At 39.9% G+C, this 110,602-nt stretch overlaps 2 protein-coding genes and 1 non-coding gene across 12 annotated transcripts; all 3 read right to left on the reverse strand.

Moving 5' to 3' along the window:
* Window positions 1–22,307: 22,307 nt before the first annotated feature.
* FAM149A (family with sequence similarity 149 member A) lies at window positions 22,308–77,087 on the reverse strand. 3 transcript variants are annotated; one of them, XM_023630574.2, is made up of 14 exons: window positions 75,879–77,087; window positions 43,112–43,222; window positions 42,683–42,821; window positions 39,903–40,045; window positions 38,130–38,255; window positions 37,293–37,463; window positions 36,526–36,716; window positions 34,870–35,024; window positions 31,056–31,159; window positions 29,927–30,136; window positions 26,242–26,362; window positions 25,213–25,341; window positions 25,051–25,126; window positions 22,308–22,774 (listed from the first exon to the last, which is right to left on the reverse strand). In XM_023630574.2, exons 1-14 carry the CDS (start codon window positions 76,547–76,549, stop codon window positions 22,701–22,703), a joined length of 2,421 nt encoding a protein of 806 aa, XP_023486342.1. In that variant the 5' UTR covers window positions 76,550–77,087; the 3' UTR covers window positions 22,308–22,700. The 3 variants fall into 3 exon arrangements, with proteins under 3 accessions (XP_023486342.1, XP_014592099.1, XP_070109367.1); XM_014736613.3 differs by lacking the exon at window positions 75,879–77,087 and adding an exon at window positions 47,400–47,838; XM_070253266.1 differs by lacking the exon at window positions 75,879–77,087 and adding an exon at window positions 47,400–47,484 and having other exon boundaries at window positions 43,028–43,222.
* On the reverse strand, window positions 63,050–63,181 carry LOC111770980 (small nucleolar RNA SNORA31). Its single transcript, XR_002804481.1, has one exon. It is a non-coding gene; the product is annotated as a small nucleolar RNA SNORA31 (small nucleolar RNA).
* A 9,225-nt stretch (window positions 77,088–86,312) lies between the features above and the next one.
* On the reverse strand, window positions 86,313–103,436 carry TLR3 (toll like receptor 3). Of its 8 annotated transcripts, XM_070252712.1 has the most exons (7): window positions 102,892–103,180; window positions 102,579–102,664; window positions 101,074–101,211; window positions 94,676–95,125; window positions 92,556–92,747; window positions 88,480–90,332; window positions 86,313–88,241 (listed from the first exon to the last, which is right to left on the reverse strand). In XM_070252712.1, exons 4-7 carry the CDS (start codon window positions 95,114–95,116, stop codon window positions 88,013–88,015), a joined length of 2,715 nt encoding a protein of 904 aa, XP_070108813.1. In that variant the 5' UTR covers window positions 95,117–95,125; window positions 101,074–101,211; window positions 102,579–102,664; window positions 102,892–103,180; the 3' UTR covers window positions 86,313–88,012.
* Window positions 103,437–110,602: the final 7,166 nt, after the last annotated feature.

Raw genomic sequence — 110,602 nt, forward strand, 5'->3', positions numbered from 1 at the left:
CTTACAAAGGGTCTTGGCTAGGAGTGTCCTTCTAGCAACAGTTTTCTAAGCTATAGGAAAAGTGCCCAGGAAGATGACATTGAGAAATGCCCTTGATTCCTACTTTGCTTAATGAGATTAGTTTTACTTGCAAGCATCGTAGAGGTTTCCCACAGCCACTTGCTGGACCTCTTTGGGACATGCAATGCCATTTTTGAAAGAAAAAGTTTCTCTCCAGCTAGGCTAGTGTCTGGGAAAAAAATAGTGATCAACTCTATGGAGTGTGAATGGAGAGGAAGAACTTACACTTTTTATTTTATTTACTTCTTGTTGATGCAAAATAACTAATAACCATTCCACAGAGAACAGAAATAAGGTGGGTTTTACTTGAGTCAGAGTGAGGATTATAACCTGGGAAGGTCTTTTCCAGAAAGGAAGAAAGTGCTCCGGAGAAGTGCGTGGTTTTCGGTACAGTCTTGGATCTTTTTAGAACAAAGAACATACATTAAACACACCCAGGATACATACTCATCAAGGTTTCAAATAGGCATTCAGTTGCAAATTAGCAGGTCAACATGATCTTGATATCGGGAAAGGGATTAATCCAGGCTTTACCAGTAGGGCATAGGAGAGGAAGGGTGCATTCTTAGTTTAAGAGAGTGCATTCTTTACTTTAATGGTTAATTAAAGCAGATGTACACTGTCTGTTTGATAGGCCAAAGTCAGGCTTTTTTTAGTTCAAGCCGAGTCAGTTTTGAATCAGAATAGTTACCCGATATATTCCAAACTGTGAAAATCTCTTGTCATGCTACAGTGTTTCATCAATTTAAGACTTTCAAAAAATGTATTTATTTCCTATCTTTACATATGTCTCATGGGCTTTAATTTGCTTCTCTCTAAAGGCTAGAGGGTGAACCATGAGGTCAATTGCTGCTGTAAAAGCACAGGACTTGTCTATAGTATCTGACTCTGCTAATCTCTGTGGACAAAACAAGGAATATAACAGACAACTGCTGCCCTCAAGAAGCCGAGAGGGCGCGGAGGGGGGAGCGGGGGTCGGGTAGGGAAAGAGGGGTGGGGGGGAGGTGCTCCAGGCAGTAAACTCGAGCATAGACATACTCCAAAGCAGAGAAGGATATGATGAGTTCAAGACGCAGTGTAGGGGGCCGTGCCTGGAACACAGGTGGCTCCTGGTGACCAGAGCAAGATAATGTTGATAGGTAGCTTGGAGCAAGCTTAAATAGACCTTGACTGCCAGGCTTAGAAATTTTATCTTCATTTCAAAGGCAATTTGTGGATGCGGAAGAGGGCACTGAAGACTTTTTGAAAAGGGACAACAAAATAAAAGCCCTGTCTCTTTGCTTCGTCGTCTCTCCCATGTTTTCCTGTTGGCAGATGGGACCCTTTCTCATATGCCTTGGAAGCCTGAAATTGCAGTCTAAACCAGTCAGATGGCCAGGCATCCAAGCCATACATGGCAACATCTTTCTCTCCTGACAGCAGAGCACACAGTGTTTCACCCTAGAATGTCCACTGTGAGGTGTAATGATGCTCTGTGTGGGAAACATTGCATTGCCCATGTGAGGATAGTCTATTTACATTTGAAACCACGTTGATTGTCAGCTTCATGGAACTAATCCAACTCGGTAGGCAGGTGTCTCCATACTCTCTCTCCTGAAGAGTCATTCTACATGAAAGGATGAGTCTCTTCCCACATGGAAGATCTTTGCTTGCTCCTCTCCCCTCCTTGAAATAAGTGCTTTTGAAAATTAAAGTCATGGGACAGAATATGTTGTAAACTACAGAATGGCTTTGTCAGTGTTAACACTTTGATTTCCTTAAATTTCCTGTCACTTGGAATGATTCCCAATAAGAAAAAGGTATTTAACTTAGATTATAAAAATAAATTATGGGGGCTGGGTTGGTGGCATAGTGGTTGATTCTGTGCTCTCAGCTTTGGCAGCCCAGGGTTCGTGGGTTCAGATCTTGGGCTCAGACCTACACCACTCATTAGCCATGCTGTGGCAGAGTCCCACATACAAAATGGAGGAAGATTGGCACAGATATTACCTCAGGGCCAATCTTCCTCACCTAAATAAATAAACAAACAAATAAATAAATAAAAAAATGCTGGCTGGATATAGAACTATATCATCTACATATTTACACACATCAAATCATCAGGGTAACAGGAAACTTTGTCATGAGTTTTGAATCACAGACACCAAGATCAGATCAAGTGCACATTAGTGAAATGTAGTTTTATGAGTAAATATCATCGCTTCTATGTAACCACCATCCAGATCATACAAAAGAACATGGAATCATAGTTTGTGTTCTCTTTTGCATCTGTCTTCTTAAACTCAACATTTATCTGTGAGATGAATCTATATTTCTGTGCATTTTTCACAGCTATATGTTATTCCATTGTTTACCACAATTTATATATTTTTATGAATATATATATATGTCCATTCTGCCTCTATGGAGAACTCTGACTAATATACCCATTTAATTAAATTGATTCCTATGCATTTGATGTTTTTTGTCGCATTTTTATATTTTATTATCTAATTGTTGTTAGTAATAGAAAGGCAAATGCGTTTTACGTTGACCCTGTATTCAAATCTTAGTTTCCTCTCCTCCTCCAACTGACTCCTTTCTAGGGGACCTGGGAACCCGCAGACTCAAGGAAGTGTGCAGCCCCCGCTGCTGGTGGAGCTGGTACTGGGGAGGCCACCACTGGGGGCTGGGTCACCAGTTCTGCTGTGGTTCCTGAAGCCTCGGGTCTCAGGTTTCACCTGCCATGCTAGCGGGGAGCAGGGGCTAAGCAGGTCGAGGTTTTTCTTCTTGCTTGCTCTGCAGCCTCTGGTCTCTAGTCCTAGCCAGCGTGTGTTTTTAAAACTCAGGTCAGAGCGCCCCACCTCAGCCGGGAAAATCGGAGTTTTGTATACTATCCTCATGGAGGGAAGGACCTGGCTACTGAAGAGGCAGGTAGAGGAGGCGCGCACGCTGGATCTACTGTACAGGGGGAGGGAGCAATCTTATTCGCACTATTCCGTTCCCATGGGGACTGCTTGCAGGCACACAGGCTAAGTCTTCTGGGAGAGGGCCGGAGAGCTGTCACATCCGCCCTCTCCACCCCTGTGAGGCCGCTGGAGCAAGCCGCCCTGTCTTCTCGCAGGTGTGCAGGCCAGCGTGGGCATCCGCACGCTGCATCGCTGCTGTCTAGGGGCCTGCACCCCCAGTTCCACTACCTCCCAGGTGTCCAGTCTACCCACCTCCAGCTGTATAGATGCCTAGATCTCTTAAGCGTCCTGTTGCGCTGTGTCGGGAGTTCTCTGCTGGTCAATGGATGTTCGACCCGTTGTAATTTACAGGGGAGACACAAAGAGAACTCACTCCACTGTGATGCTGATGTCACTCCTGTTGACCCTGTATTCAATGAACTTGCTGGAATCGTATATTAATTAAGCATGTCCGTAGACTATATTGGATTTTCTACCTACGTAATCATGTTTTTTGTGAAGAATGAAATTTTTTTCTTTCTTCCCAATTCTTAAGATCTTTTAATATTCTAATCTTGCCCTATAAGACTGGCTAGGGCATCCTGTAGGATGATGAATAACCTTGGTGGTAGCAGAAATTTCTTGTACTGTTGTCTGATCTCAGGGGGTAAAGTTCCATATTTTACCATTAAGTATGAAGTTTGCTGTGGGTTTTTTTCCCCTAAATGCCTATTATCAGATAATCGTTGTTTTCTTCTCTTCCTTGTTTACTAATAAAATTTGTTACGCACGGATTTTTTTCAAAGAATTTTTCCGCTGTCTGTTGGGAAAATAGTACGGTTGTTTTCCTTGACGTCACTTGTTGCATTGATTACTTTTCACATAGTAAACCAAACTTGCATTTCTGAAATAAATCTGATTTGGACAGTGTGTATTATCCATTTCGTGTGTAACTGATTTGATTTGCTAATGTTTTGCTTAAGAGTGTTTCATCATCATATAGGTTGGCCTATAATTTTCCTTTTGAAAATACCCTTATCGGGTTTTGTATCAAGGTTATGCTAGCCTCACAAAATGACTCTCTATTATTGTTTAAAACAATTTTTATATTGATGTGTAGGGACCTGAAATTGGCCACCCCAAGACATGTCTCTTGGGCATCAGGATTATTTGAGGCTCATTGCTTTTGATAAACTGGGACAGGGAAGAAGGCTCTGAGGAATGGAACTTGCCCTTTGTTAGGACACGTTTACATCTGTAAGGTAATAAATCTCTATCTGTAAAGGTGCCTCCCTCTCTGTACCAGGAAGAAGAAAGGAGATGACCTTCTCTCTAGAAACTCTTAATCAATACCAAAGGCAAGGATTTAAATCTGCATTGTATTGTGCTAGTCTGGTAACCTCCTGTAACTGACTTCCCTCCCCCTCCCAATGTTGGCATTTCTTTAAGGATTAAGCATCTTTCCTTAGGCTAGGAACTGATTGCTGTGCTCACCTGTGATGCCCAGCTCCAGACAATAGACTTGCCTCCTGCTACACCCACCGAGATAGCAGACCACTACCTGCTGTGTCCATCAAGCTCTGTGCTGACAGGGCAATCTTGTGACTACTGTGAGAGGGACATTTCAATCACATGTGAAACACCCTGTTTGGGGGTATATAACCACTCTGTGCACCCCACTTCTTCGGTGCCCTTCCTTCGGGAAGAAATGCCCCAGGCCATGGTTCCTCATAAAGCTTTGTTTAATTTTCTCTTGCTATTCTGTCTCATGTGAATTTAATTCGTTCTCCGGCCAGACGAACCCCCATTTGGGGAGAGGAAATGTCTTCCTCCCCTACAGTTTTGGCTCAGTCGGCAGGATGAAATTTCACTGGCTGGACACTGCTTGCTCCTGGACTGCTGCGGCCGAGAGATCCCAGACCCCTGACAAGAGCCGGCAAGAGGTTAAGAGTTCTTACCACGTCAGTCTCCCGGATCTCTGCCTGCAGGCTCCAATGGAAGCAAGAGTGGTGAGTTTTTTGCTCTTCTAAATTTAGATAAGGAGGAGAAAATGCTGGTGTGGCTAGCTTCTTGTATTCAGCGACTCTAGGATTTGAGCACTCACTGGCTGTAGATTCTTTTCCTCTCAGACATAGACTTTTCCTTGTCTCTGTCTTTTTGTTTGTCATAAGACACAGGCATCTCTATAAGCCTGTTGTCTGGGCTTTTTGTCTTGTTCTGTGTCTTGAGAGCTTGGCTTTGTGACCTTTCTGGTCTCCGCCATCGGAGGATGCATGTACCAGCACGCATCTTGACGGCCAGTCGAGTAGACTGGGGTTCCGGGACAGACTCTTTGGCCGGCTATTTCAGCTCTCCGGGGAGTTTGTCGTAAGAGGTCCCAATTGCTTTCATAAGGGGCCTTTGTCGTCTCAACCTTTGTTGCTTGCCTTTACTTTCTTAGGCTATTTTTGGGAGTGAATTTTCTGGATCTCTTTTGGGGACGCCTCTTTGTCCTTGGTCAAGCTTTGGTTGAGTTGCTGTTAAGATCCTACTCGTCAATTCCGGCCAGACGATGGATCATTTAAATTCGGAAAACTTCTAAATAGGGGAAACAAATTGTGAGAGCTCTCATCATAATTTTTATTGGTATCTACGAAAAAAGCCAAATTAAAAAGGAAACACAAGAAAATGATGACTAGGTTTAAACCCTGACTCAGGTTATAATTGAATTGGTGAAATATAAAGGTCTAAGTGTTCATAATGACAAATAAAAATGGCAAGCAATAGGATATATTGGAGTATATGAGGAAGCCATTTGGTATAAACCTAATTCGGCCTGACTGTTTTTTCCAAAAGGGCCTGACTGTGGCTATTGAGCACACGTTGTATATCTGCTTAGACATTTCCTATGGCCAGAACAAAGGCCCTTGAGATAAAGGTGCAACTTCCCCCCACATTAGCATTCCCTTAGGGATAAGCATTTTTCCTTAGGCTAGGAACTGATTGCTGCACTCACCTTTGACCACCCAGCTCACCTGTGACCACTCAGCTGGAGACAACAGACTGCCACCCTGCTGTGTTCACTGAGACAGCAGACCTACCTGCTGTTTCCATCAATTGCTGTGCCCACAGAGCAGTCTCGCAACTATTGTAAAAGGGACATTTCAATCCTATGTGAAACATCCTCTCTGGGGGTATATAACCACTCTGTGCACCCCACTTCTTTGGTGCCCTTTCTTCCTTGGGGAAGAGGGGCCCAGGTTATAATCTTCAGATTTAAGCTCAGAATAAACTCACCCAAATTTTCATTTATAGATTAGTGATGGATTATTTTTGTCGACAATAAGATTATAAAGGTTGGAATGCTTGAGCTGATTTTCTTTTTATAAAGAGGTTATATCAACTTTGCTTGAGTATGTTTTAAAATTGTCTGACTGGAAATGCTTCCTTATGCAATATTATAAGACTAAGACCTGTTGAGTCCTGGCCATGGGTCCTGTCCCCATGCTGCAGCTCTTCACTGCCCATAGGCCCTGTCCCCATGCTATTTGAATAGAGGAGCGCTACTTCCAGGCCTTGAGCCCAGGAAGTCTTTCTTTTGACTCCTTGGCTTGCTGAGCCCGCTTGCTTCACCAGCTTGTGAGCTAAAGTTCTAGTTTTCCTTGTGCCTTTCTCTTTTTCAAGGATGGATCTAAATTCACTGCTCCATTGGGAACCTTCTCGGACAGCTGTATGAATCCACGTTTGCTGCCCATGGCTACTCTATGGGGCAAATTGTGGCATTCAGCCTGAAGAGAATTAGTACCTTAAGTCTGAGGGTGATGGAGAATGAATTAATCCATTCCTTCCTGACTCTATCTCTAATAGACAAATTTTACATGGGCGCGGGTTGGCCACTTAAGTCATTAGGACGGCCGCCAATCTCCAAGACTCCCGTTAAAGGTTTCTTTTCCTAAGGCTGGATTGGGGTCCCTCCCATGGCTCCTGACCACTCGAACTGTGGGAAAGTCCCAATCGGGACTCCAGTTCAAGGCAAGTACCAAACTCTAACCTTTGGTTGAGTATGGGAACCCCTTCTTGGGAGAATGGCTCCAGGACGCAATTGGGTAGAATGTGCCCCAGACCGGCGGAAAAATTCTTCACTGTTTTTCTCTGTTCTTTTATCTTTGGGACAATTCACCTGGCACTTATGACTGCCAGCATAATGGGGAAGGTGTACAAGGGATGCAATGCAGAGGGACGCCCCCATCGCCCCCTGCTATAGGAACCCCACAGGCAGAACAAGTAGGACGCTGCCGAGGTTCGGGAGATTTTCAAGGTAATGGACCCTTTTCTTTCCTCTCTCTTAAAGTGACAGTGACAATTTTGGGCTCCTTTTGAGCTTTGCAGTTGAGAAACAAAGAAATCTTTAAAGTGTCAAAGGCTCCACCTCTGGGAGCCCCCACTCTTGTTTCCGGGCCTGATCACCCTGGCGACCAAGTGGGGTGCCCTCTCTTGGCGATTGACTTGTTAAGCATTTTAGGTGCCTACTGAGTTGATTATGACAATAGGAGACCTGTGATTTATTCTGTGAACTGTCCTGATGGTGTTGTGTGCCCTGGCACAGGAACTGCTGTGTGACCTCTATCTTGATACCCCTTGGGGAAAAGGCCATGAGGATGAGGCCTGATCTCTTTTCCTTTCTGTTTGTCACCTCCTCTCTTGTCACCAAGTCGAGGTTAAGTTCAGGGTGGACCTAACCAGAACCTGGACCTTCTGTACTTAACTCTCAGCCCCAGACACAGGGAGCCCCAGCCCCCAGCCAGCTCCAGGCCTTTGCCTCCTGCTTCCCTGCCTGGCTCACCTGTGCTGGCTCAGGGACTAAGTGCCCTGGGCTAAGTGGGATTTGACTAGATCTTATAACTGTGTTGATGCCTGCACTCAGGCGCCTTTGCACCCTTTCTCTGGCCTTGTCAGTCAGACACCAGCTTTATCACCATGAGGAATGCCTCAACCCAGAGACTCACCCCCTGGGCACATTTTAACTAGTCGGAAACGCTTTCAGTTGGATGGGTTATGCCCCAGAAACTCCAGCTCGGAGAAAACTTGAGGAGTTTCTCTGTGCCTTTGTGATGTAGTCGGACAGGTAGGTCAATCTAGAATATCATTAAGTTAAACCCAGTAACTTCCAACTGTCCTTGGAAAATCCTTACAAGACTGGAAATACAGATCTAGAGGCAGTTCAGATTCCACCCAGTTCCTTTATCTCAAAAAGGATTATCATCTTCCCTCTCTAGGAACTACTATCTAGCCCATCACTAATTCCTAAGACTGAAAAAAAAAAAAAGAGGGGAAAGGTCATAAGCGTGCCCTTGCCGAGAAAAAAATCTAGCATCTTGAGTGTCTTCTCCACAAATATTAGTAAAACAGCTCAAAACAATTTGGATTCATACCTAGGGAGCTTTCTATTGTACCTGATTCATGGCAGTGATTTTTAAAACAATAGGTGTGAAGGCTCTGTGTCTGTGTGTGTCTGTATATGTGTGACTTTACTTCCGGATGGTATGGCCAAAACTAAGAGCTCTGTTTAATTGGCTTAAAGTGAGCGCTTACATAAATTCTAAATGTAGTAGAAATTAATCCAATGTCTTTCAAGTTAACGTGATATGAATTAATCTTTGGTTAATGAAAGTTTAAGTTTGTTGGTTTGATTAAAATGTTTGGACATGTCCTCCAGAGTTAGCACTGCATATGCAAATATGCAGCCTGGGTTTACCAGTCAAATAAGTTCATGTTGTCTGTTAGAAATTTGTCAGCATAATAGCTTTAAATGATAGCTAAAGTTTGTCTAATGTCTCAAAGTTTTTGTGGGTAATCTAAACATCATTATTGGGAACAAATGGTTTAGATATAAATGAAATAAGAGTTTATAGATAAACTTTTACATAATTATCGTTTGTGGCATGTGTATTTAAAATAACTTCCAAAATCTTTTTGGTAACTTGAAACTTTGAAGTTTTGCTAGGTTAATTTAAGTGAATGATAAAATTCGTTGAGTACCTAGATAATTTCCAAATAAGATATTAGACATTAATTATTAAATGTAAGTTTATCTACTTTTGGCTTCTTATTGTAAAGAGGCTAAAGGCGTTTGGGTCTATTGGAAAGTATGCCTTGTGTTTTATTGTAAAGTGGCATGTTTCTAGAAATTATGAAAAGTGTTTACAATGTTCATATAAAAGGCAATTTGTAATAGCTTAGTTTTTAGCTTTTTACTAGGGTCTGTTAAGGGTTAAAAGTTCTAATTAACATGTAATTAAAGCTACTGGAAATTAATAAGGAAAATGGTCTGCATTCAAGGAAAGTTAAAATGTATGTTTTCAGTAAAGACAGTATAAAGAATGGAAATATTTTGTTTGATTGGTTAAGAAAGATAAATTTGTCCTAAAGTACTAGAAAGTAAGTATGAAGGCATGGAACAAATTCTGAATGCAAAAGAAAGTTATAGAGATTCTGAAAAGAGTTTTGTACCTGGTCAACCTGGTTAAGATTGAAATGAATCTAATTAAGTAAATGGGTTTTAATATGAAAAAGTAAACTGGTACAAAAATTAGAATTTGGTTTTCTCTCTCAAAAGGATGATTATCTTGAACTTTTCGGCCTGCTCTAAGTCTGCCTAAAAGACAAATCTGTTTTGTTAAAATAATGACTTAGGTCACTCTTAAGATTTTTGACTGTTTCTGTTGGATGGATACCTGAGCATTGTTTCACAGTGAACGTTGTTTCCTATTTGAACAAGTATTTTAAAATCTTTTGATATTTTTGACAAGCTTCTCCCTCAAAAATATTCAAGTCCTGAATAAAGGCTTTCTTTTGACCTGGATGAAGGAAGAGGATTTCTCTGGGGATTTTCAGAGGGCCACTGGGACTTCACAGAGAAATTTGCTCTCTTCCTGTAAGGTGGAAAATTCTAAACTAATTAGTTTTATTTGGTCTGTTAAATTACATTGGAAGCATTGTCAGATAAGTGATGATAATCTTAGTTGGTATTATGTGGGTAAATGTTACTGATATAAATTTTCTGAAATTATATAACATTGCTAAAATTCTGATCTGTCCTGGCTATCAGCCATAATTCTAATTATTATTTTAAGGTGTTGTATATCACAGAAATAACCAAGTTTCTCTGTCAATTGTCATTTTTAAGTCTTTTGTTGTTTACAGTCAGTTGTTTTACTCTGCCTTTTGCTTTTGCAAATATGTCTCAATCTTCAGAGGGATTCATGGAAAGGACTCTGACACTTACTCTGGAACAGTTTTCTGATAAACTTTCAGATCATAGAACTGAGCTCTGGGTAAGAAATTACAGAAATCTAATGGAGAAACTGATGACCCCATAAAACTGCTGACAAATAAAAATGGCAAGTGTGAGGACCTGGAATTGGCCACCCCAAGATATGTCTCTTTGACGTCAGGATTATTTGAGGCTGATTGCTTTTGATAAACTGGGACAGGGAAGGAGGCTCTGAGGAGTGGAACTTGCCCTTTGTTAGGACACGTTTACATTTGTAAGGGAAATCTCTATCTGTAAAAGGTGCCTCCCTCTCTGTACCAGGAAGAAGAAAGGAGGTGACCTTCTCTCTAGAAACTCTTAATCAATATCAAAGGCAAGGATTTAAATCTGCATTTTATTGTGCTTGTCTGGTAACCTCCTATAACTGACTTCCCTCCCCCTGCCAACGTTGGCATTTCTTTAAGGATTAAGCATCTGTTCTTAGGCTAGGAACTGATTGCTGCGCTCACCTGTGACGCCCAGCTCCAGACAATCGACTTTCCTCCTGCTATGCCCATCGAGACAGCAGACCATTACCTGCTGTATCCATCAAGCCCTGTGCTGACAGGGCAATCTTGTGACTATTGTGGGAGGGACATTTCAATCACATGTGAAACATCCTGTTTGGGGGTATATAACCACTGTGTGCACCCCACTTCTTCGGTGCCCTTTCTTCCTTTGAGAAGAAAGGCCCTGGGCCATGGTTCCTCATAAAGCTTTGTTTAATTTTCTTTTGCTATTCTGTCTCATGTGAATTTAATTCATTCTCTGGCCAGATGAACCCCCATTTGGGAAGAGGAAATGTCTTCCTCCCCTACACAAGCAATAGGATATATTGGAGTATATGAGGAAGCCATTTGGTGTAAACCTAATTCGGCCTGACCTTGTCTTTCCAAAAGGGCCTGACCGAGGCCATTGAGCATGCATTGTATATCTGCTTTAGAGATTCCCTATGGCAAGAGCAAAGGCCCTTGAGATAAAGGTGCAACTTCTCTCCCCCTCCCAACGTTGGCCTCTCCTTAAGGATTAATTATCTTTCCTTAGGATAGAAGCTGATTGCTGTGCTCACCTGTGACCGCCCAGCTTGAGACAATAGACTTGCCTCCTGCTAAACCCACCGAGATAGCAGACCCACTACCTGCTGTGTCCATCAAGTGCTGTGCCCAACAGGGCAATCTTGTGACTATTGTGGGAGGGACATTTCAATCATATGTGAAACACCCTCTTTGAGGGTACATAACCACCCTGTGTACCCCACTCTTTGGAGTGCTCTGTTCCTTTGTGGAAAGACTCTCCTGGGTTATAATACTAAGATTTAAGCTCAGAATAAACTCACCCAAATTTTCATTTATAGATTGGTTATGGATTATTTTCGTCGACAGTGCTAACAGAAGATTAAGATCAAGAACTGATTATATAGGACTGAATGAACTGAGGATGATAATTTTTATGACTTTTATTTGAAATATTGTTGATTTTTTTGATGTTTTGCTTTGTTTTTTCAGATTCAAGAAAATCTTTTTCTTTTCTCTTGTGCTATGACTTATAGCAATTTGGTGAAATTATACCTTTGTGAGCAAACTGAAACATTTATCTTTTTCTCCCTACCTGATCCCTCCAGAATTTGGAAACTCTCTGTGAGTGAGTATGGTTATTTCGTGGCAATATAGTTATTTGCATCAGTTCAATAAGAATCTGTTCTCCTTATAACAGGACACATTTGGAAACATTTGTTATCTTGCCAAAGCTTTGACTGGAATGTCATATTTGAGAGGAACATACAGACTCGGATATGACAATACTGCCTTTGAGGAATAAGGTTGACTTTCTGAAATAAGCCACTTGGAAATATGGGCCTGGTACCTTGTTTACAGAGATTCTGGCAATCTTACCTGGTAAGTAAGGAAGCTTGCTTATCTGGCAGGTGCCATGAACCTCGAAATATTCTAGGGGACTTCAAGAAGAGAGGAGTCCACCCAAATCTGTAGGTACTGCAGGCAAAATCTGATGGCAAGTCCTTGGCTTGGCTTTTCTGGCCTCGAGAGGCCTTTACAGTTCAATCCGAGATTCCTCATAAAAAAAATTCCAGCAAAGCAGATTTAAGAGCCTATATGATCAATTGCTATTCTTGCTGCACTTATGTAAATAATTGGGCCAAGTTTCTTGAAACTAAACTTATTTTACAAACCAATTAGTCTTAATTTGGCTATCTTTGGTGAAAATGAGGGTGATTTTAGAGAGAAGAACTACGTTTCAGTGAAAAACTAAAATACGCATTTGCGGATATTAGATCCTAGTTCTGTTAATTGTCTTTGAGGCTTTTTCTACCTGATCCTGAATTCTTCTGCTGAAATATCTGGTTATAAACCTCCAAACTAATGTTTTCAATTTTTACCACATTTTCATTTGGAATCATTGAGAATTGAACATGCTCTTTTTCCTGAAGCCTTGCAAACTAAAGCTGAATGACTTGATAGAAACTTGAGAGATTCCTGTCTGTTGCTGTGTAAGCTGTAAGCCACTCAGAAAGATACCTGAATGCCCAATGACATCATCAGAGATGTTTCAAGCTGCTAAAGATGCTTCACTCTAACATCTAGAAGTCTTCTTGACTGGCTGCTTCTTGGACTCAGAAACTAGCTTATAATTGGCTCCAGCCATTAACCTTGTTTTTCTTTTATTTCCATAGAAATACTTATTAAATACCTGATTGCTTGTTTCCAAAATATAGGCCTAACTTTGGGAGCCCACCTGCATCGCCGCCTTCTAAAATGACTTTAACTGGACTGATCTATTACCAGGACTAAGAAATGTGTTCAGTGAGATGAAACAGTCTACCACTCAGCTTCTGGACTGTGAAACTTCTTAAAGTTTCAAAGGCAGGACTGTGGGGACCTGAAATTGGCCACCCCAAGACATGTCTCTTGGGCATCAGGATTATTTGAGGCTGATTGCTTTTGATAAACTGGGACAGGGAAGAAGGCTCTGAGGAATGGAACTTGCCCTTTGTTAGGACACGTTTACATCTGTAAGGTAATAAATCTCTATCTGTAAAGGTGCCTCCCTCTCTGTACCAGGAAGAAGAAAGGAGATGACCTTCTCTCTAGAAACTCTTAATCAATACCAAAGGCAAGGATTTAAATCTGCATTTTATTGTGCTAGTCTGGTACCCTCCTGTAACTGACTTCCCTCCCCCTCCCAACGTTGGCATTTCTTAAGGATTAAGCATCTTTCCTTAGGCTAGGAACTGATTGCTGCGCTCACCTGTGACCGCCCAGCTCCAGACAATAGACTTGCCTCCTGCTACGCCCACCGAGATAGCAGACCACTACCTGCCATGTCCATCAAGCACTGTGTCTAACAGGGCAATCTTGTGACTATTGTGGGAGGGACATTTCAATCATATGTGAAACACGCTGTTTGGGGGTATATAACCACTATGTGCACCCCACTTCTTCGGTGCCCTTTCTTCCTTCCGGGAAGAAAGGCCCCGGGCCATGGTTCCTCATAAAGCTTTGTTTAATTTTCTCTGGCTATTCTGTCTCATGTGAATTTAATTCGTTCTCCGGCCAGACGAACCCCCATTTGGGAAGAGGAAATGTCTTCCTCCCCTACAGATGCAATTTTCTTCCTTGAGTATTTGGGAGGATTAAGTACTGAAGTCATCAGCACTTGGAGTTCTCTTTGTGGAAAAGATTTTAATAATAGACTTAAGTCTTGTAACAGATACAAATCTTTCCAGATTTTCTGTTTCTTCTTTGGTGATAAGTGATATTATTCAAAGAGTTTAAATATTTCATCTAAATTATCAAATCAAATTACTCATAGTATACCAATTGCATTTTAACATCTGTAGGATTGGTTGTGATATGCCCATTTTCATTCCTGATGTTATTTTGTGTTGTAGGGGAGGAAGACATTTATTTCCTCTACCATCTCTGGGTTCGTCTGGCCAGAGAACGAATTACATTCACATGAGACAGAATAGCAAGAGAAAATTAAACAAAGCTTTATGAGGAATCATGGCCCGGGGCCTTTTTTCCCCGAAGGAAGAATGGGCATCGAAGAAATGGGGTGCACAGAGTGGTTATATACCCCCAAACAGGGTGTTTCACATATGATTGAAATGTCCCTCCCACAATAGTCACAAGATTGCCCTGTTGGGCACAGCACTTGATGGACACAGCAGGTAGTAGGTCTGCTATCTTGGAGGGTGTAGCTGGAGGCAAGTCTATTGTCTAGAGCTGGGTGGCTACAGGTGAGTGCAGCAATCAGTTCCTAGCCTAAGGAAAGATGCTTAATCCTTAAAGAAATGCCAACGTTGGGAGGGGGAGGGAAGTCAGTGACAGGAGGTTACCAGACAAGCACAATAAACAAATGCAGATTTAAGTCCTTGCCTTTGGTATTGATTAAGAGTTTCTAGAGAGAAGGTCACCTCCTTTCTTCTTCCTGGTACAGAGAGGGAGGCACCTTTTACAGATAGAGATTTCCCTTACAAATGTAAACGTGTCCTAACAAGGGGCAAGCAAGTTCCATTCCTCAGATCCTCCTTCCCTGTCCCAGTTTATCAAAAGCAATCAGCCTCAAATAATCCTCATGCCAAAGAGACATATCTTGGCATGGCCAAGACCAGTCCCCCACAGTGCTTTCTCTCCTTTTTTCTTCACCGGTCTTGCTATTAGTTTTATAAATCTTTTCAAAAAACCAGCTTTTGGCTTTCTTGATTTTTTTTTCCCTCTGCTGTGCATTTATTCTCAATTTTATTGATTTTTGTTCTTTATAATTGCAGCTCTTCTGCTTTCTTGGAATCTGCCTTGAAATTATTTGTCTCCACTCTCCTCTCCCCCTTATATCCTCTATTCTACTTCGTCTCTGAAATTTGCCTATTCTATGTACTTCATATAATTGGAATCATAGAATATTTGTCCTTTTGTGTGTGGTTTATTTGACTTAGCATAATGTTTTCAAAGTTCACCCATGTTGTAGCATGTATCAGAATTTCTTTTTAAGGCTGAATAATATTCCTTTGTATGTGTATACCACATTTTCTCTATTTATTCATTTGTTGATGGACACTGGGGTTGTTTCCACCTTTCGGCTATTGTCAATAATGCTACTATGAATTTATTTTCATTATCATTATGCTTAAATATTTTATAATTTCTTTTGTGATTTCTTTAGCTCATAGGTCATTTAGAATTGTATTGCTTAGTTTTCAAACATTTGTGAATTTTCTGTTTATCTTTCTATTACTTCTTCCAGTTTAATTCCACCTAATCAGAGAACATACTGAATTATTTCAATCCTTTGAAATTTGTTGAGACTTTCCTTGATGTCTCAACATATGGTGTATTTTTTCCACACGGTCTCACAATCTTTCTCACAATATCCATTTTTTTCTCTATGCTTCCAACTGAATATTGTCTACTGACCTGCCTTCCAGTTTATTAATCAACTCCTGCCAGCTATGTGTAATCTATTGTCAAATTTAGCTACTGATTTCTTCAATTCAGTCAGTGAGTTACTCAGTCCCAGAATTTCAATTTGATTATTTTTTTCACTGATTCTAGTTCTCTGTTGAAGTGATCTGTCATTTAATCAATTTTCTTGAACACACTTGTCAAATTTTTCATAGTTTGTATCTGATAATGCTAATATTTTAATCACCTATGAGTCTGTTTTCCTTTTCTGTTGGTTCTCTGTCATTTGGCCATATTTTCTGGACTATTGATTTGAGGTTGAATGTTGGACATTGTATATGAAAAATAGTAGAAACTGGGGGTGATTTCTTCTGAAAGGATTAATTTTTTCTAGCAGTCACATAAAATATGGGCTGATCACCTCGATCTAAGAAGGGGTTGCACTAATTCTAGGTTCCGCTTCAAGTATCTTGAGGTCCTCTTTCGAGTTTGCTCTTACTCCTAGAGTGTAGTCCTTCAAGGCTGTCAATTCAAAGACTGGGCATTGCCCAAGGTCTTTCCTTTTGGCAGCCTAGTGTCAAACTTGCCACAAACTGTAGGATGCCACTTTTTTCTTGGCCTCTATGTCCCATGCTATCAATCTGAAATATTCTGACGGGGGGAAAATAGTGGCAAACAGTGGCAAATACGGGGTTCACCTCAATGTACTCTTCCCCTCTCTGAATTTGCTTTCTCAAGTTTGTGGCTGCTTTTTATTTTCTTTTCCTCCAGTTAGCTATTTCTTGTCCATTTACAGCTTTTTTAGCTGTTTTCATTGGAAGGGTCAGTTTGATACAAACTGTTCATTCAGACTCAGTAGCAGAATGCCTCCAAGATTATTTTTCGAGTCATTTAGGTTGTGTACATTTTTTAAATATTTTGTCTTTGAAACTAAAACTTCCATCCCTAAACACTCCACCACTTCCCCAAAATGCTCTTTTTGTGAACTCTAGAGACTTTCTTGAGAAAGTTTAGCCTCCTCTGAATGTTACTTCTGAATTATAATTTGCTATTCCCTCAGCTCTCCCACTCTTCCTTAAATTTCCAGTGGGGACACACTCCCATGTCCTTCAGAGGGCACTGTAGCTAATTTTCTTTTTTGGTTCAACATTCTTAAACCAAACAATGAAGACATTCATCAAGATGAACGTTACTAGGAAACATACACACACCCCTACACACCTCCCCCCCCCCCCCCACATACACAATGAAACTAATAAAAAGACAAGTATCAGGGGAAAATTTGTTTTCAGATCTCATATTACTTTGTTTACAGTGACCAAAACCTACTTACAGGTTGTCATAAGTAGAATACAGTATCTTACCAGGCAACCATTCCTAGTCCTATTCATCTTCTTCTATTTTCACTCCTCCTCTTTACCAGCATGTGCTCTCATGGATCCAGTGTATTTGTGTGCACAGAAGCCCCTGTGCCTGTGGTCGCTTGACCACATTCCTCCCACTATAGCCTTTCCATAAACTTGAAGCTTCTACCTAGGAAGCTTCAGAGGAGAGTCTGTTAGAAAGATATATGAAGTAGGGGTAAAAAGCTTTTCTTTTCAATTCTGTTAGAGGAAGGAATTAACACATTTTTAGGTACAAGGACTGGTAAATCATCCACGATTGGTGAAGTTTGAACTGAACATGCTCCTATCTCAAATTATCCCATCTACTTGGGCCCCTCCAAAGAACACTGCTCTGGCAGCTCTCCTCTCTCTCCTAAATCATCAGTTTTCTATCTCTACTGGATCATTCTTAGCAGTGTATAAGATGCAGTTTCTCCCATCTGAAATCACTCTTGAATCCACATCTCTAGTCCTCTGCTCCCTTTCCAGAAGAATCTTTAAAAGACTGTCCACACCTATGGTCTTCAGTTCCTCTCCTGATTCTCTCCTGAGCTCTCTGCCCTCAGGCTTTTGCCTTCTCCATTCCACTAACACAGATCTTGTCAAAGGCGCCAATATCTTCCAAGTGGCTAAATCTTAGTCATTTCTCTGACCTTACCTAAATTGACTTGTCAACAGTTTTCAACATATTTGAATCCTTATCACTTCTTTGAAAAACTTTTTTCTCTATTTGACTTTGAGGATTCCATACCTCTTGATTTTTTTTTAAGATTTTAATTTTTTCCTTTTTCTCCCCAAAGCCCCCCCGGTACATAGTTGTACATTCTTAGTTGTGGGTCCTTCTAGTTGTGGCATGTGGGATGCCGCCTCAGCATGGCTTGATGAGCGGTGCCATGTCCATGCCCAGGATCCGAACAGGCAAAACCCTGGGCCCTCGCAGTGGAGAGCGTGAACTTAACCCCTTGGCCACGGGGCCGGCCCCCATATCTCTTGATGTTTATTCTGATTTTTATGCTCCCTCACCAGTCATTCTTTCTCAGTCTGCTTTGCTAGCTTCTCTTCACATCTCATGCCTCTAGATGCTAAAATGCCCAAGACTCAGAATTCTTTTTTCCTTCACTCTCTTGGTTATCTCATCTATTTCAGTCCTTAAATACCATCTATATGTTGACAATTGCCAAATTTGTACCTAAAGTCTATACCTCTTCTCTAAACCCCAGGTGCAAATATTCAAACATGTCTACTTGGGCATCTAATAGGCATCTCAAATGTAGCATGTCCCAACATGCTTTCAATTTTCCCAATTTCAGTAAATGACACCATCTCTCTAAGTGTTAAGCCAAAACCTTGGAGCCTATCTTGATTCTTTTTTAGTCATATTCCACATTCAGTCCAAAAGCGAATCCTGTTGACTCAAATTTCAAAACATATCCAAAGTCCCTTGACTTCTTACCAGCTGCACCACAATTATTTGATCTTAATCATCATCTCATGTCAGGTTACATCAGTCTGTCCTCAGAACTCTCCAGTGGCTTCCTATTTCCGATAACTTACAATTTTCAAGGCAAAAAAGATCTTAATCCCTCAGCTCCTATCACTTTGCTGATCTCATCTCCTCTTACTCAACTCCTTGCTCATTCCATCCCATGTCCCACTGGCCTCTTTGCTGTCCTTCAAACCTCCAGGTATGCTCCTGTTTTAGGCCTGTGTGGTTTTTTCTCTGTCTAGAATGCTTCTTTTCATATCTCCATGGCTTCTTTTCTCATCTTCTGAGAGTGTTTGCTCAAATATTGCCTTTGCAAGGAAGGCTTCCTGACTATTCTGGCTAAAGTTACAGCTCTTCCACTCTCTGTCACCTTGGTTGTTTATGTTTCTGGTTTCTTTTTTTGTTTGTTTGCAGGGAAGAATTGGCCCTGAGCTAACATCTGTTGCCAAACTTCCTCTTTTTTTTTTTTTTGTCCCTGAAGCCCCAGTGCATGGTTGTATATCCTAGATGTAAGTCCTTCTAGTTCTTCTATGTGAGCCACTGCCACAGCTTGGCAACTGACAGACAAGTGGTGTGGTTCCATGACTGGGAAACAAGCCTAGCCCACCAAAGCAGTGAGAGGGCTGAACTTTATCCACTAGGCCATCAGGGCTGGCCCTGGTTTATGTGTCTTCATAGCACTTATTGCTATCTGACTTTATATTATGTTTCTATTGATCTGTCTATAGTCTGTCTTCTCCACTAGAATCTAAGTTCTATTAGGGCAAAGACTTTGTCTTGTTCAGCCCAATGCTTGGAACAGAATCTCACACAAAGAAGGTGCTTGATAAACATTTGATGAAATAAGAAATCCATGATGATTCCTACACAAGAATGTCATCTTCTAAAACAAAGATTAAAGTATTCATAAATTAGGTAAAATCCTCACAAACATATGTATATGGATATATATTTTGAATTCACTGGGAAAAGTCTGGTAGGAAATAAATGAATGAATAACCTTTGTATTAGAAACTGCAGAGTAGAGAGATACAGAAATTATATAAAAATTGGGAATTTAAAACTTTATGAATGTAATGAAGTTCTGAAAACTCTTTCAACACTTTTATATTTTATTAAAAATTAAAAATCCTGAACAATGATCTGTAGTCATAAGAAAACAATGACAATAAAAACATAATACCCAAATGATTGATGATATTATAAAAATGCACCTAATTGGTATAGAAATTCCATTCTAGTTCAGAATAATATCAATATGCATAATTCCCTTTATATTAAATTTATAAAATCTAACAGTTTTCTCTGGTATTTTACATATTTTTATATTATTTTTAAATTTCTTCATTCCTTCTTTGGTTTTGGATAAATTAACAGATATTTTAATTCATGTAACCACTAACCTTAATTTTAAAATTGATCTCTGGAGTAATTCAATTTGCCCTTTTTAATTTTTAACACAGAAATTCTAAGATAAGTCTCATTTATCAAAGTAGATCATTATGAAAACACTGACTTAATTTTTACCTAATCATTTTAAAAGCACAGTCCTTGATAAAAGCGTTATTTGCTAACTCTACATCTCATTTTACCTATAAATAAAATATTATCTTTAACATAGGCATAAAAATATATGCTCTGAGCAGGTCTTTTTAAAGTCAGTGGCACAGCCACACCTTTATGTTATCTCTAAAATGGTACTTTATCTTCTAATCAAAAATGTTTAGAAGATATGGATCAAGATCACCGCATTTCATTCTATGTTTTAAAGTATTTTTATCAATATGTATAAAAAATACATTCTTATTTGCAAAACTCCAAAACTAAATAAAGTAACGCTACCACAAAAGCCATTCAGTGGTTCTCTAAGAAAAAAATAATTTGTCTTGGACACTCTACCTTAATGTTAGTTTAGTATGTATATCAGTCATTTTCCTTTCTAAGAAGTCTGGGCTGATAAGGGAAGGAGTTAGATGGCTCCTGGAAATTGACGTGAAATAGCCTGAACGGTTCTGCAGGAGCAGGGTGGACAGCAAGGGCACAGTTAGCAGTAATTACAGACCAGGGAGCACTTAACTGGAGACCCTCAGGAACAGGCGCTCCAGACTGCTCACATGTCTAGGAATTCCTCATGTTTAACAACTGCAAGATTGACACTGATAGTTTCTCTTCAAAAGTTTCTCTAGCTAATGTTTATGGATAGTTTAGAAAATTCTCAAACTGCTTTGGTCTCCTTTGTGTGGGTAATGAAGCCATAGGAATATTTGCTAGAGTTACAAAGCTGTGACCACTCAAAAGACGTGTAGATTCAGTGATCATTCTTGTGTCTACTCCCTAACATATTCCATTACTGTAGAAAGTGGAATAGAGAATGTCAAGGAGAAATGATCAATCAGAGGCAAGCCTCTAGGGTCTTTTTTGTTTTGTCACTCTGTGATAAAGCTCAACACTAATTTCAGTCCCCACATAGTTTTTAATTTCCAGACATCTATACGTAGGCAACAATCCTCTCTTCTTACAACCAGAAATATGTCTGAAAATAACTTACTATATATGTGTATGATTTGTCATATATATATATATATATGCATATATATATATATATATATACAAAGTTTATTTTGGGTTAATGAAAATTAGATTGATAAAATATAATTATCTGAGAGCCAGCCTGATGGCCTAGTGGTTGAAGTTCAGCCCTCTTTCTGCTTCAATGGCCCCAGTTTGGTGGTTGTGGAACCACACCACTCATCTGTCAGTTGTTATGCTGTGGTGATGGCTCTCATAGAAGAACTAGAAGGACTTACAACTAGAATATACAACCATGCACTGGGGCTTTGGGGAGGAAAAAAGAAAGAGGAAGATTGGCAACAGATGCTAGCTCAGAGCAAATCTTTCCCAGCAGAAAAAAAAAATATATATATATATATATATGTATATAATTATCTGAGAGAAAAGAAGAAATTATGGTGATTTGAGATCTGAGAATTATCAAAATGAGTCTAAAGATTTAAATCACCATAAAGGAAAACAAATGGGGCGGAGGGAGCAAAAGAAAAATGACCCTAGAGACTTGCATCTGCTTGATCATTTCTTCTTTGCATTGTCTCTTCCATTCCCTATATTAATGTCAGATAGGGACACATGCTCGGAAGAAAAATAAAGCAGGGCAAGACGACCAAGAGTGGAGAGGGCTGCTGCTCTAGACCGAGGGATCAGGGGAGGCTTTGTGCAGAGGTGACACCTGCGCAAAGATCAGATTGTGATCAAACAAGGCAGATGCTGCTGCAAAGCTTCCCCTCCGCTGGACGGGCACTTCAACTGTAAACTATCAAGATGAAACCATATGCAACAGATTTTAGATATGTTTATATTCAGCTTGAAAAATCAATAAATTGGGGATCCTTTTAAATAGACTGCCTGAATTTGACATGAAAACTAGTAAAACAACATTGGTTTGGGAAACTTAGCCACTGCCATTCCCCAAAGAAGTTCGTGACGAAAGTACTTTTTAAAAAAGGCCTAAGAAAGTCAGCACCATGACTAGAACAAACTGAATCTGAGTCAAACTGGCATATTGTACCAAAGATGACTTCGCTATTTTTTAAAGAAGGGAGTAATATCTATTAGTGACTAGGATTTTTCCTATTTTCTAAAGGGAGTAATATCTATTAGTGACTAGCATTTCGACGGAATTAATAACAGGATGAGACACAAAAAATATGTCAAGACACAAAGTTACAGAATGGCATATTCCCAGATTAATATACTCTTATATATTAAGTAGTATGTGAATACATACACAAATTCTGTGTGTGTCTATGTATAATTGATAAAATGACGGATTATAAACACATATCAGATTCTTCTCAGGAAAGCCTAAAGAACTTTTCTTGGAATAAAGGTCCCCATAAAGAGGAAGCTTGGTCAGTTTAACTTGTATTCTCTCTACAGTGCAAAGTGTTCAAAATTAAGTTGTCCATTTGTTTGCATTTCTCTCAGATCGTCTAACATCTCAGACTGTCAGACAAACATACATAATATAATACTTGTTCTTCCGTTTTTCAAGTGATAAATGGTGTGCTGAGGCTTTGCGTGCTCCAACCGCGTTGTAGGTCTGCCGAAGGAACATCAAGACACCACTTGGAATCTCTTTCTGGAAGTCAAGGTCGTCCTCTGAAAAGATTTAGACTGATACTGTGAACCTGAAACACCAACCAAAAGTAAAGTAATTCTCCTTAAAATGTTAAAAATTCCAGCTCTCAAAGGAATGGTTTTGTACATTCCATGCAGATGATATTTTTTAAAAAGAAAAAAATTATTTTAATTTCCCTTTTACACAAACCAGGAAATAGTCATATGCAAAAACCACCATTTTGGGTCCTGAGAAGAAGGAAGTATGCTCCCCCTTCACCAAGCCTGGGTGCTGGCCACCTGTTCTCCCAGAGCTGGTGGGTTTGCAAGAACCTTCTATCCCAAGGTGGATCCCTAAGGCCCCGGAAGTTGAGCAGGGAGCTCTGCCAGACCTGCTACTTCACAGGGACAGAAGCAATGTCAGCTGCCTTAAGATCCTTCCCACTGTTGGTGATATCCCCTCAATTTCTCCTTTTTTTCTGCCACAGAACAAATGTTCCTAAGTTAATAGTTCCTGGTGCTTTTTGACCTAAAGGCAAAAATAAGAAAGAGATATGTCTGCATGTCAGAGAAAAAGAAATAAATCCTTAGAAATACAGAAACATCTCTCTTATGTACCCTTGATGGCTTTTATAGAAATTAAAAAGGCTCCCAACTATCAATAATAATATTTGTCACAAAGTTATTGACAAGAGAATACACTGACTTAGTATTTGGTGAAAAAATTAAGAGTGCAGATTTCAAAACAAATTCAGAGCCCAGTTCCCTCTCCTAATCTCTACTGCTGTGTGTGCCCAACAAACTATTAGCCATCTCCCCTCAGCATGCTGCAGGCAACGTCTCCAAAACTGAATTCATCAAGAGTCCTTGGATTCCCTCCTCAGGACCACTGTCTGCTGGCCGTCCGCAGAATCATATTTGTCAACCTTCACTCCTTCTGTCTCACACCACGTGACGTTCATCCTGATGCCTGCGGCTCCCACCTCCTCCAGAGGCCCCTTTACCCTCCTGCATCTCCAGCTAGGTGGCCCTGCTCATCACTCTCATAGCCCTCTCCATCTCCCCCACTAGACTGAATGTTCCTTGAGGCACAGACCAAAACATCCTTGGTGTTTGAATCTCAGCCTTGAGCACGGGACTGGGTACAGAGTGAGCACTTGTTACCTTGTTATTGATTAATAAACAAACTTGGATGCTTACTTTCCCCCTGCTCAGCCACAATTCTGTTAAGAGCATTACCTGACAATGTAGCATGGCTGCCTTTTAGAGAAGTAGCTGTTGTCATTGACAATGACCACTAACACTGATAGGGAACGTACAAGAAAAAAAGCAACAAAAAGGCACAGTAGCCTAGAGCTATTAGCATTGGAGAAAAATCTCGAAAGGCTGAAGAATCTTTGACATCACTATGATATTGAACTATAGAAGAGCTCATGCAAACAGTGATAAACCTATGTTGTCCCAATGCTTAAATTTTACATTTATTTTAAAATTATAATATATTAAATATTTCCCTTAAAACAGCAAATTATCCTTTACATTTCAGATTATCTATAATACAAATGGTTTATGATTTTTGAGCAACAGTATATGCCTGGCATCTAGCTAGGTCCTCTGTATACATTCTCCCAATAGTTATTTTATCCACTCAGCTTGTTATAAAAGAAGAAACTGAGGCCCAGAGAGGTTGAGGCATTCCCAAGGTTGCACAGCTAGTAGATAGTAGAGCCAGGAGGAAACCAGGCAATTGATTGCAGAGTGGAACACCACATGACTCATGACAATGCTATGTTGCCTCCTTGAACAAAAGAGTTGGTAGCAGTTTTGAAAATTACCACATCATTGGCCTGCATTCAGACTAAAAACTTTATGCTTCAAACAGCCTCTGAGGCTGAGAATGGGTATTTATCTGTAAAACTCTAAATTATAAAATAATTAGGATATCTGTATTAATTTTATCAAACATTTTTATAATTAGGTCTTCAAAGAGAACTAAGATCAGGGTTTCATTTAGGAGAAAAGCATGAAAATTCCAAAGCAGACAGCAACACTGATTTCTCCTAAGGGACATAAGACAGCATTTTCCTTTTTTATGAGAACGAGCCGCCAAGTTAATAAAGAGCGTTTGGGCATTTTCCCCTTTACAACCAACAGCTGGCAAATGCTTGTCTTTGCAATTTTGCTCTTTATAGAGATTTTTGAGGTCTGGCCATAGACCACAAAAAGTTGGTATTTCCTCTTACATGGTCAAAATAGTCCTATGAATAGAGATCATCTTCAATTTCTCCTTCTGAAACTTCAAAGGTCACATATTACATCATTTTATTTATATATGGAGAACACTGACCTGTCAAACCTTGACCTGTCCATGTGTGACTAGCAAATTCCATCACGGTCAGTGAACTTTTTCGAGGCATCTCTGACTGTTAGAAGAAAAATAAAATGAGGGATCACTTTTATGGTTTCAAATATTTTTAAAAATTAAAGTTATTGGTAACGGACAACTTACCCGAAATGTATGGGTTGTGCTGGGCCTTGAAAACTGTTCCACAGTCAGAGATCTTTCTCGAAGAGGCGACCGTTCTATACTGTCCGGTATCGCACTTAACACACGGCTTTGTGGATGCCTTCCTCTGTACTAAAGGAGGGATAAGAGGTTCTTGTTTAAAATAAATGCAATCCTTAAAAAGACAAAGGGAAATCTATATACGCTTTAACCATTCACTCACTTATCCATTCACTTGCTTATTTGAAAACTTTTATTTAGATATTGCTAAGAATAAAGTCTACTAAGCATAAATATCAAAATATATTTTAATGATGTAATTGTATTATTTAACCAGATAAAATGGTCATGTCCTAATAGGTAAATATGAATTAAAAGACTTAACCACACAAAATTCTTAATTTAAATCATAAGAGAAATGTAATTCTGTATTTGAGAAGCTTCAGACTTTTTTAATGTGATATTTGCCTTCTTTTATGATTTCACTCTAAGCCACAACATTCTTAGGATAAATATTAAAGTTTTACAACTCTTGCCTTCTGGGAATGGGAGAGTTCTTAATTTATGCCAGGCATTATTCAACATCTATAAATTCATTGAGTCCTTACAACATTTCTTTGAGGTAGGAATCATTATTGCTCTTCTGTAGATGAGAAAAGTATGGATCAGGGAGATTAATTTGCTCCAAATTGTACAGAGAGCTTGTGTGGCAGGATTCAAACACAGATCTGCCTGTCTCCCCACCTAGCCTTCATGCTATTTTCTTCTCTATACCTTCTGACCATCAGATATTTCCTTGATACCCAGACTTTCTGATTTATTTCAAGGCACGTGTTTATTTCACAAAATAGTGAATAAACCCCCCTACCACGTGTAAATTCTCACAAGCCATTTACTTTCAGGAAGCAGATTATGGAGATAATTTATGGTACTGAGTTCATTTGGAAGCATCAAAATTATATTTTGTTTGTTTGTTTGTTTCCCAACAGACTATCTAAATGGCGCTCTTAAATATAATGAAATCTGTCTTACAGAAACTGGGCGAGATCCGGGAACTGCCGCGCTCTGCTCACCAGCCTCCGAGCCTATTGGGGGTAACCTGCTCCGCGAGGTTTGAACTGGTGGGGAGGACAGGCGGTCTATGCCGGCTTGCCTGTAAACACAACAACACGTCACTTAGCATCCGGGTGCAAAGAGAGTGAGGGATAGACCCTAGATGAAGTTCCTGATCTGAGCCATTAAGCACATTCTCCCTTCCCAAAGAAACGCCAAGTAGAATGACCTGAGCTTCAGGAAGACAAATGTGAGCCAGAGTGGACCACTAGCTCCAGTCGCCTTCTTGTTTAGCACTGACTGTCAGCCTGTATTTCCTGAGTGCTGCACTATGCCAGCCACTGTGCAGAACACAGAAACAATCGAAGAGCTATTTCCTTCCCTTAAGGAGCTTATAAGTAATTGAAAACACATGCAGTAGAGTACAACGCAATGCAGTTTGTATAATGAAGTGCTATGGTCTATGATTCTGAATATAAGGACTGTAGAAATTTAGGGAGTGGAACAATCATGAAGGATAATATTAATTATAAAAGTGCAGGGCTTCTATGAGAAAAACTACAAAACTTTATGTAAGGTCACAAAAAAGAGATATGTCACAAAAAGGGGGGGCAAAATATGTTCTCTGATGGGACAACTAAAAATTGTGAAAATGTTAGTTATTCTTACATTTTTAATAGATTTAATGCTATGAAGTCCAATGGGATACTTTTTCTTCTTGTGGAATTTGATGACCAGATGGTAAAACTTATTTGTCAGGATGGGTGAGTAAATTTTAATAAAATAAGGGTAAGGATGATAGGAGAGCTTCCCTACCACACATTAACACTGAAAAATTAAATTGTCTGGTTTGTGCGCAAGAATACGGATAGATATGCTAGAAACAGATTCTAATTCACTTATTCACTAATAATAAAGTTATGAAAGTTAAAATATGACAATTTTGCACCTATCAAGTTTTAAAATACACATACAACCCAAAGTTTAGAGGCTGCCAGGAAAGAGAGCGTCTTGTGTATTGTACTATAGTGGGACTATAAACTGGTAGAACTATTCCAGGAAAAACTTTGGAAAAATATTTCAAGAGGGGCTAGCCCCATGGCCGAGTGGTTAAGTTCGCGCGCTCCGCTGCAGGCGGCCCAGTGTTTCATTGGTTCGAATCCTGGGCGCAGACACGGCACTGCTCATCAAACCACGCTGAGGCAGCATCCCACATGCCGCAAGTAGAAGGACCCACAACGAAGAATATACAACTATGTATCGGGGGCTTTGGGGAGAAAAAGGAAAAAAATAAAATCTTTAAAAAAAAAAATTTCAAGAGCCTTAAAAACAACCATAACTTTTGACCTGGTAGCCTGCACCATCAAGAAACAATTTAAAGACATCCTTATTAAGATTTATATAAAAAGATGTTCGCTGCAGATTACAACAGTGAAAATATAGACGAAATGAAAAGTTTCAGTAATAGGGAAATACTTGATAAATTATCACATACATAACCACATGATTATTTTTCACTCATTAAAATCATGCTTTCAAAAATATTTAAAAATATGGGAAATGTGAATAATGTTAAGTGAAAAAAGTAGGTGAAAAAGTGCCACATTATACAATAGCGAGATAACAGTATTAGAAAAAAGATAATGGAAAGAAAGGAATAAATATAGTTACAGACAAAATTGGTAGTAAGTTTACTAACAGTTGTCATTTTTATATTTCTGTGTTGGGCATACAGGCGATCTTTGATTTCTACTCAGATTTTTGGTATTGTCCTAATGTTCCACAATGAACCTGCAGTATTTCGATAATTAGAAAAAATATGTTATTTCAATAAAAGTGAAAGATCATGAACAAAATCATGGAAGTTAGAATACGCATGGCTGGTATGTTTGTGGGTCAAAGAAAAAACTGATGAGAAGTACTGGGAAAGAGGTTTGTACATCAAAGAGGGTGATGTTGTCCCCAAAGGGTAAATATTGGTTCTCGATGGGACAAAAATATCTTACTCTTTGTATGTGTAAAACACAGATATAAAAAACAGTACATGAACCATATATAGTGTATTTGTAGTATTAAATTCCCGGGTGGGGGGCCGGCCAGCGGTGCAACGATTAAGTTCGAAAGTTCCTCTTCAGCGGCCCAGGGTTTGCTGGTTTGGATCCCAGGTGCGGACATGGCACCGCTTGGCATGCCATGCTGTGGTAGGCATCCCATATATAAAGTAGAGGAAGATGGGCACAGATGTTAGCTCAGGGCCAGTCTTCCTCAGCAAAAAGAGGACAGTGGCAGCAGATGTTAGCTCAGGGCTAATCTTCCTCAAAAAAAACAAAAAAAATTCCACAGGTGGAGGAGGAATTAGAAAAGATACTCTAAATGGGCTCCTTAGCATGGAAATCAAACCAAAAATGTTGGAAAACACAGGTCTACAGATAGGGAGGGGCCAGCACAAGAAGGGAATGTACAGTGGAGGCGTCTGAATTTATTTCAATAGGAAAGAGAAAAGGTTTTCGACAAAAGCCTGAGAGCGGAGCCCAGGTGGACCGGGAGGAAGAGGGAGCCAGTGATGTGCTGTTGACATGGGCATGGGGTGAGGAAGGGGTCCCAGGTGGCCACAGCGAGAGGAAGGAGGGAGACCTTGAAAGAATTAGCAGAGCAGATCCAAACAAAGCTGGAAATATCAGTTCCAAATTGTGAAGGAAACATTACTATCAAAAAGCTGGAAGTGGTGCCATGTAACGCAGCCAGTTGTTGGTTAAGTACTGGCACCTGCTTTCACCTGCCACCCCTTCCGGGGGACCACTCTGTAACTCCCTCCCTTGCTGCAGAGAACCCGTGGCTCAGTGGTCCAGGGGATGACCTCCAAAACTAGACAGTGCTGTGGGGGTGTCCCAGCTTGGCCACCCCTGGTGGGATGATCTTTGGCAAGTTATTCAACTAAAGAAACAGCCTCTGTTTCCTCATTTTCGATTTGGGATAATATGAGTACCCACTCAAAAAGTTTGTGGTAGGGAATAAATAATAAATGTGATTCATTTACCTGTTGCTGGTAACACAGAAAGCAATCAAAAAACACTAGCTGCTATTAACCTAAGTATGGGCTGACACTTGAGTAGGTGAGAAAGCTGGAAAGCTCCCTTGTAATTCCATGATAAAGGAAGACACAGATTCCTTTCTAATAAGGCGATGATTTGATGTTGGTCCCTAAGGTCAAAAGCTTTTCTGAAACTCCCTATATAGAGGGAAACACATCCTTAGAGATAAAAACTAGTCAGCATACACTCCTTTTATTTTAAAGCATTTTACATATATTAATTAATTAAACCTCACAATAAAAGTATTAATCATGCAATTTAAAAGCATTAGTGAATTATTAGTTTTACAGACAAGGCCACTGAAGGCCATCCAAGATCATGTCACTATTAGTTTCATTTTGCCTCACTGCCTGTGCCATGGGACGCACTGCCTGACTTTACATTCTGGTATGCAGCTAAGTATACTCCTGGAACGAACTCCTGGTAAATACTCAAGTTGATGAACTATTTAGAAAAGTGTCCACATAAAATGTGACAGAGGATGCTTTGTCTGGAATAAACCATAAGCCCTATTTGACAAGTGTCTCTGTCCTCCGTGGCCTTTGGTTTACCGTGAAGGAAACAAGACTTACAGTTTTGTTCCCCTAAGAACTTCCTCACTGCACACATTGGGGGTTTTCATTCTCTGCGAGTCGGAAGTAAGAGAAGGCAGCCTCCTATGTGTCGGCGTTTTCTTTGCAGAACTCTGTAGCCCACGACTATCTGAGATTCGTCCCAGACGATACCGTGCGGAGGAAAGAGCGCTGGCTCCTACACCCAATGATTTGTCCTCTTGCTCATTCCTGGGGGAGGCAAATCAAATTAATTACTCAGATGTAAGCACTGCGAGAACAGCACACATATATATTTGCCCATTACTAGGCCTAGTCTCGGACAGTGCCTGGTACCATAGAAAACAGTCCTAAGTATTTGTTGAATGAATGGACAGATTCTCATTTCCAATCCAATTTCAATGTCAATGAAGAATCATCCACTGGAAAAATGATCTAAGTTTCTCACTATTTGTAATCAAATAGCATAGCACACAAGATTAAGAATTCCCAGCTACATTCCCCCTTTCTTATCTGCTCCAACCTAATAGTAACTGTTGTGTGGTTGATATCAGAACAGTGTGTTTTTATTCTTACACGGTGGCTGGATCCAGGCACACCTGGATCGTGGGATTAAATGGGATTCTCATTATCTCATGTCCTCTGTGGTCTTCAGTGCTCCAGTGTGTCCAGCATAGGAAAGAGGCTGGGGAGTTATTTCTTATACGTGATGATGATCAAGGCTGCCCCAGGGAGAGAAGCCGAAAGTGTCCTGCCCTACATACCGATCTATATCATCCTCTGGGAAATATAAGATGTCCTGACCTGATCCGAACTGATTCGTGTCCAAAGTTATAAGACCACCTGATAACCAGACCCCAACCTGCACTGATACCATTTTAACAACTTTTTTTACATGATCTTTCCTTTGTCTTGTAAAGAAATAACTCACATACCTATGCCTTATAAATTTAGCCCTGCCCTCAACCCAGTGTAGCTCTTCCCTGTCCATGGGTCCCGTCCCGGTGCTGCAGCTCTTCACTCCCCATGGGTCCTGTCCCCATGCTACTCCATGCTATTCTCTGAATAAAAGAGCACTACTGCCGGACCTTGAGAGTCTAAGAAATCTTTCTTTCGACTCCTTGGCTTGCCGAGCCCACATCATACGTACTGTGTTTTATCTGCAAAATAGGTAGGTCTCTGCTGAAGCGGTTTTGCTTGAATTGTCATCACACCATTCAAATCACTATAAAAGTTGCTGGAGAAGCGATGAATCTGAGAAAAGCAAAAACAATAAAAATGGAAAAGCATCCAGTGTCATTGTAATTACTGATGCCTGTGAGGAATCAGCAGGAAACAAATCTTGCCCCCAAACTGACTAATCTGAGGAAAATTTAATAAAGGGGCCATATTTTACACGATGTGGAAAGAGAGTTTAACAAGGAATAGCTTGATTCCCCCAAGGCTTATAACAGTGGGACACACAGCCACACCAAGGCCCAGAAGAACAAGAAGTGAGGGAGAGTTTCCTGGAATCTGGAAAGGGTGGCTGCATGGAGAAATGTCACCAATGCACTGTGACCTGGTAGAGAGGCCAGGAGAAAACAAAGCAAAACCCCACTCTCCTCCCGCGCTCTGAGCTCCCGGAAGCTGCAGGCGAGGGAGCCCTCAGCTGCAGTCAGTGCGTATCAGCGTCCAGGGCACACCAAGGGGAGGAAGACAGCAGATCTTGGAGAAGGAAAGAAAAGGTGTCGCAGCTCCTAACTGGTCTGCTTGCCTTGGACCTCTTCTCCTACCCTCATCCTCCTCAGCTTGCCCCAGGGAGCTGCCCAGGAGAGCAGGACAGCCTGGGAACATACCCAAGCACAGATCTCAAAGGCTTACCTTTGCCTCCCAGTTCTAACTGCTTCCTGGTTGGTGACCTTGGAAAGACTACATTGTTCTTAGAGTTTTAATTTCCTAATCTTTAAGCTGGGGATAATGATACCTACTTCATAGAGTTATAGTGAGAATTAAATCAGATAACATTTGCAAAAGCATGAAGTAAGGGCTAAGCAATTATTAATTCCCTCTTCAGTCCCACAATATGACCAACTAGGATTTAAAATAATATTTAGGCAACTAGACTTTTGGTGGTGAACACGATGTAGTCTATAGAGAGTAGAAATACAATGATGTACTCCTGAAATTTATATGTTATAAACCACTGTGACCTCAATAACAATAAATAAATAAAAATAAAACAACACACAAAATAGAGGAAGATTGGCACAGATGTTAGCACAGGGATCATCTTCCTTAAGCAAAACTAATTAATTAATTAATTAACTAAAATAAATGTTATCTTTCAATATAAATTAATAAATAAATAAAATAATATTTAGATTCAGGCAAGCAGGATGTTAACACTAGAATTCTATTCTAGTTCAAGAACAGATGTAGCAACCCCAATCACATCTTCCCCATATTGAATATACATAAAAAGAAGTGTTAGAGGAATAAATTAAGACATATTATAATTACCACTAGAACGCTTTGACTGTTTCAAAGTGGGCTCTATTAGAATTTTATTTTTACTTTTAACTTTGCTGTCCATTCATTTTCTTTTAACATTTATCCAAATGAAAACAACAAAACAGCTGTAAAAAATTTTTTTAAAACCATAAAAAGCTTTAAAAACAACAAAATATCTGAAAAAACTAGATTTTGAAATTTCCATATTTCTTGTTTATTTGTATTGGCTGATACTTAAAGGTTCTTTTCTATGTTGTCATCATCTGTTCATTTTTATGTGATTTATAGTGCCTATTCTAATATGCAAAGGGGGAAATACTGTTGAGCCTGTCAGAGCAATTTAAAGAGACCAAAAAATACAATAAGCTGGTCGCAATTCTAAAAGCTACTCTGAACAGCAAAAGCAAAGAAGACCTACTGTAAAGCCCATACACTAGCGAAGAGAACAATCCTATTAGATATTTTTGTTTTAAACCCTTGCCCGCTGAACCGCATGGCCTATTCAGGCCTGTGTCCTTTAATCTCGCAACAGTATGCTGTTTATTTGCATATTGTATATATGCCAGGTGCATATCTCAGCTGCCTCGAACATCCTCCCTTTTCTTCTTCAGCTTAACAAGTCTTGCCTATTATCTTAGTTCATGTCTTACTCTACTTTGTGAAGGGTGTGCTATTCTTCCTTCGAACTCCACAGCATTTATGAGCTATAGGACATCTAATTATAATTATAATACAATATAATACATAATTAGTATTTGATAATAAAAGCTAACACTTATTGAGTGCCTACTCTATGCCACACACTGTAGTAAATGTCTTATATCTTTTAATTCTCACAGCTTCCTACCTCATAGATCCCATAGATAATGATACGGAGATTTTGAGAGAAAAGAACTGATTCAAGATCACAGAGCTGGGCCAGCCCCATGGCCAAGTGGTTGTGTTCCCACACTCAGCTTTGGTGGCCCAGGGTTTCGCCGGTTTATCTCCTGGGCGCAGAACTCGCACCACTCATCAAGCCATGCTGAGGCGGCATCCCACATAGCACAACCAGAGGAACCTACAACTAGAATATACAACTATGTGCTGGTGGGCTTTGGGGAGAAAGAAAAAAAAGAGTGGCAACAGATGTAAGCTCAGGCACCAATCTTTAAAAAAAAAAAAAGGATGACAGAGCTAATAAATTGTGACGTCGGGTTCCAAACTTGTAGTCTATACCCAGAGATCAAACTCTCATCCACTCTACTATCTACTAGATTGCCTTATCGTGTGTGTGTGTGTTCGTGTGTGTAGTATTGCTTGGCATGGCTTGACTCCCTCCAAGGAAAGTGTATGGACCTCAAGACCAGGAATCCTGTCTTATCCTTTTTCTCTGCTCCCCCACACAAGGTAGGCTGTGCAGAACATGTCCAAACTCCTTAGCACCACTGAAGGTCTCCCATGAACACCTCATCCTTTCCAGCCTCATTTTCCACTAGATCTTTGAATAAGGACACATTTTGAGAAAAATTTATTGAGTGCCTAGTATATATCCAGTTCCATGTTATGAGCTCTCACAGACTTAGATGATGTTATCTCCACAACAACCCCTTGGACAATGTATTATTCTCCTCATTCTATAGATAAGGAAACTAAAGTTTAGAAAAGTTAAACGATATAGACAAAATAATTCTCATTATAGGTCTCCTGATTCTAAATGCCCTGGTCTTGCCACAACGCCGCTGCTGGTCCCAGTATCCTAACCTCTAACCCTCAGTCCAATCACTGTTCCCCAGACACGCCCCGGCCTTCACGCCTCCATGCATTTTCTTGGCCTGAAATGACCCACGCAGACTTCCTACCCATGGAAGCCCTGCTCATTTGTTCACGTTTCTGCTCAAATTCCACCTCCAATCTAAGAGCTCAAGCCTCAAGCTCCAGCCAGAATGAATGATTCTCTCCTTTATTCTCCCACATTACTGTCTTTGCACATCGCTTACAGAATGCATCGCATCTGACTTGTATTATACTTCTTGTTTTACTAGGTCAGGAACTACACTTTGTTCAACTATGTATCTCCTCAGAACACCTAATACAGTCCACTTAATACAGACTCAATAAATGTTGAATGAACCCAAGGCATACTCATTGGTCGATTCTTTCATCACTCTGTCGGGAGGAGAGGACAAGATCTGTAACCTTCAAATTGGCTAGAAATATTGGGAGGAAGCTTTTTCTCTCTTCAAAAACATGGAAACAGCTCTACAGCTCAAAGCAGGTGCAAAAATCTCAAATCTGAGTGTCCCTGCTCTATTAAAGAAGATGATGATTCTATTAAACTCCATGAAATAATTATTGTTAAGTCTTAGTCTTATTGACAAACAGACCCAAATAACTTGCTAACAGACTTTAATAGACTGGCACTCTTGACAAACTGAGGCCAGAGATATGAACATTGAAGGAAAGAGAAAGACTTGTGGGAAAGTATCTACCTGAGCTGGATTAAGATGAGAAGCCAGGGACACACTTCGAGTTTCAGAACTTCTGGATGGGGGGACACTGGATACATCAGTGTTAATACGGGATATGAGTAGGTGTGGAGATTTATTCTCAGCTACTTTCAAGTTTTCTTTCTGTTTTTTTCCTTCTGTGGCAACAGAAAAATCAATATTATTAAGAAACATATTATCTAATACATGTACTTAAAATTCATTATTCAAAGAGAATTATTTGGGGCCAGTCCCAGTTGCCTAGTGGTTAACTTTGGCATGCTCCACATCAGCAGCCCAGGTTTCGTTCCCGGGCATGGACCTACACCACTCGTCTGTTAGCAGCCATGCTGTGGCGGTGGCTCATGTAAAAAAGGAAAAAAAAAAAAAAAGAAGGGCCAGTTCAGTGGTGTAGTGGTCAAGTTTGTGCACTCTGCTTCGGTGACCTGGAGGTCGCAGGTTCCGATCCTGAGCACAGACCTATACATCACTCATCAAGCCATGATGTGGCAGTGTCCCACATACAAAATAGAGGAAGATTGGCACAGATGTTAGCTCAGGGACAATCTTCCTCAGGCAAAACGAGGAAGCTTGGCAACAGATGTTAGCTCAGGGCCAATCTTCCTCACAAAAAAAAAAAGACAAACAGAATACTTGTTCTTGAGTTACCACGAGTCTGTTATGACCACTGAACCTTGCTGTAGAGGGCAGGGATGACACAGAGCCATGTCACACTTCTCCACACACACATTATGAAATGCCTATCATTTCAGTGGTAGGTGGAAATATAGGGATTATAAACTGGAGCAAGAAAGATTCTCAGTAGTTTATAATATCCCAACTAATCCCTTTGGTTGGAAAAAGGAAAATATTGACATTAACATGATCATTACCCTATTGTACAAATTGATTACATAATGCTAGTCATTAACGTCCACCACTGACATTTCTATGATTTGTTTCTGCTCAATTTCAAGTGGTTTAGAAAATATTTTATATGGTTAAATGTAGGGACTGTTAAATTAACTGTTTAAATTTTACTTTACAAGTAATGTCATAAACAATTAAAAACCAGTATCCCATTATTAGAGAATAGTTAGGTGAGTTTTTTTACCACACACACAAGAATGACCTCTAGCCTCTTTCTTGTCTATTTCTGTGTTTTTTTCCCTGAGTGCATATATATTATTTTTATCATTCAAACAGCAATAATGTCCATTTTCTTTTTTGTTTTTTTGCTGGGAAAGATCCACCCTGAGCTAATATCTCTTGCCAGTCTTCCTCTCCTTTTTTTTTCCCCTCCCCAGAGTCCCAGTACAAAGTTGTATATCTTAGTTGAAAGTATTTCTAGTTGTCCTATGTAAGCCACTCCCACAGCATGGCTACTGACAGACAGGTGGTGTGGTTCCACACCCGGGAACTGCACCTGGGCCACCAAAGTGGAGCACACCAAACTTTAACCACTAGGCCATCAGGGCTGCCTCAATAATGCCCTTTTTGAAGTGACTAAAGATCACTTGTGAACAAAGGCAGAAAACCCACTTCCCTTCTCACCCCAATCATGTCCTAGGTGTGGCCAAGCTGGGGAGCGGGACACACAGCTAAGGAACAGGGGTCTTTTTTTCCTTTTTCATTAGGCCAAATTCTAGAAATAAGTACCTGTGAGTGTAATTTCCCAGTTTTTTCTAATCAGCTCTTCCAATATTTCTACCACATTTGTCCAGACGTCATCAAACACTTCTGCAGCCACCGCATCTTTGATGCAGTCATGAGGGGAAACGGGAGGAAGTCCATGTTTACGCCACGTCCTACGATGCCGAGCTGATTTTGGTTCAAGGCATTCGTCGTCACTAAGGATAAAACCCACTCTAATTACTACAAGTGTCAACGGTCACAGTTAAAATAATGCTATCTATCTAACATGCATGCATCTATGTACATTATACATATGTAAATAAACACAGCATTCTCTTGTTTAAACAGCACACTTTTTAACGTACCAACTTTCAATCAGGAGGCAAATTTTTATTATATTTGTAGCTTTTGTTTAAGAACCAAATATGCGTTTAGTGCAGAGACTGAACCTTCCCCTTTGCCCTTCTGGTCAGTCAGGTACAGGATACCAGAAGCCCCCATGGGCATGAAGGCCACCAGCAGCCTTGTCCACTTTCACCAGCATGCTGTACACAATTATTGTTTTCGGTGTGCACCATGTTGTCAAAAAGAAAGGGAAGCGTGGCTCTAGCACATACACTTCCTGCTAGGAATCTAAAAACTTTTGGAAGCACATTGCTCTCAAAAGCATGGAAAATCTTTGGATAAGTGAAAAATACACCAAACATTAAGTGAGCATATAATCAAAATACATGCCAACCAAGTTAATATTATTATACTATTACATCAATGTCAAAGAAAATTCTATTTACTCTTCTCTTCTGTCAAAAGCGAAATACTCTTCAATCTTTCCATCCACATCATAAACCTCTTCTTCGAGGGATGAACACGCTGGAAGGTGAGCAACCCCTGTGCAACCAGGGCCCGGCAGGGGAGGGGCCGAGGGTGCTACTGGGAGTATCTGAGAGCCAGAGATGCACAACCTATGGAGAGAAGCAGACTGTCTCTGAGAGCTGGTAGAACGTCAAAAATACGATGTTTGTGTGATCATGGAGGATCTTTCCAATAGCCATAAAGCACAGAGCCCCAAATTTTAAAAATCACTAAACATTACATTGGACAAAAGTCATATCCCTAAAAGCAACATTTTTACACAGGCATCATTAAAAGTTTCAAGGACTTCTTAAAAGCCTAAGTTATTCTAGGAGTTTGCATCCTCTTGGTTGAAATGAAGGCATGGCACGGCACAGTCCCAAAAATGTGTGAATGGCATAGAGATTTTACCAAAATCTGTTCGTGAGCAAAAGAAAACAGGAGAGAGCTTTATTTCTTCTGCTACTGCCTTGGGGCTTAGGATCCATCACAATAAGGCAGTTTTTGATTTTGCTTCTCACCCACCTTTCAGAGTCTTTGAAACAGAGTTCAAAAGTTAACTCCCTTGATATCTGTGTTACACACACACACAAACAGTCATCATCATCAATTTAGAATCAGAAGCATCCTGGGAAAAAAATGCTGTGTACCTGCCCTTCATTGAGCTCTAAACTCCCAAAGTGATGGAGCCAAGGCTCATGGCTGAGATAGACAGGAAAAAGAATAACTAAAATGCAATTAAAAATACTTTTCAAAAGTATCTTGTAGAAACATACTCTCTGATGTTGCTGTTGCGTTCACAGGCATCAAAGAAGGGTTTGTGGACTACAGAACCAGGCTCGCTGCCCTGGAAATGTTGGAAGCCTTCATCAGTTGGCAGGATGAGCTGTCTTCCTAATACTCTGCAAGGTAAAAAAAAAAAAAAAAAAAAAATTAGGAAACTCCTAATATTTTTATTGGAAAAGGGAAAAATGTTTTGCAATCTTAAAAATCGGATAAAATAATATTTTGAAGGAGCACCTATGAAGGAATAAGGTACATATTGTACATGAGAAGCATAATGGTGTCACAGAAAAAACAGAGGCCTTGAGGCAGAGGACAGACTGTTCTTGCCACTGATGCAGAGGCTTGAGGCAAAGTTCTCTGGCTCTCAAAGCCACTGATTCCATTTGTTTGATTTTGTACGCAAGATAGAATAATCATAGTTACCTTGGTGTACTGACGAATGGCTTAGAGATAACATGTTGATTCGAACATCTATAGTAACGCCAGGCACACAGAAGTTCTCTATAAATGTCAACTGATACATATATATAATAAATAAAACTACATAAATATATATTTGGCTTCTGTTCCTTGCAGTCTTTTTTTTTCTACCCTCCCCTCCTTCATTTTTGTCTTCCCTATGTAAGACAACAGTGGCAGGAGCAGTCTGGGCTCCTGTTTTCAGTAAGCGCAGCATGCCTAGAAAAGTAAGCATCCACGATTAATATCTAGTGGACATATTATGCTCTTTGTTTATTTATTTTTTTAAGGTGATGTTGATGGGTTTCTTTTTTCTTTTTGTTTCTTTGTTGTTGTTGTTGAGGAAGATTGTCCCTGAGCTAACATCTGTTGCCAATCTTCCTCTTTTTTTCTTTTTATCCCCAAAGCCCCAGTACAAAGTTATATATCCTAGTTGTAAGTCATTCTAGTTCTTCTATGTGGTATGCCGCCACAGCATGGCTTGTTTGGGTCCTCACCCAGGATCCGAACTGGCCAACCCCAGGCTGCCAAAGCGGAGCGTGAGAACCTAACCACTCAGCCTTGGGGCTGGCCCCCATATTATACTCTTTAAAGCAAGGGGCTTGTGAAGGACTGAAAATAAAAATTCAAACCCTACTTAGTTAAGATTTTTCTTAAAAAGTTACCTAGATGAGGTAACCAGAAGATGCATTGACATTTGTATGAGTTTTCTAGTTTATTCTCCCCAGATATAATATAGAGGGACTTCAGATAACTGAGATGGATTTTTTCCCCTAAGTAGGTCTGGCTGAGTGATTGAAGGAAGAAAAGCTTGCCTTTATAACCAATCTATATTCTTCATCTTTGACATAAAAAAAACCAATGGTCCTTCCTACATAAGGAGTCTGGGTGAAATGGTAAGATTCCTCTATCTGATCATTCGGCAAATAGTTACCCTGTTCCCCTCCCCTCCCCCCCCACCCCGCACGGTTCTCAGCACTGACGACAGATACATGTGCTCACATACTAGCGAATGGGAAGCTCATGGATTATTTCCACCCTTCTTGCATTTGTGACATATGTAATGCCTTTGCGAGAATGAGTGAGATTTGCTTCTCACAAATTAAAATGCACTCTAGTATTGGAATGTCTCGATATTTTCTCAGATACCATGTCAAAGGATACGATTTCTCAAAAAGGACACGTGTTCTGGATCCATATTTGGACTGGGCAATGCTCTCAGTCAAAATGGACTCGTTGTATTAAGTCAGGAGGGGGCAACGCCGCAAGCCACTCCAGAGAATTCCTATGAACAACTTCCCTACCTGAGATGGAGGGACCTTCGTGCCCACTCGCTGCATTCAGCCAGGAGATTCTGAGTCTGAGGGCTCACTTTCCCTTCAAATAACATTTCCTCGACCTCCCAGAATAACTGCTGTACTTTCTGTGCGTTGGCTTTGTCAAACTCCTAAAAAAGAAATGCACGTTTAGTTACAAGACAAAAAGCTGTAGGAATATGGGCTTCATAATCAATGATACTTACAAACTTAAAGTACCGAATACATAGGAGGGAGTATGACGATAACAAGAATGAAGACTTTGCAGTCAGACATATTGGTGCTCTGATTTTTAGTCTTCTAATAAGTTACATCCCATGCTGAGCCTCAGTTTCTTTAACTGTTAAATAGAGATAATTTCTACTACATGAGTTATGAGACTTGAGATTTTGCATAGATATAGACGCAGATATGAGTATACATATTGACACAAACCTTCATATAGAAACTAGAACACACACACCTATAAATCTATGCACACACACACATACACATAAATGTACACCAACATAAGTTCCTCATATAATTTGGTGTGACACATCTAAGCACATCTGCAAAATACAAGCTATTTTTTTTGGATGATGATGATACCACTGAAAAAGAAAACTACTCTTATAGAAAAGGTCATTCACCTTCTTTTAATCAATGAAGCAAAAAAAAAAATCTTGTTATCCTAAGAGGCACGGTTATTAGGGTGAAACCAGAGTATTAATTTTTCCTGTCTGGTCTTAGGAGTTCTTGGACTGGCACCGCGGTGAGTTGTGGGTGAGAAAACCTTTCAGCACGTATGTTCTCCACGGTTGGAAGAACCGCCCTACGGCCCTCAGAGCCAATGAGGAGCACGCAAACATTACTCTGGGAGGACCAACACCGCACAGGCAGCCTCCAAGGCAAGGGCACTGGTTATATTTCCTTTCTTGGGTGTGTGAACTTGAAATCTAACTCACAACTCAGACCAACAAAGTGCATGTTCAGTCTGACACAGCTGATCCAAAGGGTCAATTCAGATGGATTTTCATAGACTTCTACAATATTCTCCGCGTTACTTCTTCCTTCAAACTGATAATAAACTGCATTTGTGGAGTGCAGAGGCGTTGAATTCTCTCTTTTAAAATGCAAATCAGCAGCAAACCAAGAATAATATTTGTCCTAGTAAGGGATTTGGGGGCTGGGGCGTAAAAGGGGGCTTACTTTCAATTTCCTCTCTTTTGCATTCTGTTGCTTTTGCAAATATTACCTCTCAAACAGTAAATAAAAGTTTTTCAGTGAAAATCAGTTGTAGGGTCTGGAGTAATTTAAATTGTCCAAATGGAAGTCGTAAGAGCCTCTCTGGATAGTGACATGAGGAGTGTACTGAAGGAATCCCAGAGCTCGGACAGTCCTGGCTGGCCGATGACTCGCCATCTGCAGACTAATGAGGAGGGTGTGTGAGTGGGGGGGACAGGGAGTGGGCGTGAGGGTGGGGACTGGTCATCAGAAGTGAGAGAGTCACACTTTGTTTGCAAAAGTCTTGAGCGCTTCAGAGATGACTCCCTCCCAGCCTCGCCTCCCACGCCCTTCTCCCTCCCACAGCTTTGAGAGTCACTGCCCAGAAACCAACAGGGAAGTGGATCCACGCGAGTGTCAGAAGTGGGGAGCTGCTGCTAAAGAAAACCAGAACTCAAACAAGAAAAAAGCGGGGTCAGGACCCCGAAGGCACTGGAGTGGAGGGTTCTCCCCAGCCACCGAGGCTTCACAAAAGGCCGCCCTCTGATGGGCAGAGTGCCAAAGAAAAGCCTGAACTGTAGACAAAAAGCTCACCCTGCTGAAATCCCACCTCCAAAAAGGAGAAAAATAGGGTTAAAGTTAATAGCGTCCACCAAAGTTAGAAGGCGAAAGTAAAATATCTGACTTAGAATATTGGGGAAAAATTCCTTAATCATGATGATTTTGGTTTTGTTTTGTTTTGTTTTGTTTTGCTGAGAAAGATTTACCCTGAGCTAACATCTGCTGCCAATCCTCCTCTTTTTGTATGTGGGCTGCCACCACAGCATGGCCACTGACAGACAAGTGGTGTAGGTCAGTGCCAGGAAACCTGGCCCAGATTGCTGAAGTGAAGTGAGAAGAACTTAACCACCAGGCCACTGGGGCTGGCCCTAATCATGGTGATTTTTTACAATTTTTACGTTCCCAGTTTTTCTCTTATTCAAGTTCCTAATTGTCAGAGTCCATCCTGAATTTCTAGCCACGGATATGATATATAACAAACAGAGGGGGAGGATTGGAAAAAACAAAACTATCAATATTTAAGACTCTACGTTATGAGATTATGAGTGATTTTTTTTTTTTCTTTTTAGGAAGATTAGCCCTGAGCTAACTGCTGCCAATCCTCCTCTTTCGCTGAGGAAGACTGGCCCTGAGCTAACACCCATGTCCATCTTCCTCTACTTTATATGTGGGACGCCTACCACAGCATGGCTTTTGCCAAGCGGTGCCATGTCCACACCTGGGATCCGAACTGGGGAACCCTGGGTGGCTGAAGTGGAACGTGCGCACTTAACCACTGCACCACTGGGCTGGCCCCATGAGTGATTTTTTTTTTCCTCATATTTTCTGTATTTTTAAGTCTTTACATGTGCCATGTAAATACTTTGATATGTATGTATATACATGTGTGTATTAGGTAATGACTTTAAAATTAGGAAAAAAGATTTTTTTTTAAAAGTAAGAAAGCAATCCTTCATTATAAATTGGAATCATAGGATTATCCAAAATATTCTGAGACATACATCATCTCTCCAAGAGTAAATGGAACTCCGCTCGGTAGATAGGCCAGTGGTAGAACTCTGTGTCTCAGACTCAGACCAAGAGCTGTGGGCTTCTGGGCGAGAGGTACTTCCACTGGATGAAAACGATGACAGGGAGTCACTGCAGGAACAAACGTGAGTAAGATAAATAACATTCCCAGGGAAGGGGCTATACTGGCAAGCAGCTTTACTTCTCTGAGCTGACTTCCTCTTTCTTTCTTTAAATAGATTTGTCAGTTTCACAGTACACAGATTTTAAAATATTTATGCAGTGTAACATTTCACTAAGCTAAATATAAAACTGCTTTTTCCCTGCTAGAAACTCACAGCCAATCACTGACTTTGCTTCCCGTCTCTCTTACAGGCATCCTCTGATTTTAAAGCAGAAGCATTTCACAGGTTAATTCTCACCAGGTATATTTATCAATGGCTTTCTGCACATTTCTTGTAAAACGTGTAGGCAGAGAATCTTTGCTTTTCACAGCAAAACTGTGCTTTCCAGATCCTTCTGACAGTCCTTTCCTGAAAAATACAATCAGATATGAACAGTATCTCTAATGTAATAATATGCCTTTATTCATTAAGACTTTCCAAATTTCCCTTTGTATAAAGTTGCTCATCTCCTCCTGCAGTGTCTCCCTAAACACATATGTGTGCCTGTACACACACACACATGTGCACACACCACAAATCCTCAAGAAATTGAGGCCTAGGACCTTACCATTTTTATTTTCCTTAGACTCAAAGTTGCTATTAACCTACATGCACCTTTGCATAAACTGGAAAAAAACAAACAACTTTTTGTGACTTAGCCAGATTGGTAAAACTTTGTCCAAACTCTGGACAGACACAGCCTCATCCCAAGACTCGGCAAGGAAAACATGAGCTGGACTCCAGGTCCCACTCGTCCCTTAGGCTTGCAAAAGGCAACCAGCCTTCCAGGGAAAAGTCAATAATTCTATGCTAATTCTGAAATACATCAAATTCTTCTGACTCACTAAACACATAAATAAAAGAAATGATTGAAACACACAAACAATAATTCACTTTAGTTTGGTGTTGCCGTTTGGGGTATAGCCTGATTTGTACAGAGTTTTAAAATATCAAAATTAATGGAAAACTAAAACAGAAGAAATCTTGATTTAAATAAGGTATTAAATGTTACTGGTGCAGCACAGTTAGTGTTAATCATTAAAATGCCCTTTCAATGAACCTCTTAAAACATTTACATCCCTCTAGTCAAAAATATCTTCCTCAGGTTTAACAGTAAACAACTTGTACTCTTTTATAGAAATCACATTTTCCCACACAAATAACTTATATTTTATATTAACTGATGATACGGTCATGATTTAGAAAAACAAAAGTCAGCTATCAATATTTCTAACAGGGAATCACTCTAGCATTTGTTAAAAAAAAAAAAATTGGGGACCAGCCCCGTGGCCTAGTGATTAAGTTTGGCGTGCTCCACTTTGGTGGCCTGACTTTGGAACCCCGAGCGCAGACCTATACCACTTGTCAGCAGCCATACTGTGACAGCAACCCACATAAAAAATAGAGGAAGACTGGTACAGATGTCAGTTCAGGGCAAATCTTCCTCAAGCAAAAAGAGGAAGATTGGCAACAGATGTTAGCTCAGGGTGAATCTTCCTCAGCAAAAAAAGAAAGAAAGAAAGAAAAGTTTGCATTCAATTAAAATTTTCAACATTTGTATTTCTGAATGTAAATGAAGTTTTAAAAAATATTAATATGAGAGAATAAATTCTGCCCTTAGTTACATACCTATAGTATTCTACAACAAGGGGAAATTTAACAACAAATTGATTACAATAAACAGAGGTTGGAAAGAACTTCTGCCTTCTACATATGTCTTATATGAGATAATAATAGAATTATATGATTTTTTCCCCTCCTATTGCTTATATGTCTTAAGTACAACCAAGTAATTCTAAAGATAAGGTGTTAAAAAAGAGACCAAAGAAAAGAACACAGGACAAGCTTTTATGCTAATAAACTGCTTAATCTTCAGCCCTGTGCAGTTGGTTTTAAAATTATCAATTACTTATAATTTACATATGACTCAATATACGACATAAAAGAGGCAATCAACTAAAAATTGCATCAAATAGATCTGCTTTGAACATTAAGAAACATATCCTGGTATATGCGTTAATTTGCTTGTTATTGAGAAATCATTTTAAACTTCAGGGTGGTGAATCGAAGAAAACATTGTTCCTTGTAAAATCTACCTAATAATAATGGTGGACTAGAATCTTGCTCTGCCACTGACAGCTGTGTGCTTTGAGGAAGTCACTTTTCGTTTGCTGGACTCGTGACAACCCACATCTGTAGAACAGAGCCAATCCTGTTAACTCTTTTGTACAGTGGTTGTGAGCCTTAAATTAGATCGAGTGTGTAAGGTGTCTAGGTAATCAGTGGATAAACCAGGTTGATCTTGCTCGGTGCTGTTACTGTTACCATGTGTTACTTTATGAAAACCCTGTGTTCTTATTTCTTTATACCTCCCAAAGCATTTTAGATTATATAGTTCTCTTTTGGTACTTCGGCTTTTTATTGTGAAGATCTTGACACTTTACTAATTTTTTAATTTGTAGCACCTAAAACAACGCCTGTCACATAAAGACGGTCTGTGTTTGTTGAATCAATCAACAGGCAAAGATAAATTAACGACTTAAACGAAAAACATGCGTTTGGTCTATAATTATTCTGAATGTTCATGCTTAATACAAAAGGTTACATCATGACCAGACACAAAAATATTTTCCAAATTCTTACAAAGAAAACAGTTCAGTGGATACCAGGGGAAGGGGCGGGGGGTGGGCACAGGGGGTGAAGGGGAGCACTTATGCGGTGACAGACAAGAAATAATTTGCAAGTGAAATTTCACAATGATGTAAATAAACTATTATGAACTCAAATAAAAAACTATAAAAATATATATTCTCCAAATTCTAGATTTTTCTGGAGAATTTTTTGTCCTTTAGAAAGAAAGTTCACAGCTCTTAGAGTAGCTGCTATCTCCAGAAATGACTTTAACAACCAAACGGAGCTTCTGTTCCACTCATTTCCACTTTTGTGGCTTCTAGCTCCTCCTCTGCCTTTCCTGCAACCTGAAAACTGAAGTCACTAATCAGATCCTTGCCAATCTGTTTTGTTTTCAATGAACAATAATTTCTTCCTCCAGAAAATGCACCCTTTTCCTGAGGGAGGCGGAGGAAGTCTTTTCAAACTAAAAAGAAAATTTACAAAGTGGAAGAATGAATTCCTCTCTCCACATCGCATCACATCCTTGCCAAGATCAGCATGCCTGCTCACTTTGCAGGGTAGCTGAGGACAGGAGGTCTTGACCATGCAGGGATGGTGGGGCGATTATTACAAAGTGGATACCTTGAAACACCATCTACGACCATATCACTCCTCCAACTTTTTCTCCTCTGCTTTTCCCTGCCTCCTCTCCTTAAAGTCTATTTCTGTGGAAGTTCTCGAACTTCAGAGTTCAGTGTAATAACATACATCTGACCACAAAATTCAAAAGAATTCTGCAGAAGAATTTGAGCCCATTAACTCAATGACTGCCCAAGGTCATGAAGAAGGTAGGGATGCAGCTGGTCCCAGGACCCAGGCCACCTGACCTGCATGTCTCTCCAGGAACCTCGAGTTACTGACGTTGCAAAGTAAAATAGAATTTATAAAATTTGCCTTTTCTTTTTATGTTTTGTTTTGAGTCTTCGGTTTCTCTGTTCTCTAACCATGCACTGTACTGTTATTTCATGCAAAATATTGAACATCTTTAATTCCCTGTAAACTACCAACTTCTAGGTAACCTCTATAGTCTAAGGAAGAGTACACAACTTATGGGATGTGTCCTATAAATATTTTTAAATATTTAAAACTTGAAAGTTGTGGAATGTCTATTAAGCTTTTATTACATAAAACATAGACATATAACATTTTTGCACTAGTTCCTGTCTATACTGCTTAAATTTTAGAGATGATAAAATACTGCTAGTCGGTACATTTAAGGCTGTTCATTTGGGGACAGGACCTAGGTTTTAGGGTAGACAAGCGCAACCACCGCACTATATCGCACTAATTTGTTGGTGCAGCAAAGTTCAGGCTGAGTCCCAATCCCCGAGAGTCACTCCAGCCCAGTCGTCAAGAAAATGACTCGATTCTCTTTCTACGTTTTAAAAGTCGCCTTGTGATAACCCATCAACCTCTGCCACCTTGCCCTGCAGAAATTCAGTTATTATACAGGGATCGAAGCTTTCAACACTGTATTTCCACTTAAGAGGGTGGTCTGAAATGAACACTGTATTCTGAATGAGTTGAAATGCTGGATGGTTTTCTGGGTGGACTGGCCATCACGAAGCTGCTCCTCCCATAAGACACTCACGCCGCCCCGGCTTAACATAAGGAGACCCAAGAAGCTCCCGTGGCTTTCTCCTCTCTGGGGACTGATGGAGAAGTCATCGCAGATGCGACAAACGCTTCTCAGACCAAGGGAGCAACTTCGCCTGGGAAGGTCTGACGATGTCAGCAGGAGCGATTTCCTGAATGGACGCAAGGAAACAGACCGGAGGGAATCCGGCTCCGCAAGCAGGGAAAAATCACGCGCATGGCACAAAACGACACCACAGAAAGTTCATCCCGCCTCCCTTCCCAGATCGAGACTTACCCAATCACGATCAGCCCCAGGCCTGGGTTCGCGTCCCCCTGGCCGGGCCCGGCGCCTCGAGGCCTGGGCGCCGCCGGGTGCGGTCCCCCGGGGCACGTCCCTTGCAGGCGACGGCCGGCCCCGCGTCCCCGCGCCCCCGAGCCCGCGGCCCCGCGCCCGCCCAGCCCTGCGCCCCCCGCCACTAGTCCTGCGCGTGCGGCCGCGGCGCGCCCGGCACCCGCGAGCCCGCAGCGGCGCGGCCAGGGGCGCTCCCAGCCGCGTCTACGCGGCCCATGGGCGCGGCTGTACGCGGGGGACCCCGGCTGCTCCCCGCTCCGGATCCGCGCGCCCCGCCGGGGCCAGATCCCCGCGCACGCCTTTCCCTGCCTCTCCCCTGCCGCCGCGCCCTTTGGAGGCACCCCCTCTTCCCAAGGCTGGCCGGGCACCCCGCCCTGCCTGCCCTCCCCCTGCCCTCTGACCGCGGCCCGCCTTCCCAGGAACCCGACTCCGGAAAAGCACGCAGTCCCCCCTTCCTGTGGCCAAAGCCAGATTTCCTAATCCCGTGACCTGAGCTTTGGCCACAGGCCACTGGGCCTCCTGGCACCCGCCCTGCCGCCCTCTCTGCGCCTCCAGCGCGCGCGGGTCTGGTCTTTCCACTCCTTCCCTGGGGTCTGTCTGTCTGGGCGGCGGGGTCTGTCCAGACAGGTGTTTGCTGTCCGTAATTCTTCTACATAGAATTTTAATTAACAGAAAGAGCCCAGAACTACAGCAGGATTTCACCTGCCCGCCTTCGCCCATCAAACGGGGCGGGGGGCGGGGGGGGGGGGGCGGGGGAGGTAGGCAGAGAGAGGTTTAAAAACATTGAAGTCTCAGACCTGGGAAATGGCAGCTGCTAATCTGATTAACAGGAAGTCTAGGTCTAATTACGCAGCAAAGGTTGATTTCCTTTCATGGCATGGCTCTCCATCTTCAAATACACAGATGCTTTATCTCATGCAGTCCAATAACTTCTCTACAAACCAGACAGCGTAACTTCACTTTGGTTTATTCATGTATGCTTATTTCAATTTTGGAGTCACAATTATACGAGGACCAGAGTCATTGTGAGACAGCAAACTTACCAAGCCACCATTTTCATAAACTAAAAGAAATGAGTTAGCGGAAATGAAATACTTTTTCCAGGCAAGGTGTCAAAGGATGGACACTACATATGGCATGCCTTTCCCTACTAAAAGATTTTTAATAATTACAGTTTAAAAAGTGGATGTGGTTACCCGTTCTAACCCTGGCCTGCATATCCACTGTCCTCTGAGATCCGAGGCCAGCTAAGCCTGAACCCGGACAGACATGCCTGCCTGTGCCTTCTGCTCAGTTTCCCGCATTTACACAGTAAACCATGTCTGTTCGGATTATTAGTGAAAAATTCAGTCTATTTATTTTGAATCTGACTTTTAAAGGACAACCTTAAGCTGATGATAAGAAACCACTGCCAACAACAAAACAATAATCCATTTCTTGAACCAAGGATACCAGGAGCCTCACCACGTTTACAAATAATCAGTTTTAAAATGGTAAGTGGTTATAAATTCTAAAATGAATGAGACTTTAAATCCTGATACATATGTGTATGTGTGGGGATATGTGTTTGTATATATATGTGTATATGTTCGTGTGTGTCTGTATGCGGGGTGTGTGCATACTAATATATATATATACTAATATATATGTAAAGGGAACCATGACAGGGAAACAAAAGAAATAAAGAAAAATGTTATGATCCAAATATTTGCCAGTTGCTTTATATATATGTTACTTTGTTTAATTTTTTAACACCCATGCTAGGTAAATGCTGTTATCCAATTTTACTGATGAAACAAGGAAGGCAGAGACCTTAAGTAACATGTTCAAGGTCACTCATCAACTCATCAGCGTGTGTGTGTGTGTGTGTGTGTGTGTGTCTCCCAGGTTTCTATTACTACATAACAAACCACCCCAAATTTAGTGGATTAAAACAGCAGAACTTTTGATATGTTCACAATCCACAGAATTCAGGGATTCCAGCAGGACTGGGCTGGGTGGTTCTTCGGCTCCATGTGGCATTGACTGGGGTTACTCAGTGATATACAGCTGGCCACTGGGCTGATCTGCAGGGTCCAAGAAGGCTTCACTCATGTATTAGCTCCTTGGGGTAGAGGGATGGCTGGAAAGCTGGGCACAGCTGGGCCCCTCTCCCATATGGTCCTAAGACCTTTCCAAGCAGTCTCTCCAGCAGGTGGTCAGAATTCCTCCATGGCAGCTCAGGGCTCCAAGAAACCAAGGCAGAAGCTGTCAGCTCTATTAAAGGCTGGCCTGGAATGTGCATAGTGTCACTTCCACTGTGCTCTGTTATCAAAGCAGTCACAGATTCAAAGGGTTGGAAAATAGAACCCACCTCTGGACGGGAAGAATGTCAAAGAATTGGCAGACGTCTTTACTCTGCCAGAATGCACCTTGTGGCCACACATTATTTACACTCCTCTCACACGCACAGTATACTCAGGCCTCTCAAGGATCCCCTAAAATTTCATCCTCTCAACTACATCCAGGTGAGGATGAGGACACTCCTCCTTGGGGGCATTTCCTCTGGACCTGAAGACCTACGAACTAAAAGACAAGCCAACAACCTCCCACATGTCCAACAGACAAGAGTGAGACAGAGACAGATAAGGGCAGTTGACACTCCTGTTGGAAAGGAGGGGCAGTGGGAGGCACAGCCGTCACTGGTCCACGGCTGTTCGAACCCCAAGAAGGCTCATGTTTCCAGTTCCTTGATTAGGACCCACTTCTGCTCCCTGGCTCCTTCCCAGCTCTCAGGTCTCCCTTCTGGGCTCTTGCTTCCACCCGCTGAAGTCATCCTCAATGGCCAAGGTTTGCCAGTGAATAGGCTCTCAGCCTGCCTCCTTCCAGAAAAGGTTGAGAGGGGAGGAAAAAAAGTCTGTGACCCCTCTAGACCCAGCTGGAAGTACTTCCACCACTCTACCAATATAATCCTCTTATACAAATGTTGTGTTTTTCTTTGGATTTTACTGGAGTTCACTCCATTAGCCATAAGCCACAGTGACCTTTCTTTTGGGGACAGGTCCTTGGGGCAGCTGTGAGGCTGCTGTGGGACAGCAGCCTTAAGCCCCTAAATCTTCCTGAGGTTTTAATAAGCCGACCCTTTGGTTTCACATTTACCCCTGCCCAGGATTCCATCTTTGCATGGAAGTCATTTCTTAGTTTTGCCCAGAGAGACTATGATGTTGAAACAGTTTTATTTTCAAACCCAGCAAGTCTGGACTCTTTTCTATTTCATATGAATTCTTGAAAACTGGAAAGTTTTTAATTAATTAATTAATTATTTTTTTTATTGAGGTAACATTGGTTTATAACATATAAATTTCAGGTGTACATCATTATATTTCAATTTCTGTGTAGATCACACCATGTTCACCACCCAAAGATGAATTACCATCCGTCCCCACACACACGTGCGAATCACCCCTTTTGCCCTGCTCCCTACTCCCCTCCGTTCTGGTACCCACCAATCTAATCTCTGAATCTATGTGTTTGTTTGTTTGTTGTTGTTTTTATCTTCTATTTATAAGTGAGATCATACTGTATTTGACTTTCTTGCTCTGACTTATTTCATTTAGCATAATACCCTCAAGATCCATCTATGTTATTGCAAATGGCAAGATTTCATCTTTTTTATGGCTGAGTAGTATTCCATTGCATATATATACCACATCTTCTTTATCCATCATGGACAGTTCTTTCTTTAGTTCATCTCTCTCTTCTCTTAAATTTCAAAACCTAGAGCAATATTGCTCACTTGAAGATTAAAGTTAGAAAATCTTCTCATTGGATTGGTCTAGAGCAGTGCTCTCCAGTAGAAACATAATGTGAGCTACATGCATAATTTTGTTTTCTACTATCCACATTAATAAAGTTAAAAGAAACAGGTGAAATTAATTTTAACAATTTATTTTCTTTAATCTATCAAAAATATTATCATTTCAACATGTAACCAATATAAAAAATTATTAATGAGATATTTTAAATTCTTTTTTTGGTATTGTCTTTGAAATCCAGTGTGCATTTTACACTTACAGCAGATCTCAATTTGGACTAGCCGCATTGCAACTGCTCATTCACTACATGTGGCTAGTGGCCTATGTGCTAGACAGTAGCTCCAGATTATAAAATCCTTTGACTTTTATGTTTAACATCATTTAAACATTTTAAGACTCTATCCTTCTTAGCCAAGCCTGAAGTTGCATATTACATATGCAAGATATATATACATATACATACATATATATACACACACGCACACATTCTCTTCTCTCTCTCTATATGTATATATTCTTTTCTAAATACACACTTATTCCAAGTAGCGATCATGAACATCAACAATACACAGATAAATGCTTATCTGCATATCAGAACCAAACTACTGATCTTGACAGTTTATCCTTGAAGACACATTGAAATTTATATAGCCATACAAATGAAACTTTTTTCAAAAAAAATGAATTAAAAACGTTCTACATTTGAATATGATTAATAAAAGAAAAATATTTTTCTTAGCATCATTTGTAAATAAGGATAATAGGGCCTGCCTTAGCCTACTTTGGAGAATTCATTAGGATGAAATGAAATTGTGCATGGGATCACCCTCTGAAAATCTATTAGTAATGTAAAAACATATCAGACGTTATCAGCAAGATTTAACTTGCCTAAAAATTGACCCAATTTCAAATTCCAGCTCTGCCTTGCTCTAGTAATGCAATCCTGAGCTGGTAACTTAATTCTCTGAGCATAAATGGTCAAAAACAATTCTAACATTATTATCTTCCTTGTAGACTTGTGTGAATTAGAGGTGATTTTTGGAAAGTGCCTGTAGATGCATAACAAATTTTAACTTAAATTATTCCCCCTTTCAAACATTCCTCCTTTTAAAACATTGAGTTACTTAAACTGAGAGTTTTTTTTAAAAGATTGAGTGAAGAATTCACCAGTGTTCATTTTATTATTATGCATCATAATATATAAAGGTTACACAGAATCTTTTATATTTACCCAATACAGGCATTCCTTCCTTTGCACAAGTATCATGTAAACTGAAACTTCTGTGTATCAAAACTGTGTCCTTGCTTTGCAAATATACACATATACACACGTATTTCCTGTCTCTGCCACAGAGCTGTCCCCAGTAGCAATGCACACACCTAGCACCTAGATACTGGTTTCTAAAACCATTCTCCAAAAAGCAAACTAGGGCTCTTTGGAGAAATGGATGATTCTGGGGCTAGGGCAGGGAAAATATAAGACATACTTGGAGTATCTTGTAGTGGCAGAAAAAGAGAAAGTGCTCAAAAAAACCCCACAAAAGAATGGGGCTTGTCAAAGGGACACAGGAGCCAACCCGAAAGAGCCTCGAATCGCCAAAGCTGGAACAATGTGAGTAACAAAATAAATAAGGTGTGCCGGACGCCGTCCTGCAACTGCTGCAGCCCAGTGACACAGTTGGAGCACACGAAGCATGGGAGTTGCAAAGCCACCCCTGCAGGAACGGCCGAGGGTCCCCCTTGCTCAATCTGCTGTCACTAGTTGCTGCCTTGGCTCTCTTCATGACGCTTGTGCTTACCCAGGGGAATCTGCTGGGAAAGGTGAATCCCACTGTGATAGATAAGACCCTCTTCTGACTAACACTCCTTCAACATCCCCAGGGCCCTGCCGAAGAAAGAGGGTTAAAGGGTCAGATGTCTCAGTGTGGAAGTTATATAAGAGGATGTGGGGACCTGTACGTGCCTGGTCTAAACGTACCTTGGCTCACATTTGCCCCAAGGCTTGTTCCGTCCTCCAACATAACCCGAGTCTCGCCCCCTGCAAAGAATACTGTAGAGATCTATAAATATTAACTGCACTTACCCAGAAAATGAAAAGAACAGCTCTTTCCCAAGACTGAATAAGGGAAATAACCTTTAAAAACTGCTGACGACCCAAATAAATTAAGGAAGTAAAATGATATCATGGGGAAAAATCAAGCTACTTCAGGGGAGAAAATAAATGTATCCCAGACACTTATGTAATCCTCAAAATATATATAAACGCACACTTGACAATAAAGACTTCAGACTTGCTTCCACCAACTTGGTGTGCAGTCTCATTCCCTTCGCCAACGCCATTCATCCCTCAGGAACCTGGACTCTGTTGGAGCTGGACTCCAACAAAGGGGGTATTGAATTATAATCGAAAGAACAAAAATAAATATCTGTGAGTCCATACTGATATAAATGAATGAACAAATAAATGGGGGGAAAGAGTTGAATCTCCCACAGAAGAATTCTAAATGCATTATGTACATGCTCCCAATCCAGGAGGTAGAGCTTAAACCCCACTTTCCCCATCCCTGAGTGTGGGCTTGATCCCAAAGAGCACACTATGGCAAGGGGAGAAAATAACTACAGGAGAAAAGCCTGACACGCACTCCCTCAGCCAGGTGACCAAGGTGAGCGTCCTCAGTGATGAGTCATGATGATAGCACGTCCCCTTAAGAAGATATGACAAGAATGCCACTTCATCTCTACATGATATGGTATCCTGGATAGGATCTTCGAACAGAAGAAGGACATTGGGGAAAAAGTGGTTGTAATGGCTAATTTTAAACTGGTTGATTTTGAGTGAAAGAGATTACCCTCCACAGTGTGGGTGGACCTCATCCGATCAGCTGAAGGCCTTAAGAGAACAAAGATTGACTTCCCTTAAGCAAGAAGGAATTCTGCCATCAGACTGCCTTTGGACTTGAAAGGCAGCTCTTCTCTGGGTCTCTGGCCTGCGGCGCCCCCTGCAGATTTTAGACTTACCAAGCCTCCAGAGTCACTTGAGCCAATTCCTTAAAGTAAACCTATCTGTCTCTCTCTCTCTCTTTCTCTGTCTGTATCTTTAAATATATCCCTGTCTATATAAGTCTATAAATACATGCATATAGATGTAGATACAGACTTACTATCCTATTGGTTTATTTCTCTGGAACCCTGACTAATCCACTTGTGAACTTGGAATGAAGTGTGGAGTTTAGTTAATACTGCATCAGTGTTGGTTCATTAGTCGTGACAAGTGTACCATCATAATATAAGATGTCAAAAATAGGGAGTAACTTTTCTGTTACTTTAAAACTGCACTAAAGTAAAAACTCTATTTAAAAAATGCTTGTGTTAAACTCCTCTGCATATTTAAATATATTTTACAAGTTAGTAACTACTTTCCAAGAAGACCAATACAATATTATGTTTGGGGGCTGGCCCGGTGGCGGAGCGGCTAAGTTCGCATGCTCCGCTTCGGCGGCCTGGGTTCGCCTGTTCGGATCCCGGCTGCGGACATGGCACCGCTTGGCAAGCCATGCTGTGGCAGGCGTCCCACATATAAAGCAGAGGAAGATGGGCACGGATGTTAGCTCAGGGCCAGTCTTCCTCAGCAAAAAGAGGAGGATTGGCAGATGTTAGCTCAGGGCTAATCTTCCTCAAAAAAAAAAAAAATAATTAATTAAAAAAAACCCAAAAACAATATTATGTTTTATGTGAAGAGTATAATAATCTTAGAAAATGCTAGGTAAACTATGAAGTCCACAGCTTATATAAAATTAAAGAAAAATATGGAATTAATATATTATTTAACATAAATGTGAAGAACTCTTTTACCTAGGTGGTGAAATTTATAAGGACATTATTTTTAAAGGATTTAAAGAAATTACAGTAAGTTACAGCTGACATTAAATAATAACGAAAATGAGCTTTACATCCAATTTTTCTAAGAACAGCCCACGTGAAGCAAAATACTACTACATACCTGACTCACTTTGGGATTGAAATGCTTGCATGCAATACTGGAAGAAAACCACTAGATGGCACTCTTTTCCATCTTTTACCCCTTTGGAAACCACGTTCAGATGGATTTTAATACCATGCATGTTTTTTGCGAGATTTAGGACTTAGTGAATTTTCATTCCAGTACAGATGTAAAATCCCGTTTAGATCAGAAACCACTATTGCAGTGAACAATAGTATGCACAGCCAACAGAAAGTGTCACGGTACTGGCATCTTCAATGGATGGAGTGCTTTCAATTTGGGAGGCAAATAGGGGCAGGTCAGGGACCAAATAGGGTCAGGGACCTACGTACCTTACTTCTGAACCTCAACACAATCCTGAAATGTGACTACTTTTTTCTATAAAAAAGGAAAACCAAGGGTCAGTAACATGAGGTAAATTACCAAGGGTAAACAGTTTTATCCAGATCTGTCCAGTCTGGCTTCAAAAGTTTACTCTTTCTAGGATTCATCTCAGATCTAATTTGCAGATTTCTGTTGAAGTTCCTTCCATCAGAAAGATGTTCTATGGACCTCGCTTATAGATATACCAAATATGCCCTATAATAATATTCACCAACATTTCTTGAATACTTACCACAACCTGGCCCCTGTTTTAAGCACTTGATACGTGTTAGTACATTTAAATGTCACAGCAATTCTTTGAAGGGGGGAATATTGTTGGTACCGTGCTGCAGATCAGTAAACTGAGGCACAAAGAAGCTGATGGCATGGCAGAGCCAACATTCAAACTTAAGCTGTTGGCAAAAAAGCTCATTCAACCCCATACTTCAATCTTTTATGCAGGGCATACCCCTCAACACCCTCTACACATAATATGGAGAAGCTCAAGCTCATTATATTTAGCAAAGAATATTTAAAAGTTTTAAAATTTAGAGGAATGCTGTCTCTGAGAAGAGAGAGTGGAAGGAAAAATTATTAGACTTTGAATATGATGAGTATGAAAAACTTAGAAAGGTCTACAGTTTGTATAACATTATAGAAGGATATAGAATTAGCATATTATTCAAAATTTTTAAAAAACCTAAGTTGGTTATTTAGAAACTCAACAATTTCTTTTCTTTTTTTTATAAAGATTGGAACCTGAGCTAACAACTGTTGTCAATCCTTTTTTTTTTCTTTTGCTCCTCAAAGCCCCTCAGTACACAGTTGTATATTCTAGTTGTAGGTCCCACTAGTTGTGCTGTGTGGTGCACCGCCCCAGCACAACCCAACGAGCAGTGCCATGTCTGCACCCAGGATCCGAACCGGTGAAACCCCCGGAGGCTGAAGCAGAGTGCGCAAATTTAACCTCTGGCCACAGGGCCGGCCCCCCAACAATTTCTAAATAACTGATGAAATCTGTCAAGGACAATAAAGATTAGGTAAGATCGTAAGAAATTGCCAACTTTATACTGTTTTCTGAACGAGAAAAACAGAAATTTTATGTTTCAACTTAATACAATGAATAAATAGGCTCAATAACATTCTTTAATCCTCAATATTTTTTTCTAACTTCTAGGCATTTATTTTACCATACTTTTACCAGTAGGAAGTGAAAGAAAGAACCAACAGGCCAAAAACTGTTTTATAAATATTTTTTAAAAAGAATCCATCAGAATTTCAAAGCGAAAACAACTTATTCTATGGAGAGTTTAATTTCCCAAACTGCAACATCAATATAGTCAAATTTTCCAAAAAAGTACTTCTTAATGTTTGATTTCACTTACTCTTTCAATTAGTAGAGCAGAAAATGAAGGCTTTGTAATAATTGCTGGTTCACTATTATAAGTTTCCATTTCATTTCATGTAATTGAAATATTAAAATATGGTTGATCCTCATTATCTGTGGATCCATATTTGCGAATTCACCTACTTGTTACAATTTCTTTGTTCCCTCAAAATCAGTACTCGGTAGCTCTCAGGCTAATTTGTGGACATGTGTAGAGCAGCAAAAAGTCTGAGTGGCCTGAAGCACACACTCTCAGCCGAGGTGGCACAAGGCGACGCTCTACCTTCTTGTTTCAGTTCTCAGTCTATAAACAAGTGTCCTTTTGGTGGTCTATTTAGGGCCATGTTTTTGCATTTTTGTGCTTTCAGTTGGTGATTTCGCTGTCTAAAATGGCCTCCACTCGTAGTGCTGAAGTGCTGCCTGGTGTCCCTGAGCCCGAGAAGGCTGCGGCAGGCCTCGTGGAAGAAACGTGTGTCTTACAGAAGCTCCCTTTAGGCATGGGTTACAGTGCCCTTGGCCATGAGTTCAAGTTAATGAGTAAACAGTATATAGCAAATAATTGTCTTTAAATAGAAACACGTAAAACAAGATTATGTATTGATCGGTTGATGAAAATGTTGAGACTAGAGTCTCACAGGAACCCACTCCCGCGTTGCCTCTAGAAGCACTGATTCAGGATTCGCTATTTCAGCGTTTGCAGAGACTTTACAGAACACAACTACCACGAATAAGGAGAATTAAATATATTAGCTTTACCGTTGCTCATATTTATATATATAACATTACTATAAAATGTCTCCATAAATCTATTATTTAACTTCAAAACTGTATTATAATATCACAAACAGAATTTCAGAATACTGGAATTGGGAGATATTTACCTCCAAGTCTAAAGTATAAAATCTGGGCGCACAAGGCAAAGGGGCTGTACCCACGGCTTCTGTTCATGCTGCCTTTTGCTTCTCAGATTATAGTCTGATTCAGGGTTCTCAACTTTTAACACACATCAGAATCACCTGAGAGCTTGTTAAAACCTGAGAGCTTGGGCCCCACCAAGAGTTTCTGATTCAGTAGGTCTGGGATGGGTGAGAATTTGGATTTCTCACAATTCCCAGGTGCTACTGGTGCTGCTGGCTCAGGATGGCACCTTGAGAACCACGGCTGCAATTCATCAGTTTTACAATTCTAACCCATTCAGACTCCTACCCCACGTCCCCCCAAAAGCCCAGGAATCGTGTCCGGCTTTGTCTTGTACCCTAGTCCCAGCACATAATAGACCTCTAGTCAGTATTGGAAGGAAAAGAGGAATTCATCAAACCTTCATATTTCAGAGGAGAAAAGCGAGGTCCCTGAGGGGCTGACCATGACTGCTCAGTGCAGACCAGGGACCAGGACCCCAGATTCCTGCAAACATCAGCACAGGGAGCAGTTGGTCAGGCTTTCTGTTACAATGTTGAATTGTCCGCATGAGTGAAAATCCACTGTATGTCTGGGTGCGGACACTTGCAGAAGAGCACCCTTTCCAAATGCAAGTGACAGCAATGAAACAGTCTGACTCTGTGGCAAGGCAAGATACCCAGGAAAAACCTCGGTCTGATTAAAGGAGGCACTTGGGGGAACACAAAAGAGTTTCCTTTTTCCTTTGTGCTCCAAGGCACTCAGTTGACCAAAGCAGAAAGAAGAACTAAGACCGCCAGACAGTCTCGGGATGGCTGTGTTCTTGCTGGTTGCCTCAGACACCCATAAAAGGCAACAGCCTGATCTTACTCTAGCCACCGCAGCACGGAGCACAGAGTCAGGCAGGAAAACGCTTCACAGACAACTTTACTCCTATTTTAGACCCAGACAAATGCCAGCCTAGACTTCCAGTTCCCAGTTCCTCATGTAAGGAACCTGGAAGTTGCCACTCCATCCGAACAACAAGTAAAAGGCTGAACAAACCGAAAAATCAACAACTCTTAGATGTATCAGAGAAGGGAGGTCATGGAGCAAACTCCTGCCCCCAGAATTGGAGAGGCAGACACACAACTTACTGGAGCAAAATCCTGCATGGAAACCAGTGCCAGAGTAGGAAAACCTGAACTGTAATTGACAAATTACTAGAGGCTCAGTAGGGACAAGGCTGAGAGTTAAAAACTCCAGGGATCCCTATTCATAGGGGGCCTCCATGCTTTCGTGAGTTTTATCTCCAGGAGCTCAACCAAGTTCTCACAATAAAAGTCAGAAAAAAATCCCCTTGTGCTTCCAGCAGGCAGAGGAGAAAAGGAACCATTTTGAAATATGCCAGAGTGCTCTGTTCTTCTTAACAAGGTCTGCCGTCAGGAGAAACTATTTCACCACAGCCTAACCTGCTGGGGTTCTATCAGAGCCTGACTCACATGGGGGAAAGGAAATACCCAACTCCAGCCCCCTCTAGCCATCCTGTCCCACCTAAGGGGTGGAGGGAAGGAAACTGAGAATTCATAGTCCAGAAGGCTAGGCTCAATAAAAGCGAGACCTAATCACAGAACTATAGAACACTTCCCTCCCCTGACAACTTGCCACCATATTACTAAAGGACTATTTATGGTAGTTCCTTTAACCAAGTATATCTTGTTGACTATCAAGAAAAAGTTATAAGGCATACTGAAATGTAAAAAACAGTTTGAAGAGACAGAGCAAGCAACAGTACCAGACATCAGGGAAGTTGGAATAATGGGACCGAGAATTTAAAATAGCTATGATTAATATGCTAAGGACTCTAACAGATAAAGTACACAGCACGCAAGAACAGATGGGCAATGTAAGCAGAGAGATCGAAATTCTAAGAAAGAACCAGAAAGAAATGCTGGAGATCAAAAACACTGTAACAGAAATTAAGAATGCCTTTGATGGGACACCACTGATGGAAGAAACTCTGAGCTTGAGGATATATCAACAGAAACTTCCAAAATGGAAAGGCAAAGAGAACAAAAATGGAAAAAATCAGAACAGAATACCTAAGATGTATGGGACAACTACAAAAGGGGTATACATGTAATGGGAATACCAGAAGGAGAAGAAAGAAAGAAAGGAATAGAAGAAATATTTAAAACAATAATGACTGAGAATTTCCCCAAATTAATGTCAGAAATCAAACCACAGATTCAGGAAGCTCAGAGAACACCAAGCAGGATAAACGCCCCCCAAAAACTACACCTAAGTATATCATATTCAAAGTTCAGAAAAATAAAAGATTAAAAAAACCCTGAAAGAAGCCAGAGGGGGAGAAAAGCTTACCAATACAGGAGCAAAGATAAGAATTACAACTGACTTCTCTCCAGAAACCACGCAAGCAAGGAGAGAATAAAATATTTAAAGTGATGAGAGAAAAACTCACCAATCTAGAATTCTATACTCTGAAAAATTATCCTTCAAAAGTGAGGGAGAAATACTTTCTCAGGGAAACAAAAATTGAGAAAAATTGTTGCCAGTAGACTTGCCTTGAAGAAATGTTGAAAGAAGTTAAGAGAGAAAGAAAATAATATAGGTCAAAGTTTGGATCTGCCTAAAGAAGAGAAGAACATTGAAGGAGGAATAAATGAAGTTAACATAAAAACTTATTTTCTGGGGCTGGCCCCGTGGCCGAGTGGTTAAGTTCGTGCACCCCACTGCAGGCGGCCCAGTGTTTCATTGGTTCGAATCCTGGGCGCAGACATGGCACTGCTCATCAAGCCACGCTGAGGCAGCATCCCACATGCCACAACTAGAAGGACCCACAATGAAGAATATGCAACTATGTACTGGGGGGCTTTGGGGAGAAAAAGGAAAAAATAAAATCTTTAAAAAAAAAACTTATTTTCTTCTTGTTCTTTATTGGCCTAACAAAAAACAGTTTCTTGCAAATAATATCATCAACAATGTATTTGATTATGTATGCTTATTATACATCTTATGCATATGTGCATATATATATCTTATATATGCTTTTATATAAGTGAAATAAATGACAGCAATGACACAAGGCACAGATGGGAGTTATTATGACTATTTTGTTATTATTAGGTACTCACACTACTCATGAAATGGTATAACAGACTTGAAAATGGATCTGGATTAGTTGTAAATGTGTATTGTAAACTCTAGGACAACCACTAAAAAAAGTAAAATATATATACATATATATAATTGATATGCAAAGAAAGGAGAGAAAATGGAATCATAGAAAATATTCAATTAAAACCACAAAAGGTAGAAAAATTGTTGAAGACAAAATAGTATTAAAGAGCAAGGGCAAGAAATAGAAAATAGTAACAAATATGGTAGCTACTAATCCAACTATATCAAATAGTCATTTTGAATGCCAGTGGTCTAAATGCACCAATTAAAAGACAGGGATTGTCAAAGTGCATCAAAAAATCAAGACCCAACTATATGTTGTCTACAAGAAAACCTCTTTAAATATGAAGATGTGTAGATTTAAAGTAAATGGATGGCAAAAGATAGACCATACTAACACTAATCAAAAGAAAGCAGGTATAGCTCTGTTAATTTTAAACAGAGCAGACTTCAAAGCAAGGAAACTCATCAGGGATAAAAAAGAGCATTACATAACGATAAAGGGGTTAATTCTCCAAGAAGACATAACAATCTTCAATGTGCATGCACCTAAGAACACAGCATCAAAATAAGTAACCCTAACCCTAACCCTAACTCTAAGTAAAGCAAAAACTGATAGAACTGCAAGGACTGATGGATGCATCCACTATTTTAGTTGGAGACTTCAACACCCGTCTATCAAAAATGAATAGTTCTGGCAAGTAGAAAATGAGTAAGGACATGGGTAAACCCAACACCACCACCAATCAAGTGGATATAATTGACACCTATAGACTAAAGAATAAAACAATTCTAATGAATAAGAAAGCATTGTATCATAGTTTAACTGGTAACGTTTTTCTTTTTAGTGGAATGGAAAATAATAGTGTAGCTTTAATCAATCGCATTGTAGATTCAGTGAAATTCAGTAACTCCTGATTTTGAAATATAGTCTTTTTCAGTATTGATGGCTTAATTTGCTGAAATGGATAATAGATCTGCAAGGATTTGCCCTTTATTAAAAAGCAGCATAAACTAGAAAATCATACTGTACCAGGGTAATTTGTCAAAGGATTAACATTCCTGGTTCTTTGCTGTGGAAATACTATGTTTACCTGTGTTTCTAAGCCTTAAACTGTAACTATTTAGGTTTTTGTCTTCCAACCTTTTACACAGATAATAACCTAGGAAGAGAAGCTAAATTCAACTCAAAAACAAATTCCAAAGGACTTCCTATCCAACAGTTAATTACAATTACAGGGCCTTACAAAGCTGTTTTGGGGTAATGAAAAACCTTCCAGTAAATAGTCTCTGCATTAACTAAGTTCTTAATTTTAACATAATGTAATCTACCAATCTTTTCTTTCTGCTTAGCATTTTTTTGTCCTATTTAAGAGATCTTTGCCTATCCCCAATATCCCCATCTCCTATATTTTCTTCTAGAAGCTTCACAGGTTTTCTTTCCATATTTAGATCTACAAGTCACTGGAAATTTTTCTGCATGAAATGTGACATAGGTGATTAAGTTTCTTTTATTTCTTTAAGGATACACAATTGATTCTGCACTATTTGTTGAAAAGACCATCTTTTCACCATTATCTGCAATGCCAGCTTTGCAACAAACATCCATATACTTACAGGTCTATTTCTGTAAGTACTGGCCTACTTGTCTATCTTTGCATCGGTAACACACTGTCTTATTTACTGTAACTTTATAATAAATTTGATAGCCTTTAGAGTAATTATCGTGTTGTTCAATTTTTTCTACGTATCTTCTATTAATTGTTGTGAAAGTTATGTTAAAATCTTCCACAATGATTTTGGATTTGCTTATTTCTTCTTTGAGCTCTGTCAGTTGTTGTAGATACAGATAGACACATAATTTCTTCGTAAACTCAAATTTTAGATTCTTTTTCTGGAGTCAAATAGGCTCTTCACTGTTCACGAGGTTATTTCTGAGTTGTAAACTTATCTCCTCCTCATGTATGGTAATCCCTATCTTCCCCCATTCAATCTTGGCTGCCACAATCAGACAGAAAGCACGAGAACACTTTTTTCTTGCATCTGTGGTAGAAACCTGAACAGCAGATATTAACTGTTCCAGGTCTGTCAAAAATAGATGCATCTTTATATATTTTTGGAACTATGTTATTGATGCCTCTATATTTAGAATTTTCCTATCTTCTAATTAATTGGCCCTTTCGTTTTAATAAAATGGCCCCTGTTACCTCCACTAATGCTTCTGATTTTAAAGTCTACTTGATTTGATATTATTAGAGCTAAGCAGCTTTCCTTTCATTAGAATTTGCACATACAAACACTTCACCCATACATTTGTATTCAACATTTCTGTATTCTTACATTTAAACTGTGTCTTTGATAACATGTAGTTGCTTACAGCTTAAATTCAGAGGGGATTAAATTTGTATAGCAAACTGGGCTGAGGGCTGTGGCAATCCCAAATCACCTTGATCCAATCAGGAATTAAGAAGATCGAAATCTAGGTCTCAGTCCCTGTGAGGCCGGTCTGTTTCCAGTTTCCCCTTACTCCTGCGTGTTGTTTTTATTTACTGTCCTGCTTTTTCAGTTGAACTCAGGTGGTGGTTTGTCTGAAACAATCTTATTTGCCATTGTAGGGAGTAGAACTAAGGAAATCTTTGTAGTGAAATACTGCACAACGTTTGATATAAATCACCATTCATCTCCCAAGGGAATCATTGGTAAAAAACACATTTTTTCCCTGATGCGTTAATGCAAGAATAATTCACTAATTCTTTATGGCGAAAACAGGGTTGCATCCTGCTTCATGGTCAGCTTCAGGCAAAAACAGTGGTTTCCAACAAGTATATGGATCAGAAGTGTCTTTGGAGTACCCACACACGAGATGGTAAACTCAAAGTGTCAGTATTAAGGAAATGAATTCCCCAGTGAAAAGCCATCTTGGCCTTGCATTTTTGGCATATTCAGCAAGGACATGCAGAAGTATAAAAGACCCATGGGGAACTGTCTCCCTCCTCATTAATCCCATTTTCCCAAAGGTGAAGACAAGAAAATTGCCAATAACTCACAGAATCTTTTAAACTATATTAACTGACAAACACATTTGGACAAAAATAAGCCTTGAGCATCTTTTGAAAAATCAGGTAATAGCAATTCACAGCGTTTTCATGGCCAATTTTTTTGCAAGTTTGGGCAGGTCCTCCTTCCTAGTCTGTCTTATTCTGGAAGCTCCACTGAAAACTGTCCATCATGGGTGACCCTGCTGGTATTTGAAATATGGGTGGCAGAGCTTTCAGCATCACAGCAACATGCAGCTGCCACAGTATAACAGACAGACGGGTAGGCTGGTTCCCCGATCGGGAAATGAACCCAGGCCACCACAGTGAGCACGTCAGATCTTAACTACTAGACCAGCAGAGCTGACTGAGGTAACACATATCCACAGAGAAATGGGGTAAAAACAGCTCCAACTCCATTTCACTCCTGGGAACGAACGGCTGTAACAAGAACAAAATAGGTGATCTTTGAAGTATTGGGGAAGGGGCTGAACTTCTCCCACTAGACAGCTAGGGCTGCTACCTGTGTTAATGCTAACTCGATATCAGAATGCGCTAGCGTTGAACTCAGAGACACGGCCTATGGATACAAATATCTTTTATTTTCTAAAAGAACATTCTCCTACATAACTCTAATACTGTATTGTATCTAAGGAAATCAATAATAACTTCCTAAGACTATCTAATACTCATTCCGTTATTCACTCCACAATTGTCCCAAATGTCTTTTACAGCTATATTTTAAAATTAGCATCCAATCAAGATTCCACATTTTAAACTGTTCTCACATCTCTTTAGTCTATTTTAACCTAGGAAGAAAATGATTCTTCCATGTTTCCTCTGACCCCCCAATGACATTGACTGTTTAAAGGAGTGCAAACCATTTATCCTGTGGAATATACTATGTTTTAAATTTGTCTTATTGTTTTCTTACCAACAGTTTTATTTTAAACTCCTTTATAACATCTTTTTTAAATGTATAAATATCTTATCAGAAATTTTCTCACTTAATATGAAGATATAATAGGGACGAGTGAGCACTTAATGAAAGAAAAAGGAAAACAAGTATTGGCTATTTGGTTTTCCCTGGTAGGCGGGACAGGTGTGGTTCCAGCCAAGAGGTCAATGTCTCGGTAAGGTCACGGGGGTCGGCGTAAGTTGGCAGCACAGTTAACAGAGAATCCACAGAGAGAGATCGTAGGGGAGCTTAAGTCAAGTTCTCAGGAGCTTTGAGGGTTAAACCAAGAGCCAAATTGACTCATCAAGTCCAAGGTTATACTCCACGACAAGGTTAAGACACAGACAGAAGGATTAGAAGCAGAATTGTAATGAAGTCACAAGAGAGAACAGGGTAGAAAGACAACTGCTGGATAGCAGACAACAACACAAGGTTCATTTTTTCAGCCCAAAACTAGGTGGTGTGAATGTGTGAGGCAGCCTGTTATAACAGGCACAGTGCATGTTTGCGTATATTGGAATTTAGTAATTGACATCAATATTTCTTTTACATCTTGAATAGAGTGCCATGATTTCTTTCAATCTAATCCTGAAATGCTCCATTAAAAGAGACTTCATTATAAGGAACTGAAGTTAATGATTAATTTAAAAATGGTCACTTAATGAATCTTTAAAATAACAAGTATCTCATTATTAGATGTTTTTAGATCATCAAAATTACATGATTTATATCAGAAATCAACAGGCAAGAAAGATCCAAAATGTTAAATGTCATGTGAAAGAAATATACTCATTAAATAAACATGAATATAAGTCCCTGGGAGGATTACGGTTGTCAATATTTAATTATAAGCCTTCTTTTAAACCCTTAAGTGAAACATCTAATTAAAGAAATGTTAATGTGGAGCTATCTCTTTTCCCCTAGAAAGGGCCACATCTACTTGCTTCTTCTCCATCCTTTTCTAGTAAGACAAAGCTTGCTAATTATCTGCCTTACTAGGATGAATAAAATATTTGATTTGCTTTAAATATATACAAAATAATTTACAATAAACATATATATAATAAACTAGAAGAGAGTTGACAAAACTAATGCTTTCTTTTAAAGAAGTCATGCCTTTACGATAAAGTCCTCTGCTCTCTGTACTGCAAAATGGACAAAAGTAAGCTTTAAATTTGGTCTCCTCGTCAGGATTAACAGGAACTTTATTCTCAGAAAGATAGTTTTAGATTACTTATTAACATTATTTTTATTTATCAAATTTATTTTTACTGGAAAGAGTATAATTTCTTAGAGTAAATTTGTCCCAGGAAAAATACCACCAATTGGCTTAGAAGTACATTTTAGCCCTCATTACCATCTTAAACAATTCGTTAAAAACACTTGGTTACACATATGTGTGGATGATATACATTGACTGCCTGGATTTGAATCTCACACTTTCCACATATCGCCATGTGCAACTAGACAATTTTTTTCCCTTTATAAGCCTCAATTTATGCATCTGTAAAATGGAAATAATATTCTGACTTTGCAGGTTTGTTTTGGAAATTCATATAATGTCTGTGGAACATGCAGCATTTGGTATCTCGTAGACTTGGAAATATTAGTTGTTATTTCAAATGCCGAGAACCTTGACTTTGCCAAATACTACATATTTGAGCAATGTTCACATCAACCTGCGAGACACGCTTACAAAAAATGCTAAAACTAGTAAGGAAGACCAAGGTCTGACTGATACAGACCTTTTCTTGAGAAGATATCATCTGCTTCTTTAAAATATACTTCATATACTAAAGTTAAATTCTCTAGGACCTATTTTTATGCATTAATTTAGCAATGAAATTACTCTTTTTTTTAGGGGGTGGGGTTCATTTTATTCAATGTACTGTTAATTCAACTGGATTGTGAAAAGTTCTGCATATACATGAATGGTTTCTAAGACTTCACTGCTTGATGTTAGGAATTTGAATGAAATGTTTCATTTTTAAATAAATCCCTATTTTAACCTTCTGTGCACCTAGTGACATTCTCTGAAATATAATTATTAGCATTAAAAGCCTGATATAAATCATCAGTTTCCAAGGTGGGGTTTGTCCTCATCCTCGTTATTGGCATTACAATACATTTAAGATGACAATGACCAGAAGAATATATGTGTATATATGCATAGGAGAACATTTAATTTAGTTCAACTTAGCCTTAATAATCTGTTTATTAAACAACAGTAGGGAAAGTCAGCTTGACCGTTTTTCTTGTCATTGCCAAAATCTATCAGCTTCTTTTCCAAGTTCACAACTGGATATTTAAATCATTTCAAAGGCTTTATTTAGTTTCTGTGCTTTCTTAAGAATGTGTCTTCATTGACTTTTTCTCTCAAGAATGAAGGGGCAAGTTTTGAATGTTTTCAATACGTATTTAGTGGATAGCATTTATTGGTTTATATATAATACCAGTATTCCTAGGCCCAAAAAACATTCAGATAATTTTTGCTACAAAGCAACATTGTTGCTTATGGATTGGAAAATTATTCAAATCCAAAGAGGTACATGATTGGCTGTTGTTGAATGAAACAAATATCTGCACTGCACTGATGAGGGAAAACAAAAAAGAGCATTTTGTGCATGTGAAGGATTTGTGGCAGAGAATTTTTCAGTGTTAACTCATACTCTTCCCTAGTGTTTTCTTCTCCTTTGTCCCTTCCCACATTGAGTAATCCAAGCCTTGTTTGCCTTTTGCTTCAGAGAACAGAGAATGCCATAGGTTTTTTTCCCATTGATTTTTACGAGGTTTTTTTAAGCCTAAACCTACAAGATTGGCATGAATTTTTAGCATAGGAAAAGATCTAGGAAGAAACACCTATCAGGGAAGTTCTTCCCAACCCTCAGAAGGGAAACGGATTCCCTGAAATGGGGAGATTCTGCAGGCTCAGATTTCCTATGCTGAGAAAGAGAATCTCAGGGAGGTGAGGTCAGGGAATAAGCAGGTGAGACTGGAGGGGACCGACAAATCGAAATAGTCCATCCGGGACACTGCACCCTACGGAAGGCGCCCGGCCGGAGGTCGACTGGGGGCTGAAATCTAGCCAGCCCTTCACGTGGTGTGCACCACGGCGCACTAATGAGCCTCCTTCAAGAAGGAGCGTCTTTTCCCATTCCCATGGGCTGGTGGGGCCCTGAATCAGGCATTCAGCACCAGGGAGTTCCTAGAGGATGTCTTCTGGGAAACTGTGATTCAGAGGTACCAAATTCAAATCGCCGGTGAGCTAGATGAGGTGGAGGTTGACCTAAGATATGTCTGTGGGGTAAGGGATCAGAGGAGACCGGTGCCCTGATCCTTCAGTAGAGCCTGGGTAAGGTGGCAGGATCTCAGAGAAAAGAAACCCACGTCAGCCCCCCAAAATGAAGCTTAAACCTAAGACAAGGATGGGAGAAATCCCAGATAACTGAGTTTGAGTTTCTTCCACTTTGGTAGAACATGAACTTCAAATGGAAATTAAACTTAAAATCTGGAAAGTTTCCTCATGGAGCATAAGATCACTGCCCTTATTATGACATGATTCCTTCCTATGCAGTTCAGAAGGGATTAATACAGCATGATCATCTGTGCGTCTTAAGCAAGGGACTCTTCCTAAAGATAGACTGCAGACTGGCAGCGAGAGAAGAGAGCATGTCCTTTCTGTAAATTTCCTGTCAAAAGTTCATTTTCATTTGGAAATTATCTGTATTTGCATCTTATCCCTTATGAGGAAATTGTCATTAAGGGTTGTGAATGAATTATGAGAATTACGATGGGACATAGCTATAGGCCTTGTTGTTAGTGCCGTCAAGTGGATTCAGACTCCTAGCAATCCTGTGGACAGCAGAGCGGAACCCTGCCTGGTCTTTTTGCGCCATCTTCTCACCTTCCAGCGCTGTATCAGACAGCACTCCGCTGCTGTTCATAGGGTTTTCGTGGACAATTTTTCAGAAGCGGGTGACCAGATCCTTCTTCCTAGTCTGTTTTAGGCTGGAGGCTCCGCTGAAACCTCTCCACCACAGGTGACCCTGATGGTATTTGAAACGGTGTCACAGCTTTCAGCATCACAGCAACATGCAGCTGCCACAGGATGACCACTGACAGACCAGTGGGGTGGTTCCCTGATGGGGAAATGAACCCAGGCCGTGGTGGTGAAAACACTGGGTCGTAACCACTGGACCACCAGGGCTGGCTGCCATTAGCTCAAAAAAAAGCACTAACAAGAATGTGAAACTCCCTCCTTTTGAGCAGTGGATTCTTGGCCCCAGGTTGCATCCCCACGGCCGTGGCTCCCAAAAGCACTGTGAATAGAGTATATTCTCAACTCTAGAACAATTTCAACTCATTTGAACAATTTAAAGAATCTCATCTTTCATCAGGGGATACTATTTGAGTATTGCTTAGCCCTGTATTTTAAGGAGAGTAAAAAGATAGTGCAACCATTTGGCCAGTTTTTTCTCTCTTGGTGTCCTGAAGTTTCTCGCTCACCGTGGTCTAGAGGTATCCAGGTAAAGTATGCCTCAGCGCTTCTCAAACTAGTGTGCAGAATCAGACCATTTAAAAAATTTTTTTCCAATTCGCTGTGGATAAATAATTTTTAAAGTATAAATAAATCACTAGAAAATAAAATAGATAAAAAGATGCACAAAATACAAATTCAAATGTTTTATTATCAGTCAATAGACAGAAAGTTGCTTTATCAATTGCCTTAAAAGTTTCTAAATGCTTATTCTCACCTTCTGTACTTATCTCATCTTGGGCTAGTAACAAGTAACTAGTAATTGCTAAACACACGTTGAGAAGCACTGGTTTAACACAGAGAGGAGATACCTCTAATTTTAGAAGATCTGAAAACAGCAACAAAAATAAAGAACACTACATATCTTGCATAGTATGTAATGTAATGTGTTATATAATTTGTAATTGCTGTGTATATTCACCATCAACTGTACACAGAAGGCTGCCGTATTTATATTTCCAGTCTTTAGCTTTCTTCCAAATTCCATGTGAGAATGTCCAGCTCTCTGCCTGACACCTTCTCAGATGTTTTCCTAAGACTTCAACTCAATATGTACCCCAAAGTGAATTCCTCATCCACCCGGCAAACCCACTTCTAGGTTCCCCACTTTAGTGATGGCATTTTCCTTGCAGTCACATACAGTTGTCTTCAGCTCTCCCTCTCGCTTCCTTCAACCTCACCAAGATGTTGCCTAGATCATCCCGGTATCTCCATTTTTATCAGCTTTATTCCTAGGCCCCTACCTCTCATGTGCTTTATTGCTAGAGCCTTCCTCCTATTTCTCTGCATTTACTCTCTCCTGTGCATTAGTTTAATCCGTCTGAAGCTCAACCCTGGTCATACCAATTCCCTGCCTAAAACCATTTACTGGCTTTTCCACTGTTTACTAAACAGGGTCTGGCGTCCAAGGCTCTCCCAGTTTTCTCTTAATCCCCTCACAAACACTGTGCTTCTGACAATCTGAATTCCTCATACGACATGCAGCTGTGTACGTCCAGGCTTTTGCTCACGTGGTTCTAGTCTCCTGAAATGTCCTCCTGGAGCCAATCTCGGTGTGCCCCAATTTGACACATTCTTTAGGACCCAAATCCCTAAGGCCCCCTCTCTTTCCATAATCTATGGACACCTTCTTCTCTAATTGTGTGCTCACGGCAATTTGTCTGAAACCTCTCCTGGATTGTTCATCTGATTTTCCCTACTATCTGATGACAAGACCCATTTCCAATTCTTGCTCTGATTATTCAAAAAGTCCAGCTCCATCTGGGTTTTGGATGGAATAGATATTTTATAAATACAGGCTAACAATGAATGTTTGGAAAATAATGTATTAACCTTTCCCGCAGGTCATAGCAATAAACTGTACTTTGTACAAAGGATGCTGATTGTGGGTGATAAATAAAATAAAAATGTATTTAGAATAATGAGAATTATAAACTAATAGTAGTAGCTATTTTTGAGGGAGCTTATGTACCAGCCACCATTAGAGAGAAGTTTTTATATATTATCTCTTTTACTGTTTACAATATCTCTTTGAATAGGTGTTACTATTAATTCTCATTTCATGGGTAAGAAAGTGAGGCTTTAAGACGTTAAGTAAGGTACTCAAGGTGAATATTGAATTGATATTCTATTCTTAATATTCTCAGAAAAATTATTAAGTGGGATTTGAGTAAAAATCAATCTGACTTCACACCTGTGCTCTAAAAACTATACTAATTTAAATTAGCTACTACAATTTCAGAACTTGGATTCAAATCCTACATCATAGGATTGTGGTTATGGACCTGGCACATATCAAGTGTTATATACATGTTAGCTATTACACTAAAAATATTCAAAATGTTCTTTAAATACACAGCAAAACATACAACTATTACCTCAAATATAATTTTTGAGATTTTAAATATAATAGAGAAAATAATTTAAATTTTAAAAAGCGATTGCAAGGCTCGCCCCTATGGCCAAGTGGTTACATTCGGCATGCTCCACTTTGGTGACCCAGGTTCAGTTCCCGGGTGCAGACCTACACCACTCATCAGTGGCCATGCTGTGGTGGTGGCTCACATACAAAAAGAGGAAGACTGGCGACAGATGTTAGCTCAGGACGAATCTTCCTCAGCAAAAATGAAAAAGATTGACAACAGATATTAGCTCAGGGTGAATCTTCCTCAGCAAAAAAAAAAAACTATTGCATAAGTCAGTAATAACAAAATTGTTTTCTTGGGTTTCAGCAAATGTTAGACAGGGACAACCAAGTCAAGTTTATTACTATTTTTAATGAAAGTAATGGTCATATGACTGTAACAGAAAGTACAGTCACAAGCTGCATAATGACCTTTCGGTCAATGACAGACCACATATGTGACAGTAGTCCCATAAGATGAGGCGCATATAGCCTGGGTGTGTAGGAAGCTATACCATCTAGGTTTGCGTAAGTACACTCTGTGATGTGTGCACAATGACAAAATCACCTAATGATGCATTTCTCAGAACGTATCCCCGTTGTTAAGCGACGCAGGACTGTAATAGTCATATAACAATTGTCTACTGAGCTCACCATTCATCCCTGTGGAAATGCAAAGTCCCAGCAGAAGGCATTACTAACTTTGGGAAAACTCCAAGACAACAAAACAAAAAGGTCCAAGACAACAATTATTCTTAAAGAAGGACATTTAAACTGCCTCTAGACTTTCACAAGATTAAAATCCATGAAAGCAGATTATATGAGGAAGAAAATATTGTCATTCATTCACCCAAAAATGTTATTAAATGCCTTTTGCAGGCATGTGTTCTCTTAAGGGTCATAGGACAGACAAAGAGTCTAAAAAGGATGTAAGGTGTGAAAATAAAACACAGGCCTACCAGGTGGGAACGGGCAAGGCTCTGCAAGGGGCGGCCCAGGGACGATTTGCAAGGCTGTTGATTATCCTGCATTGTCTCTAAAACTGAAAAATTAACAGTTCGATCCCAGAGTGGCAGACACATTTCTTCTAGGTATTGCACAGCAATCCGTGGTAATACTAATTAAGGCACCCTTTATCTTCTGTGAGTTGTGCACAGAAAATGATGAAAGATTAGAGTGTACTGAATTTGTTCTCTCAAATAATTGAAGTAAAAGATGCCATTTATTACAGTCATGTGATAAATACAAATGAATTATTTTTTCTGTCACTCTTTTCTTCATCTGGAATGTATCCTTTAATGAAACATTTTCAAATTTTACTTCTGTGCTAAGAAGCAGATAGCAATCAAAGATAATACTTTTAAAGCATTCCTCCATGTGTTAGGCACTTAAAACAGTAATTCAATTAATTTGTGGAACATCCCTGTGAGGAAAGTATTATTATCATCCTCATTTTAAGGAGGAAAACCTCCAGTTTGGAAAACTGAATAACCTGCCCAGAATTACACAGCTAGAAAACGGTTTGAGATTGGAATTCAACTCATCTGATTCCTGGGTCATCTCAGCTCTAGGCTGCCTCAGTAATGGCTGAATTGAGAGAGAAGACCCTGCATTCATGGTACTGCCAGCCAAGTTAACCAGCCCTGCAGGGAGCGGTGCAGTATTTCCACACTAACATGGCTTTAACAATGGAACCCATGCTAACAGCTACAACTCACGAAAGATGTAAGTACTTCCTGACCACATGAAGTTTACAATCTACCAACATTCACATACAGCAGTTTATCTGTCTGTCTACCTACCTTATCTACTGTTAGAAATTCTTATATTTCCAGAACAAACAGAATAACACCTTTTACAAAGTGATAATTGTGTAGTTCTGACCCGAAGTTCTCAAAGGAGATAGTGAAGAGGAATGGGTGGGATTGAAAAACAATGTAAATGAGGCACAAAGTATCAATGAAATGAACCCCACCTCTGCTTCAGATGTTGCAGCCACTACGCCCTGCGGAATGAAAAGGACAACCCCCGCCCCCCGCCCTTCCACAAGCCATTCATTTGTCTAATCCATGGGTCATAGATCAAAACTCATGTTGCTATATAGCATCTTAGTGGGGGAAAAAAAGGCTCTGAATTGAAAGAAAGTTTGCATATTTTCCCAGTCAAATTAATTTCATAATTTTCAGTGTTAACAAAAGCCAAGTAGAGAATCAGGTCAAATGTAAAGTGTGTGGGTTTTCTTCAAAAAAGTATAAACTGTGAATGAAGATTCTCCTTTGTAACTGAGTGTAGTGGTCTTAAAATTAGACTAACGTTTCTCAAAGATTTCTTTACCTGTGTCTTACATGTATCCACATTCTCTCTGCCTACTCTTTTTTTCTCTTATTCTTGCTTTAACCACTTCCCCATCTCTATGTCCCTGGGATTTAGAAAATTAAATATGCTATATTAATATTAATCAAGCAGGTTAATATTTAGTAGCAGCTATCTGCAAACTGGCAGGTGAGGTGGTAGTTGTATAATTTAAATCAATTGTTGAATGATGTTTGTTTATTCAATGTTATAAATAGCCACCCCAGAAATATAGAAGGGAAAAAAAATACTTCAAGGTAATTGGTCTATAGCATTGAAGGAAAAATCACCTTCGTATGTTCTTCCTTTGCCATTGTCCCTTGGTAAACTTTATGATTAAAAAAGGAATGATGTATGAAAGGAAGAGAATATGACTATTTGCATATGTAACAAAGAAAAATGGTGTACTCAGAGAGCTGTCTAATGTCCCACAAGGTGTACAAACACAGGTAATCAGAAAGATCCATGCATGTGATTTCTCATGGCAGTTATCTAAAATTCAGTGTGTGTACTTTCAGTAAAATTGGATACATTTGCTAATGCAGAATAGTCACGTCTATAAGTAAAGCCAAATATAGTGCTATTCAAAAAGCATCTGTTAAAAATTCTTGGACAATACAAACATGGACTCAGATGCTCACAAATGGAAACCAACACCAGTTCTTTCACTGGTCGTGCTGAATGTTTCACTGACTGTTTGTAAAAAGCACTAAGACTAGAGTTTAAGGTCAGTGTGTAGATCTGTTTGCACATAAAACATTAATTGCATAAACGTTAAGGACCAGTAGCCAATAACAAAGGTCTAATTCCTTAGGTATACATATTCTAGCCACTTATCCAAATGCAATTGATTTTCCTTAGGGAAAAAAATCTGTTGATTAATATATTTTGTAATATGATGTTTTAAATGAAAAGAAACAACTTATTATGTAACTGCTTATGTTAGCTCTGAGATGAATGTCACACAGTTTGTGAAAATGTAGTTAAATTATGAATGGGTTGGAATCAGTCTTGATAGAAAGTTCTCCGGTCTATTTTTTGGGGGACAGGGGGAGCTTCTGTGCTAGCAGGCCTGACTATTCTTCCTTCACAAGATTGCAAGGCAGAAATCTCCATCCTTGAATGGGCCCTTCTCGTCTGCCTTTGACCAGTCGCTATTGGTTTGTAGGATTCAGAAGGCTGAACATTTTTGAACTCACTTAAGAATGAGTTCTGAGAATAAGAATAAGACCATATGTTCTGCTCATTAAAAAATAAAATTCACCTTAATTCTAAAATACACATTTTACAAGGGGAATGTTTTCATCACTGCTCTTGGTGGCGAAAGGATAGTGTGTGTGTGTGTGTGTGTGTGTGTGTGTGTTGGAGGAAGTGCCCTCCAATTCTCCGTGAAAACGTTCCCACGAAGTCAGGCAAAGTTTCTGGAAGAACTCAGGAGGCATGGGGTATATAATCAGATGCGTCCTTAGCATTACAAATTTCGTTTGTGTCAGATGATGTTACGCATATGTAAATTAACTAGATGTCTCACAGAGAAAACCCATCTCACTTGGGATAAGAATTGGGGCTGATCCCGGAAAAGTGGGGAGGCACAGTGTCTCACTATTTCTTAAAATAGTAGCTGCCAACGTATGTATTGGGTCACCCTACACACCTGCCACATTCTGCATCAGAGAAAGGGACTTGAAGCCTCCTTTCAAAGTCCTTGAGACAACCAGACTGTCAGTGTCCACGCTTCAGCTAGAAGAGAAACAATTCTGTCCTTCTTTCCGTCATCATTCATGCCCTGCGTCATCTCCCCTCCCTCTCCGCTGGTAAACAGCAGAGGATTATCACATGTCACAGCGTATGTTTGAAAAGAACAGAAAGCCAAGGAACAAGGAGGACCCAGGAAAAATGCAAGCAGGACGCCCAGGGGAGTAGCTGGAAGTTATGGCAAATAGCGCGATTTTCTAAAGGCGGAGGGGTAGGGGTCCAGTGAAAGACAAGCGGTGCCCGGAGCGGGCCGCTACTCACGCTTCTCCGCCATCCTCCGAGTCGCCGTCCGAGGCCCACTCCTCGCCGATGTCGGGCAGGGTGAAGAACAGGGTCTTGGCGCCAGGCCCGGGGGGAATCCCAGCGCTGGGCTCTCGTTCTCCGGGGCCGGCCGAGCGGAGGTTCCTTGGGCTCGAGGCTAAACTGCCGCTGCCCGTGGCGCCCCCGATGGACGGCAGCGCCGCCCAGACCCCGCCAGGGCCCGGGGGCGGGCGCGCCAAGGCCACCAGGTGCGCGGGGGAGCCCCCGGCGCTGCAGCCACCGCCGGAAGGGGTCAGGGCTAGGGGCTGGGGTAGGGGCAGGGGCTGACCTTTGGTTACCCTCGGGCTACTGGGCAGCGAGACGAGGGTCCCTACTGCTTCTGCTGCGCGTCTCGCGACCGAGACCCTGGGGTAGGAGGCGGTGAGCAGAGGATGGAGCGGGACGGGCGCCCCCCGCGAGGCAGAAGGGGAGTGTGGCGCCAGGGCCGGGAAGAGGGTCAGGGTCGTGGCCGTGCTAAGCGAGCTGCCCGCCCCGGAGCCCGCGCGCCCTGCGCTGGCAGCGCCTCCCGAGTGGCTGGAGGAGGCGACCGGGGAGGGGACGGCCGGGGGCGCCGTCGAGGTCTTGAAGATTTTGGCAAAGAGAGACCCAAGGTCCAACACAGCGACCTTCATGTCCCAGCCTTGGAAGTGCTGTCCCCGCGGCTGCCCGTATTTGAAGATCCCCGGGAATCAGGCTGCAAGGCTCCATCCACCGCTGCTCCCAGGGATCGGACGGGGCCCCAGGCGGCGACGAGGGTCCTGGGGTCCCCGCATGCCGCGGAGCCTCGGCGGCCTTGGTGCGCTCTCGGCACGGAGGAGCCTCTCCCGCGCTCAGCCCCGCACCCCGTCGGACTGACCTTCCGCGAAGCCCAGGGCCGCCCGCAGGGTGCTCAGGCTGCAGAAGGCAGGAGGGATCGTGGCCACCCCTTGCGGGGAGCAGTTCCTGCCCTGTCCCCGTACTACCAGACCCCGAGGGCCAAAGGTCCCGGAGCCCACCGAGGTGACATGCTTCAACTGCCAGCGCCACCACGAGCGGAGGGCAGAGGTTTGGGCCTCCGCCGACGGCCCGGGAGGGCGCTGGCGGTTGCTAAGCTAAACAAAACCCCGGCTTAGCTCCGCGCTAATTGGGCCCCAGGCTGCAGCTAGGAGCTGCTTCCACGGCAGACTCTCTGGCTCCCCTCCTCATTGATTCCTACCTTAAAGGAACACTCTCCAATTTCTCCATCACCCTCAGAGCTTCACCAGACTCTCAGAGCTCTGGGCTGAGGGCTAGGAATTTGAACACAGCCCTGAGAAAGATAAGCCTGGTTCCAAAAGATCTGGAACTTATCCAGTCTGACAGACCAAATGTGCCAGGTCAGGGAGAGGGCCAGCTCTCTGATATGAGGGAAGGTTAATAAAAATTAAAGGTGTATTCAGGGGCGTCGACTTGAAACAACAGTGCCCACTCTTCCCACCTCGGGGCCATGTTCAAAGTGGGTCAATAAGATGACATAGGGCAACAGCAGCCAGAGCCTCAGCCGAGAACTTGGAAATAAGTTTGGGCTCTGATGGCTAAACGAGGAAAATTCACGTACTACAATGTGTGTGTTTAAACTCCTATTGGAGTGAATCAAGAGAGTTAATAACCAAAATGTTTGAGAACTCAAACTATAATCAGACTGGTTTGGATACAAACTCAAGGGCAGATATGAAATGTAAGAGTTTTTGTATTAAGTGGAATAAACTGCATTTTGCTAAATTTGAAGAAATGCATGTGAAGGAGAGTGCAGAGTGTTAATATCTGCAGGAGAGTGGTGTCAGTTTTGAGCAAAATTTTAAAAAAAGATATTGACAGGGTTTGTGCATTAATGTTGGGTGAGAGTTTCTGTTCTGGTCTAGGGAGGGAGGGCGAGGAGATGAATAGGTCTGATGGTGAATAAATTGACCGGCATTCATGATTATACACTTTCGTGTTTTACAAGTTATCAAACTGGATTCTGAGCCCCAGTAAGTTTCTGTGGTAATGCCAACTCTGCATCTTCTTGGAGACAGCTAAGCGGTCGTCTGCCTGAGGTAGCCACATTCTGTCATGGTCCCTTTTCTGCATCCAACTCCCACTCGTAAACATGTACTGGGCACTTTTCTACTACAAGGTTGGGTGGAGCACTGAGATGTAAAAAAGGAGATGTTCCCTTCCCACATGGTGGACTAATCAGCTTCATGTCACACGGTAAGTGTGGGGCAGCCATGACAGTCCCCATTAGCTTGAGGAAAGAACACATATGTGCGTAAGAGAAGTAAGAGACAAGGAGGATAACGGTCAGATTATAAAAGGCCTTGGATGTTAGGAGAGGGAAGAGCATGCAGTTGTCAGCATATAAAGCATCAGCACACAGTGAAGAATCAAAATGGGAGAAAGAGGGAATGAGTAACAGACGTATCTGAGAGCAGCAACGGAAACTAGAGGCAGACATTCAGGGTCAGATGAGGAAAGCCGTGCCAACTCCAGCATCATGTGAGGACAGCAGGCTGGGGCTGGACCATCAACGTTGCTCATCTTCTCATTGCTCCTCTTTCGTAGTAACGCATCTGGTAGCCTCAGAGGTCCAGAATGTTGGACCATTTTCATCCAGCACTCATCCAGGATTGCAAAGCTGTTTCCTAAAGATTTTTTGTTTGTTTCTTTCATAAGGATCTTGATTCTGATTCATAGAACAATTCGATCCTCAATACATTAGGTCATTCTCAATGCAAGTAGAGATCATTCTAGAGTATGCACTTTCAGTGTTTAAGCTGCTAATCATTTAATTAATTCTGAACATAAGTAATGTAATTTGCAGGGATAGGCAGCAAAGAAGAGCCATTGGCAAGTGAAGCCCGATCCAACTCACACACTCCCTTGGGAGCAGCACTGGTTCACTGCCACATCTCAGGGTTGCTGATTCTTCAGGCTTGGAAATCTGATAGAACTAGGATGGAGCCCCACTAGCCTGACTTATAAAATACTGATGCATAAACCTCAACTCAAATGTATTAACTAGTAGTTGTACAACCGTAGAGTTGTCCTCTGCTCTGTCCCTGGAGAGGAATTCCTGTTAAGATGAAATGAAGTTGAAAGACTGTTAGATGAGCATAGAATCAAAGCAAGGGGCTTGAGTCATATGGTTCATATCCAGGGAACATTAACCACAAGGGCCGATTGCCCTCCTCCTTCTTGGAAGAGCAACCCTACATAAGCAGTGGGGTGTTTCCCGACCTGTCTTTGGCTCTCTAACTTTAGATAACTCTGTGCTTCCATTACTAACTACTTCCCTTTTGTGCACACGATTTTCTTTAAGTATACGGATACCGTGACTAAGGCTACAAAGAATCTGCACACTTTTCGAGATCCCAGCCTGGAAAGTATTCTATCTCAAAAGTGTGTTTGCATGTGTCCTATCTGTGATGGGTTGACTAGTGTCCCTCAAAAAGATATATTTGAATCCTAACCCCCAGTTCTTGGGCATGGGACCTTTAAGGAAAGGTCATTAGGTTGGGCCCTAATCCAATATCACCACTGCACTCTTAAGAAGAGAGAAGTCTGGGGCTGGCCCCTTGGCCGAGTGGTTAAGTTCGAGCGCTCCGCTGCAAGCGGCCCAGTGTTTCGTTGGTTCGAATCCTGGGCGCGGACATGGCACTGCTCATCAAACCACGCTGAGGCAGCGTCCCACATGCCACAACTAGAAGGACCCACAACGAAGAATATACAACTATGTACTGGGGGGCTTTGGGGAGAAAAAGGAAAAAATAAAATCTTTAAAAAAAAATAAAATAAAAAAATAAAAAAAAAAGAAGAGAAAAGTCTGAACACAAACACACAGGGAAGACATTGTGTGATGACGGAGGCAGAGACTGGTGCGATGTGGCCGCAGGCCAAGGAGTGGGAAGGATTCTCGGCCACCACCAGAAGCCAGGAGGTGGCAAGGAAGATTCTGCCCTGCGGGTTTCAGAGGGAGCCTGGCCCTGCCTGCATCTCATAGCAGACTTCTAGTTCCCGGATCTGCTGTTTGAAGCCACCCAGTTTGTGGCACTTTGCTATGGTGGCCCTAGGAACTAATACACTATTGGGGTATTCATTAATTATTGGGGTAGTTCATGATCATATATTGGTACCTCTATGAAAGTCATCAGTGGGTTTATTTGCTCTAAAAAGCTGGCTACAAATTAAAATGATAATTATAATTGTCTGAAATCTACAAGGAGAATGACAAGAATCGTAAAAAGGACATGGGCAGAAGTATCATTGTCAGTGAGGGCAGTGGATGTGACATTCTGGCCAGCCAGCCTCACGAAGAAGGCACAATGAATGAATGATTGATCCTTTTGTTTGACGGTCCTTTGAAAATGACCTGTAATTGCAAACATGGTAAACAATTCTTAGCAAGATGTTAGGTCTTTTATACCCGTTGTTCATCTATCAGCAGTCTTGCAGACAGATGTTAGATGCTCCCGGGCTTCTCTGTTAATTACCAGTAGCATGCCGTTCCCCTAGCATGAGCCCCAGGGCATGTACTGTACTGGTCTGTCTCAGGCAGAGCAATGAAATGAAAATAAATGCAGTAAATCATTGTCTCTAACTATGAGAGTGTTGAATTTAGATAGACTTGATTAGAAACGTCAAAGCAATGTTTTATGTGAGAAAATTCTTCTGCTTATATTGGTGTTGGTTTTCTGATGTGTATAATAACGCTTGGCAACATCATTGAGAAAGTATTAGGAAGTTATGACCATGTTGCTAAGCAGAAATGTTATGTTTTGGAAACCTGAAAGTTAAAACAAGCAACCTGAGGAATGAATCTGTTTAAGAATTTAAATTCCCTCTCTTAGCATGACACCAAGGCCAGAAGCTGTAAAGAAAACTACTATCAATTTGATGATAAGAATTTAAAACTTCTGAACAATGAAAAACATTTGTTGATTCAGCAAATATCTACTAGGCACCACAATAGAGATAGTACAGTGTGGTAGACTCTGGAGCTGGACTTTCCAGGTTCATATTGTCTCTGCCACTGACCAACGCCCAGGGCTCCCTCGGTCCCTTAGTTTCCCCAGCAGTAATACAGGGATGATTAAGTTTCCTGTCTCAAATAATGGTATTCTGTAAGAGTTACGTTAATTAATACATGCGTGATAATTGGAACAGAACCAAGCACAGGGCAAGCTTTCCATAGATGTTAGTCTTTATTGTATATGATGCCAGGGACATTGAATAATCCTAAAAAAGATCTGAAAGGAAATTATAACTAGTTTTACTTGTTTATTCATTTTTGTACTATTTGAATGTTTTCAATAAGCACGTATTGTTTTCAATGATAAAAACAATCAAAGAAAACAAAACAAATCAAAACTTCAAATGCCTCAGGCAAACTTTCTTCATGTTTGATTAAAGACTCTGGATTCTTCTGAGGGAAAAATATTGAAACAAGAACAACTTTAAACTGATCAAAAAGCAGCTTGAGATTGCAGAGATAATTAAGACACCGTGACTTGAGATCGCAGAGATAATTAACAGACCATGACTGAATCTACTGGGTGTGGTAGCAGATATAGTGTAGTGGAAAGAGCAGAGACCAGACACGTAAGGGCTTTTTTTTTAGGTATGATTTTTTTGGTGAGGAAGATTGGCCCTAAGCTAACATCTTTTGTCAATCTGCCTCTGTTTTTTTTTTCTTTTCTTCCTAAAGCCCCAGTACATAGTTGTATATTCTAGTTGTGAGTCATTTTAGTTCTTCTATGTGGGACGCCACCACAGCATGGCTTGATGAGTGGTGCATAGGTCTGTGCCCAGGATCCCAACCTATGAACCCCAGGCCACCGAAGCAGAGCACATGGACTTAACCATTTGGCCATGAGGCTGGCCCCCAGATAAGGGTTTAAGCTGCTTTCAGCTGCAAGTAACAGAGGAAGACCTCATTCACAGAAGCTTGAGCATTTGAGATGCTGAAGGAGCTCACAGAGCAGGAAGCCCAGAATTAGCCGGTTCTGGGAATGGTCCCATGAATTACCAGTGTCATCAGAGACTCAAGATCTTGCTCTGTCTTTTGTTCACAGGTTGTCAGGGAGTTATGGCTCGTTTCCTGGTGGTCCCAAGATGGCACCTTCAGCACCAACCTTCTTTTCCTCAAATAACTACATACAAGACAAAAAGGTACAGCTCAGTCTCTCTCTTTCCTTCTCACTAAGCAACAAAATACTTTCCAGAAGCTCCTCAAGTGGACTTCCAATTAAGTTTCATTGCCCAGAACTAGGTTAAAATTCCATCCCTAAACCAATCATCAGCAAAGGGGAAATAGGAGTTTTCCTGCTTTGTAACCTTGGTGCATCCCCTCGCACTGGAGAAGTGGTCCACTTTCCCTGAACGTGTTGCCATGTGAACAAAATCAGGGCTCCATAAATCAAGAAAGAGTGAGCGGTGGGCATGTTTGTTGGGTAGGTAACTAGCAGTGTCTGCTATAGTAGATAGCTACAATGAATAGTTTGCCCATCTGTTATTATCAAATTAAAAGGGCAACTACTAATTAACAGCTTCCATGCTCTATGGATGTGATTCACGCATAGAGCATTTCTTCACCATTTTAAATGCTGCCATTAAAGAGATAGTAACAGATCTTCAACCTCTCCATATTTCTAGATAACATATCACAGTCAATGTCAATTCATAGCACATAGTATTTTCATAGTTTTAAAGTTTGGACTCTGGGGTCAGACTACTGGTTCAAATCATGACTCCAATAAGTGGCAGAGATGTGACATTGGGCCAGTTAGGTAACCCGTGTGCTTCAGTTTCCTAATCTCTAAAGTGAAGGCAATAATACTACCTTTTGGGTGGTGAGAATTAAAAGAATTAATATATAAAAAGGACTTAAGAGTGCCTGGTGCATAAGAAACGCTCTATTAAGTGGTAATAATGAGAACCATGACTGAAAATTTGACAAATGTTCAACAAGACTCTTCTCCCTGCTTTTTCAACCTTCGGTTAGAAAGTGTGCAGTTTGCCTACTAGTGTGTCCACAGCTAAGGAGACTCTGTGTCACGGTGGGGGTATCAATGGCTTTGTAGCCAAGCCAACTTGGACTTGAATTTTGGACATTCTTGCCTTTTGACTTCAGACAAATCACTTGGCTTCTGTAGGCCTCAGTTCTCCCGTCTGTAATATCCTTTCCTCACTAAATTGTTATGAATATTAAATGATATAATGGGTTTTGAGAGGAAGAAAGCAGAACGTAGATTCCTGCTTGTATCTTGCTGACTCCAGCTTGTTCAGTAAACCAGTTACATGTGTCATACGGCAGCCTTGGGAAAGAGCATTCTATCCATGAGGTTCTAGTGGGCAACCACAGTACTTTAGTATGGACATATTCCCCAAGCTAGGCCAATAAGAGGACTTTTCTGGGGCTTTAAACATTGAGACAAGGAAATGACAATCCCTTGTTGATGTCAAATGAGAGCCTAAGAGATCCTGGGCACCTACGCTTCCGGCAGTACAAACCAAGGGCGCCAACACACAGAGAGGAGTAGATGCGAGGTATGCTGGTGTTTTAGCCCCTGGTTCTAGTGCTCCTTGAGGGCTAGTTATCTCTGCCCTCTTCCCAATTTTCCCACAGTCTCCCTTTTTGCCTAAACAACATGGCACTTGCAACCAAGTGCTCACTAAAATATAAAGCTATCTCTACAAGGAGCCAAAAAGAAACCTGTGTGCAGGCTGCTGAGAAAGAAAACAAGAGCTTCCCCTGGCATCTAGAAGCCAGCCTGGCACTCACAGCTAGACCATGTTATTCTGTTATTGGGCACAGACAATCTTGAAGGATTCCAACCTCAGACAAGCTTACTCGGACCCTATAAAATGAGACAGAGCATGACCACTTCATAATTTTGTCTGAGGACAGACAAAACTAAGGTCACTGTGCCACCCTCAAAATACCCCACACGCTCCTCTCCTAGTTAAATGACTGTTATTTCTTTGGCAATTACAACTTATCCTTGATCTGATCTCTTCTCTCTGTAGATAAGATTTATTGAGATACCCAATCATAAAACTTCCCCCTTTGTGACAGCATAAAATCCAGAGCAAAATTCTGCTTCCTTAGGCTCTCCCCCTAATCGCCCAAGGAAAGCCCAAACCTGTACAAGTTCTTTAAAGCACCTTTGTCCTGAGACACCCCGTAGTTTCCCATGGTGTGTCTCCTCCTTCACTGCAATGAGTAATAAACCCAACTTGTTCAACCGTGAGTGTGTTCCTGGTGGCCTTTGACTGGAAGACATTGACTCTGTTAAAACATCTTTGTTTAAAAAAAAAATGTTGGCTTCCTATGAAGTCATTTGTTTTCCAGAATTTCTGGAACAGACTTTATTTAAAAAAAAAGAAAATGGTTGGAAGCTGCAGAAGCGCTTAAAGAAACCAACTGAGCTCTGTCTATTTTAATTCTTAAATAGCTTAGAAGGTGTAATGGATGCTGCAGTGAACCGCCAAGATGTCCCCTTCCAGGACCCAGGGACCTATTCTTCCAGTTGCCCACTGTTAGCTCCCGATGGTTCCCGATGGAGTCCCTTCTTTGGAATTGTTCTTGGGCAAAGCTTTTTGCTCAAGGTCACACTTCCTCCCTGGGACTGCCTACACCCAACAACCGGTTGATGTGAGGGTACAGTGGCCCAGGCCCTTTGCCTAGATTTGCATCAACTCTGTAGTGCCACTCCAGCTCCAGAGCTCTCCTTTGGGTCTGCTGAGGTCTCAGTGACCATTGCAATTGCAGCACAGTTCACTATTGTCTCTCTTCCCAATACAGCTTGTTTCACTCCCTTGTAAATCAGAGTACTCCTCCAAACCTGCTGCACGTAAATCTCCATCCTGCTGTGTGTTTCCTGGGGAACTGACTTAAGATAAAAGGAAGCTAAGAATTCAAAACTGGCTGCCCCAAGAGACGGTTAAACTGGTTGGGGGAGAGTCCCGTGAGAGAACCAGTTTCTCCCTTGGACAGGAAGATGGATCAAGGTTAGAGAGTTGCAAGAGCTAAGAATGGCTAGCATATCATCTATTGTAATCAGTGACTAATGATCAACTGATTGCCATGTCTTATTATTGTAATATAGGTTTATGTGTTTATAGGAAAAAGAAAGCGCTTCAAATCCCCTTCTGTTATGTGAGAGTAAATCTGGCTATTTGGACTGTGAAGTTATAAGTTAAGCTCCTCTATTCAACTAGTTGTCACATAAGTCTAAGTCATAGATCCCAGGAGGGAATCTCATTATTGTTTCTAGCTTTGCCACTCTTTGAAACCCATAAAGTTACAATTTCAAAATACCTAACTCTTTAAATGTAAACTCCTCTGCCGTGCTCTCTGCAACATGGTTCCATCCTCTGACGCATCTCTACCATCTCCCGACACCAAGTTCCTGTCTCCCTCCCTACCTTCCATCTTACTATTTGTTCTGCCATCTGCCTCCTCACCCACCAAAATCTCACCCAGCTTTGAAGGAACTGATCCTCTTCCACGGATCCTTCCCTGTCCAGGTCCATCTTCGATAAGCCCTTCCTATCCTACCTCTTACTGCCCCATTGTCTACAGTGTAACTCATCTCCTTTGTACTCCGTGGTATTTAGCACGGGCTAGACATGTAGCTGCTCAATTAACACTATTTTTTAACGGTGTTATTAACATATAATTTATATACCATAAAATCCACCTGTTTTAAGTGTATGAGTCAATGATTTTTAGTAAATTTACATAGTTGTGCAGTCATTACCACAATCCAACTTTAGAACATTCTCCTCACCCCAGAAAGATCTCTTGTGCTCATCTGCAGTTATTCCCATTTTCCCCTGTCCTTAGGCCCAGACAAAAAACTAATCTACTTTCTGTCTCTATAGATGGCAAGGAATATTTTTTAAGCTCTTGATCTGGAGCATCTTTCCATTTTCTAATGGTCCTCACCACTTACTATTGAGTCCCTTTTACAAATAATCTAAGGTAGACATTTGAATAATTAAACACTGTTAAACAAATGGCATTGAAAACCCCCTTCCTCACTAACAAATTGTTTCTACTTCTTCTTATAATCGAAAAGATGTCATTTTTAGGTAGAATCTAAACACCCAGATTTATTTTAAACTCAATATGGTTGATTCAGCTGGGATTTGTTTTGAAAGTGAACAATAGGAAGAAGAACTTGGAGTGAACAGATGACATGATGGCACCATGAGGGCATTTAAGCAAGTCGGTTCACTTGTGGAAATCAATCTGTCAGACAAACATCCTTTACTCCTCTCCCCTTGTCTTGAACTCAAGGGAGGAGGATCCTCCTGAGAACAATTATAAAAGACAGCTTGCAGAAGTTCAGGATGTTGCTTCCTGTGTAGGTCAAACACAAGTCAAGTCAATAAAAGTTACACCTTTTATTAGTTTCATTTATACTCAGTTAAACAGATCATCTCTTGTGTAGCCTAACCTCTTAAATATAAAGCAACTTTTTAAAAATTACATTTGGACTCCATTTAAATGGTGGCCCTTTGATCAACTACTTCATAAGCAAACAAACAAGACAATGAAAGCAAAATTACTTCCCGCCCTGCTTTTCACAAATTGATCATGGATTGGTTAATTCATAGTAATCATTGATTTAGAGACATTTTAATGCAGTTGAGAATATTGATAGATAACATCCAAACTGCATCAAGAAAAAAAGTAGCTGTGATTTTTTATTTTATGATGCCAGAGTAAACCAGCATTGTTTTACAGTTAGAAAACAAATCTTAATGAAAAGGCTGTAAAACAAGTGTCTCCTGTGGAAGGATGGTGCGTAATGTGAAAGGGAAAATGAGACCTCTGTATAGTCACGATGTCGGGGGACTGTAGACTCCCAGAACCAGCAGTACAGCGGGTATTAATTTTCCAGAATTGTGTCAACTTTAGCCCTGAGAACACTGAACTCCTTAAAGTTCCCAAATGTGACATCGCAAAAGCTCCCTAAATTCAGCAGACGAATGGGCCCTTCAAGTACAGAAAGTAACTCAGCATAATGTCAACCCTCTCTTATATTTGAATATAAAGGTTTTAAAAATTTATTCTTGTCTAGTTCCAAGAATTAGACTCTTTTTATTGTAAAACAAAAACAAAACTTAAAATAGTCTTTCTAGAAAAGAACTAACTTACACATAGTATACTATTTTAAGGTAGAATAATAGATTCCATGTGAATGTGTTATACCATGACCATCATCGCTAATTACAAGGGAATCTTTAAGATTTTGTTTATCATAATTTTCAAGGAGTCAAAGAGTCGCTGTGGCACCAGGTGATTCGGCCAGGGCTGTCTCCTGGGTCTGTGACCAGAGGAAGACAAATTTTTGTTTCCACAAAGCCAATCTACCAATTAACCTTCAGGAAGCAAGCCTTTCTGCAATATTTTTAAGCAAGAGAGTTATTTCTTCTAATACCTCCTACAGCAGAAATCCAAATACCAGGAAAATATAAGTAAGTCTTTATTAAATTATTTCTTTTATTAAGTAATCAAAATGAATGACAAATGTTTTCTGCCCTCTATAAGGTATATTAAAATGGTATTTAACATTTAAGAAATCAGCACTGGATAGGCACTACTAAAATACAAAGCTTTTCAATTTAAAAAAAATACCATAATTAAACTTTTAAAAATGTAGATATATATTTTGCTCTTTTACAACTGAAATAGCATTGTACCCTTTAAAACAATTATCTTTTATTCTATATGAATGCATCCCAAAAAACCCAAACGTAATTATCACAAATCCTCATAAACTCTGACTTTTCTTTAAATGAGGAATATTTTAAATATTATTATTGTCACAGGCCTCAGCAACCAATTGAGTATTCCTTAGTACAGGATATTCTTCTACGTTTATTTGGAGTCAAATTAAGTTAATTGGCAATGGAACACCTGAAGTAGGGAGACATATTTCCATGGAAGAGATATAATTGTGATATAATATTCTCACCTATAAATATGAATAAACAGATTTATGTTATTTTCAGATAAAACAAATTTAACATGGAACTTTTAAATTGGGAAAATTACGCCTTTGTAAATTAGTCTTTAAAAACATTTAATGTGCTGAATTTCTGGATCCAAGTGCTACTTGCAGTTTATGATGAAAGGCATTTATCCGTTCTTTCTGGACTGGCCAGTTCAAGATACAGCGCGATTTAAACATTCCTCTTCGCAAACAGAGCGCATGGTTCAGTTTATAATCTGGAATCTCCTCAAGAAAGATCAATATAATGGAATCCAGGTTCTGTTCAATAGCTTGCTGAACTGCATGATGCACCTTGAATCTAATTGAAAAACATTATTGAACTAAGTTATATATCAATATACATATTTTGACAGTCAAAAGCTCTACAATCTAAAATTCCCCTTAGAGTTTACTTGAACCTGTCACTAAAAATCAAGTTATGTTTTCTCTCAATTTTATTTTTAAAATTCCTTGAGTTGTGAGTAATAATGTTAGTCGCATTTAAAAACTCAATTGAAAAGCAAGTACACACTAAAAATTGCACAATGTTTACCTACCTTTTGCATAATGGATCTTTTAATAGATGCTGTGTTATAATGAAAATAATTTTTCTGCTCCTTTTGATGCTGTTAATAATTGCTTCAAGTTCAAGGACACCTGCCTGAAAGTCCCTTTCTTCCAGACAAAACTTGAGAGTTTGATCTTGTTCTTCCATTGGGGAGAAGTGTTCCCAGACCCAGTCCCTATCTTTGTAGGCGTGAATTATATATGCTGCATACTCAAACTGCTCTGGCTGGCTGTCTATTTCTTTGAAACCAAGAACTCGATGCACTGAAACGTTCCAGTAAAAAGATATTCTCCAGCCTTCAAAATGGATGAGCAGTACAATAAAGATAAAAATCAATAGGAAACTGGTATTTATCATGAAAAGAAGTTCAAAGGGGGCACTGTCTTTGCAGGATGATGTATCAAAAAGCATCACTGGGAAACCATGATACTGAGGTGGAGTGTTGCAGAGATAATGACTTGATAGCTCAGAGATGTTGGTATGGGTACCATTAATCCAATTAACAAACCAGGCAATGCTTTCACATGTACAATCAAATGGATTAAAGCTCATATCTAAACTACTCAGGTTCTTCAAAGCTGGCCCAAAAACATTCTTCTCAACTGATGTGATGAGATTCTTCTGAAGGCTCAGTGACTTCAGAGACACCTGATCGTCAAAGACAGATGGCGGAAGTATGTTTAAATTATTCAGTCCTAGATTAATGCTTTTTAATTCAAATAAATTCTTGAAGGCCTCTGCTGGGATCTCATCAAAGCCGTTAGACTCTAAGTTAAGGACGTGGAGGTGAGAAAGACCCTTTAGAAAATGAACAGGACCACCAGGGTTTGCGTGTTTCCAGAGCCGTGCTAAATTGTTATGCTGCAAATCCAGAACTTCTAGTTTCTCAAGACCCTCCAACAGTTCATCATTTATGTTGGCTATGTTGTTGTTGCTTAGATCCAGGATGGTCAAGTTATGAAGAGGGCGAAAAGGTGGAGGGAAGCTGTCCACATTTTTAAGGGCCACCCTTCGGAGCATCAGTCTTTGAAGGCTTGGAACCAAGGCAAAAGAGTTGCTAGTCAATTGTAGGTATTTGTTGTAGGACAGGTAGATTTCAAAAATATTTTCTAGACCTCTCCATTCCTGACCTGTGAGTTCTTGCCCAATTTCATTAAGGCCAAGGTCCAGTATCTTTAGGTGGCCCAACCAAGAAAAAGCACCACTTTCTAGTTTTGAGATTTTGTTTTTGGTTAGGTTGAGTGTGAGTAGAGGAGAATGAGCGAGTGATAGAAATGTTTCATTTGTTAGAGTCCGCAAACTTGAAAAGGAGTTGGACAGACTTAAGTGTTTCAGCTTTACCAATCCTGTGAACATATTGCTTTTTATGCCTGGAAAATTATTATCTTCCATGTTAAGATACTCCAAACATTTTAGCCACTGAAAGGAAAAATCATCAATCTTGGGAAGCGAAGCAAGAGAAATGCTCTGCTTAGTAAAAGATCGTCTCAAATTCAGGTATCTCACATTGAAAAGCCCATAAAAGGAGTGAACATACAAATGCTCTATATTATTATACTCCAGGAAGAAATATTCCAGATGGGGAAGCCAAGCAAAGGAATCATTACCAATCACAGTTAAGTTGTTGTGGGAAAGATCGAGCATGGTGAGATTTGTCTGCTTTAGCCCAAAGAAAGTTGTATTGCTCGTTCTGTACAGCTGTGTGTTACTCAAAGATAGATTCTGGATGCTGGTGTTTGATAATTCCAGACAAAGTTTCTCTGTGAGACTGGGGCCCAGTTGGACACTGTTCAGAGAGAGGCCAAATAATTTTCCAATTGCCTGAAAACACCCTGGAGAAAACTGAAAGTGGGAGAAACAAAAGATTAATAACCAAAACGCAACAGTCTGTACAGCCCTTGAAAGTTTAGACACAATTCTGTACCCAATCCCCCTTCTACTTTCCCACCTTCTCTGGGTTTTCTCTCCATCCCTCTACTGCACAGCTCCTTGCTCTGTGCCTGTAACACCCAACTCCCGCTCCAGCCCCTTATCTCCCCTGGCCACTGGTTGACATCTACCCAACATTCATGTCTCAGCTGAGATGCCACTTCATCAGGGGGCCTTCCCTGCCCTCCCAGTCCAGGTTAAGTCTCCTGGTACTTTTACCTCATGACACTGAGTATAACTGGAATTCATAAACTGTTTGTAAAGTCACCATCGGGGCAGATCCTGTTTCTGTCTTGGTGATCACCCTTCTCAGTGAAATGAGTGCATGGAGTTTATTATGAAACAGTGATGCACACTTTCCCTTCCGTAATTCTGAGTTCCAGCGGTCCTTTCTGGCTTTCCACCAAGGTTTTCTCCTGACTTTATTTCGTTACAGTGTTTCCCTTCTGCTCTGCCCCTCTTCCCTCACCAGAAGGCTTAGCTGCTCTAGGGTTCAGCACTGGAACAAGAGAACAGAAGGCAGGAGAGAAGGAATCAACAGGATAGTAGCCAGTCCCTGGTGGTTAGGTCCACCAGGAGAGCCAAGAGGCTCTGATTTCCACCATGTCATATATGAGATGTTAGGGCTAATGGAAGAAAAGACAGGAAAGTTGGAGGAAGTGTGCGTTGGTGTAAGTAAAGTAAGTCGAAATACAAAGAAGGAAATGATTAAGTTGATGATGGTAAATCTATGTGGTAAGATTACTTTGCAGTCACTGCATTTAAGTTTTTGAATAGTTCTTCATGACATGGAGGATGTGCGTGATACAGTATTACTTTTACACGGCAGGATACACTGTCATCCTCAAAGAGGCAACATAGCACAGCTGTAAGAGCATGGCGCCTGGTCTAACACTACCAGAAACCCAGCTCTGTCACCAGCTGGTCACCTGCAAGACCTCGGAGAAGTTCCCTAATCTTTCTTCATCTTGTTTTACTCTTGTGTAAAGTGATGAGAACAAGTTGGACTGTATTACAGGATTACATCAAAAAATATTTAAAAAGAACTAGTCACAGTGCCTGCCATACAGTTTACAGTCAAGCAATCTATGATTCTCGGCTGCTGTTAATTTTCTTTTTATTATTTGGAGAAAAGCTGGAGATAAACATACCCAAATGCTAACACTGGTTGTCTCTGGATTGTGGACTTTTGGATGATTTTTATTTTCCCCCTCATTATTTATATATTTTATAAGATTTCTCCAATACGGGCTCTAAACAGAAAAAAACGCTGTTCAAAAATTAACTGGAGTAGCTTGCATAGAATATTCAATTAATATCTCAGGATAATTTTGTACACAGTCTCAAATTATGTCTCAAAATTAACACAGCTTTAAAAAATTCTGATTTGGTTTGCGATTTCCAATAGTCTTATTCTCAGCCTGTAAAGGAATAAAATACTGACATACCTGTATACAAAAATAGTTAACAAATTGAAGATTATGGATTCATAAAGAGAAGGTTAGGTGTACTCCATTATGGGAAGGTTTTTATAAAGTTGAATGCTAGTTGTCATTTATGGGGCACTTACTGAACAGCAGACACTGTGCCAAATTCTTTACCACCCAGCCCAATGAAATAGTGTTATTATTAGACCAATTTTAAAACTGGGGAACTGGAGCAGAGAGAACGTGAATAATGTTCCTGATCATATAATTATTAAGAGAGAAAGCCCAGATAGGGAGCCAGCTAACTCAACTCAAAAGACTGCACTCTTAACCATCATGCTATTTCAGTTCTTTCAGAGATTTTGTGAGATACTTGGTATTCGTTCCACTTCACCAGCGAGAAAACTAAGACCCAGAGAGGTTAAGTAAGTTCTCCAAGGTCAAAGTACTGGCTTCTAATGGAACGGGGATTTTAACCCACTTCTGTTTGACAGCAGAGTCAGTCTCAGCTCCTAATTGTCACCCAACTCCTTTCCTTGTGAGGAAGACATCAATGAGCCCAAGCAATAAATGTGAAGAATTTCTGGAAGACGTGGAAAATCTCATAACCTCTTTCTCTAGGGATTTTTAGATTCTTACCCATATGACACATTTAGGAAGTGTCCGCACTTAAAAGTAGCACACATAATAATTTCACCTTACTTCTTACCTCTTTAATTTGATTTGAGGACAACTCTAACTTTTTCAAAGAAGAATTGCCAAGGAAATCAAGTTCGTCACGTCTCAGTGCCTGAATTTTATTATTTGATAACAGAAGCTCTTGGAGATTTTCCAGTTGGAGCTGAGTTCCTAATTTAGTAGATGATAAACCGTTATGAGATAGATCTAATTTGATTAAATTCTGAGAGAAAAAAACATGTATATGTTAGAGTCTTGCCATCAAAAATAGTTCCTCTAAGTGTACATGAATTTTAGAAATAACACAACAGCAATATATCAACTCTGTATTATTCTATAGACAACAATAGGAGTAATAAAAAATCTTTCTTATGTCTGAAAATATCATTGTTACAAGGATTTGGTTTCTTACTTCAAGGATCACTTTATTTCTCTTACCAAAATAAAAGGACTTACGTTTGTTTATTCTTGATACAAGAAATATTCCTATGAAGCATGCATTCATGTATTTATTTATAATAAGAAATTATTTATGATGTAAAGAATATTCATGTGGCTTATCAACATATAGTGTCATGCAACAGCCTTGTCACAAAACAACAGAAAGAAGAAGAAAAAATCTGTTTTCTTAAAAAGGATGAGTAGATCTTTGCTGTTCATGAAATCTTATATTGAGAAAGATTGACAGTTATATAAATTCTGCATCATGGCTAGTGCAGAATATCAATCTTGTTTGTTTGTTTTGTCAGCGTGGTTGAGTATTTCATCCCTCTCTGCTGCTTTTGAACATGTGACCTTCCACTCAGGTAAAAGGGAAGGAAAAGCTGATATATGTTGGGACAAAATCTTATGTAACGTCTATTAAACAGAACAAGACTGTTATTTATGTTTTAAAAATAAAAATAACATATTGCCAACGATTACTCTAACCAGATTTTGAGGTCTGTGTGCAAAGACATTTCATCCACATCAGAATCAAAGAAGGCACAAGAAAGAATTTCAAGTCCCTAGCAAGCAAATCATTTTATAAATGTTTCTAAGCATATTTAAATTTGAACGTTATTCTCGGCATCTGAGGTCAAGGAATGCTTAGTTTTGTGTAAGTCCATTAAATGAAGGAAACAAAGGTTTTGACAATGGCTTAGGTTTAAGAAAAGCAATTAATAATTGTCTCAGACTTAGAAACAGTAACAAACATTTTTCACAGATCTCAAACTCAAGCAAAGTGCTGAAAAGAAAAAGGGGATAGCCATTTGAAAACCAATATTGTGAGGAGATTTCTTAAATCAAGAGCAGGTAATTTTTAGTTGAACAACTTGCTTTACCATGTACCAATTTGTTAACTTTATTGAAGTCAGAATTTGGACTTATTAAATTAGCAGCATTGAGAGTTTATTTGCCATGTTCCTCATGGGATATTCTGATTCTTCTCTGATCATCACAGATAAGATTCTTCTCTGATTTCCACCTCTTGTATGTGGGACACCACCACAGCATGGCTTGATGAGCAGTGTGTAGGTCCACGCCTGGGATCTGAACCTGCAAACCCCAGGCCGCCAAAGTGGAGTGCACGAACTTAACCACTATGAAACCAGGTTGGCCCCTCTAAGTTCTATTTCTAATAGGAGGAAGGGAGAGAGGCAGAGTTCTTTAAAATTAAGATTATAACTGATTTAAATGGCATTTTCTCTTTTAAAAACATTTCCAACCATAATGGCAATATTTGTGTGTGGGGTGCCCCCTCTCCCCATTTAGGCAAATCAAATTTCTTATTCTTCACCTTGATATTCAGATATTAAGTGTAAGGATGAATAAGTGACTTGAAAACTTAACATTAGATAACTTTTTTTTTTTTAGGTTGACACCTAATCTAACAACTGTTGACAATCTTGTTTTATTCTTTTCTGCTTTTTCTCCCAAATCCTCTCAGGACATAGTTGTATATTCTAGTTGTGGATCCTTCTAGTTGTGGCATGTGGGACGCTGCCTCAACGTGGCCTGATAAGCGATGCCATGTCCACGCCCAGGATCCAAACCAGCGAAACCCTGGGCCGCCAAAGTGGAGTATGTGAACTTAACCACTTGGCCACAGGGCTGGCCCCTAGATAACATTTTTTATTTCCTATATGAAAATGAATATTTTCATCTTACCTTCAGATTTTTAAAGGGATTATTTTGAATTTTCTGGATTGAGTTGGACCTTAGATGGAGTTCAGTCAAATTCATGCAGAACATAAAGGTTTTATCAGAAAATTGAGACAGCTCATTGTGCTGGAGGTCCAAAATTTCCAATAAAGGGAGTTTTTGGCACAATTCTGGCTCTAGTTTTGAGATGCAGTTAAATCCTCCATCCAAGATAGTAAGTTGGCTGTATCTTGTAAAATTGTCAGGTGGCAGTCTTCTGAATTGATTATGGGTGAGATTCAACACCGTTATGTTTGCTGGGAGGTCATCAGGTATTTGAGTCAACTTCAGGTGACTGCAGTCAGCTACTTCATGTCTAACAGCACACTTGTTGCAGGATGCACACAGGACCCAAAAGGGCAACAGTCTCAAAAAGGAGTAGACGTGATAAGGCAAACTCTGACTCATGATTCTGTCCTATGAAAGAAATATAAAAGGTATGGACAACATTAACAGCACATGCTTTCCTCTGCATTGGTATATTCCTTGTAAAATATATAACCAAATGTGACTATGTATGCTCTTCTTACTCATAACTTTTATGATATACAAGTATGTAATATACAAGTAATACATCCAATGGAAATAATTCAACAGCACAGAAAAGTAAAAAATGGAACATACAAGCTCTCTCCTCATTCTTCACCTCCACCCCACTTGCAACATTCCAGTGTAACCTCTTGACTATTTCTATTCTTAATTCTTAGGGTCACCTCCACAAAACTAAATAAAATGCTTACGTTTCTGTTTCTTCGTTTACTGATATTATTTTCTTCCCACTATAAAGATAAGGAACATAGTTATACTATTCCTTCATCCTCTTCATATTTTCCTTAGTTATTTTAAATTTAATCCATTGTTACATTTATAATCTTGAAGACATGCCTAAATCTCTATTCCTTGATCAACCACCTTTACACCAAATCTCTTGACTCTTCACACTGTGATACAGGAAATGTACACTCCTATATTTTTATCTCACTTCTTCTATCCTTATGTTTCCTAAAACTGTCAGCTATAACATTGCTTGACATTGTCAAGATATAAAATCTTACCATTTTTATCCTGAAACCATGATGAAGTCTGACATGCTTGGTCTAGATCAATTCGGAAAACCTAAACTCAATGAATATCATTTACAATTTTATGATTATATAAATAGGTATTCACTGCAGTATGAGTAAGACAGAAAAACATAGTGATTAAGAAAACAAACCCTGGAATTACACTGTGCATTCTGATCCTGGCTCCTCCGCTTTGTAGCCTCTAGCAAATCAATTCATTCCTCAGGCCTTAGTTTCCTTATCTTGTAAGCAGAGATAACTACAGTGGCTCCTCCCTCCTAGACAGTTGTGAGGATTAAGGGAGATAAACCTTACAGTATCTGACACAGAGCAACATTTGATGCTATTCCTATTATTGATCAGTGCGATAATCCCATGATTTACACATGAATAATTATAACTTTTCTATTTTGTAAATTTTTTACTATAAAGAAAATCTATATAAAACAAAGACAATTTATATCATGAGACAATCATAACTAACCATTCAACAAGAAGGAAATAGTAGAGGGAGCCAAGCATGTAACATAATTGAAATTCAAGGAAGTTCACAGATGGTTGAAAAGATTTGAGAAGCTCCTTATTAACGCAACCTTGGGTTAGGTGGCAAGCTATAGCACGGACTCTGGGGCTGCTTTCACAGGCTAGGAAGCAACCAGTATCTTCTCCACACAGCTACAAATGATCTTCATTTACGGAGGCCAGATTCCTTTAAAATTGCTCTGTTCATCAATTTCACTTTAAAGCATGAAAAGAAAGTCCTGGGTTATGACACATCCATAGTCACTTTACCCTTCTGCTTGGTTTAAAGATTGAAAGTAATAAGTTTAAGCATTTGCTAATACATCATTCACAAAATCCAGAAGCCTTTACGAGTATTAATAGCAATCTTTTATACATCCGATAAAAATTGCTTAGGACATTAAATACACTGCTTTGATTTTTATGTAAAATTTTTGTAATTCTTATAAATTAAACATAATTGTGTTTGATGTTTTAAATGGACGATTTGAAGAGCCTTAAGTAACAATCACAGTTTTGTGCACAGAAACGAAAGGAAATAGGATTTCAGTTGTGGAATCTTTGCATTAAATAGAGTTTGTAAGGAATTTATATTGCCCATGAATAAAACATCAGTGCAGTTGAATGCAGAAGGTATAACCCTATGCTTACAAGGAGGTGACTGGTGAAGATTGAAGGCAACATGAATTTGTCTCCCTTATGCTAAATCGATTCTTCAGAATTATGCCTTGTTTGGTTTGCTGCTTTTTTTGGACCATGACTTTTTTGAAGTTGATAATTTCCCTTATTTTATTCTTGTTGAAAGAAAAATTATATGTGGCTTCATTTCCATCACACCAAGATCATCCGGCTTCTTAATGGTACTCTTGGTTGAATGGCCAATTTTGATGGATACGTCCAACACCTGCCACTTGTTGGCTATCATCACAGAATCCATTTCTCTGAGCTCCTAGATTAATGCTGCTTGTATATTCTTTGATTAGAGTATCTCCTTGAGTAGTTCTTTCTCCCTCCCTCCCCAAAACGTTTATAGAAGGTTATCTTTCTAAGTTCTCGTATGTCTGTTTTTTGTTGTTTTTGTCCTCATGATTTTGACATGTAGGCTATTTGAGATTCAAAATCATTTTAATGCAAAATCATGAAGGCATTATTCCATTGTTTTCTAATATCCAGTATCCAGTATTGCTAGAAAGAAATCTGATGCCCATCTGATTTTCTTCCCTTTATTAAAATAAGGGATTCTTTTATTTTCCTTTCCTTTTTCTCTTTGGAAGTTTTTAGGATCTTTTCTTTGTCCTTGGTAATGTAAAATTTCACAATGATGTATCACGCTAAATCTTTCCTTTAACGTGACTATACACTCTGGTATTTTCAATCTTCAGGTTCGTATCTTCCCTAAGTTTCTATGATTTCTCTTTGTATTCTCACTATGATCATTTCCTTTTGTCCTTCTCCTATGTTCTCTCCTTTGGAACCACTTTCAGGTTCTCATTGTGCTTGCTGTGTGATCTTCTTTATATTTAAAGTTACCTTTTAATCTTTTTATTCTATATTCCTAGACATAAGCTTAGATTTTGTGTCAGGACTTATATCGATATACACTTTAGCAATATATATATTGATATATACTGGATCAGGACTTATATTGACATATAATTCTTTAATTTTAGCAATTATATTTTAAATACATACAGAACCGTTCACAAATCATGAGTGGACAGCTTGTTAAATTCTCACAAAGTGAGCATATCAATGTATTCACCACTCAGATCAGGAAACAGAACACTAAGAACACCCCAGAGACCTCCCTCAGCTCCCTCCTAGCCACCACCTCCTCATTCCCAAAGACAAGCGTTTTGTGATTTCTTACACAAAAGATTAAGTTGACCTGCTTTTGTATTATCTATTAATGGAATCGTGCACTACATATCATTTCATGTCTTTTTTTACTCCACATTAGGTTTGTGAGATTCATCCACATCTTGTCCTGTAGCAGCATTTGTTTATTTTCATTGCTGTAGAATAACCCATTCATACAGAATATGGCTATATCACAGTTAATTTTTTTCCAACGTTTCTAATGAAAAACCCTAAACAGCACAATTCAAAGAACTTTATAGTGAACACCCATGTGTTGCCATATATCTACCCATCTATCCATCCTGTATCCATCATCAGTTCATGAAGGTATTCTGCAACATGAGAACCTTCCCTCTAAAGAGTGTGCATTACTACCTCCAATCCAATATTCATTAATAGAGTTTTTCCTTTCGATGTGAAGTTTGCATTCAATGAAATGCACAAATCTTTATGTGCGTTCTCTGACCTGCGCACCCCAAACTCTAGAGAGTTTCCCCATACCTTTCCCAGTTAATTCCAATCTCATCTCTCGGAGACCACCACTGCTCTGACTTTTTTCCACTGTGGATTATCTTTGTGTGGTTTATAACTTCACATCAGCGGGATCATATTCACTCTCTTAAAGAGGGCTTCTTTCACCCAGACAGTATTGCTGAAATTCATCCATGTTGCATGTTTCAGTGGTTCTTTTCTTTTAGTAACTGAGAGGTATTCCAGTGTATGAGTAATATCATACCTTGTCCATGCTCTGATTATCAGACACATGGGTTGTGTGAGGTTTTTTACTATTATGAATAAAGTTAGTATGAACATTTTTGTACATGTTTTTATGGACATATATACTTGATTTCTTTGGGGTGAATACCCAGGATTGAAATTGCTGGTCATTTAGTAAGTGTACCGTTAGTTTCATAAGAAATTGCCGGAACTTTTGGCAAAATTTTGTACCATTTTACACTCTCACCAACACCTTTACCAAATGGTACTATTAGCTCTTTTACTTTTAGTCATTCTAGGGGATGTGTAGTAATAATATCTCTTATGGTTGTAATTTGCATTTCCCTGCTGACTAATGATATTTAACAATTTTTCACGTGCTTATTGTCCATTTGTGTATCTTCCCTTGTATGTTCAAATATTTTGCTCATTGATTATTTAGGTTGTTTCTTTTTTATTATTGTGTTACAGGAATTTTATATATATAAATTTGTACAAGTATGAGTCCTTTGTCAGATTTTTGTTTTTTTAAAGATAGGCTCTGAGCTAACATCTGTCCCCAGTCTTCTTTTTTTCTTCTTCTTCTCCCCAAATCCCCCTAGTACATAGCTATATATTATATCTGTAGGTCCTTCTGGTTGTGCTATGTGGGACGCCACCTCAGCATGGCCTGATGAGCAGTGCTAGGTCCATGCCCAGGATCCGAACCAGTGAAACCCTGGGCCACAGAAGTGAAGTGCACAAACTTAACCACTCAGCCACGGGGTTAGCCCCCTTTAGCCAGATTTATATTTTGTGACTATTTCTTCCCATTTTGTGAGTTACCCATTCATTTTCTTAATGAATGATAGTGTCTTCTTAATTATGATAAATTCTAATTTATCATTTTTTTCTTTTGTTATTATTGCTTTCTGTGTCCTAAGAAACTGTGTCCTTGCCTACTCCCAAGTTACACTTTTTAAGAGATTTATGGTTTTAACTGTTATGTTAAGGTCTGTGATCTCTCTTAATTTTTCTGCATCATGTGAAACAGGAGTCAAGATTCATCTTTTTCAAGTGCACATCCACTTAGTCAGACCACTTTTTTTTTTTTCTTGAAATGACCTTCCTTTCTCAACGGAATTGCTTCAGCGCCTTTTTTAAAAACCAAAGGATTGTTTAGGTGTGACCTGTGTCTGGGGTCTCTCTCTTCCACTGAAATATTACCAGTTCTTACGCAAACACCACACTGTTTTGATTATTGTAGTTTTATGGTAAGTCTTGAAGTCAGAAGTATAAATCTTCCCATTTTGTTATTCTCTTACTAGATTGCTTTTTCCATGCTATGATTGATGGGGATCATCTGAAATATTTTTTTCATTATTGATTTAATTATCCCTCCTTACTAGAACGTAAAGCTATCACAGTAGAGGCCATGATGTTTTTTATTTTGTACAGTGCCACCTGTGCCTAGAAAAATGACTGGAACATAACCAGGACTGAATAATAATTAGCTACACGGGTAGCTAATCAGTTCAAGAAAACCACTCATCTCCACATATAGTCACTTGATTTTAGTGGGAAGCGTACTGATGTGGTAGTCCCTGGTATGATAATTTATCTAGTTTCACTTTTGGATATTGAAAAAAATTGCATATATTCTCAACGTGTGGAGATGGAGCAATGATAATGATATTTAAATAGATTTTTCATAAGATCTAAAAGTCATGAGACAAGAAGAATTCCAGCTAAGTTTTAGAGAATAAAGTCATTTGAGATTATTAATTCCAGGAAAATAGAACTAGTATTAGTATTTAGAATTGTTCTAATATGCTTTTAAAAATGAAGTGGTTTTACTTTCATTCTTACCTAGTTCTCAGAAACAGAAGAAAATCAGTGTCCATAAATGAACATTCCCACTCTATGGGCTTTATAATACTAGCACTAACTATGTTTAAAGCTACACACAATGTTCACATCCATAGGCTATGAGGAACATCACAGCCCACGCCAGCTAGGACGCCCCTTACAAATTGCTCAGGTGCGCGAAGTATGTGAGGCTGGAAATGATACATTCTAGAAATCAGGGACCAGCTCCTCACCCCCCACCTCTGTGAGATTCTTCCAAACCTCTCCTCCCCGTTACCATAAGGATACTGTCTCAATTTACAAACGCTCAGGTACAGTCCTGCAATGTATTCTCCTCATCTAGGTGACATTTACCTTTTCTGGAAGGACTGTAGATAGAGATCAGAATTCCTGAAAAGGACTAAACCATTTACAATGCACATCCATGAAAGACTGAAAAACATTCCTGGATCTGAAGATACACTTCATCAGATGGAAATGACTCACCAAGTGCTAGGCAGGATGAGTGAAAAAAGGAAAACACACAGAGAGAATCATATAAAACTACAGAATTGTGACCATTCACAAAAATTCCTAAAACCTTCTAGGAGAACATATGATCAATTATTTCCAAAGGAAAGAGACCCTGATTGATACAAAACTTGTCATCAGCAACATCAGCCATTAGAAGACAATAGTGATAAGCTTTCAAAACGTGCAGGGGAATTAATTTTGAACCTAAAATTTCATTTCCAGCTGAACAATTAAAGATAAGAGGGAAAATTATTTTGAGATATGCAAAGATTCAGTAAGTTTATAACTATGCAACCCATATGAAAAAGTTATTATAGAATGTACTTCTGTAAAACAAACAAACAAAAAGACATTTAGAGGATGAAATGAAAGTGAAGAAAAAAACTGCTGTTGAATGAAATGTAACAGAAACAGAGAAAGCTAAAAACAAATGAAAAATAGATTCCTTGGGCCTTGCAATTTTGGAACGCCTTCTCAGGGTGCAAAGGATTACTATTTCTTTGTCCAAGTGAGAGACAATATTATATCACGGTTAGGACATGGAGTCTGGAGCCACTAGCTACTAGCTAACCAATTGTTACAGTTTGGCTTGTACAGTTTGGTTTGCAAAGTCACAATATTTTTTTTCTTAAATTTATCCAGATACACTTGCATACAGACATACACCAACACATAATTGCGTTCAAAAGTTGGAAGGCGACTTCCTGGAACCAGTACTACCCCAGGCTGACTCCGACTAACCCACATCTGCCAATGCTGATTACTGAGTTACTAACCCACATCTGCCAATGCTGATTACTGAGTTTCCTGTACATCTGAAAGTCTTTCCACTTCTCATCTTCCTCGGTTTTCCTTCATCAGGCCAAAGAAAGCCATGTTTTCACTCCTAGAAACACCTGGAGTGCTCTCTCCTTTTCAAGCACATTAACACAAAATGCCAGCTCCTGTCTCCTCTCCAGCCAGCAAAACTGAAAAAACAAAATAAACTCTGTGTGTCTTTAAGACAAACCTGATTTTTTTAAAAAGGCAGTTGCAAAACAATTTTCATAGCTTCCCTAATGTGCTTCTCCAGATACAGAATTCCACAAAAGGAAAAAAAATTAATTACTGCATGAAGTATTTTATTGTGTTAGTTAGAAATGGTTGCTATTCCTTGTACTCTGGGTTATGAAACACTTCTCTGCAGGGCTATTTAGCTCCCTTTTCTCCCACTGTCCTTGCTGAATGATTCTGCCTGGATTTCAAGCACCAAATCAAAGAAAGACCAAAGAACGCGAACACCAACCTGCCTTCTAGCTTTGCCCAACAGGAAAGACCCTATACCAATAAGAATTGAAAATATATACCTTCACTTACTCTGAGGACAGCTGACCACTCCTTTTTTCATTAATCCAAATCCAGTCGTTTTCATCAGGGAAGTGTGGCAAGTTTCCTACACATGCGAAAGTGAAACTAAAGTTAGAAAAAAAATGCCTTTTAAAATAGTTGGTGCATTCTAACAAGGGGAAGGGAAGAAGGCACAATCTCAGCAAGAGGTATTTTAAATTGCTTCTTTAAAATATCCCATTTTTTTCTTCTTCAGGTGCAGTCCCTTGGGTTTTATTTAAAAAGTCACAGATTTACAGATTTAGCAACAAAGTTGAGAGCGTGAGGTCTCACCTCCTGGTGTGGGCAGAGCTGTCTTCCAGAGGTTAATGAATACATAACTCAGAGTGACTTCCTCTATTTTTTACCAAAGACTAACACAAAACTGTCAGAATCTAGCACGATGTGGTCAGAGGGACAGAAAAGAACTCAATCCCTAATCAAAGCGAAGTACTCTCGCTTCTCTTATCTCAAGTTATCTTCTTAGCCACCTTGTAAGATAAGTAATGCAGGAGTTAACCAGTTTCAGAGCAGAGAAAGAGCTGTAGTGGCAAAGCCAGGAGCCATTGCCGCTCCACCTTCCACATCAGAACCTGTTAGGGAACAAATAGGTAAGCCCAGAGGAAACTCACGAGTATTCGCTATTTAGTTATCAGTTAGCTTTGCTGACTCAAACTAGTCAAAGGAATGTGCTTGTCAAGAAACAAACACATTTTTTCATTGTTGTTATTCTATAATATTATAACTGTATTGTTACATAGTGAAATATAACAATGGGCAGGAACTGTAGAGATCACCTAATTCAACTCCTTGCTTGAGAAACAAGGAAAACGAAACCTAAGGAGGTGAATGATTTGCCTAAGGACATAGCCCGAGTTGCCATAATGCTTTATGCAAACAAGTAAAGTTATAAAACGGCCTGGAACAGTTGAAACATGTCCCTAGCTTCACTGCAGAATTGACAGCAAGAAATAAGTTGGTATCAGGGTGCTAAATGCCCTCTCCTGGACTCCAGTCCATGAGGTGATTACTGGGCTCATGGTTACACTTTTTTATTTTCAGTTGTCACATCTGTAATACAATACCATAAGCAAACGGTTGTCCTGAGTAAACAATTGTCCCCCACATATACCCACTGGGATGTACAGTAAAACATTCTTAGTGCTCAAGAGGTTTCCTATGTGTGGGAAACTTGAAGGCAGGACAGGGTACATTCCTTGTATTATAACTCTCCAGCCACTCTGCTACGGTAGGCTGCTACTTTGGCCGCCAATTAAACAGGCTTCTCTTCAGTACTCAGACCCTTGCATGGTCTTCTCCCACACTGACTCTGGGCTTGGCCACATAGCTAGTGCTGGCCAGTGGGGTATTAGTAAGCATGAAGCAAGCCAAGGCTTGATAAGCCTTTGTGCATTGGGACTTACCGTCTTCCTTTCAGAACCCAGTCACTGTGTGGTGAGAAGCCCCACCTAGCCTTGTGCAAAGGCCACATGCAAGAGAACTGAGGCTCTGGTCTACAGCTCCAACTGAGATCACAGACGACAGCCAGCATCAACTTGCTATCCATATGAGTAAACCATGCTGGGAGTGGATTTTCCAATCCCAGTTGAGTCATCCCAGTCGATGCCACATGGAGCAGAGACAAGGTGTCCCCAACAAGTCCTGCCAAAATTCTAGAAGAGTAAACAAATAAATGATTGTTGTTGTTTTAAACCAAAAAAAAAAAATGTGGCATGATGTGTTATGCATCAATAGATAAATGAAATACATTCCCTCCACTATCCTACACATCTATCTATTATGCCTTATGACTCCTTGTACATATTAGATTTTTCATAATGTCAGTTGAACTAATGAGTGGCTTTTGGAAAATAATTTTTATTGATTATCTCATCATGCAGTAATCAATTTAGGCTTAATACTAGTTAACATCCAGGTATTAATAGTCCTCAGTTCTTGCTAATTTCTAAATACATCACAGGTCCGTTTCTCTCCACTGTATATTTCTTAATTACACATAAGTTATTAACTACTATGGTGGTAGGTGCTACAGTGAAAAAGTTCATTTCCCCCTTTTTAAGAGAATTAAGTCAAAACTGTGCTATTTGTCCATAAATGTACAATAACAAGTCCAGTATTCACTGGTATTTCGTGGTATGATAGATCAGCCAGTGTCAAAATAAGGAAGCTGCATTATTGCCAGGAGAGCAGAGATTTACTGAATTCTAGAAGCCAAAATCCCTCAAATTTATCAAATTTATACTAGTTTTACTAAAAGTTATAAATGTTACAGTTTCCTCCTTCAACCTGAGGGAGTACTTTTTTATGAGAATTGAATAAGATAATATATGCAAAGAGTCTGAAAGAATGGCTTGAGAAAACAGCAAGTTACAGAGACTGGAAGTGATAAGCAGATAATTGGTAATTTACTATTTACATATTTATTAAACTAAAGATCCTCTGTCCCTTTCTGCCTGCTCCTAATAATAATTCTTAATAAACTAGTCACTGTTTAAAGAACAATTACGACCATCTAGGCAAAGAATTCTTTGATGGTTGAGGATAGCGTAGAATCAGCAGGAAGCGTAGTCACGTCACTGGAAGACTCATACAGGAAGGATGGATTATGAGTTTCATTATCATCATCATCAACATCTATAATGCTAAGCTATGGAAGGCTATACAAGAGAGTTTTTACAATCTGCCATATAAATTAATTTAGACATGAAGATTGCATCATTGCAACTTCTGAAAACATATATAGGTGTTGAAATTTGGGGGCAAACAGTAGACTATGTGAAAAAGCAGGTTAGTGTTAGACAGCACAATAATTACACTGTTGCCAAAACTATGAGTTGCAAATAAAGAGAGAAATAATTACTGAGGAATGGTTAAACTTGGACCAGCACTGAATATCCAATTGTCAGGGAGCCATTGGGTATTTAAAAGAATCAATATCGTGCACAGGTTTAATTTAGAATGGCTCTTAAGAATTTCCGAAATAAACCTTTATTGATAGAAACAAGGAGATTGGACTAACCGATCTCCCCTATGTTAGCAGGAAGTCAAAGTAAGGCTATACTTTTTCATTAAAAGTTCTCACGGGTTTGTAATCTGATGAATATATTATGGACCTGGATAAATAGTTAAATTTACCTCAGAGCATTAGATAGTCATTTTTCTTAAGTTTTTGTTAAGATTATGATAGTTTACAACCTTGCGAAATTTCAGTTGTACATTACTGTTAGTCATGTTGTGGGTACACCACTTCACCCTTTGTGCCCTCCCCCCATCCCCCCTTTCCCCTGGTAACCACCAATCAGTTATCTTTGTCTATATGTTTAACTTCCACCTATGAGTGGAGTCATACAGAGTTCGTCTTTCTCTATCTGGCTTATTTCACTTAACATAATACCCTCGAGGTCCATCCATGTTGTTGTGAATGGGGCGATTTTATCCTTTTTTATGGCTGAGTAGTATTCCATTGTATATAGATACCATATCTTCTTTATCCAATCATCAGTTGATGGGTATTTAGGTTGCTTCCATGTCTTGGCTATTGTAAATAATGCTGCAATGAACATAGGGGTGCATGGGACTTTTGGAATTGCTGATTTCAAGTTCTTTGGATAGATACCCAGTAGTGGGATGGCTGGGTCATATAGTATTTCTATTTTTAATTTTTTGAGAAATCTCCATACTGTTTTCCACAGTGGCTGCACCAGTTTGCATTCCCACCAACAGTGTATAAGGGTTCCTTTTTCTCCACAACCTCTCCAACATTTGTCACTTTTCGTTTTGGTTATTTTTGCCATTCTAACAGGTGTAAGGTGATATCTTAGTGTAGTTTTGATTTGCATTTCCCTGATGATTAGTGATGATGAGCATCTTTTCATGTGTCTGTTGACCATTTGTATATCTTCTTTGGAGAAATGTCTGTTCATGTCCCCTGCCCATTTTTTGATCGGGTTGTTTGATTTTTTGTTGTTGAACTGTGTGAGTTCTTTATATATTATGGAGATTAACCCTTTGTCAGATATATAACTTGTAAATGTTTTTTCCCAACTAGTGGGTTGTTTTTTCATTTCAATCCTGTTTTCCCTTGACTTGAAGAAGCTCTTTAGTCTGATGAAGTGACATTTGTTTATTCTTTGTATTGTTTCCCTCATCTGAAGAGTTATGATGTCTGAAAAGATCCTTTTAATACTGATGTCAAAGAGTGTACTGCCTATATTCTCTTCTAGAAGACTTATTGTTTCAGGTCTAATCTTTAGGTCTTTGATCCATTTTGAGCTTATTTTTGTGAATGGTGAAAAATAATGGTCAATTTTCATTCTTTTACATGTGGCTGTCCAGTTTTCCCAGCACCATTTGTTGAAGAGACTTTCTTTTCTCCATTGTAGGCCCTCAGCTCCTTTGTCGAAGATTAGCTGTCCATAGATGTGTGGTTTTATTTCTGGGCTTTCAATTCTGTTCCATTGATCTGTGCACCTGTTTTTGTACCAGTACCATGCTGTTTTGATTACTGTAGCTTTGTAGTATGTTTTGAAGTCAGGGATTGTGATGCCTGCAGCTTTGCTCTTCTTTCTCAGGATTGCTTTACTAATTCGGGGTCTTTTGTTTTAGGATTCTTTGTTCAATTTCTGTAAAGAATGTCCTTGGGATTCTGATTGGGATAGCGTTGAATCTGTAGATTGCTTTAGGTAGTATGGACATTTTAACTATGTTTATTCTTCCAATCCATGTGCATGGAATGTCTTTCCATCTCTTTATGTCGTCATCAATTTCTTTCAGGAAAGTCTTGTAGTTTTCGTTGTATAGGTCTTTCACTTCCTTGGTTAAATTTACCCCAAGGTATTTTATTCTTTTTGTTACGATTGTGAATGGGATTGAGTTCTTGAGTTCTTTTTCTGTTAGTTTGTTATTAGAGTATAGAAATGCTACTGATTTATGTATGCTGATTTTATACCCTGCAACTTTGCTGTAGCTGTTGATTATTTCTAAGTTTTCCAATGGATTCTTTGGGGTTCTCTATATATAAGATCGTGTTGTCTGCAAACAGCGAGAGTTTCACTTTTTCATTGCCTATTTGGATTCCTTTTATTTCTTTTTCCTGACAAATTGCTAGATAGACAGTCATTTTGAACTGTGTTCACTGGTCTCCTTTCATCGTCACCATTCAGAAAATACATGGTCATGCTCTATAGCTTCTGAAATTCTGAAGGCATTTCTTTTCTTTTGTACTCTTTTTCTGAAGTAAAGATACAGTTCCTCTTACCAGTGTCATTTCCATTTCTGCTCATTGAGCTTCAGCTGGTTTAAATTAAGCTCAACCAGACCTAACTCAGCAAGAACTTTAATAAGAGAGGAATTAACACTATGTCCTTCCTGCTACTTTCACTTACATCTACTGAGCAGGATTGAACTTGAACATTCCCTCTGAAGAAGAAACTAACATTGGACACACAGAGCTTCTGTTTTAACCTGAACTTTTATTTATTTATTTATTTGTTTGTTTGTTTGTAATTTTTCAACGTTGTTGAAAAGTCGTGATATCTTCCTATCTCTTGTAAATCTGTGATGTGGATTAGTGTGAATGTGGTCTCACTCTCCTTTATTGACAGTCTCATGATATGGCTAAGAGCTCTTCAAACTCTATGCTTTGACTTGATATTCATTTATTAATATAAAAATAAAATTCTAGACCCAACTTCACTATTATCTTATAATTTAAGTATCCTAATTAAATTTGAATAAACTGATGTCTACTGGGCATGCAAGGAATGGAGTCATAAATGTCAGACAAAATCATTAAATAACCACATTTAACATAGGGAAGTTCAAGTATCAAAAGTAACTAATGATTTACCATAATTAGATTAAACTGGTCACTGCTGAGAGTTAATGCTCATGCAGATTGATCTCCATCTTATAATGCAAATTTCAAATCAACAGGTGACAATAGAGAGCCCAGAATTGGAAGGGTTACGCAGTTTCTTTTGACCACACTTCTTGCTTTCCACCTAAGAGGAAGCTTTATCTGTATCTGAGATGATTTATAATAACAATATGAGAACTGATCCTTAAAAACTGAGAAGTAAAAGTGGAAGCAAGGTAAGGAGGGGAAAGTTTATTATGATAAAAATTTGGAGACAAAATACATAAACCTAATAAATTCAGAAAGCTCCAACACAGAGTTTACAGCCCGTATAAAATGCCAGTCTTATTCTTTATTTAATCTAGAAATAAGCCTATATAAGAGTTAAATGTACACTTTAACATCATCAAAAGATATGATAACGTTTCTTTTTGTTTAAATTACCTGTGAGTATATAGTGGCCTGGAATGTGAGAGCCCAATAAGGGAAGTGAGTGAATGGTGGACTTAATCAGCTCCTCAAGAAGGAGAGCTGACTGACCCTTAGCCAGAGCCTCAAAACTGGGTCAAGAGAGCATTTTTTTAAAAAGATTGTGTTATAGTTGACACCTTGATGTCTTAACATCAGTTTTGAGCTTGATTTTTTAGGATACTTGAGTTTTCTGAATAATAGAGAAAACTTCCAGATATAGGGTGTTAATTTCCCTAAACAACTTAGAAGACAATTTTTCCATGAGGGTGAAAACGAGAGAAAGAAATAGAAGGACTTTGTAGTCTGGCCCATAACCAAGTTCCTCCTTCATATGGTATCAACCAAGAAAACAGATCTAAAATTTCTGAGGTCCCTAACAAGATCTTGGTGGGATTGTAAAGTGTGTTAAGAGTGTGAGTTTTATTTTTTGTGACAATAATTTCCTGGTGTATTTCTTGGTTAAAGATGGCACAGTTACATTGTTGGAGGGTATAAATTAGTCACTTAGGTATATGTAAAGCTCAATGGTATTTGTTTGTAACCAAAGAGAAGAGTAATTGTGGTGGTCAAGGTCACAGTGCAGAGTGGAAGGTGGTGGTGGAAAGCTGGAGAGGTGGCGTAAGAGGAGGCACTGGAAAATGGGAGATGCTTCCCCAGGGGATTGAGGGGTGGACTAATACTTTCAATAATTTTTAGAATGGCACAAATTTTTAGAATGGTAGTAACCTCTTTAAGATTTCCGTTTAGGCACAGGAGTGCCGGGGTTTTGGCAGAAAGCAAGGTGTATACCAGAATCGTGGGCTAAGCAGACAGTGAGCCCAGGAATTGTAATAGAATCCCTAATTTCAAGGGAAGAAAAGCAATAAATGTCCTGTGTCCAATCTGTCAGCACTTTAGAGAGGCAGTCCATGGCAATGGTCTGAGAGTCTGGGATGAATTACCTCTGACAGGGAGCAATGCTATCTTTAGCAGCTCCCCAGCCAGGGCTACATTGTCTGAGATGTGAAACTGGGGTATCCTTCCCAAGTAGATACCCACTCAGGTTGGTGTGATGTCTTGTTTTTGTGGCCATGTGGTATTATAACAAAAGCTGAGCTTCTTGTAGAATTTGAAGTCAATGTTGGGCTTGGGAGCTTGTAAATATCTTTTAAGTCAAGGGACTTTGAGGATGCACAGCTGGCAAAACTCATGCCAGCATCGGCGATACTCTTATAATGGCACCACAGCTTCAGAACCCAGTTGGCATGATTAATGCCCTAAATAAGGCTGGCTGAATCTAAAAGCTCCAAACAACCTAAGGCTTTGCCCAGATGGATGATGAAAGAGGTTTTACTGCAAATAGGATTTAAATCCTATGGCCTAACTTGGGTGCGTGTGGTTAACAGAGGGTCAAGTTGTCAGCCAACTAAAATATCTGTGGTTGATCTTGGAGCTTTGGCATTATCCTGTTCATAGTTTCTCAAATTTAGCCAATGTCCATGGGCCCTTTGCCTCAGTTGTCAGTTTGTTTGGTGATGGGCAAGCTAGTGGAGTCTTTGGGCTACAGGGCTGGCATGAACTAAACTGAATGGCGTGTGGGCCTCAGAATTTGCCATGTCTGGTTGAAACAATGGCTTACATGGAAGGTTTAGGCCTCCAGATCACAAACTAATGAAA

Source organism: Equus caballus, chromosome 27, assembly GCF_041296265.1.
Source record: "Equus caballus isolate H_3958 breed thoroughbred chromosome 27, TB-T2T, whole genome shotgun sequence".
NCBI lineage: Eukaryota > Metazoa > Chordata > Mammalia > Perissodactyla > Equidae > Equus > Equus caballus.

What these genes read in the sequence shown, in the direction of transcription:
- FAM149A (XM_023630574.2), bottom strand. Translation starts at nt 76,549, where the DNA reads ATGAAGGTCGCTGTGTTGGACCTTGGGTCTCTCTTTGCCAAAATCTTC. An exon ending in TCGGAGGATGGCGGAGAAGC is followed by an intron (nt 43,223 to 75,878) that starts GTGAGTAGCGGC and finishes TGTATTTTTCAG; the next exon opens with GAAAGGACTGTCAGAAGGAT. An exon ending in TTTACTCTTGGAGAGATGAT is followed by an intron (nt 40,046 to 42,682) that starts GTATGTCTCAGA and finishes TTTCTTTTTTAG; the next exon opens with GAGTTTGACAAAGCCAACGC.
- TLR3 (XM_005606254.4), bottom strand. Translation starts at nt 95,116, where the DNA reads ATGAGTCAGAGTTTGCCTTATCACGTCTACTCCTTTTTGAGACTGTTG. An exon ending in CCTCAAATCAAATTAAAGAG is followed by an intron (nt 90,333 to 92,555) that starts GTAAGAAGTAAG and finishes TCCCACTTTCAG; the next exon opens with TTTTCTCCAGGGTGTTTTCA. An exon ending in AAAGATCCATTATGCAAAAG is followed by an intron (nt 88,242 to 88,479) that starts GTAGGTAAACAT and finishes TTTTTCAATTAG; the next exon opens with ATTCAAGGTGCATCATGCAG.